The 135,795-nt window shown below is 49.2% G+C and overlaps 11 protein-coding genes and 3 non-coding genes across 31 annotated transcripts in view; 9 read left to right on the top strand and 5 right to left on the bottom strand.

Moving 5' to 3' along the window:
* Positions 1–703, top strand: part of MRPS17 (mitochondrial ribosomal protein S17) — a 1,698-nt gene extending 995 nt beyond the window's left edge. Inside the window, exon 2 of the mRNA XM_053274783.1 lies at positions 301–703. Coding sequence (XP_053130758.1) covers positions 301–591 — 291 coding nt within the window. The 3' untranslated portion in view covers positions 592–703. The remainder of the gene's footprint in view (positions 1–300) is intronic.
* Positions 704–1,684: 981 nt separating this feature from the next.
* On the top strand, positions 1,685–12,494 carry NIPSNAP2 (nipsnap homolog 2). 2 transcript variants are annotated; one of them, XM_053275462.1, is made up of 10 exons: positions 1,685–1,818; positions 4,120–4,259; positions 4,343–4,388; positions 5,473–5,567; positions 6,440–6,510; positions 6,734–6,874; positions 7,697–7,728; positions 9,635–9,729; positions 10,022–10,105; positions 10,688–12,494. In XM_053275462.1, the coding sequence occupies exons 1-10, from the start codon at positions 1,706–1,708 to the stop codon at positions 10,750–10,752; spliced, it is 882 nt and encodes a 293-aa protein (XP_053131437.1). In that variant the 5' UTR covers positions 1,685–1,705; the 3' UTR covers positions 10,753–12,494. The 2 variants fall into 2 exon arrangements, with proteins under 2 accessions (XP_053131437.1, XP_053131436.1); XM_053275461.1 differs by lacking the exon at positions 1,685–1,818 and adding an exon at positions 2,072–2,327.
* Positions 12,495–13,977: 1,483 nt separating this feature from the next.
* On the bottom strand, positions 13,978–23,004 carry PSPH (phosphoserine phosphatase). Of its 2 annotated transcripts, XM_053275466.1 has the most exons (6): positions 22,822–23,004; positions 18,251–18,406; positions 17,234–17,368; positions 16,515–16,660; positions 15,406–15,554; positions 13,978–14,174 (listed from the first exon to the last, which is right to left on the bottom strand). In XM_053275466.1, exons 2-6 carry the CDS (start codon positions 18,388–18,390, stop codon positions 14,064–14,066), a joined length of 681 nt encoding a protein of 226 aa, XP_053131441.1. In that variant the 5' UTR covers positions 18,391–18,406; positions 22,822–23,004; the 3' UTR covers positions 13,978–14,063. The 2 variants fall into 2 exon arrangements, with proteins under 2 accessions (XP_053131441.1, XP_053131440.1); XM_053275465.1 differs by lacking the exon at positions 22,822–23,004 and having other exon boundaries at positions 18,251–18,498.
* A 9,895-nt stretch (positions 23,005–32,899) lies between these two features.
* On the top strand, positions 32,900–41,426 carry LOC128336233 (T-complex protein 1 subunit zeta). The gene is made up of 14 exons (XM_053275578.1): positions 32,900–33,085; positions 34,132–34,195; positions 34,749–34,883; positions 35,709–35,882; positions 36,596–36,699; positions 37,840–37,950; positions 38,161–38,320; positions 38,493–38,575; positions 38,731–38,827; positions 38,990–39,137; positions 40,040–40,173; positions 40,306–40,408; positions 40,658–40,727; positions 41,108–41,426. The coding sequence occupies exons 1-14, from the start codon at positions 32,949–32,951 to the stop codon at positions 41,178–41,180; spliced, it is 1,593 nt and encodes a 530-aa protein (XP_053131553.1). The 5' UTR covers positions 32,900–32,948; the 3' UTR covers positions 41,181–41,426.
* On the top strand, positions 35,372–35,503 carry LOC128336272 (small nucleolar RNA SNORA22). The gene has a single exon (XR_008311884.1). It is a non-coding gene; the product is annotated as a small nucleolar RNA SNORA22 (small nucleolar RNA).
* LOC128336271 (small nucleolar RNA SNORA15) lies at positions 37,481–37,618 on the top strand. Its single transcript, XR_008311883.1, has one exon. It is a non-coding gene; the product is annotated as a small nucleolar RNA SNORA15 (small nucleolar RNA).
* Positions 41,427–43,114: 1,688 nt separating the features above from the next.
* SUMF2 (sulfatase modifying factor 2) lies at positions 43,115–48,173 on the top strand. Its single transcript, XM_053275284.1, is given in 8 exon segments — positions 43,115–43,123; positions 43,582–43,728; positions 45,131–45,281; positions 45,804–45,859; positions 46,261–46,345; positions 47,152–47,198; positions 47,201–47,322; positions 47,716–48,173. Coding segments are annotated over 8 exon segments (726 nt in total). The 3' UTR covers positions 47,825–48,173.
* A 159-nt stretch (positions 48,174–48,332) lies between these two features.
* PHKG1 (phosphorylase kinase catalytic subunit gamma 1) lies at positions 48,333–59,229 on the bottom strand. Its single transcript, XM_053275286.1, has 10 exons — positions 59,052–59,229; positions 57,450–57,568; positions 57,006–57,181; positions 54,827–54,881; positions 53,706–53,771; positions 52,654–52,817; positions 51,281–51,371; positions 50,650–50,803; positions 50,047–50,172; positions 48,333–49,778 (listed from the first exon to the last, which is right to left on the bottom strand). The coding sequence occupies exons 2-10, from the start codon at positions 57,530–57,532 to the stop codon at positions 49,527–49,529; spliced, it is 1,167 nt and encodes a 388-aa protein (XP_053131261.1). The 5' UTR covers positions 57,533–57,568; positions 59,052–59,229; the 3' UTR covers positions 48,333–49,526.
* A 1,362-nt stretch (positions 59,230–60,591) lies between these two features.
* CHCHD2 (coiled-coil-helix-coiled-coil-helix domain containing 2) lies at positions 60,592–64,269 on the bottom strand. Its single transcript, XM_053275288.1, has 4 exons — positions 64,095–64,269; positions 62,469–62,712; positions 61,360–61,513; positions 60,592–60,904 (listed from the first exon to the last, which is right to left on the bottom strand). The coding sequence occupies exons 1-4, from the start codon at positions 64,142–64,144 to the stop codon at positions 60,894–60,896; spliced, it is 459 nt and encodes a 152-aa protein (XP_053131263.1). The 5' UTR covers positions 64,145–64,269; the 3' UTR covers positions 60,592–60,893.
* A 3,065-nt stretch (positions 64,270–67,334) lies between these two features.
* Positions 67,335–72,196, top strand: LOC128335876 (schlafen family member 8-like). The gene is given in 6 exon segments (XM_053274668.1): positions 67,335–67,386; positions 69,168–69,294; positions 69,994–70,224; positions 70,227–70,364; positions 70,367–70,682; positions 71,234–72,196. Coding segments are annotated over 5 exon segments (1,719 nt in total). The 5' UTR covers positions 67,335–67,386; the 3' UTR covers positions 72,141–72,196.
* On the bottom strand, positions 71,208–109,401 carry UNC45B (unc-45 myosin chaperone B). 6 transcript variants are annotated; one of them, XM_053274661.1, is made up of 17 exons: positions 109,282–109,401; positions 92,780–92,875; positions 92,082–92,249; positions 91,150–91,318; positions 85,658–85,828; positions 84,262–84,433; positions 82,875–83,175; positions 82,155–82,249; positions 81,059–81,200; positions 79,450–79,590; positions 79,039–79,157; positions 78,391–78,457; positions 78,025–78,138; positions 77,609–77,724; positions 77,362–77,479; positions 76,475–76,630; positions 71,208–75,746 (listed from the first exon to the last, which is right to left on the bottom strand). In XM_053274661.1, the coding sequence occupies exons 1-17, from the start codon at positions 109,369–109,371 to the stop codon at positions 75,480–75,482; spliced, it is 2,502 nt and encodes an 833-aa protein (XP_053130636.1). In that variant the 5' UTR covers positions 109,372–109,401; the 3' UTR covers positions 71,208–75,479. The 6 variants fall into 6 exon arrangements, with proteins under 6 accessions (XP_053130636.1, XP_053130637.1, XP_053130639.1 ...); XM_053274662.1 differs by having other exon boundaries at positions 92,786–92,875; XM_053274664.1 differs by lacking the exon at positions 109,282–109,401 and adding an exon at positions 99,563–99,608 and having other exon boundaries at positions 92,786–92,875.
* Positions 93,222–93,293, bottom strand: TRNAG-UCC (transfer RNA glycine (anticodon UCC)). Its single transcript has one exon. It is a non-coding gene; the product is annotated as a tRNA-Gly (tRNA).
* RAD51D (RAD51 paralog D) lies at positions 95,963–109,125 on the top strand. 6 transcript variants are annotated; one of them, XM_053274679.1, is made up of 12 exons: positions 95,965–96,199; positions 99,598–99,738; positions 100,041–100,712; positions 101,618–101,679; positions 102,239–102,357; positions 102,808–102,889; positions 103,311–103,445; positions 104,616–104,711; positions 105,698–105,788; positions 106,692–106,762; positions 107,055–107,334; positions 107,968–109,125. In XM_053274679.1, the coding sequence occupies exons 3-11, from the start codon at positions 100,634–100,636 to the stop codon at positions 107,295–107,297; spliced, it is 978 nt and encodes a 325-aa protein (XP_053130654.1). In that variant the 5' UTR covers positions 95,965–96,199; positions 99,598–99,738; positions 100,041–100,633; the 3' UTR covers positions 107,298–107,334; positions 107,968–109,125. The 6 variants fall into 6 exon arrangements, 5 of the variants coding, with proteins under 5 accessions (XP_053130654.1, XP_053130655.1, XP_053130656.1 ...); XM_053274677.1 differs by having other exon boundaries at positions 95,969–96,199; positions 107,055–107,225; XR_008311757.1 differs by lacking the exon at positions 106,692–106,762 and having other exon boundaries at positions 95,963–96,199.
* Positions 108,110–134,175, top strand: RFFL (ring finger and FYVE like domain containing E3 ubiquitin protein ligase). Of its 6 annotated transcripts, none has more exons than XM_053274671.1 (7): positions 108,110–108,248; positions 118,377–118,567; positions 124,094–124,474; positions 127,169–127,252; positions 128,253–128,460; positions 129,594–129,617; positions 130,511–134,175. In XM_053274671.1, coding segments are annotated over exons 1-7 (1,080 nt in total). In that variant the 5' UTR covers positions 108,110–108,247; the 3' UTR covers positions 130,702–134,175. The 6 variants fall into 6 exon arrangements, with proteins under 6 accessions (XP_053130646.1, XP_053130649.1, XP_053130651.1 ...); XM_053274674.1 differs by lacking the exon at positions 108,110–108,248 and adding an exon at positions 109,659–109,685; XM_053274676.1 differs by lacking the exon at positions 108,110–108,248 and adding an exon at positions 109,815–109,850.
* Positions 134,176–135,795: the final 1,620 nt, after the last annotated feature.

Genomic DNA, 135,795 nt, shown 5'->3' with positions numbered 1-135,795 from the left:
AATGGCTACCCTGTCCCCAAAGGGCTCACAATCTAAAAAGAAACACAAAATAGACACCAGCAACAGCCACTGGAGGGATGCTGTGTTGGGGACGGATAAGGCCAGTTGCTCTCCCCTTGCTCATTAAAGAGAATCACCACTTTATTAATGTGCCTCTTTGCTCAGTTAGCAGGGGAAGTTTAGGTCTTAACTGTTGTTGGGTTTCAATTGTAAACTGTGCCCAGAGATTTTATATGGGGCGGTATAGAAATAAAATGCTCACACTTGGCTTTCTTTCTTCCCCTCTACTCTTTTCTGCAGTTCTATAACAAACGGAAGACGTACTTTGCTCACGATGCACAGCAGCAGTGCATCGAGGGCGACATAGTTCTTCTGAAAGCGTTGCCCGAGCGGAGAAGCAAGCACGTGAAACATGAACTGGCTGAGATAGTCTACAAGGTTGGGCGAATCATCGATCCGGTGACAGGGAAACCCTGCGTGGGGCAGAAGCTCTTAGACAGCGTCACAGACTCGGACAACCTCACCGACAGAGATACCAGCTATCTCAGTGAAAAACTCCAAGAACTCACCGTTTCCTCTCCAGACAAATGAAGGGTGGGATTGGCTAGTACCTGGGACTTTTCCACGTGTCTCGATGTGTGACACAATGTTTGTGTGCTTTCCAAAGTGGTCACAATTAATAATAAACTGGAATTGAGTTGTATGCACGGTGAGATCTGTCGGTTTGTTTTTCAAATGTGTATACCGCCCCAAACTTCCGTCTCTGGCCTGTTGACAACAACATAAAACAGATTAAAAATAAAAATCTTAAAAAAATTTAAAACCACAGTCTGGTTAAGAAGCTTGGGTGGAAAAATAAGTCATTAGAGACTTTTAAAAAAAGTTTTCAGAGATGGGGAAGCTCTTATTTAATCAGAGAGTGCATGCCAGAACTACTGTGATAGTCTATCAGATAGGAATAGAAGCATTCAATTTCTTCTGATATTAATTAAGATATTAATTTCTTAATATCTTTATATAGACTTCAGATATATTCATATGTCCGTGTGTGTTTATATTTCCAGTCATACCTAGGCATGAAAATGGCATACCTGCCAATTTCCTGAATGGGAAAATAGGGACAGGTCAGAAGAAAAAAGTGTTTTCTCCACATGACATTGACCAGAGTTGCCTGGGCCCATGAATATGAATAAATAAATAAATATACTTCCACATTTATATTACACATGCGCACATACACACTTTCTCATTATATATAGATATATTTATATCGGGTTTATGTTTAGACCAGGCTTATATTATACTGGGTTTATATTTATAAATATATATTTATATTTAAACTGGCTAGAAGAAAAAGTGTTTTCTCCACAAGAAGTTGACCAGAGTTGCCTTTGCCCTTGTATATATAAAAATATACACACACGCACACATATATATTACACACACGCACACACTTTCTCACTATATATTGATAGATATATTAAATGTAATAAATAAATGAAATATTTATTACATTTTATATATTTATATTTATTTATACATAGATAGATGAAAGTGTGTGTGTGGAGAGGGGGGCACTGGGCGGGAGTGATTCCCTCCACACAGACACGCGGGTGCCCCTAGTGGCCGGCCAGGCGCACTGCGCCTTTGATTCCCTCCCTCCCTCTGCCCCCCCGCCCCGCCCCCGGCGCTGGAGGTGGTCAAGATGGCGGCCGGGGCGCTGCTGACGGAGAGCAGCAGCCGCGGCGGGGCCCGCCTCGGCCCCTGGTGGGCGATGCAACAGCACGCGGGCCCTTCTTCCCGCCTTTTTTGCCTCAGGTGAGTGGGATCTCGGCGGGGGGAGGGACGCGCTCCCTTCTCCTCCTCCCTCGCGCGCGCTCTCCGCCCCTCCCCCTCCCAAGGTTACACGCGCGCGCGGCGGGCTGCTGCTCCTCTTGCCTGGCCCCGCCCCCTTCCCAGGGCCTGCTGCATCTATGCGGGGGGGAGGGGGTGAATGCGGAGAGCGCCTCTCCTGCCCCCGCCCATTCCCTATCATTAAACAAGCACTTTCTCCCTCCGCCCGCTCCAGGTTGCTCCACTAAGGGGGGCGCGCGCATGCGCACTGGCTCTCAAGCGTGCATCACCTTTGCAGCCAGGTCATTAAAGGGAGAGGAAGCTCTTTCAGGAAGATGTGAATGGGCAGCAAGACGATCTACAGAAAGCGATACACTTAAAACAGCAAACTTTTTTTTGTTTCTGTTTGCCGACTTGGACGAAGTGAAATTGACCAGACTTCCTGCAGGCATTTTGCAGACAGGCGGGAACTGGCCAGCAGAGACTGTTCTAGGGTCAGGGGCCTAGCTATAATTGAACGAAAGGGTTCAAAGAACACGGGCCCTCAGCTCCTGAGGGCCCTCCAGCTCCATCCCTCCCTATTTTCTTCATTGTCTCCCTCACTCTGGGGGGCCACCCGAGAGAGGGATGAACACGGCCCCCTCTTACCTAGCTATGCCCCTGTCTAGGGTTATACCGCTCTATGCCACCAACACAATTTTTCTGGGGTCTGCAGGCTTCCCAGAAAACCCGACACCGAGATAGGGCTGAGAGAGATTCCTGCCTGCAACCTTGGAGAAGCCGCTGCCAGTCAGTGAAGACAATACTGAGCGAGATGGACCAAGGCTCTGACTCAGGATATGGCAGCTTCCTAGGTTCCTGTAGAGAGGAGAGCTGGTCTGGTGGCAGCAAGCATGAATTGTCCCCTTAGCTAAGTAGGGTCCACCCTGGTTGCATATGAAAGGGAGACTAGAAGTGTGAGCACGGGAAGAGATTCCCCTCAGGGGATAATGGGGCCGTTCTGGGAAGAGCATCTAGGTTCCTGCTTTCCCTCCCTGGCAGCATCTCCAACGAGATAGGGCTGAGAGAGACTCCTGCCTGCAACCTCGGAGAAGCCTCTGCTGCCAGTCTGGGTAGACAGTCTTGAGCTAGATGGACCAAGGGTCAGACTCAGTATATGGCAGCTTCCTCTGTTCCTATCAGGAGAGCTGGTCTTGTGGTAGCAAGGATGACTGGTCCTCTTTGCTAAGCAGGGTCTGCCCTGGTATGTATTTGAATGGGAGATTACCTGAGTGAGCACGGGAAGAGATTCCCCATAGGGGATGGAGCCCCTCTGGTAAGAGCATCTAGGTTCCTTCTTTCCCTCCCTGGCAGCATCTCCAATGAGATAGGGCTGAGAGAGACTCCTGCCTGCAACCTCGGAGAAGCCTCTGCTGCCAGTCTGGTTAGACAGCCCTGAGCTGGATGGACCCAGGGTGTGACTCAGTATATGGCAGCTTCCTATATTCCTATCTGGAGAGCTGGTCTTGTGGTAGCAAGCATGACTTGTCCTCTTTGCTAAGCAGGGTCTGCCCTGGTATGTATTTGAATGGGAGACCACCTGTGTGAGTACGGGAAGAGATTCCCCTTAGGGGATGGAGCCCCTCTGGAAAGAGCATCTAGGTTCCTGCTTTCCCTCCCTGGCAGCATCTCCAACGAGATAGGGCTGAGAGAGACTCCTGCCTGCAACCTTGGAGAAGCCTCTGCCAATCTGGGTAGACAGCCCTGAGCTGGATGGACCCAGGGTCTGACTCAGTATATGGCAGCTTCCTATATTCCTATCTGGAGAGCTGGTCTTGTGGTAGCAAGCATGACTTGTCCTCTTTGCTAAGCAGGGTCTGCCCTGGTATGTATTTGAATGGGAGACTACCTGTGTGAGCACGGGAAGAGATTCCCCTTAGGGGATGGAGCCCCTCTGGAAAGAGCATCTAGGTTCCTGCTTTCCCTCCCTGGCAGCATCTCCAACGAGATAGGGCTGAGAGAGACTCCTGCCTGCAACCTTGGAGAAGCCGCTGCCAGTCTGGGTAGACAATACTGAGCTAGATGGACCAAGGGTCTGACACAGTATATGGCAGCTTCCTATGTTCCTGTGATCCTCTCTTCCCCCTCTAGATCCTTCCTCCTATGCAAATATATGCTGATTTAATGGGTCAGCGGAAACTCATACAGTTAATCAGCAGAAATTTCTTTTCAGCTGAGCAATAGCTAAACATAGTAACTGGAAGGTGACCTCTGAACGCAACGTGGCCCATTTCTCTTTGCTCTCAGGGGTCTTGTGTCTTCGAGTAGCCGATCGGGAGAGGACAGCTGGTTAAAGTCCCTCTTTGTCCGCAAAGTGGATCCCCGGAAGGATGCTCACTCCAACCTCTTAGCCAAAAGAGAGACCAGCAGTCTCTATAAACTGCAGTGTGAGTTCAGATTTCTCTTGGGGTTTTTTCCCCCTTTTCTCCTTTGGCCCTTTATGTTCAATGATCAACTTTTGCCGTTTTAGTTCACAACGTCAAGCCAGAATGCCTAGAATCTTACAACAAGATCTGGTAAGTTTGTTTTTGTTTTTGTTTGTTTATATTTCTGTCCTACTCTTCCTCCAAGGAGCATGTACAGCCACGTCCATGGTTATGTTTACCCTCACAACAACCCTGCGAGGTAGGTTAGGCTGAGAGTTGTGTGACTGGCTGAGAGTCACCCAGTGAGTTTCTTGGCTGCACGGGGATTTGAACTCAGGTCTCTCTGGTCCTAGTCCAACACTCTAACCATACAAAGCTCTGTCTGAGTGCCATGCTGAGATATTGGGGTTTTTTTATACCAGGCACCTGGTTAGTGAGGCTGATTTCCTCCTGCCAGTTTTCCTAACAGTTTTTCCTGTTCGTTTTATATCCTTGTAAGTTCATTTTTCTTGTCAGTGTGCACCGAAAAAGAAGCGGGAACGAGGTGTTAGAATTATGAGGGGGGCTGTTCCACTCCATGCTGGACTGTTCCAGTTTGATGTCAGGAACCTTGATATTTCTTTTTTCTTTTTGGCCCATGAGCACAGGCAAGAAAAAGAAGTGGGAGCGAGGAGTTAGAATTACGTTAGGGACTGTACCATTACAGTTGGCCCCCGTTGGCAAAGAGGCACCTTTTCACATGGTGATTCTCTTTATTTAGCGGTGGGGGGGAGTAACTGGCCTCATACCCCCCCCAGCACAGGTCCTCCAGTGACTGTTGCTGGGGTCTATCTTTCATTCATTCATTCATTCTTGTGTTTCTTTTTGGATTGTGAGCCCTTTGGGGACAGGGAGCCCTCTTATTTATTTATTATTTCTCCTGTGTAAACCGCCCTCCTGAGCCATTTTTGGAAGGGCGGCCTAGAAATTGAATAAATAAATAATAAAATAAATTACATGCCGGACTGTCGTGCTCCACGCTGCAGGCAGTTCGTTGCCTTTCTGAATACTTCTCTGCATGAAGAACTTTTATTGTTCCGTTGTCCCCGTGGGTTGTGGGTCTTGGTGTTTAGGAAGGTTCCTCGACAGAGGGCAAGGATGCAATTCTGTCTCATGTGAGATGGGCTGGGGTTTTTGCCCTACGGTTCAGCCACGGCCAAGTGAGAGTAACAGGGGTGTGTGTTGTCTTTTAAAGTCAGGAAGTGCTGCCAAAGATCCACAAAGGGAAGGAGTATCCCTGTACGCTGGTGGGGACCTGGAACACGTGGTATGGAGAACAAGATCAAGCTGGTAGGAGATCGACGGATGGCAGAGTGTGTGGTTGTGCCCCTGTGGGGTCTGTGTGTGCGTGTGTGTGTGCAGAACCTGAGGGGTGCTGGGAAATCCTGGGAAGCAGATAGCAGAGATCCCTTGTCATGGGCAGCAGTTCGGATTCAGCAACAGCAAGAGCTGAGCCCACGAATTCCAGAGCTCAGTGGAGTCTGTGAGCACGCCCTACATAGCCCGTGAGCCAGGCCCTCTGATTTCAGCCATCGCTGTCTCTGGCTTGGGATCTGCTGTCAGTTGCTGGTTAGACAGGCACGGAAAAGAGATGGCGGTGGTGGCGCCCACCAGGAGTAGAAGGAAGCCGGGGGGATTGGGGCCGTAACTCAGTGGTAGAGCTTTTGCTCGGCAATGCAGAAGGTCCCAGGCTCAATCCCTGGTAGGGCTAAGAGAGACTCCTGCCCGAAACTGAAACTGCTGCTGCCAGTCAGTGTTGACGACACTGAGCTAGATGGACCAAGGGTCTGACTCAGTAGAGGCAGCTTCCTGTGTGTGTGTATATTACAGGCAGAAATTTCCAAGGGATGGGTCTTAGCTCCCTGATAGAGCATCTGCTTTGCGAGCAGAAGGCCCCAGGTTCAATCCCTGGCAGCGTCTCCAGAGAGACCCCCTGCCTGAAACGCCAGAGTGCTGCTGCCAGTCCGTGTTGGCAGTCCTGAACTAGAGGGACCAATAGTCGGATTCAGTGGGAGGCAGCTCCTCGGGTCCCTATATGGAGGAAGTGACGGAGCGGGAGAGGATTCGGTGAGCGGGGCTGAGGCCCAAGAAGCCAGATGAAGACCCACGGTGTCTCTCTCAAAGGAGAGGAGAACTCTAAGACCTCTCCCGTTCCATTCCAGTCCATCTTTGGCGGTATGAAGGAGGCTACCCGGCCCTGACGGAGGTCATGAGTAAGCTACGGTATGACAAGGTAAGCCCAAGCACACAAGTTGGCTTGATCAGATCGTGCAGTTGCTTTGTGGGGAGGTCTCTTGAGCACACCGCCCCCGGATCCCTTCAGTTACCCCAAGGGTGCTCGTACCCGCCGCCGGGAACCCCGGTTAGGGCATAGAGCGGGCCGCCTTTTCTGTTAAGGAAGTGGGGCATCCTACCGGCACCATGTTAAGGAGCATCCTTGGATTCGTTTTATTTAGGGCTTCATGGAATTCCGCAAAGCCAGAGGAAACATGCTTCTCTCCCGTAAGAATCAGCTGCTCTTGGAGTTCAGCTTCTGGAACGAGCCTGTCCCCAGGACGGGGCCGAACATCTACGAGCTGAGGTCTTACCAGCTTCGCGTGAGTGCTTATTGACGTCGATAGCCTGTGCTTCCTTTTAAAAAGAGATGAAAAACACAAAGAAGACTGGTGCCTAACCTATGATGTCATAGGAACAGAGGAAGCTGCCTTCTACTGAGTCAGACCCTTGGTCTATCTAGCTTAGTATTGTCTTCACAGACAGGCAGCGGCTTCTCCAAGGTTGCAGACAGGAGTCTCTCTCAGCCCTCTCTTGGGGATGCTGCCAGGGAGGGAACTTGGGACCTAGATGCACTTCCCAGAGCGGCTCCATTCTCTAATAAGGGGAATATCTGACAGGGCTCACACTTCTAGTCTCCCATTCATATGCAACCAGGGCAGACCCTGCTTAGCTATGGGGGCAATTCATGCTTGCTACCAGCAGGGAAATTGACTTGATCATCAAGCCAGAGGTTGCCGGTTTGAATCCCCACCGGTATGTTCCTATGGGAAACACCTATATTGGGCAGCGGCGATACAGGAAGGTGCTGAAAAGCATCATCTCATACTGCGTGGGAGGAGGCAATGGGCAACCCCTCCTGTATTCTACCAAAGACAACCACAGGGCTCTGTGGGCGCCAGGAGTCGACACCAACTCGAGGGCACACTTTACCTTACCACAAGACCCACCCTTCGGTCTTGGATCTTCTCCAGTCCACTTTTTGCTCATGACAACTGGCTACGTAAATACATCTCGGAAGAATCTCCGTTGCGGATTTGCTTCGTGCTGTGTGTGTGTGTGTGTGTGTGTGTGTGTGTGTGTGTGTGTGTGTGAAGAACTGTGATCTTAGGGTCCCGCGTGAACTCTTTTCTCTTTTCTTTCAGCCTGGAACAATGATCGAATGGGGTAACTACTGGTAAGCATCCTTTTCGTTATGCTGCGAATGCTTTTCCCAACTTCCCCGGTAAGCAGGCATCTCTGCTGGGTTCCAGCAACTGCGAAGATGCTAGAAAGATGTTAGCGAAAATAAACACAGCCTTGTCGGATATGACCGAGGCTCATCTCTTTCTCCACGACCTGGCCGTGGAGACTGCCGTTCCACAAGACATAGCATTAACCTAAGAACAGCCCTGCTCGATCAGGCCCCAAGGAGGCCCATCTAGTCCAGCATCCTGTTTCCCACAGTGGCCCACCAGATGCCTCTGGGGAGCCCACAGGAAAGAGGGGAGGGCAGACCCTCTCTCCTGCTGCTGCCCTTACAGCGTTTTGTGCGTCATCATCCCTTCGTAGGGGTAAAATAAGGGTCAAATTGCAGTCATCTTCGCATAGAGGAAGGGTGACAATGGAGAAATGGTTGTACTCTGCCCAGGGAGACATCTTGGGGGGACATTCCTGCCAATCTTCATTTCTATTACTCCAACCTGGATCATTTATAGTCGTTTTTGTGTTTTTGACACTTTCCAAAGCTTCTGAAACACCGTTGCAAATTTGGCTGCTGCAAGCTCAGTACAAGAAAAGCCTGAGGGCACCCTGCAAGCGGAGGGTCTTGCAATACGCGAGCCACTTTCCCATCCCGAGGGGTGCAGAGACCTGGTCAGAATGCCATGCCTGTTCTTTTAATGTCAGTAGTCTTCAGATACATAACTGCTTGCCAAACAGACAGGCAAAGTGAGGACCTGAAACCCCAGCTCAGGTCAGTGGCCTCCAGGACGGCAATCTCACTCACCCCTGGTGGGATCGGCTGATTTTGTCAACACGCCGGAGGGGTGGACGTCCCGGAGGCAGAGGACCTCACATGGGAAAAATACCGTTCTGGAGTTGCCCTCTTAAAAAACAAAACAAAAAAAACACCAGGAAGATTTTTTCCAGCACTGTGAGGAATAATTGAGAGAGTGGGATGAGCCTCCAGATATCCCACAATGCATTGCACGGCGTGCACGAGGCATTGGGGGATTCCTCCAGGAGACGGCCACTCTAGGCACCCATCTCTGTGTGCGGCCAGGCCAGAGGCAGCTTGAGCTCACACATGAACAGGAAGCCCAAGATAAAGGAGTGTTTGCTCCTTTAACCTTGGCTAGTAGCCGGTCTCAAGTCCACACGTTATATATTTTTAATCTATTTAAAATAGCTCTATACTGCCCGAAACTTGCGTCTCTGGTTAAAATAGTTGAAAACATCAGATCATTTTACAGCAATTAAAATCACTGAAAACATTGAAAACCCAATATTAAAAGTATTAAAACTATGAATCGAATTGAAAACTATAACATCTATATTAAAACTAGAAATTGATTTGACATTCGGCATTATGACTGTTGAACATACTGTGGCTATATATTATGTTAAAAAAATTAAAAAATTAAAAATGGCTTCCTGGTACCAATAGTCACATTTTGTGGGCCTCAAATGTGCCTCATGGACTCTGGGATAGTGGTGAGGATAAATGTATTTATTTATCTGTCTATCTATTTATTTATTTATTGTTATTTGATTTGATTTGATTTCTATACCACCCTTCCAAAAATGGCTCAGGGCAGTTTACACAGAGAAATAATAAATAAATAAGATGGCTCCTTGTCCCCAAAGGGCTCACAATCTTTAAAAAAAGCACAAGATAGACCCCAGCAACAGTCACTGGAGGGGTACTGTGCTGGGAGTGGAGAGGGCCAATTACTCTCCTGCTCAATAAAAGAGAATCACCACGTTAAAAAGTGCCTCTTTGCCAAGTTAGCAGGGTGTGTGTAAATGTTCCAACGTTGCTGCACAATTGGCCACACACCTTGGCTACCCCGGAGTGTCAAGACCTGCTTTCTGTCTTTCAGGGCCCGTGCCATCGGTTTCCGGCAGGACGACAAAGAAGCCGTCGGCGGCTTTTTCTCGCAGATCGGGCAGCTGTACATGGTCCATCACCTCTGGGGTACGGCCGGACTCCAGTGTTTTTTATGGGCTAGAAATTCAGCATGCCTGGCGTCTGCCTTGCCTACGGTAGTGGTGGACAAGCAGACAGAGAGGGGGGCTGGTCTGGTGGCACCCAGCATGAATGGTCCCCTTTGCTAAGCAGGGCCCATCCTGGTTTGCATTTGAATGGGAGGCTACATGTGAGCACTGTAAGATCTTCCCCTTAGGGGATGGGGCCGCTCTGCGAAGAGCATCAGAAGGTTTCCAGTTCCCTCGTTCCAAATCATTTCTTTTCCCCGCAACTCTTCCAGCCTACAAAGATCTCCAGACAAGAGAAGACATAAGGAACGCGGCGTGGCATAAACCGGGCTGGGACGAGCTGGTGTATTACACAGGTAAGAATTTAATTCTGGCGTAGCAGGTCTGGAAAGTGGGCGGAGGATTCCCCCCCACCACCACCACCGGTAGGGCTGGTCTCTGTCTGTGTCCAACTGGGAAGACTGGTCTTGCGGTTATGAATTGTCCCCTTTGCTAAGCCAGGTCTGCCCTGGTTTGTATTTGGATGGGAGACTACATGTGAGCAGTGTAAGATATCCCCTTTCCACTTGCATGCAGAAGGTTCCAAGTTCCCTCCCTGTATCTACAGATAGGGCTGAGGGAGACTCCTGTTTGTAACCTTGGAGAAGCCGCTGCCAGTCTGGGTAGATAATACTGAGCTTAGATAAACCAATGGTCTGATTCGGTAGAAAGCAGCTTCCTATGTTCCATATATATATATATATATATATATATATATATATATATATATATATATACACACACACACACACACACACACACACACATATATATACATACACATATACATACATATATATATATATACACACACACACACACACACACACACACATACGGTCTTGCAGGAATCTTTTTAAACAACCAAATCTAGTGGCTTTTTTTCTCTTTTCTTCCAGTTCCCCTCATCCAGGAAATGGAGTCCCGAATCATGATACCCCTGCAGATCTCTCCGCTTCAGTAACGACATGGCAGATCGGCCGATGCCTATGTGTCGATTTCCGTTGTTTGTCTTTTTTTTTTTAGTTAAGTTGACCGTATGCGTGTGGCCATTGAAACCTTCACTTCTGAAAGTACTGTACGTTGGGGCTGGTGGGTGAGACCTGCAAGAGCACTTAGGGGGATTAATAGGGTCGTTTTATTATGTCTTAGTGTTTGACCGTACAACCGGGTCCTCTCTGAAACAGCCTCTTTTGAGCAGCACCAGGCCTCTGGAGAAACAGCAGGCACTGATGGAAAAACACACTAGCTTTGCTAGTGATTGCATGAGCTTTAAACCCTTGAATGAAGCTTTATCTAATCATGGGGAGATTCATTGTGGACACACTCCTGGGTATTGTGCTTTTCCTTTCCAGGCATGGTTAAAAATCCTCTGCCTGGAATTTAAAAAAACCCCTCCAGCAAACTGGTGGCTGGTGTGGCCCACTGGTGAAGAAAAATGTGATTTTATTGAATCTATCCAGTTGTATTATACTGGATCCAAAACTCAAAAGAAGTCAGTGAGAGAGCACAATAGTCATAGCAGTAGCCATTGCTAGGGAAAGCAGCCTAGAGTCACAAATAGGGTCCTTGCTGTCCTGGGAAATTCCAAGGGTCATGGAATCAGGCATGTTACCACTTTGTCAACAACTCTAGCCATAAGCAACATTTCCAATTAATGCTATATACACCCACTGGCAAGAGAACATCTCCTACAGTATACAAGACCACTTTTTTTTTCAAACAAAGCCCTTCAATATCATAGACTGTGCCCAAAGTGTGCAAAAGACGTCCATAACGGAATCCGCCTCAAAATGGCCAGACATTCTGATTCCGTTACTGACATGTTTTGCCTGTTTCAGAACACTGCCTAGAATACTGAAGGGGTTTGTAACAACATGGCCTTGTGGTAGATGTCCTCTTGCTAGTGGGGATATATAATATCAACTCAAAACGTTGCTTGTGGCTACAGCCGTAACATGCCTGATTCCGTTACCTGCGAGATTGCCCTCTCTTCGGGGAGCTTTGAAAGCCTCCGATTCTCTTCCGCTGCTCTTCCTAGGAATGGTTGTATCACTCCATATTTTCATAGCCAGTTTTCTCTTCCCCAGACAGCAGAAACAATTGATCAAGTGGGGAGGGGGAAGAAGAGAGGAGATGCCCGCTTGAAACTTCTCTTATTGGTCTATGAGCCAGCTAGGGGGGTTGGTATCAGCTGGAGAGGCCGGCTCACGGATGATGCCATTTTCACTCTCCAATCAGAAGACTCCAGGTTCCTCTCCTTAGGACCGTAGCCTTCTCCCACATCCGAATGTGTCAACGATGTACAATTTTTTATTAACACTCCTAGATTATATCGTGAAGCCAAAGGGGAAGGGAGATGGGGGCTGATTTATTTCATAAGCACTGATCTCCATATTTTGGCCAGTTGTGTGGTTTGACTAAGGCAAATGCAGCTGATTCTGATAGAATGCATCTAGGCGACGTGCGTCAAATCACTTAGGACTGGCACAAATCAGTTGCAGTTTCCTGTTTCTTGATTTTGCTTTAGAATAGAGACTTTAAAAAAAATAAAATTGGTGTCTCATGATGTTGAACCTATGATCCGGTTAGTTGAAATCAGTGCAATACACCTCTGTGTGCCGTTACGTATCCAACATCCACTGTATACGTTTCCGTGAGTTTTCTGCCAGAACATACCAATAAAATCATTTTGATTTTCGCATATCTGTGGCATCCTTTGGATTTCTTTCTGATTTGGGCTGAATGTCGAGTTTAAACCCAGGGAGTCTGCGTGGCCTCATTGACTGGGATTTTCAGGTCCCCACTTTTATTGGGAATCTACCATTATTAAAGATATGTATATATTGCTTTTCAACTCCAGAGTTCTCAGAAGTGCCTTATGTAGAAAAAGGAGCAAGATGGTTTCTAGTCCCAGAAGCGCTCACAATCTAACAAAGATAGCAGTTAATCAACTAGAAGCTTTTCACACAGGGCTTTTGAAGCCCTCTAACTTGCATCTCCTCCAGAATCGAGGGACTGCGTTCACACATCGTCTAGATTTACCCCAAAGTCCCTGCAAGTTATCAGAGAGCAGTTCGCACACAATTCGGGATTTTCATTGTACATTAGAGTGTAAGGTAAAGTGTGCCGTCAAGTCGATTTCGACTCCTGGTGCCCACAGAGCCCTGTGGTTTTCTTTTGGTAGAATACAGGAGGGATTGACCATGGCCTCCTCCCGCGCAGTATGAGATGATGCCTTTCAGCATCTTCTGATATCGCTGCTGCCCAATATAGGTGTTTCCCATAGTCTGGGGAAAAGACCGGCGGGGATTCGAACCGGCAACCTTCTGCTTGTTAGTCAGGCATTTCCCTGCTGCATGACTTAAGGTGGTCTGCAGTAGAGTGTAGTCTGATTTATATCCAGGGTAAAAAAAACACCATCCACAATCTGCATTGGTTTTTTGGGACAACTTTAAGTTCGCAGTAAAGCCTCCCCATAAACTCATGGTAAAGCCTGCTGTGTGTAAAAGTGAGTCCCTGGTGTGGCAAAAGGCTGCCCTCCTGTGGCTACGTTTTGCACTGCAGCCAGCTGAAGATTTGCGGTATGAATGGGAAAAGGAGACACATTTTTTCCCTAATGTGGAAAAAGGCTGCCCTCCTGTGACCACTTTTTGCACTGCAGCCAGCTGAGGCTTTGCACTATGAATGGCAAAAGGCAGGGGTGCACATTCCGAATGCCCTGGTGGGTGGAAACCAACCGTGACTTGGCGAGTGGGCGTCGAGGTCAAATTTTAAACAACCACCAAAGATTAACATCTCATGAATAATCAATCAATATTTAATAGCTCAATATTTTTAAACTAGCTTGACAGGCACAGAGCACCGGTGTACCAGTTGCTCTCCTCGCCCCCATGGGACTTGCCACGTGCAACCTAAGCCTTTTAGAGAGAGAGATCATAACTAATTTTGATTGTATGTATTTTAAATGTTAATTTACTTTTTTTTTTTTTTACGCTGGCGGATGGTGGGGGCTGTGCTCGCCCGCCCGCCCTCCCCAGGAGCCCCCACCTCCTTGCTTCACAGGTTGCAGGGCTGTAAGCCGGCCCTGGCGATCTGGCCGGGTGGGGGGGGGGCCGTGCTCCGAGACCAGGGGGATGGATGCGTCGGCGTCTTCCGAGGACAGCCACACAAGGCCCGCACACGGCCGTTCGCAAATAACAAGACGTTTAATTGCATAGTTATACACCTAGCTAGGACGAGGGTTAATAAAATAAGACTAGTTGGACTCATAATTTATCGCTCCTCCAGTTCTTTCAGCAGCTCATCAAAGTGGGTGATGTACCATTTTGCCTTCTCCTTGACTTGCTTTCGGACTACGTTGCCTCCGAAGCCAATGAAGCAGTCCTGGGGGGGAGAGAGGAAAGGGAGGGCTGGTGACGTCTCCAGCGTGGAAAGGGAAGGTTGCAGAATTCTCAGTCACAGGGCTGTAACGCAGGAGCACAGGAAGCTGCCTTATACTGAGTCAGACCCTTGGTCCATCTATCTCAGGACTGTCTACACTGACTGGCAGTGGCTTCTCCAAGGATTTCTCCAGGATCCTCTCTTAGCCTTATCTGGAAATGTTGTTGGAGATTGAACCTGGGCCCTTCTGCATGCAAAGCAAGCTTTCAATTTTGTGAAACTCAAAGCTGCAGCCAACCGCACATGCGCAAAGCTACAGCATTCAGTTTTGTGAAGCTCAAAGCTTTAGCCAACCACACATGTGCGAAGCTACAGCTTTCAATTTTGTGAAGCTCAAAGCTACAGTCAAACGCACATGCGCACAGGTACAGCTTTCAGTTTTGTGAAACTCAAAGCTGCAGTCAACTACACATGCACGAAGCTATAGCCTTCAATTTTGTGAAACTCAAAGCTACAGCCCACTGCACATGTGCGACTCTACAGCTTTCAATTTTGTGAAATTCAGAGCTACAGTCAAACGCACATGCGCAAAGCTATAGCCTTCAATTTTGTGAAACTCAAAGCTACAGCCAACTGCGCATGTGCGAAGCTACAGCTTTCAATTTTGTGAAACTCAAAGCTGCAGGCAACCGCGCATGCACGAAGCTATAGCCTTCAATTTTGTGAAACTCAAAGCTACAGCCAACTGCACATGTGCGAAGCTACAGTTTCCAATTCCATTGGAAGGTGGGGGCAGAATGGAAAGCTATAGCTGGCTGTGTGTATGCCAGCAGACGTCAGCTCTCAACACTGCTCTCCTCCCTGAGCTATTCATTCGGACTTGGCTCACCTTTCCAGGTAGATATCAAAAGCAATCATTAACAGAGAGCTAGAATAATTAACCAGGAGCAAGCAACCTGACGGCTGATTATGAAATACAGTGCCAGATCTGTCAACACTGGGCTGGTGTTTCTGCCTATCATGGTCACGGGGTTTCCCCCACCTGCTTCTTGGGGACTGGCATACCCAGATACAGGACCAAACCTTCTCTGTGGCCCCATCCCCCTAAGGGGAATATCTGGCGGGGCTCACGTGTGGTCTCCCATCCAAATGCAAACCAAGGCAAACCCTGCTTAGCAAAGGGGACCCTCCGCACTCTCTCTCGCAAGGCCAGCGCTTCCCTTGAGACACTCACTGCGGGCGGGCAGGCTTCCATGTCCGTGGCGCCATCTCCGATCATGACCACCTTCTTAAACTGGAACTGCTCCTTCAGGTAACTGATCACCTGCCCTTTGCCGCCCGACTCGGCCGTCGGCTGCATCTCGTCGAAGCCGGCGTATTCCCCTAGAAGCCCGTCACAGAGAGACCGTCAGGGGCTCCTCCGTGGTGTCTAGCCATCCTGGAGAAGCGCCAGGGTGCAAAATGGGCTCACGGGGAGGCCCAAAGCGCTGCAGCTGTCGCTGGACTACAACTCCCATCGTCCACACACCAAAAAAGAATTTGTTGCAGTGGGAGATGATGGGCATTGTAGTCCAGCAGCAGCTCCACCCCTAGCGCATTCAGCAGTGTCCAGTTCTGTGGGTCCAGTTGGGCGACTTCAGACATCTGGCAACCTGTGACCTGGCTGCAAAACTATCTTCTATATTTTGGAGTGGTGAGTTCAAACTGAACCCCTAGGAAAAAACTTTCCCTTTCGAACCATCGAGGAAACCTGCAGTTTGCGAACCCCCGCCTTAAGGTAAGGCTCCCAACATTGGGACACTCACCCGGGGATGGGTCGGGGTGGACTACAACTCCCATCATCCCCTGACACAGTGGTGATGGGTGTTGTAGCCCAGCCCCCTGTAGGGACCCAAGAGAGTGAGAACTGCCCTAAGGAATAGGAACAGAGGAAGCTGCCTTATACTGAGTCAGACTCTTGGTCCATCTAGCTTAATATTGTCTACCCAGACTGGCAGTAGCTTCTCCAAGGTTACAGGCAGGAATCTCTCTCAGCCTATCTTGGAGATGCTGCCAGGGAAGGAACTTGGAATCTCCTGCCTCCAAGCATGCCTTGGGGATTGTTTTAATGAAAAGTTATATACATTCAACAATAAATGATAAAGAAATGCGGGTGCTCTTCCCAGAGCGGCCCCCTATCTTCCAGCGCTTACATGGAGTGGAGTCTCCCATCCAAATGCAAACCAGGGTGGACCCTGCTTAGCAAAGGGGGCAATCCGTGCTCGCTACTACCAGACCAGCTCGCCTCTCATGAGGAGACACCCTGACTTGCCCTAGCCCCCCACCCCCCTCCGGGAATCTTACCATTAAAGTAGAACTTCAACCTGTTGGCATACACGTTGGCTGTTGGGATGTTCAGCTGGGACGCCACGTGGTCCACGATGCTCTGGAAGCCGCCGGAGATCAAGAAGACCTGGACCCCTCGCTGCTGGAGCCGGCTGACCAATTCCCTTGGGAGGAAAATTGCAGACCGAGGCTTAATGCCAACACCACGGCAAGAGGCAGAACTAACCGCGCTGATACGAACACGAATCGACGAATATTTATAGACCGACGCTTTTCAACCAAAGTTCCCAAAGCGGTTTACATAGCTACAAATAAATAAAAAGATGGCTTCCTGTCCCCAAAAGGTTCACAATCTAAAAAGGAAATGCAAGGAAGAAGCCAGCAACAGCCACGGGAGGGATGCTGTGCTGGGGACAAACAGGGCCAGCTGCTCTCCTCCTGCTAAATATAAGAAAATCCCCACTTTGAAAAGGTGCCTCTTTGCTCAGTGAGCAGGGAATGGATCTCTTTGGTTTTCCGGCTCCAAGCCACTGTCATTATCCCATGTGGCAACGGCCACAGAGAGCGGCTTTCTAAACGGCTTTTAACAAAATGAAAGTGTAACCTGGCACGGCTTCCCCCACAGATCTCCTTCTAGGATCTGAGCCTACTATGTTCCTAACCCTTCACGAATGACAGTTCAGAAAAGCAGGGAGGAAATGCAAAGGTTTCTTGCAAGAAATTAAAATACGCCTTACCTGATTCCCAGCGTTAACTGAGGTGGGTGCTCAGATATTAATTTCTGCACTTGCTCATAGGAAGGGCGGATGAGTCCCAGCCGAGCCGTTAAAGCTGCCTTGAAGGTCACCGTCCCGCCCATCGCTCTGCGAGTCCTGAATCGAGACGCCAAAGAAATACGAATCAGATTTTAAGCGATTCGAGAGCCACCTTTTCCGAACCAGTGATTCGGGGGAACCTGAAATGGCTTCAACGCTATTTACCTGCTCAAGGGAAGAGTGAAAAGTTGATGACACCCAGCTAAGGTGTGGGGATCTGTCTTACTTTATCCCACAGCAGGTCAGGCTGCTGTCTCTGGAGGCAGTTTCAGACTTTTTCTGGAGGGTGGGCCCGTAGCTTTGGGGTGGAGTGTCTGCTTTGCATGCAGAAGGTCCCCAGTTCAATCCCTGGAAGCATCTCCAGGTAGGGCTGGGAAAGACTCCTGTCTGAAACCTTGGAGAGCTGCTGCCAGTCAGTGTAGACAGTCCTGAGCAGGGTGGACCAAGGGTCCGACTTAGTAGGCAGCAGCTTCCTAGGGAATGGGGCCAGAGCTCAGGGGTAGAGCCTCTGCTGTGCATGCAGAAGGTCCCTGGTTCAGTCCCTGGAAAACTCCTGCCCGAAACTGCAGAGAGCCACTGCCAGTCAGTGTCGGCAGTCCTGAGCTGGATGCATCAATGGTCTGACTCAGTACAAGACAGCATCCTATTTTCCATATAAGTCACAACTGGAGGCCGAGCTAGCCCCAAACGCCTTTGCTACTCAGTCACCCTACTTCTAAGGCAGGGGAAGGTCCTGGAATGTGGGTTTCTGGATGTTGTGAGACTACAGCACCAATCACCCCCTGTGCCACTCTGTGGATGATGGGAGTTGTAGTCCGACAACATCTGGGCACCCCGGTCCCGAGGCGAACCCATTGGGAGAATGCCCTACAGGGAACGCTTCTCCCCATCTGCTCTCTCCCCTCCCCGGCCCCCAATCCACAGCGTGGCCTTACGTACATTTCTGCCACGGCGTCCCCCACGCCGCAGAACTTGGCCAGCTCATCGATGCCTTCCTCCCGGATGACGGTGCTGTCCACGTCAAAGCAGACGGCGTCGGCACTGAGGAAGACCTCCTTCATCTCCAGGAGCGAGGTCATCCTTCGGGGGGCCTTCCTGTTGTGCGAGAGGAAGTTCAGCTCGTTCTGCAGGTCGCTGCACGGCACTCGGAGCTGAGCCATCGTGAGACTGCAAGGCGGAGAGAGGGGGCTGCCGGCGGGGACGACTCCTTTTGAGCCCGAGCCGGGGTGGGTGGCCCAGGCTGGCTGCGGCCACTGATTTGCTGCCAGCGGTGGCGGGTGACGGGTCAAGGTCGGCTCCCCGGCTGAGTTAACCCTTCCATGAGCTCAGCTGGCCGCTGACGTAGAGTCAATATCAGATCTGGCACGCGGCGGACCCACTCCAGGACGGTGGCTTGGGACGCAGCCACCAGTTTCAAATCTGGACCCCGGACTACAACTCCCATCACCCTACAACTGCCACAGAACTACAACTACGACTACAACTGCCACACATTGCAGCGGCGGTGATCAGAGTTGCAGTCAACTGCACTGGGGAATCCTTGTTACAGGGAATGCTGGCGGGGAATTCCCTTGTTAACTACAAGTCCCATTGTTCCCAGCTCCAACAGCCCTTGGCTGGGGATGATGGGAGCTGTAGTCAAGAACAGCTGGGAATCCCTGTTACAGGGGACATTTGGCCAAACTGGTGTCCCAGTAATCTGCCACCCGCCGCGTCCGCCTTACCTTGCCTTGTGAAAGGATCGGTTTTGGCTTTATACCCATTTAAACATCATGGCTACCCCCCCAAGAATCCGAGGAAAGGAAGCCCGGGGAGCTGGGGCACTGAAAACTCTCCCTGCCCTCTGGTGCGACAATTCTGCAATGACACAACCACTATTTGGTCCGGTTCGTACAACCGCTAGAATCCGGGTTGAATGTGGGTTACCAGCATGGGTGTGGTTGTGTGAATCCGAGCCAAGCTGGTTTATGGCTGAGACAGAGAGGAGGAGAACTGGTCCTGTGGTAGCAAGCATGCATTGCCCCCTTAGCTAAGCAGGGTCTGCCTTGGTTTGCATTTGAATGGGAGACTACATGTCTGAGCACTGTAAGATATTCCCCTTAGGTGATGGAGCCACTCTGGGAAGAGCATCTAGGTTCCAAGTTCCCTCCTTGGCGGCCTCTCCAAGACAGGGCTGAGAGAGATTCCTCCCTGCAACCTTGGAGAAGCCGCTGCCAGTCTGTGCAGACAATCCTGAGCTAAGTGGACCAACGGTCTGATTCAGTATATGGCAGCTTTCTGTGTTCCTATGAACCTGAGATCTCTGCCTGGGTATGGGTTCACATAATGTTGGCAACCCACATTCAACCTAGATCCGGACAACTGTCTAGACAAGGTTTCTCTTTGCACAGGACTCCGGGTAATCAAACTCTGGCTACTAACGACACCAACTCAACGGCACGCTTTACCTTTACTAAACGAAGGACTCTGGCTACTAAACAGAGCTTGTTTAGGACTCGGAAAAGGCTCTCCATGTCCCTGAAGGGCTGGCTGTAAGAGAGTATTGAGAAAGCAGAGGGATTGTGGCCGGCTTGACTTTTAGCTCCCCGCAGCAACCTTTTGCGAAGTTCCCAGAATGCCTGTTTGTTCTGAATGAAACCAGGAGCGGGCAGCAGGGAAAGTTCAACTCCGGGGCAGGGATGGAACGCCAGGGACCGCCAAAAAGCGTTGTGTAACAGGACGGAAGAGGCCTGCGCTGGCTGCCTGGCTGGTTTCTTCCCATTCCCAGCCTTTAGGGAGAGTGGTCTGGCCTCCGACCAGGATCCGAACCTGGGCCCAGCTGCTGAGTGTGGACGCCCGGAGCCAGGTCGTGTGCGTCACGATGTCCCAGTGTGTGAGGTAATGCCCGCCACCCAAGGTTCAATTGCATCAGAGCCTTCCCGTGATGCAAGGTAGGGTTAGGATTGGCAGAAAAGGTGCTTAGAAATCAATTTTTTTAAAAAAATTATTATTATTATTATTATTATTATTAGACAGAAATCGCTGATTGAGATCAGGCGGGAAGCTCCGTCTGCAGCAGACACCGACTGGTCCGTGGCAACTCAGGGACGCAGGTAACTGCCTTCTACTGAGTCAGGCCCTTGGTCCATTGAGCTCAGCATTGTCTGCACAGGCCGGCAGCATCTCCTCGACAAGGGAGGAGAGCTGGTCTTGCGGGAGCCAGCATGAATTGTCCCGTTGGCTGAGCTGGGTCTGCCCTGGTTTGCGTTTGAAGGGGAGACTACATGATGTGAGCACTGGAAGATATTCCCCTCAGTGGATGGGGCCACTCTAAGAAGAAGACCTCCCTGCTTGCTTGCCTGCCCACCGAGCTCAGTCTTGTCTACCCAGGCTGGCAGCGGCTTCTCCAAGGCTGCAGGCAAGAGTCTCTCCCGGCCCTCTCTTGGAGATGCTGCCAGGGAGGGAGCTTGGAACCGGAGATGCCCTTCCCAAAGCGGCCCCAGATCTGACAGCGCTCACATGTAGTCTCCCCTTCAAATTCAAACCAGGACAGGCCCTGCTTAGCAAAGGGGACAATCCATGCTTGCAAACACCAGACCAGCTCTCCTCTCATCTTCTCTACTCTATGTATGACCACTCGGCTTGGGGTGTGTGTGTCTTATTTTATTTCCCTGTTTTCCTCCTGTGCCCTCGCTGAACCTCCGATCAGCAAAGGCCATCAGCCCGACGGCTTGAAAGGCTGCAGAATGCAGATAAGGCAATGGGAACCCTTTCGGGAAAGCTGCCACAATCGGGCTGAAAGTTACATCATGTTTTTTCCCCGCTGGGACCAGCCGGCCGTATGTATACGTAACTGCAGCCGGAGGACATTACATAATTTGTTCTAGGAACTGCGACTTTTGAAAAAACAGAAAGGAAGATTTCCCCCTGACCCTCTCCAACTAGCACAAAGTTTTGCTTTGCTCTGTCACACCCATGAGTGCAAGCTTCCAGAATCCACACAACTGCTGTTCACGGACAGACAAAAAGCAGTTTCCTTCACATAATGCCTAAGTCTGTGTGTCCCCCAGCTCGCTTTTGGGGATGTAGCTGTGCTCGTTTTTTTCTCAGGATGTTCTGATTGAAATCTGATGACCGTTTTTATCTTGTTAACTGCCCTGGGGTCTTCGGTGAAGGGCGGTATAAAAATATAAATGATAATTTAGCTATGGAACTCATTGCTACAAGAAGCGGCAACATCGGCTAACTTAGATCACTTGAGTGGTGGTGCTGGGGGAATTAGACACAGACCTTTCCCCCGTAATCTAAAAAATTAACCAAAAAAATTAGATTACAGAAATTAATGTAGTTGTGGCGATGGTTCCTGGCCACATGGCTAAACTGAAATCCTTCATGATTTGGTTGTAGGATTCCCAGACGAATCTGGTTGGCAATGTGGGAAAAGAGATGTTGGACAGACCTCCAGCTGCTGTTAGACTACAACTCTCATCATCCCACTAGCCACTGTGGTGGGGGATAATGGGGGTTGTGGTCAAACAACAGCTGGAAGGCCGAAACTGTATAATGCTGGACTAAATGGACCTCTGACGGTCTTATTAGAGGCTTTGACAATTTCTCGGAGGAGGGAAGCTCCATCAGTGGCTATTAGTGATGATAGCTAAATAGATCCTCCCTGTTCACGGGCAGTCTATCTCACAGCGCCAGATGCTGTTGAGAAAAACAACACGGAAATGTCATTGCCTTCACGCCCTGTTTGTGGCTTTCCTGGAACATCCGGTCTCCCAGTGTGGCAAGCAGGAAGCTAACTAGGGTAGCGTCTCCTTCCCTGGAGGTTTTCCAGCAGAGGCTTGGAGGGTTATCTGCCACAGATGCTGTAGCAGTGTCCTGCCCTGAGCAGGGGGTCAGACTAGAAGGCCTCCGAGATCCCTTCTGACTCAACCTAGGATCCTTGTCCTGAGAAAGCGGGTCAGACTAGAAGGCCTCCGAGGTCCCTTCTGACTCTAACAATTTAGGAACCATGCCCTGAGAAGTGGGGTCAGACTAGAAGGCCTCCGAGGTCCCTTCCAGTCCTAACATTCCACAATTGTTTTTGGTGTGATCCAGCAAGGTTCTTTTTATGCTCTCGGCTGCAGGAATCCTCGCAACCCTCAGCAAGATCCTATTCAAACCCCACTAAAAGCACGCATTTCTTGAATATTTATGATGGACTTCCCCATCTCTCTGACCCGTCCTTTCAAAAGCAGGCCAGTGAGGCGCAGGGAAACCGATGAAGCCTGGAAATCTTCAATTCCCGGCTAAGATGCTGGGGCTCAGATTGCATCATCCGTCCATCCTTGAGTTACAAAACAGGCCTAGCGCCTCCCCCCACCACCCCATGGGAGCTGCGGAAACACAAACAGCCGGCAGGGGAGCCTGGAAGAAACTCCTCTTTCTGTCCGAAGTGGGGGCACTAAAGTCGGAAAAGAGAGACAGGGCAGAGAGAGACCAGTCTGCAGGGCGAAGCCCTGGGATCCGGACTCCCAGCAACTTACAGCCTCGTTGTCAGAAGTGGGGGCCTCCTGGGTGTGCGGGTGAGGGACGTCTCAGCCGGTCACATCGAAGCGAAACGGCCCAGTGACCTGGACGCCAGCCACATCTTTGGCACCGCTCTCTGGATTTCGCTGAGCCAGCTCGGACGATGCTCCTGGCTTGGCTTGGCTTCGCTCCCCCCCCCCCCCCGAAACCGCTGCACACATGAAAGCCAGGCTGTTGACAGTGCGGCTTCGGAAAGAGAGGTGTCTTTGGAGGGGAGGAGCCCCTCCGGGCCGGGCCGGCGCCCTCCCGGATTGGTTCTGGAGCAGCCGGCAGAGAAAGGGCTGGAGGTGGAGGCTGGGTTACCGCTTGGCAGAAGGCACCTTGAGGAACTTGCCAAAGCTTCCCGAGTTTGGATGAAGGCCTTGCCGCCAGGAAGGGTAGTGACGTGGGGTCTCGGAGAGGTGAGCCAGCGAGAGGTCAAAGGTGACCGTGTTGCCAGAGACGGGGAAGGCGCTGCCGAAGGCAGAGAAGAGCAGAAGTCTGCAGGCTGTGTTACTTAGCGAGCTAGTAGCAGCCAGAGATTTGGCGCTTTACAGACCTGCCGTTTAGGATCCGCTTCGGATCATCAGTATTCTTCTTTTTAAAAACCCTCTTAGTCCATGAGGAAGGCCCACGAATTTTGGCTGACATTTCCATCACAGCGGACATAAGAAGCTGCCATATACCAAGTCAGACCACCGGTCCACCTAGCTCAAGATTGTCTACCCAGACTGGTAGCAGCTTCTCCAAGGTGGCAGGCAGGAGTCTCTCTCTCAGCCCTCTCTTGGAGATGCTGCCAGGGAGGGAACTGGGAACCTTCTGCATGCAAGAAGGCAGGTGCTCTTCCCAGAATGGCCCCATCCCCTAAGGGGAATATCTTCCAGTGCTCACACACGGCATCTCCCATTCAAATGCAATCCAGGGTGGACCCTGCTTAACAAAGGGGACAATTCATGCTAGTGACCACCAGACCAGCTCTCCTCCCATAGACCAGACAGAGATAGAATCACACAACAGATTAAATCATAACAGACCCCCCACAAAGGGGGGAAATACAAAATACAATATTAAACCATTTAAAAGGATTTTTAAAAAAACACCAGTTAAAATCAGATCAAAATTTAAAAGGCCCGAGTGGACAAAAAGGTCTTCGCCTGGCGTCTAAAAGAACAAAGTGATGAAGCCAGGTGAACCTCACTTCCATCCCTCTGACAATGGTGATCAAACTGTTTGGGCCCAATTATGATCAAACCTGGGATCTCCTGCATGCAAAATGGGTGCTCTGTCACTGAGCTACACTCTAAGAGCGACTGGCCAGGCATCTTGGAAGCCAACAAAGACGGCATTAAGGCCAGGCTCACTGTCACCGAAATTGGCCCCACCATTGGGTACTTTAAAGGTAGACTGCGTCTGAACATGGAGGTTCCGTTTAGCAACCACAGCTAATAAATAACGCTTGCTAAGGCAAACTTCCAGGACCAGCATATCTAGTCCTTATAAAAAGCCATCTGAGCATTTTCCCTCTGTGGGTCAAAGTTCTCACAAAGTAGGTACTTCTCAGTGAAGTCATGCAAGCCAGCAAAATTGTCTTCTCTGTGGAGTGTGGGTGTGTGGGTGTAAAGAAAAAAAGACCCAGGTTTCATGGTCAATGCGAGATGAAATCTCTTCTTGGTCCCAAATGCAGGCAGCACCAAAGCTCAACTCACCCATCCTTCAAGTCTTCCCAAGAGTAGTTTTCTCAGAGCAAAGCTCTGCATCCACTAGGCGACCGCTGTCCCTATCCTAGGCTGCAATCCAGTAACTCAATCAATCAGTTTAGTCATGGCCGTCGCAAAGATATTTGACTAAAAATTAGATAGTTAAAACAATGAACCCCTGAAAAAATTGTGCGATATTTGAGAACAGAAACATGGAAATCTCAGGATAATTCAGAGCAATTTCACAGATTTAGATTGCCACATATTTTGAGGGCAGAAGCCAAAAAGCTGGCTACTTTTTTTGTAAAACAAGGCCAGGTGTCAGCTAATAAAAATTAGGCAGAAAACCGCAAAGACCCTCCCAAGATAAAGCATAAGCAATGGCCAAATAAATATGTCATGTAAACTGCTGTAGAAATTACCAAAAAAAAAAAGTAAAAAGTAAATCAAAGCAATCTTCCACTTCCCCAGACCCACAGAGGGACCCAAACATTCCAAACATTCCAAAGAGGAATTCCAACCGCGTAGCCCTTCAGCCCAGCGGATGGCGAAACGTGAAATCTAGCAAGCAAAAAGGCATTCCTAAGTCTGGTCTCTCAGCCGAGTCTAGTAAGTGAGGTGCTGGAAATGAGGCCACGCTCTGGTGAAAATGGAGCATGTCTCGCTGAAATCGTCAGGACTCAGAAGTGGAGAGGCCTGGCCGGATCGTGGCCTTGGTTCTGCTGTAACTGCGGACATCTCATGATCAGTGTCCCTCTTAAAAGAGCTATCCTCCCTAGAATCCTAGAATATTAGAGCTGGGAGGGTCAGGGAACTGCTACCCCATCCCCGATAGATGCCCATTTCACCTCTGCGCTCCAGCAGAGAGCCGAACCGTTGCGTGATGCAGACTGTTTTGTTTGCTTTATTTATCCATCCGCTTTATTTTTTATTTTACGTTTCTATCCCACTCTTCCTGCAAGGAACCCAGAGAGGTGAACATGGTTATGTTTATCCTCACAACAAGCCTGTGAGGTAGGGCGGGCTGAGAGAGACGTGACTGGCCCAGAGTCACCCAGTGAGTTTCATGGCTGAAAGAGGATTTGAACTCGGGTCTCCCCAGTTCCAGCACTCTAACTACTACACCACACTGACATTTTAAACAGCCAGAACAATGTGTTACGGGGTAGCTAGCAAATAATCAATTAATTATTATTAAATGTACAAATACAAATGAAAGCCCCATATTTCCTTTCTTCTATTTAAACTTCTTATTCAAAGCATAAAAGAAACAATTCATTGGTATAAGTATCCATGGATAAGGTTTTTTCTTCTTTTTTTATAAGATTCAGGGGAACCTTCAGCACCCAGAGAAGGACTCACTTGATTTCTAGTCTGGCAGTACTCCAATATCACATTCGAAAATATGCTTAGCAAGAAATTATCTTGCACAGCCTGGTGCTTGTTCAACAAAGATAAGATAAATCTCTCACTTCGGAAGTTCAGGGTCAAGATATAAGTCATAGTTTAAAAGGGGCGAAGGTGGATTAAGGTGCCTGCTGTGCCCTCGAAACACTTGCACATTTTTCTGCCCTTGGTTGGGCTTTCACAAACCCCATTTGGCAAGCTTTGCTAAAATCAGAAGCAGGGAAAATTAGCTGTGTGGGATAAGAACATAAGAACAGCCCTGCTGGATCAGGCCCAAGGAGGCCCATCTAGTCCAGCATCCTGCTTCACACAGTGGCCCACCAGATGCCGCTGGAAGCCACAGACAGGAGTTGAGGGCGTGCCCTCTCTCCTGCCATTACTCCCCTGCAACTGGTGCCAACTGGATGGCTATTGGTCAGTGTCCATGCCATCACAAACCCGTCACATTCCCCAGCAATCTATGTATATACATTTAAACATGTTCTTCATAATATTTAAAAAATATTAAATCCACCTGAAAGAGAGGGAAAGGGTAAGCCCAAGGCGAGATCCATCATTCAGCTTACAATACAGGACCAGAGTATTTCAGGGGCCATGTGGTTCTGTAGGAATCTACCCACTCTTTGAGAGAAGGCCCTTTGGACACCCTTTCTACTGAACTTAGGTAGGTGTTGTTGACCAAGGCAGGGTATTACTCTATTAAATAAACAAAAACAATATTAAATAAAACTTGCATAATACAAGTAACAAAACCAGATTCACACCACATGTGGAAAAAAACCAGGGTGGCTGCTGTTAAGAAGCCTACCTGTCCTCATCTTTAATCAAAAGACATTTTGCAAGAGAACTAGATAATCTGCCTGCAATTCAGATGGGCATAATGGCATGTAATGACAATAATTAGTATTTATGGAACACTTTTAAGATTAACTAGTGCATCTATATAATGACGTCCGCTGTGTGCCAAGTTAAAAAACAAGGGTGTGTCTTGATGGCCACTCCCTCGATCAGGAATGCGCTTTCTTCTCAAGCTCCATCAACACTTAATCTGAGCAAAAGTTGCCAGCTGACCAGAAAAAGCCATTCCGGCCTGCACTTCTGCTTTTTAGAGGCAGTTTCACATCTAGAAACCAGCACTGCAGAAAAGTGTGCTAAAGTGAGCCAGCGTGGTGTAGTGGTTTGAGTGCTGGACTAGGACTGGGGAGACCCGAGTTCAAATCCCCATTCAGCCATGAGACTTGCTGGGTGACTCTGGGCCAGTCACTTCTCTCTCTCAGCCTAACCTACTTCACAGGGTTATTGTGAGGAGAAACTTAAGTATGTAGTACACCGCTCAGGTGTAGGTGTCTTCCTTGGAGGAAGAGCGCGATATAAAATGTAAATAAATAAAATAAAATTGTTGATTTCAACTGCCCAGGGCATACAGAGAAAACGATTGCTACGACTATTTATATTATTTATATATTATTAGTATATACTACATATATACCACTTTCCAACAGACGTTCTCAACGCAGTCTCCGTACAAAACGGAAACAAGACGGTCAAGCCCGCCTATGCAGCTTGGAAACGCACAGCTGCAGCAGCCAGTTGGAAAGTTGGCAACCGTGACCTAAGCACCACCCAGAGTGCGGCATACGGCATAGCGCTTTTACTAGAGGAGAAATTAGTGCTGTTTAGTGTTTCAGCCCACAAAAGCACAATAGGATTTTGAGTGTTTTAGAGCCAGACTCACAAATGTAAGCCACCGGGTACCATTTCAGGGGACGAATGCTCCTAGTGATTTGGGGCAACACCTTCCCCGCTAGAGATGAAAAAAGAGGTGTTTCTGGTGTGATCACCCCTCCTTTCTCCCTATCCCCACACAATTTGGGTCAAATTGCTGTCATTTATGCACGGATGAAAGGCTCAGGGTAACAAAGACCAAATGGTTGTCCGATTTCCATGGGGTCATCTTTGGATGGCACCGTTCCTGACCATTTTTCACTTCCATTCCTCTTAGAAGACAGATAAAATTTTATAGTAGTTTTGTTGTTTTAACCCCCACCCCCACAAAGCTTTTAAAACACCATTGCACATTTAACCATTTGGGCTAGCAAGCATGAATTGTCCCCTTTGCTAAGCAGGGTCTGCCCTGGTTTGCATTTGAATGGGAGGCTACATGTAGGAACACTGTAAGATATTCTCCTTAGGGGATGGAGCCGCTCTGGGAAGAGTACCTGCAGGCTTGCATGCAGAAGGTTCCAAGTTCCCTCCCTGGCAGCATCTCCAAGATAGGGCTGAAAGGGACTCCTGCCCACAACCTTGGAGAAGCTGCTGCCAGTCTGTGTAGACAACCCTGAGCTAGATGGAGAAAGGGTCTGACACAGCACAAGGCAGTTTCCTATGTTCCTTTGGCTGCACTGCCCCCTGGTGGCTTGCATAATCCAACAGGACTTACTCCCAGGAAAGGCTGCATAAGATTGTAAGGTAAAAGGTAAAATGTGCCGTCAAGAATTGGCGTCAACAGAGCCCTGTGGCTGTTTTTGGTAGAATACAGGAGGGGTTGACCATTGCCTCCTCCCGCATAGTCTGAGATAATGCCTTTCCGCACCTTCCTATATCGCTGCTGCCTGACAGAGGTGTTTCCCATAGCCTGGGAAACCTACCAGTGGGGATTCGAACCTGCAACCTCTGACTTGCTAATCAAGTCATTTCCCTAGCCTGCCCTAAAGGGCAAAGTCCCTTGAGAAGAAGCAATTTCAGGAAGTAATTAATTAGGAAGCAACAACATCCAGAGAAAGCGAGACCTTTCAAACTGGCTGGCTTGGGGGACTTGTCCCCGGAGTGAAATTGACCAGCTCACTTTCGGTTTTGATTTGGGGATTTTGCAGCCAAGGTGAAATTGACCAGATTCCCCCCCAATTCAATGCCCGTGTTCTAGCATTATTTTGCTCTCTAAGGCAACACCAGCCTGATTCAGAACAGCGGGGGCTGGTGACTGGGTGGGCGACAAGCTGGGCAGGTGATGGGCGGAGGCAAAGTGGGCAGTGCCAATGACGGTGGGTCGAGCTGCAAGTGGGGCAATGCTAAAAAAGAAAAGCAATATAAGCCCTGCAGAGAAAGCTGTGGCTGGTGCCTGGTAGGATTCCCCCTGCTCCCCCCACCCGGCTTTTTACTCACCCCCTATATTCCTCCCCTCTCCACCCTATGTACTAGGAACATGGGAAGCTGCCATATACAGAGTCAGACCCTTGGTCCATCTAGCTCAGGATTGTCTACCTAGACTGGCAGTGGCTTCTCCAAGGTGGCAGGCAGGAGTCTCTCTCTCAGCCCTATCTTGGAGATGCTGCCAGGGAGGGAACTGGGAGCCTCAGATGCTCTTCCCAGAGCAGCTCCATCCCCCGAGGGGAATTTCTTCCAGTGCTCACACTTCTAGTCTCCCCTTCATATGCAACCAGGGCAGACCCTGCTTAGCAAAGGGGACAAGTCATGCTTGTGACCACCAGACCAGCTCTCCTGCTGGGTGAACATTTATTATTCATATAAATAATAAACGCATGCATGATGCATGTATAATTGAGCAAATCTTCATTCTTTTGCCGCTAAGGCGAGCAGCGCTGCAGCAGGCCTTTTGATCTCACTAACAATTCAACCAACCAACCCTAAACATCTCCCCCACAACAAAGAATCTCCCCAAAAATTGTTACAGTCTTGGGCCCAATACTTGCCTCAGAACTAGCAGTCAAAACCACCACCCTGATGTTACACAAACATTGACTACACAACTTTTCAAACCAACTTGATTTCTTTAATATGGTTGCCCACCGCAACCAGCCCCAAAACAACACTTTTTATTGGGCAAAAATCTCTCAACTCACATAAACGACTTGTGATTAAAGGTCCTGGTGGGCTTTCCTTTCCTCTGACCATATTGCCAAATGAAGCCCGATTATAGTGACTACTATGCACGCAAAAAGCAATCCAGTAAAACGAAAATCAAGTGGATGCAAGCTGTTGGAGCAACCGAGCTTGAATATCAAAACAAGACTAGTGAGAGTGGAGGCCTTACATCCTTACACAGGAAGCTGTTTTCTACTGAGTCAGACCTTGGTCCATCTAGCTCAGTATTGTCTACACTGACTGGCAGCGGCTCTTCAGAGATTTCTCAGGTTTACAAGGAAGGGGGAGAGAAACTAATAAAATTGCAGGATGTGCAAGAAGCAGGCCAGTTGTGGGGTGCGGGGGAAACAACTGAGGTGTGTGCAACATGCATGCTCCTGCCGTCTTACCAGGCCACGGGGAATGGCTTTGAGGTATGGCTCACCAACACCAAGAGGGCCACCGCTACACAAAGAGCTTCAAGGCTGACCCAAAAGGAGCCCTCTCCTGGTGCAATGCACGATCATCAGCCAGTGGAACTCATCGCCACAAGGTGCAGTGGGTTCACCTAGCAGAGAGTAGGAGAAAAATTTGGCTCCTAGTGGTTTCAGACATGATGCTGTACGAGTGTACAGATGTCCGTACACTCATACGTGAGTTTGTGTGAATGGCTGTACTTGGATTCATGTCAGTAATTATTTTATTTAAATTGTTTAATTTATTTTAATTGAGCCTCTTTAGGAAGGGCGGCATGCAAATAAAAAAAATACATAACCATTAGACATTAAGGGCCTATCTTTAGAACAGGGCTGCTCAACTTTGGCCCTCCTGCTGCAGAGGTTGGCCTACAACTCCCATAACCCCTGGCTCTTGGCCACTGGGGAGTCTGGCTGGGGATTCTGGGAGCTGTAATCTAAAATGAATCTACATGAAATCTACATGAAACCGCTGGGAGAAACCATCAGGGGATTTGGAGCTGGGTGTTAACAGTACACTGATGAACACCCAGATCTACTTCTCCATGTCAACTTCTTCAGGAGTTGGCATATCCTCCCTAAATGCCTGCCTGGAAGCAGTAATGGGCTGGATGAGGGAGAATAAACTGAAGCTGAATCCAGATAAGACGGAGGTACTTATTGTGCGGGGTCAGAACTCCAGAGACGATTTTGACCTACCTGTTCTAGATGGAGTCACACTTCCCCAGAAGAAACAGGTCCGCAGTCTGGGAGTACTTCTGGATCCACACCTCTCCTTGGTTTCTCAGGTTGAGGCAGTGGCCAGGGGAGCTTTCTATCAGCTCCAGCTGGTACGCCAGCTGTGTCCGTTTCTCGAGATCAACTACCTCAAAACAGTGGTACATCTGTTAATCACCTCCAGACTTGACTTCTGTAATGCACTCTACCTGGGGCTGCACTTGTACGTAGTCCGGAAACTCCAGTTGGTCCAGAATGCGGCAGCAAGGCTGGTGTCTGGGTCATCTCGGAGAGACCACATTACTCCCTTGTTGATGCAGCTTCACTGGCTGCCAATAGGTTTCCGGGCAAAATACGAAGTGCTAGTTACAATACTAATATAATACAAAGTTATAATACTAATATAAGGGAGCCAGCGTGATGTAGTGGTTAGAGTGCTGGACTGGTGATGTGAATACCCGGCTCGACTTGGGTCCGCATTTAGCCAATCAAACAGACTCAAGGGAATCAATCAGAGGCTTTAATTGCTTCGCGATAGCAAGGTATCCAATGCAGCTCATGCTTCATTTGAATACAATGAGTTACAGCTAGAGATGTTCTTTTATACAAACAACAACATGAATGCAAAAAGGTTCTTGACCCTAATGCACATAGCAACTGTGACCTAACCCCTTTTCAAGTACGCATGCGTGATTTGACTATCGTCCATCAGGTGATTTCCCTAATATGGTTAGATCCGCTCTTCCTTCAGCGTTAGCATTTCAAGCGTTTCTCATGGGAACCTGGCTTGGTTAGCATTACAATTGCTACTATGCGAGCTAGAGAGATAAGAGTAGTGGCAGCTATTGTTAAAGCAATGTTGCAGAGTTTGTGTCCTTGGGCTTTGCTGAGGTTTCTCTAAGTTAGAGCTTTTAGTTTCCTAAACAAAAAGGAATTTCTTTGGTTCACTAAGCAATGGAGTAGCTTTGGTTTACTAAAACACATCACTGGGACCAGGGAGACCTGAGTTCAAATCCCCATTCAGCCATGAGACTAGCTGGGTTACTCTGGGCCAGTCACTTCTCTCTCAGCCTAACCTGCGGAGAAACTCAAGTATGTAGTACACTGCTCTGGGCTCCTTGGAGGAAGAGCAGAATATAAATGTAAAAATTAATAATAATAATAATAATAATAGTTAAAACTTATAAAGCCCTAAATGGCTTAGGCCCTGGGTCTTCTTCAGTACAAACCCCGCCGCCCATTAAGGTCATCTGAGGAGGTCGTCTCGAGTTACCACCAGCTTGTCTGGTGTTGACAGAGATGCTGGGATACGAGCCTCCCCATCTCTGGCAATTTACAAAACAAAACACCTGAAAACCCGTCTTTCCACCCAAACTTCCTCAGCTTTTTAAAATTGTCCGTTTTTTAATTTTATGGCTGTTTTTAAATTGTTGCGTGGTTTTAACTTTTATATGTGTTTTAATTGTTTTTATGTTAACTGCCCAGAGATGAAAGTTTGGGCAGTAGAGAAGTTTAATAAATAAAATAAAATAGAATAAAATAAAATAAAAGAAGGCGGGGAGGCCCTAAGTTGAGCACAGGCCTGCTTTAGAACCATTGCTACACGCGCCCGTTGACCGTTCCTTCCTGACCCTTCATGACGCAGTTCCGCCGACCTTCCACGCCCCCTCCCCCACCTCCTTGCCTAGCAACGCCTTCCAACGTCCGCGGGCGGCTGTCCCCAAAGCCAGGCCGCGCTTCCGGCCGACGGGCCAACGAGAGCGCGGGGCGGGCTCAGGTGGAGCCAATCAGAGGCCCCGCGGCGGCAGAGCGTTCCAGAAAGGGCGCGGCCCTGACGTCACCTCTCGCCAGCACTCTGGGCTCGAGAGGGACGGCTGGTTCGCTCGCGCATGCGCATTGGCTGTCTCTGTGTCTCTCTCGCTCGCTCGCTCCCCCTTGCTTTCCGAGATGGCGGCGGTGAAGGCGCTGAACCCCAAGGCGGAGGTGGCGCGGGCCCAAGCGGCGCTGGCCGTCAACATCAGCGCGGCGCGGGGGCTGCAGGACGTGCTCAGGACTAACCTCGGCCCCAAAGGCACCATGAAGATGTGAGTGGGGGCGGGGGGCGACGCCTTTGGAGCCGCCGGGGCGCATGTGCAGCACGCAGGACGCAGCACGCGGTGCCTCCCTTGGGCTTAGATGGCTGCAGAGCTGGATGGGAGTGGCGGGCTTCTTCCAGGTGCCACAAGGCTCTTCGTCCCTGCCTTGCTCTCCTTCTCTTGGCATGCTTGGGGCGCCGGGGTGGGACCCAGGAGGCCACGGTTCGAGATCCGTTGCATTGCAGGAGTTGGGAGAAGGTGTCCCTAGAGGTCCTCTAGTCCAGCCCCCTGGTCAGCCCAGGGTTCTCCTACAAGGGCCCGGGCAGATGGCCGCCCAGCTTGAGTGGCGTTCACGGTGTGGGGCTGTGCTCTTGATCAGCGCGGAGAGAGCTGGGTGGTCCCCCGGGAGCTAAGCTTGGTCTGCCCTGGAACACAGGCAGCTGCCATATACAGAGTCAGACCCTTGGTCCATCTAGCTCAGTCTTGTCTTCACAGACTGGCAGCAGCGGCTTCTCCAAGGTTGCAGGCAGGAATCTCTCAGCCCTATCTTGGAGATGCTGCCAGGGAGGGTTTGCATTTGATTTTCATTTGGATGAGAGACTACCTGTGTGAGCTCAAGAAGAGATTCCCCTTCAGGGCCGGTCTGGGAAGAGCACCTTCACGTTTGCATGCAGAAGGCTCCAAATTCCCTCCCTGAAATCTCCAGATGGGGTTGGGAGAGACTCCTGCCTGCAACCACGGAGAAGCCGCTGCCAGTCTGGGTGGACCAGGGCTGCTCAACTTCTGCCCTCCTGCAGAGGGGCAGCCCTGGTGTAGACAATGCTGAGCTAGATCAGGCCTGCTCTATTTAGCCCCCCCCATCTGTTTTTGGACCACAACTCCCATAATCTCCAGCCACAGTGGCCAGTACCTAGGGATTATGGGAGTGGTAGGCCAAAATCTGCAGGAGGGCTGAAGTTGAGCAGCCCTGAGCTGGATGGTCCAGTGGTGGCAGTTTCTTGGTGCTAGTCTGGTGGGACTGGTGGTTGATTGTTATGCTTTTTTTACTCCCGCAGGCTTGTGTCTGGGGCTGGAGATATCAAGCTTACCAAGGACGGGAATGTCCTGCTGCATGAGATGGTGAGACCTCCCTGGAGCCATGCAGAATTAAGACTAGTATAACCTGGGAGTTTGTTATGATGACCGGAAGCAGGTGAAATTGAGCGTATCTGAGATTTGCAGCTTGCAAGCTACAGATTGGTCTTGATTCGTCTTTAAACTATTAACATGTCTCATTGGAAGATTTTTGTTAGGAAACATACCTGCCCTGATTCATTGACCGCTGGATTAAATATTCCTGAGTAGTGCTATTGAAATGTGGTAGCCTTTTAGATTAACTCCTGAGTTGTACCAGTGGGCAGTGCTCCCTCTAACAGGGATTCTCAGATGTTGTTGACTACAACTCCCACAATCCCCAGCTGCAGTAGGCTTTGCTTGGGGATAATGGGAGTTGTAGTCATCAACATCTGGGAATCCCTGTTAGAGGGAACACAGCCGGTGAGTAACTTGATCTGGGTGTCAGCCACTGTCTCTAGAAGCTCTAGCCTGATCATGAAATGTAGCCATCGTGCATCCCTGCAGTAAGGAGAAATAACTTGGGGCTCTTCTTCTTCTTCTTCCTTACATTAACCAGCAAATCCAGCACCCAACAGCCTCCCTGATTGCCAAAGTGGCAACGGCGCAGGATGATATCACAGGTGACGGGACCACTTCCAACGTCCTCATAATTGGGGAGCTGCTAAAGCAGGCAGATCTATACATTTCGGAGGTGGGTACCCATGTGTTCTGTACATCTGTGGCAAAAAACCGAAAGTTTTCCTTGATGATCCTAGCCACCCTCTGATTATTTTATGATCATGTGACTTTTAAAGCTGAGTGTAAGCTTCTAGTCCTCATTGCCCAAAAGACCCTTAGCCCAAATGAAGCTCCTGATTTGGATGACTAATTTGCTTATTTGTTTACTATGTCATTTTTGGAAGCTGAATATACAATTCTAGTACTCATTGCTCAAAACAAAACTCCTGAAGGTGGATGAATCCGATTCTGAATCTTGATTTCAGCTAAAAGTGAACTTGGGTGTATTATGAATGGAATTGTCGCTACTGCAGTCTCTGAAATGCTGTTGATCCTTCCAGTCAGGACTGATTCTCTCTTTCTGGCATCTTTATTGCCGAGTTGGGCTTGGGTTTCTTTCTGAAATAACTATCCCCAGGGCAGTAGCACTCCATGAAAGATTGTCAGCCTTTGAAAATGGCACTGCACAGCGAACACCCAAGCGAGCTTTGTAGCTCCCTTGGCACAAGAATGTGCTAAAATAATCTGTTCTTTACCCTCTGCATTGGAAGGAACGCCTTTCCTTTTCTATGTATTCAAAAGGACAGTACAATGGGTCCTCGTGTTTACAGACTCAAACCAATTTCCTCTTGATGGCAGCAAACGAATAGATCTACACAACTTTGGCCTTCTGGCTAGTTTTTGGACGAAAACTCCCACCGCCCCCAGCTGCAGTGGTCAGACGTCGGGGGTGATGGGTGTTGTAGTTCCTTGCTAAAAAAAATGGGAGGAGAGTCTGAGATTGTGTGCTCATTTCTAGGGCTTGCATCCACGACTTATTACAGAAGGGTTTGAAGCTGCGAAGGAGCAGGCGCTTCAGGTGCTGGATCAAGTCAAAGTGACGAAGGAGATGGACAGGGAGACTCTCCTGGACGTCGCCAGAACCTCCCTTCGTACAAAGGTGCACGCCGAACTCGCAGATATCTTGACAGAGGTAAGCATTCCTGTAGCATCTCCCGCTACCCCCCCCCCCCCGAAAAAAAGACCATCCTTGCTGGATCAGGCTCTAGGCCTATCTAACCCAGCATCCTGCTTACCATGTGGCCCACCAGATGCTCCTAGGAAACCCCCAAGCAGATGAAGGCATGCCCTCTCTCCTGCTGTTGCTCCCCTGCAACTGGGATTCGGTGGCATCCCGCCTCTACACCTGGAGGTGGCCTCTAGTCACAAGAGAGGAGAGCTGGTCGTGTGGTCGCCAGCATGGCTTGTCCGCTTAGCTAAGCAGGGTCCACCCTGGTTGCATATGAATGGGAGACATGTGTGAGCACTGGAAGAGATTCCCCTTGGGATGGAGTCGCTCTGGGAAGAGCATCTAGGTTGCAAGTTCCCTCCATGGCAGCATCTCCAAGATAGGATTGAGAGAGACTCCTGCCTGCAACCTGGGAGAAGCTGCTGCCAGTCTGGGTAGACAATACTGAGCGAGATGGACTGGTGGTCTGATTCCGTATATGGCAGTTTCCTAGGTTCAAATGTAGAGTTGCGTTTTTATTTTCAGCCCCCTTCCTAATGATCCCTAGCACGGGATTTGCCTTTTTCACAGTGGCTACAACATAATGACAGGGAGCTTTCCAGTTTAAATGGGGAAAGCGTTGTTGGGGCCCCTGGGAGATGCCGTCTGTTCACTGGGCCCTTCCGTTCTCTTTCCAGGCTGTCGTGGACGCCATTCTGGCCATCCGCAAACCGAGCGAGCCCATCGATCTGTACATGGTGGAGATTATGGAGATGAAGCACAAATCGGAGACAGGCACGACGTAGGTGGAGCGCGTGATGGCGCATTTCCTGTTCTAAAGCCTAGGGGCCACCTTTTTGCCTCTGCCCCCTTCCTGCTCTCCCCAGCTGGCAGGGACACGCCTTGATGGCTGTTTCTGCTCTTTCTCTCTGAGATGGAAGCAGTACCTAGCAACGTCATGCCTGCCCAACCAAGACTGCATTTTCTGCTTTTATATGTTAGGGATTCTAAACTAGGGGTCCCAAATGTGGCTGGACTACAACTCCCATCACCCCCTGCCGAAGGCCATTGTGGCAACTGATTATGGAAGTCATAGTCCGCCATCATCTGAAGATTCCAAGTTGGGGTTCTAAACCGCCATGGCAAAGGCCCTCTGCTCGTCATCTCAGGTCCTGCTCATGGTCCCACCACTGACAGAGATCCGGTTGGCGGGTACTAGAGACAGGGCCTTTTTGGTTGTGGCCCCTCGGCTCTGGAACTTCACCATGCTCCCTCCCTCCGTGTTTTTAAAAACACATCTTTTTAAAGAGGCGTTTTAATGTTTCAACTGTTGCTTATATCTGGTAGGTTCTTTTATTTGCGATTTTAAAATCTGTAATTCTGATCGTGGTTTTAGCTTGGCTTTTTAACTGCTTTAGCTTAATTTGGTTGATTTTATTAGTCTGCTTTTGCACGGTAATTATTTTATCAATGTTGTGAGCTGCCCCGAGCAGTAATTTACTGGAAGGGCAGGGTATAAATATTTTAAATAAAGGAGGATGCGATTGAAAGTGCAATAAGCTGCAATGATTTGTAACTCGAGGGCATGGCCGAATTCTGCATTGCCTTTGACCGTGGCTAATGGAGTCAGACACCATGCGAAAGTAAAGCTTCCGTCTTTGGCGTCCCTAATGGCATGCTGCGTGTAAGGCAGTGAGCCTGTGTCGGAGATGGATACACAACTAAATCGTGTCTTGTGGAATGGTAGGAGATGTCGGTGCATACAAAGAAAATCTTTTTGAGATTGTGAGCCCTTTCAGGACAGGGAGTCATTTTTATTTATTTATTTATACCTGCGTGAATTGCTTGGGGAACTTTTGTTGAAAAGTGGTGTGTAAATATTTGTCCTATTCGTATTTTTCGCAAGAGCGTGAAGGAAATGTCTCAATTTGCGTCTCGGCAGGCTGATCAGAGGCCTCGTCTTGGATCACGGTGCCCGCCATCCTGACATGAAGAAGAGGATCGAAGATGCTTACATCCTGACGTGCAACGTCTCTCTAGAATATGAAAAAACGTACGTATCGGGGGGGGCGTGTGTCCTTGAGGGGGCGGGACTAAAGAGGCCGTGATTCGTGGAATCTGCTGTCAGGATGACTTTGGCTGTATCCAAATGCTCGTCTAAGCCTCCATGGCCATGATCCGTCCTGCTTCTGTCTGCTGCCTCCACGTTAACGTTTTTCTAGCCCCCCCCCCCCCGAGTGATGCAATAGCTTCCTGCCTCCAGGGAGGTGAATTCTGGGTTCTTCTACAAGAGCGCCGAAGAGCGGGAGAAGCTGGTCAAAGCCGAGAGGAAGTTCATTGAAGAAAGGGTGAACAAAATTATTGAGCTGAAGAACAAGCTTGTGAAGGACACCAATAAAGGGTTCATCGTGATCAACCAGAAGGTAAGTCTCTGCGTCCGGGCAGGGACACGACGACGACAGTTTCCAAAGGGTCTCCGCCCTTGGTTTTATAGGCTGCCATTCAGACCCTTTGACTCCAAACTCCGATTTGAAGTTGACCAACCTTAATTCCAAGGGATCAGCTCAGCTTGGACTGGTTTTGTTTTGTTTTTAGGGGATCGACCCTTTTTCCCTGGACGCCCTTGCCAAAGAAGGGATTGTCGCTTTACGCAGAGCAAAGCGGAGGAATATGGAGAGGTACATTGCTGGGGGGGAGAGGCGACGGGTCTCTTGTGCAGTGATCCGAACCGTTGGTTCGATCAATGGCTCGCTGACAGGGATCCGTCGGTCACTCGGCAGTTGGCTTTAGCAGCGCCATGAACCTAACCGCGGGTCATCTTTTTCTCCCCTAGGCTGACCCTAGCTTGCGGCGGGGTTGCGATGAACTCCGTGGAGGACCTCTCCGTGGACTGCCTGGGCCATGCCGGCCTTGTCTATGAGTACACGCTGGTAAGATGGATCTAGGATCAACAGATAGACGTTACCCCATTTTCTTCGTTCAAAACTGACTGCTGTTTTACCCCAACTGTTGGAGGGTGGGGATGGAGGAGGGTTGATTCGGTGTATTGTAGCTTCCTATGTGACTGACAGTTCTCCCTCCATCGTGCCCAGGGCGAAGAGAAATTAACCTTCATCGAAAAGTGTGACAATCCTCGCTCCATGACTCTGCTGATCAAAGGGCCCAACAAGCATACCCTGACCCAGATCAAGGATGCCGTCCGGGATGGGCTGCGTGCCGTCAAAAATGCCATCGAGGACGGTGAGTCTGGGTTCGGAGCCCCACGTGAGAAAATACACAGTCCCAGTACATCGGCGGTTTGACTCTTCTCTTCGCTCTCTATCCACGTGCCTGATTCCCTCTCCGGCTGCCTTGATTGCGCGGTGCCGAAACGGCTTCCGAAATGGCACAGTGGCCAAGCTCGTTCTTGAATTGTCCCCTTTGCTCACCAGGGTTTGGCTTGGATTGCATTTGGACGAGAGACTACAGCCAAATCAGACTCCTGGCTAACTGAGCAGAGAGGCACCTTTCTCTTGACTGAGCAGCGGGGAGAGCAACTGGCCCTCTCCACCCCCAGCACAGCATCCCTCCAGTGGCTGTTGCTGGTGTCTCTCTTATGTTTCTGTTTTAGATGGGGAGCCCTTAGGGGACAGGGGCCCCTCTTATTTATGTATTATTCATATGTACGTCAAGCACTTTGGGAACTTTTGTTGCAAAGCGGTATCTAAATATCTGCCGTACCTGTGAGTGCTGTAAAATAGAGTGGAAGAGCACCCACACACTTGCGTGAAAGTCCCAGGGCTGGCAGAGGCTCCTGCCGTGAAACCTTGGAGAGCTGCTGCCAGTCAGTGCAGGCGATCCGGCGCTTGATGGCCCAGTAGTCTGACTCGGTTAGGCAGCTTCCTGTGTTCCTAACTGCTGGCTTGGGCAGATGGGCAAAAACAGTCCATGAATCTCTCCTGACAAATGTGTTGTTAGTGTATTAGGTGATGCTCCCCCCCCATGAGTGTGCATCCATCAATTTTCCCCGCTTTAAATGGTAAATTTAAATGGTACGCCCTGTGGCTGCCAGCCAGGTGACCTTTTGTCTTGAGTTCAGCCCCGCACCTCCGGATCTTGTTGGCAGTTTGCCGTTCATGGTGCCCGACGATGTGTCTTGACAGGCTGCGTTGTTCCTGGGGCCGGAGCCCTGGAGGTGGCCATCGCCGACGCCCTCATGAAACACAAGCCGACCGTGAAAGGGAGAGCCCAGCTGGGGGTCCAGGCTTTTGCTGACGCCCTGCTCATCATTCCTAAGGTATGGACCTGGGGTAAGGAGGGACTGTTGGGCTTGGGGTGGGTATGGGACATAGTCATTGACTGGTTGGGTTTATCCAGACATTGAGTCCTTCCCATTATTATTTTTATTTTATTTCCCCCTGATTTTTAGGTCCTTGCGCAGAACTCTGGCTACGATTCTCAAGAAACTCTTGTGAAAGTCCAGGCTGAATATGCCGAGTCTGGGCAGTTGGTGGGGGTTGACCTTAACTCTGGTAAGAGGATGACGTAAAAGGGGTGGGGTGGCTAGAAAAAGGGCTCACACCACGGGAACATCGGGAGCTGGCATCCACTGAGCAGCCTGCCCCATGCAGTAGCGAGCCCAAGATGTCCAAGCAGAAGCCAGGCGGTCATCTGTCAGGGATCTGGGATCAGATTCCTGCGACCCAAGTCACCCTGTATTGTTTAATTGCGCGCACCATTCTGCTTCCCTTTTTAAGAGGCCCTGCCACTTGTTTTTCCAGGTGAGCCAATGATGGCGGGAGCCGGCATTTGGGATAATTACTGTGTGAAGAGACAGCTGCTTCATTCCTGGTGATTTCTCTCTCTCGCTCTCCCCACTGAGTAGCATTAACAAAAATAAACTTTTGACCATTGGGTCTTTCTGACCACAATGTCCGATCGCCCTTTTCTCTGAAATGGTGGCATGGTTCTCCATGTTTCAAATCCACTAGGAGATGGAGAGGGTAAGAAGCAGGAGGAGCCGAGAAATCCCGGCTGTTTCTTTCCTGCTCAGAAATGGCAGCAGAAAGTGGGGCTCTGGGGAGGAGATTTGGGTGGTGCTGGGTGTCTGCTCACCCGCAGGCTGGGGCTACTCGCCACTGATGAGCCGGCAACTGGATTGGTAGAGCCCTATTCCTACAGCTGCTCAAACTGCCGTCAACCAACATGTTTCCCCTCTTATTTTCTCTTAGCACCGTAATAGCGAGCAACATCCTCCTGGTGGATGAGATCATGAGGGCTGGAATGTCCTCTCTCAAAGGCTGAGCTAGAAGCCATCCGAGTGGGAAGTGCCTGGACCCTGTTCCCTTCTGAATCCACTTCGTGGGATTCGTCCTGCCGGGATCTAGGTGGATTTTTCAGGACAGGAGAAATTGTCTCTCAGTAGGAACTTGGCCACTCACAACCAGAATCCCTTCGCTTCTGTGGAATCAGTTATTTATTTTTTATGTGCACTGAACAAATGCATTGAAAGTTACTGTCTTTCTACTCCAATAAATATTTCCGCCAGTCTCTGCATTGTTGATCTTTAAATTGTAAATATCTGGGCTTGTTTTTAATCGCTGCGTCTCAGCTTTCTCTCTGCTGGAGCCGATCTCTGTGGCTGCTTAGGCTAACACCGGGGTTCTCAAATGAGGGTCCTAAGATGGTGATGATGAACTACAATGCCCTTCATTTGCTGTTGCCATTGTGGCAGTGGGTGATGGGAGATGTAGTCCAGCAACAGCAGGGGCTGACGGGGTTTGTAGTCCCAACAACAGCTATAGTTATAATAATTTTAATTGTAAACCGCCCTGAGCCATTTTGGAAGGGCGGTATATAAATAAAATAAATAATCACACCTGCTCGACAGCTGTGATTTCAACATCCAATTTTTCACATATATCTTGATAGTTTGTATGGCATCCGGGATTGCTGTGAGGATAAAGGGAGGTCATCTTTGGGATGAAGGTTTTGTGTGATGGAACAGAACATTTTATTCCTGTTCTCTAAACTGCACATAAAGCAGATACATTGTTTTGCCATGTTGTTATCCCTGTCATCTTTTCTCAGGAATAGTGGATGCGTTTCTTGCCCAAAAGGCACACCTGCTTTATCACAACCACCCTGTGAAGTAGGCTAGGCAGAAAGAGAGCAGCTGGCTCAAGGGGACACTGAAATTTTGCACACGTGCACATCTTCTCGGTCCTAATTCGACGTTCTGAGTAGATAGGTTACAGACACTAGAACTGGCCCTGATTTTTTAAAATATTCTTTTTGGCCTTATTTAGAAATCAGGCAGGATGCAATTGGCTCACTTCTTACTCCAAAACCCCACCAACTCCCACCCACTTTTAAGAAACTTGAGCTAGGAGAATCTTGCAAACTTATTAAATGTGTCTCAATTATTTGATGAGCTTTTAAATGCCTCTTTCCTACTTTGCAAAGAGAGACCCAGGCCGTGAACAGTTGGTCTTGTGGTAGCAGGCATGAATCTTCTTGCTCAGTGGAGAAGCGCTTTGCTAAGCAGGGTCCACCTTGGTTTGCTTTTGGGTGGGTGAAAGTCCCCAGCTGTAACCCCAGCAAGTCACTGCCAGTCAGTGTTGAGCTAGGTAGAACAAGGGCCTGACTCGGTATAAGGAAGCTTCCTATGTTCCTGAGGTCTCGGGTCATTCCCAGGCCAGCAGCTGGGACCCTGTAACTGGAGACGTTGGGATCTGCTAGAGGATCTTTGGGTGGCCTGCAGGTGATCTCCAAGGGGTTCGGATTCCAGTTGTTGAGCAGCAGTAAAAAAAGCACTTTGTGGGATGGGTGGGTGAGTCTTAAAGGGAGGAAACTTCAGATCTGTTCAAAGGAAGGAAGCTTAGGAATGAAACTGTTACCTGAGGGGCAACAAATTCCTCAGAACCATAAACCAGATGGCAGAGATGGTTGAAAGAAGCAAAATCTTTCAAAAAGAAGCCAGGGAGGGAACTTGGAACCTAGATGCTCTTCCCAGAGTGGCCCCATCCCCTAAGGGGAATATCTGACAGTGCTCACATATGTAGTCTCCCATCCAAATACAAACCAGGGTGGACCCTGCTTAGCAAAACTCATGCTTGCGACCACAAGACCAGTTCTCTGTTGCTCCTAAAGTGTAGGATTAGAGCCAAGGGGCTGGAATCAGAAGGGAGCATATTTAGGCTAGACATTAGAAAGGACTGCTTAGCTATAAGAGGGCTATGCCGAAGGTAACGGAATCTGGGTAACGGAATCCTTCACATTAGCACTTTTTCCAGCTGATCCATCCAGCCTAGCTTTGATATAGTGGTGGCAAGATTTGAACTGGGGGCTTCCTTGACCACAGCAACGATCCTTTGGTTTATCGGCTCTCATGCAATTTAGGGCAAGAAATGCAAGCAGGGAAGGAATGGTTAGCCCTGGAGAAGTCTGAATGTAAGTTCAGGGAGTTTTTCTGGGTGAGGGAGGGGCTAGAAAGGCAGTGTCGTAGTGGTTAGAGTGCCGGACTAGGCCCAGACCTGAACTCAGACACCTGCTCCGCCATAAAGTGGGGTGATTCTGGGCCAGGCGCTTCTCTCTTGGCCTAACCTACCTTGCAGGGTTGTTGTGAGGAGAAACACAACCCAGCCCGCTGGTCTCCGGGCTCCTTGGAGGATCAGCAGGATATCAAGGTGGAAATAAATAACAGCTGCTCCCATCTCTACCTCTCATTTGCAACAGGGAGTTTGTGAAGGAGCGGAAGTACACAACCGAAGCGGAGGGATTTGGCTGGAGCTTCGTCTTTGAGGATTTTGTGCCCGAAGCGCTGAAGAGGAAAGTGACGCAGAAGCTGGAGGTGAAGGAGAGAATCCCCAGGAGGAGTGGTGGTCTACAGAATGTCCAGTGGACAGTTGGGTTAAATAAATAAAATTTCCCCAAAGCCCCTCTGTTGCTGTGAATGATGCATCTGTTTATTAGATTTTTATCCTGTCTTCCAAGAAACTCGAGATGGCCTGGGAATAACACCTGTCGGACAGCTAGAGTCCTGCTGCCAGCCCGGGAAGATGCTACAGAATGAGACGGGCCAGTGGTCTGACTCTGTAGAAAGCAATTTCCTGGGTGTTAAGGGCATACGGTTAAGCGTCTTTGGATGCAGAATGTCCTGGGTTCGATCCCTGGCAGCATCCCCCGGTCAGGCTGGGAAAGACACCTGCCTAAAATCTTGGAGGGCTGCTGCCAGTCAGAGCAGGCAAGCTTGAGCTAGATGGGCAAAGGGTCTCGATGTGGTATGATGCTTCCCATGTGGCGTCTACGTGGTTTCTGTGTGCCGTGTTGTTGAATGCACATAGCAGGCTCTGGGGGATTTTTTGGTGACCCGCCCTGCCCTCCCGCCATTTGCAGAGCTGCTGTAACATCACAGAATGTTCATCCGTGGAAAGCTGAATCCTGCTGTCGCAGATTCTGACTGTGGGATCGATGGAAAACGGGGACCCAATCTTGTTACTTTTGGGGGCAGGGGGCTTTGCTAGCCTTGAACCTGTGTCTGCTCCTTTTCAGTCTGCCCCATGGTGGCTTCCTATCGAGAAGGCGTTTTTGAGACAAGTAAGACCTTCCTAAAAACGTCTCATCTTCCCCGAAATTTCTTGTTCTGGTTTTTATTCCATCCAGACCTCGTGGCTATTGGATCCTGGCATTGATTTGTCTTAGTATTACGCTTTTATTGTGTTCTTTTGTCAGCTGCACCAAGCACAAGCAGGCTGGAGGGGTGAGAGAGAAATCTTTTCAATAAATTAAACATAAATAAAACAATGGCTAGCCCTCCCCGTTCAGTGGGGCTGGAGCAGATCACCTTCCCACTGAATTGCATCCCATATTAATTAGGGGGAACTTTTTGCAGGGGCGGGGGATGTGATCTGGAGGTCTTGACTTAGGCCTGGGGTTCTCACACCTGCCCCTCCCTAGTGGCAGACTACAACTCCCATCACCCCTCTGCTGCCACAGCAGGGTTTGTTTGGGAGTTGTAGTCCGATAACAGCTGAAGACTCCAAAATTGAGATTTCCGCAGTTGCCAACTCTGTGCTTTGGTCAGTGTTGGGGAGGGGAAGGAAAATGAAAGACGGGGGCAGTAGCTGGATCTGTCCCCTGGGCCGAGCCCCACACAAAGCTGGGGTGCAAAGTATTTTTGCGTTGGATCGGTTCTGCGCTGTTCTCTACTGAGTATCGGTGCAAGATCTGCTCAGAGACAAAATTCCCCTCAGCCTTCAGGTCCCGGGTCCAGCATCAAGGAGAAGCTGGAGTATCCGGTGCTGCACGTGAGTTGGAACGACGCCCTGGCCTACTGTGCGTGGAAAGGGAAGAGGCTGCTGACGGAAGAAGAGTGGGAATTTGCGGCCCGGCGAGGCCTGGAGAGTAAGTGAGTGAGGGGCTAGGGATGTGCAAACCGGTTCAAATTCGAACCAGTTTGGTTCGATGGTTCGAATTCGAACTGAACCAGGCATTGTTTAGGCAGCCTTCCACCCACCTGGGTTCTCCAACTGGGGACCCCAGATGCTGGACTACAACTCCCATTGTCCACCAACACGCCGCAGCTGTGGATGATGGGAGTTGTAGTCTGACGGCATCTGGGGGCCCCGGTTTGAGCACCCTTGCTTCGACGACTCAGACAAAACATTGTAGGCATGTCAGTCCCACGAAGCGGATGACCAGAGTGAGTAACGTGATGGCGGAAGGATCGTTGTTCCAAGTAAACTGCTCTCTGAGTACAAGGTTGGCTTGAGGTTCCGGCTCTTGTGACGGTGGTGATGGGAGTTGTAGTCCAACCGTGTCTGGCGACCCCAGTTGGAGAAGCCCCTGCTTGAAGGCAGGTTACAGGTAGAAAGGATGGAATCCTGGGGAAATAATTTCTTGCTTTTTTGTCCTGCTTGTGGATAGACCGGTTGTATCCTTGGGGGAACAAATTCCTGGCCAACCGCACCAACCTCTGGCAGGTAGGTGAGCAAAACCAAACTTGGGGATGGGGCCATCGTTTAACGGGGAGCAGCTTCTGTGCATGCAGAAAGTCCCTGATTCACTTAGGGCTGGGAAAGACTCCTGCCTGCAACTTCAGAGAAGTTGCTGCCAGTCAGTGCAGACAATACTGAGGCAGGCGGCCCGGGGCTCTGACTCAGTTTATGGCTGCATCCTCTTTGGGGGACGGGCCGTAATTCAGGGACAGGGCACCTGCTTTGCCCGCAGATGGTCCCAGTTCAGTTCAGCCTCTGGTGGCATCTCCAGGTAGGGCTGGGAGAGGCCTGCAATTCCGGAGAGCCGCTGCCAGTCAGAGTAGACAATACTCGGCTAGTTGGACCGTTCGCCTGACTCAGCATTACGCCTTCCTGTTTGGCTACAGGGCAGATTTCCGGATGCCGACGTGGCCGAGGACGGCTACCATTGTGTCTCTCCAGTGGCCGTATTTCCTCCTCAAAACAACTACGGTATACAAGCAAAGTTTGATGGTTACACACAGGTTACACACACCAGGGAACTAAGCAGGGTTTGTGGGAATGATGCATTTCAATCAGATCCAGTTTCTGAGTCAAGCGGCAGTTGAACAGGACGCAAGTCTTTTTATTATTCCTCACCTATCAAGGGGGAAGGGATAGCGGTCCTGCTCTTTAACTCCCCAAACGCATAATCCAAGCTTCTCCCAACATGCTCCGCTTGCTTTTCGGTGTCAGAGCAACTGCGGGGCCTGCGGATGGGGCCCAGGATTCAAATCCCGGCCTCTCCCATGAAGGCGGCATTTTGGGGAGCAGGGGGGCAAAACGCCCCAGGAAAGCTGCTGCCAGTCAGAACTTGCAGGGTTGGCTCTGGGGCACAGCTGCTGGTCAGAGCCAGCTCAAGGGACCAACGTTTTAGACTGTGCCAGGAAGCTTGCTTTATTTAGGGGTCAGGCATTGCTTGCACCTACTTTGAGTGCAGGAAGGGCCCAGATCCAATCCTTGACAGCGTTTCCGAGGAAGGCTGGGAAAAACTCCTGCCTGAACCCATGGAGAGCTGCTGCCGGCCTGTGTAGACAATCCTTGGACAAGGGTCTGACTCAGAAGGCAGCGTCCAATGGCAAAGCATTGGCTTTGCGGGCAGAAAATCCCAGCTTTTGGTCCATATTCATCCATCCCACTCGGTCATCATCAGACCCCGACATATTTGGGATTGGGAGGTCTAGATGTCCACCGGGCGAATGCAGATCTCCAGGGGAGGGTTCCCCCGATTCAGCCACTGACTGTTTTCTCGGTGCCAGGGTTGTATAACCTGATGGGGAATACCTGGGAATGGACGGCTTCCAAGTACAGTACCAGCCTTGCGGGTCTGTGTCCCACCAGCCCGCTCCTGAGATGCGGGTCTTGCGTGGTGCGTCTTGGATTGACACCGTGGATGACTCAGCCAATCACAAGGCCCGGGTGACTACAAGGTAACTTCGGGCAGCCAATTGGTGCTAGTCTTCCACCCCATGTAATATTTAAGTCAGACCTTCAAGGGTCAGAGCCAGCATGGTTCCCAAACCTCAATCTCGTAGATTCTGAAATTCCAAATCTCTTCCAAGATGCCATTCATGAGTGTATTCAAGTCTGTGCACGTACAAGGTTTGTTTAAAAATAAATGCTGCCCAATTTATTGGGGACACCGTTTTAATCAATCAAAAGCAGTTAGATCAATTAATCGGACCCATTCATTAGTTGAAGCAATTAATCAAACTGATCAATTGGTTGACCAAACCAGTTAATGAACTGCTGCAATCCCAGCTCTGAAGGGCAGAGTCAAAATTTCTTTTTGTTTAGGAAACTTTTTTTAAAAAATGTTTCAGGATGGGGAATACTCCAGGTTCTGCCTCGGACAACCTAAGTTTCCATTGTGCTAGCAACCTGGCCGGTCAGCCAAGCCCCAAAAATGTGAAGGAGAGGACAGAGCTCTGAAGATGTTGAGTTTAAAAGGACACAGATCATTTTCTCCTGGGGAGACTGTTGCTGGCATGCTGCGGTGAGAGGGGATATTGTTTGTTATCTGAGCAAGAATTTGCAGGGTGGTGTTGAGGCAGCTAAAGCGGGCCAAACAATATGACGGAATAAATGCAAAGAGGCTACACTGGACAGAACTCGAACGCACAAACGATGCATTATATGCAGATGAGCTATAGTGTCCCAAAAAAGGAGAAAAAGTCAATTTACAGGATGTACATTCGGCCGAATCCTGAACCTCTCAGAGAGCAGATGCAAGTGAAAGGTCCCTGGTTCCACCCTGCGCCCCTTTGGTTAAAGGAATTCAGCTAGCTGGAGAACCTGCATTACACCCTAAAGAGATGCTGCCAGTCAGAGTAGACGGTCCTTGACTGGATTGGCCCATGGTCTGACTCATTTAGGGAGCGTTGCATCCTGGATTCCAAGCTAAGCCCGAAAAGGGATGGTTCTTTCGGAAGCCAATGAGTCCAATAAATAAAGGAAGTTTATTGATATGTAAAATGATATTTTAGAAAATGAATACCTTCAAGTGTGCAGCGAAAAATAAATAGTAATAAATATCCTAAGCCCTTTGGGCAAATGCTAGCCATGTTTCTTAATGCTAACCATGTTTCTGGGCATTAAAGTTGTATCTATCTAGCTCAGTATTGTCTTCACAGACTGGCAGCAGCTTCTCCAAGGTTGCAGGCAGGAATCCGTCGCAGCCCTGCCTCGGAGATGCTGCCAGGGAGGGAACTTGGAACCTTCTGCTCTTCCCAGAGTGGCTCCGTCTCCTGAAGGGAAGATCTTCCAGTGCTCACACTTCTAGTCTCCCTTTCATATCCAACCAGGGCAGACCCTGCTTAGCTAAGGGGACAAGTCATGCTGGCTCCCACAAGACCAGCTCTCCTCAGACAAAGGTGAGTCTAATTCAGCATCCCATTACTAACTCTAGGCTGTGTTTTCCCTCTGCAATAGGCATTCTGTGGTATACTACTCCTAACCATGGAAGCCCTACATAGCCATCAGGACTGTTAAACCAGGGAGACCTTTCCTGCTGACTCTCTTAATCTGTCCAAAAGCCTTTTAAAGCCATCTAAGCTAGGGGCTTAAGATCTTGTGGTGGTGGGTTCCACAAGATAATTGTAAAACATTTGAAGGAAACTTAATCCTTCCTGAGAGAGAGGTTTCAGGGCTTTTGAGCAACCACATGCGAGGTTGGGGTTCAGTGGGTGCTTCACCAGTTGAAGGTCTCCATGCTACAGGACAGGGATTGGGCAAAGCATAATTTTTGGCAAAACCTATACATGAAGCATATGATTTTCCATCCTGAAACGTCATCATTGCCCATCAAAGAGTTAAGAGCTCTTTGGGGTAGGTTTTAATGGCCAAGGTTTACCAATTGTGGAGTAATTGCAGATATTATTTGGGTTTGGTTTGGGAGGGGAACAGTGGGTTGCCTTTTTAAAAGGATGGGCAAAGCTTGAAATTGGAAATTAAATAAATGATATTTTAAACAGTGCAGAAAAGGAGCTTCCAAAGAGATCTACTCTGGTGATCTGAGTCCAGTGCTGGTGTGGAATTAAGGATGTGCAAAGTGCGTTTTGCCTTTTAATGATCAATACCTTCCCACCCCGTACGTGCTGAACTCAATCGGTATGAGAATCGGTACGTGCTGAACTCAAAAAAGCTCTTCCTCAGCCGCCAAACTGAGCAAAATCGCTTTGGGCGTATTCTCGAATAAAGCCGCCCGGTTCTGGGCCTCTCCCTTCTTCACCCAGTGGCCATAGATCCGGAAGGCGCAGACGTCGATCAGCTTCCGGATCGGCTTCAGGCCATAGGGGTCATGCTGCATCACGTCCCGGGTGATCGGCTTGACGTTGCGGTAGTTGAGGTAGATGCGGACGGACGCCAGGACAGTCAGGCAGATGACCTGGGAGGAAAAACCAAGCCCCTTGTCTCACCATCGGCGGCGGCTTGGGCAACGCTGTTGGACTACAGATCCCATCACCCCCTGCCGTGCCGTGGCAGGGGGTGATGGGAGTTGTCGTCCAACAGGAGCGGGGCTCAAGCTGGGGAACCCTTTGCATTAAAGGCAGGGGTTGCCAACCTGGGTTCTCCAGCTGTTCGTTAACAATGCCCTAGGAGAACTCATATGGTGGAGAAAGGGGTATATATATATGTATTGATAATAATAATACCCGGAATTTCCGGAAGGGGCTAAAGTGGCGGACTTCCTCCACTACATATTGCTGGAAAAAGGGGTGAGCCAGTGCGTCCTCCACGGTGTACCGATTCTTCGGCTTCACCACCAAGAAGTGGGTGATCTGTGGACAAAAACACTGTTGCAGGAGACAGTCTCGAGGGAGATAGAAGGTGGTTTCCTATGTTCTTATCAAGGATGGGGCCACCGCTCAGTGGAAAAGCATCTGCTTTGCATGTAGAAGGTCCCTCATTCAATCCCTGGCAGCATCTCCAGGTAGGGCTGGGAGAGACTCCTGCCTAGAATCTTGAGAGAGATGCTGCCAGTCAGGGCTGTCAACCCTGAACCTGATGGGCCAAGGGTCTGACTCAGTATGAGGCAGTTGGCTATTAAGGGATGGGGGGGGCATAGCTCTGTGGCAGAACATCTGCTTTGCATGCAGAGGGTCCCACGTGCAGTTTCTCCAGATACAGCTGGGAAAGACTCCTTCCTGGGGGAGATGCTGCCAGTCAGAGCAGGCCTTGCTGAGCCAGAGGGACCCGATGCTCTGACTCTACAAGGAGGCTTCCTTTGTTTCTCTCCCGGCTTAAGTGCCACCCACCAGGTCTTTGACTGTGTCCGACTGATCGTCCCATTCTGGGGACCCAAATTTGTAATCCCCGTTCATAATCATCCGTAGCATCAGCATCTGCTTCCGGTGCCAGAAGGGAGGGGATCCGGCCAGCAAGGTGTACATGATCACGCCGGTGCTCCAGCTGAAAATGTGCAAATCATTTAATTGTTACTGTGGTCCAAAAACATTTTATATTGGCTCATTAATGCAGAAATTAACATTTCACTCTTTCAATTAAGGTTGCCTAGAACTAGATATGTATCTTGTTAGTAGTACCACTCATGTAGCTAGGAGTTCCACAGGTCTCCCCCAGAAAACCAAGAGAGAATTGTGCTTTACAAAGAATGCAAACATAGATCCCTGCCCTGAGGAACTTGCAGTCTAGAGAATATACACAAGACAGACAGAGGAAGGGAGATATTTGAGGGAACAGGAGATCTATGGGGCTCTGGGCGAGAGTTCCAGGGATAAGGAATAGCAAGGGAGAGAGACCAGAGATGTTTCAGGGAGCAGGAGAGCTTGGGATGGTGTATGTATATGTGTATTGTACAGCTGGATGAACAATACTCTCTATTATTTGTACAATAAAAGAAATGAATTGCTCCATGGTTCTGCTCACATGTCAATTTCCTTCCCATAGCCTGGATGGTCTGGGTCCATGGAACATTCTAGAATTTCAGGTGCCAAGTAGCCAGGAGTTCCACAGATCTCTGCAAGAAAAACCAATAGAGACTTGTGGTTAATCTCTACATGCATTTATAGCTTTGTGATGGATCTAGCCCACGCAGTTCATTGACCTCAGAGTCATTGACCTCAATGTTCATTGACCTCGATGAATGAATGAATGAAGTTACCGCCGCTTTTCTAACCATGCACTTTTCTTTCCACAAGGGCCTTGCAATCCAGGTCATGTAGGTACCAAAAGGGTTTATGGAATCACACTCAGTGGCATTAGCCGCTGTGGGAACTAGATGGAGCCTCCATGTCCCAAAGCAGTATATCTTGGAGTGCCATATGCGAGAGTCAAACTGTATGTGGGGGTATTGCTTCCGGGCCTGGGCCAATGGGCTTCCTGCAGGCAGGTATCTGGCCACTGTTAGAGATCGTGCCCAACCAGGGGGAAACTTGGTTGGTCCCAGCAAGGCAAGTATCACTTCCCTGTTCCCATAACTAGCCAAACCAAACCAGCACAAATCATGGATAAGACATTATTATTATTATTATTTTATTTGAATAAATAAATAAGATAATAATAATAAGAAATAGCAGGTCACAGAATACAAGATCTTTCACTCTTTATATCTTAATGTGGTATGACCGCTATCTGGTTTTTTTTCTGGTTTAAATCTATGTTTCCATATACTTTTTACGTCTGTATTTTATACTTCTATGACAATCCTTTTTTGTAACTTTCCTTTTATACTTATGCCTTTTACGAGGTGTTAGGAATCGCAACTGCCATTTCGGTTTGAGACATCGCATCATCCTGGATGCTTTTCGCTACTTTTTCTTTTATGATCTCTTAGGAAATTTCCAAATACATTCTGTTACTATAGTAATCGTCGTATATCCTGGCTCTTAAAATGTAACAGCCAGGTTTTAATAGCAACTGCCTTTTTGGTTTTAGATATTGTATCATCCTGGATGCTTTTAGTAACTCTCTCTTTTTAACATGTAATCAACCTAAATTTTATGCTGGTCCATGACCGTAATAAAGATTGATGATGATGATGAATACAAAATCAAGCAAGTGGGCTCAGTTTGCATAATTTCTGCAGGTTGCAGAACCCGGCTCAGAATTTTCACTGCCTGGTTGTGGAATTTTGATTCTACTGACTGTAGAATATATACATAGCCTGATGTTTCCTGTTCAATACAGGTAGAGAACCAGGAATAAGAATTTAGTCCTGGAAAACTGCACTGGTACCCGAATAAATGTGGGGGCACACCACCCCTCCGCTCCCCATTTCTGCAATCAGTGGGTCACGCCACCTTTCAGTTTCTCATCTCCTTGCAGCTGGCAGGAGAAGCCAAAATCTGTCAGCTTGATGTTCATGTCGTCATCCAGCAGAATATTCTCCGGCTTGAGATCTCGGTGGACGATGTTCATGGAATGGAGATACTGGATGACTTCCAGAAGAGCCCTCATGATCTTCCTGCAGGGAAGGAACCCGCCGTTCAGTTCAGCTTTCTCCAAATTTGCTCCCCAGATGCGGTTGGACAACTCCCATCCCATCACCCCCCCAGACACAATGGATGATGGGAATTGTAGTCCCATGGCATCTGTGGGAACCCGGGTTTGAGCACCCCCATCATGGGGTAGGGCTATGCAGATGAAGGGGAGGACCTATATTAAAAGCCTCTGGCTTTATTTTACATTACTGTTATGGCTAGTTTTTATTTATAAAATTGCAGCATTTTATTTATAAAATTGCAGCATTTTATTTATAAATCTATTATAAGCATATTTTATATGCTTTTCAATATTGTGGTCTAATAGTCCTGATTGCCAGGAAATTTAGGATCTGCAAAACGAAGCACGTCTTTATTTATTTATCTATCAGATTTTGACACTGCCCCAAACTTTCGTCTCTGGGCATTTAACAATAACATAAAAATAAATCAAAGATAGACACAAACACTGAAAATAATTTAGATCATGTAAAATCAAACACAAATTAAAACCAAAACAATTTTAAAAGTGGGAAAAGCCTGGGTGAAGAGGTGGGTTTTCAAATGCTTTTTAAAAATTGTCAGAGGTGGGGAGAATTCGTTAGTTTTTAACTAATGAATCTATGGAACTCAGGGCCACAAGAAGGGTCACTGCGTGAAACGGGAAGCTAGACTAGACAGGCCTTGGGCCTGATTCAGTAGAGCTGTTCTTATGTTCTTAATTTTTTTTTTAAGTTCTCAAAACAGTTTAGTTAGAAAAGAGGAAGGAGAAACTGTTTCGGCATTCTTCACAACAACCCTGCACAGTAGGCCAGTTGGTTCCCATTTTGCACCTATGTGCCTTGGGACGGAGAGCTCTAGAAACTCCTTACCTGGTTTCCTTCTCACTCAAGGTCACTTTCTCGGTGAGGTAGTCAAAAAGCTCGCCTCTCTTCATCCTATATTCAAGCAGCAAAAAAAGTGAATTTTAAAAAAAGGTGAGTTAGGGCAAAATGAAAAAGTGCAGCATGGTTATTGGAAGGCTCGCTGGCTCTCAGCCCTCTGTGACATCACAGCACTGGTCGAATCCTGCCAGTTTCACGGCTATCCACTCCCCGCAACCAAATTCACATCAAGAGTGGGGGGTCTTGGGACACCTGTCCCTCGTCCCTGCCTCAGTTTTGTGGGGCGTGCTCAGGTTTCCTCGTAACCTTTGCTAAGGGCTCTGCTGTCCTGAGACGGCTATTTTTAGGCGTCTTGGACTTATGCAATCGTTTGGGTCTGGTCTGCTTTAAACAGCCCTTTAGTGCAGAACTAAAAAGCTGATTAAATGCTGATTTGGAGAAAGAAAAACTGTTGGGTTTGGAATTAGGAATCTCACCGACCTGAAAGAAGCAGGCAGGATTAAGAAGGCTGTTGTACATGATGGAGAAGCAACCAAACAACTCTATCAGTGATGAACCAACCAACCCATTAAAGGCTGATCAAAAATTGAGCTTTGGGCTCATCCAGGATAGTCCTCCTTGCAGGGAGGGGGTGTAGAACACCTGCTTTGGAGACAGAAGGTCTCAGGTTCAATCCCTGGCTGTGTCTCCAGGGAGGGCTAGGGAAACCCCGGAGTCTGAAACCCTGGAAAGCTGCTGCCGGCCAGGGTAGACAGTCCTAAGCCAGATGGACAAGCACCAGACACAGAAAGCGGCAGCTTCACATGGTCATCCGGATCATCCTTAGCAGGCCGAGGACCTGTTCTGCATAGGAAGGTGGTTACAGGTTCAAGCCTTTGGCAGCATCTCCAGGTAGGGCTGGGAAAGACCCCTCTAAAAGCTGGGAGAGTTGCTGCTGGTCAGTGTCAAGTCAGTACTGGGCGGGATCGACCAAGGATTTTGCAGTCGCTAGAATATCCTTTCATAGATATGCCAGCACAGTCAATCCATCCTGGAAGTTTCCATCACACAAGTGGCCGCTGCCTCTGCTCTTCCAGCAGGGCACGTGAGTGGGAAAGATTGATACTTACAGGTCAAACACCAAGAAGAAGAAAGTGTGAGACTCGTAACTGTCCTTCAGCTGGACTGGAAAGAAAACACGATATCTTAAGAACATGAGATCATCACGTCACCAGTCTCAGCCCCTCTGCAAGCATGGCGTATGTACACTGTGCATGAAAGCTGAAATGTGAGAGGACGTCATAGCTAAGGGGTAGAGAGCATCTGTTTTGCACGCAAAAGGTCACCGGTTCAGACCCTGGTAGGTCTGGGGAAAACTCCTGCCTGAAGGAGCCGCTGCCAGTCCGAGTAGACAACGCTGAGACAGATGGACAGATGGCCTGACTCAGTAGACAGCAGCTTCCTATGCCTATTGCATTAACTCTGCTCTTGAAAAACCAGAATGTTCAACATCCTCAGATCGACCACCAGGGAAAACCTAAAATATCCTCTCTCCAGACAGGAGAGTGGTCTTGTGGTAGCAAGCACAACTTGTCCCCTTAGCTAAGCAGGGTCTGCCCTGGTTGCATGTGAATGGGAGACTTGATGTGTGAGTGCTGTAAGATATTCCCCTTGGGGGATGGGGCCACTCTGGGAAGAGCAGAAGGTTCCAAGTTCCCTCCCTGGCACCATGTCCAAGATAGGGAGACTCCTGCCTGCAACCTGGGGGAAGAAGCCGCTGCCAGTCTGTGAAGACAATACTGAGCGTGATAGACCAATGGTCTCACTCAGTATATGGCAGCTTCCTACGTTCCTAACCATTCTAACCATGTAGGTTTCAGCCTACCACGGAGCAGCTGACCGAAGCCCTTTGAAGCGCCGCAGCAGAAAATCTAACATTCTCTGTCCTCTGCAGAAGTTCAAAACGGAGTAAAATTAGTTTGATCCTGGAATTCTGCTCCCAAAGCAACTGCTCAGTGATTTGGACAGGCCTGGCACAGATGGATAACTTGGCTAATTGACTCTGCATTGTAGGGAAATGTTTTGGAAGCATCCCGGGCCAGAATCCGCCAAGCTCTCGTTGCAAAAGACCGCTAGGAAATCACCACAATGAGAAACAGGTCCCAGATTTTTGTTGTCCACCTTTCTCTGTCCCGGGACGCACACACACACCAGTCAGGGAGAATTGGAAAGCTTTCTCCAGGAGCATATACACTCACACCTGCATGAACAGACAGCTTCGCCAGCATTGGACAGTAACGCTGATTCATCAGCAAGTCCAAAACATGATCCCCCAGGATGGGGAGGGAGGCACAAGCAGCTGAATTTAGATCGGTAGCCTAGACGTCAAATCTGGTAGGTTAGAAAGCAGAGAAGAGTCCACCGTGAACAACAGAGAGGAAAAGTGGTGATTTTGTGGCTAGAATTTTTTGTGGCAGGAATGGAATCCAACACTAAAGGCTCCCAGACTGGGATAAACCTCTCCAGAGTTTCAGGCAGGAGTCCTCCTCAGCTCTCCATGGAGATGCCAGGGAGGAAACCCAGTACCTTTTGCATGCAAGCAGATACTCTTCCATGGAGCGATGGCCCCATCCCTAAGGGGAATCTCTTACAGTGCTTTTAGTCTCCCATCCAAATGCAAACCAAGGTGGGTCCTGCTTAGCAAAGGGGGCTATTCATGCTCACTACCCAAGACCAGCTTCAGACAGAGCTTCTTAATAGTCCTGCTCAGGAGTTCAACTAAATGAGAACTTAATTTGAACAGGATTTCTGTCAGCAATACTATCAGTTGCCATGCCTGTGACCCAGTTGGCTTCTAAAATGAACACATGCACAGTGATTCCCACAGACACATGCGCAGGTATGCAGGTGTCTGTATGTATGGACAATGCACTGCCTGAGTTGTGCTAAAGGAACCCTACGGACTGGATAGTTATATCAAGAATCTCAGTTACTCTCTTTTAGGGATGTGCATGAATCGATTCGAGTTAGAAACCATTGAATAGAGTGGAGATTTGCTCGAATCGAATTTGATTCGACTTTGACCGAATTTGAATCGATTTGAGTGAATTTCCACTATTAAAATGGTTTTTCAAACTGGAATAAAATGGAATTTGATTTAAATTTGAATCGATTCGGGCTAATTTCGTGCACATCCCTTCTCTCTCTCATATAAATTTATCCATCACATAAATACCAATATGTCACTTTGCCCCCATAAACACATCCTTGTTGCTCATCCAGAATTTCAGAAGAGTCAGTCTGACTTACTGACGTTTGGATGTCCAGACACCTTCCGGAGAATGTCTATTTCCTTCTGGGTGGCTTCCCTCAGTTCCTGGACTTCTTGGGGTGACAGATTCCCAGCTGTGATATCAATAATCTTCACGGCGTATTCCTCCCTGGTGACTTTATGAATGCATCGGCGGACCACGCTGCTCACACCTCTGGAAAGGTGGACCACAGGAGGACGGTGGGGTGGGAAGAGAGAAGAATGTGTCTATTTCAGAAATCGTGTGATAATTCCATCTCGTGGTTACTCACATTCAAGGGGGACGACTGAGAATGGCCCGACACGAATGGTTTTTTGGAGCACTTTGGGAGAGTGACAGAGGAAGGCCCAGGGGAAATTCAACTTAGGGCCCCATGTGTGTGCAAATCGCAGATAGCTGGGGTGAGGTGGAGACAGACTATATTTTTGTTTGGTTTTGTTACCTTCCCAGGATCTCTTTTGGCTCATATTTCTCATAAAATTCTCCAGACGAATGGCTCTCTGCCACCTCCTCTGTTTTGGTCATCTTGGTTGGCTTAGGAAGAAAGTGTCTAGGCGTTTACTCCAAGATGAGAAGTGGGGAAACAAGAAATAAATGAACTGACCTTCAATATATTATGAAGAGAAAGAAAGAAAGAAAGAAAGAAAGAAAGAAAGAAAGAAAGAAAGAAAGAAAGAAAGAAAGAAAGAAAGGAAGGAAGGAAGGAAGGAAGGAAGGGGAGTGAGGAGGGTGAGAGGCAGGAAGGAAGAATGGAAGAAAACGTATTTCAAGAACTACCTTCATGCCCAATATTGTTATGTGTAATCCTACATTTGTGTACAAAGGCAAGGGCATTTCTTGGACCCGAAACACACCTGGAATCCTTGAAATGGGTTGATCCAATGAGTTTATGGAGAACAGGACCACAAAGGACAAAATCAAGGACTTTGGAACTCACAAGATCCGGCGATGGCCACCGGCTGGCTTCGGAAACAGAGTTAATTCAGGGAAATGCTGCAAAACCATCATCTTTCAAAGATGGAAGATGCTACCACTGATTACCGCTAGTATTTCCTATAGGTAATCAGAACATGCTTTGGCAAACAACTCCCTCCATTCATGGTTATGGAGTACTTAACAAAATAATAATCAAAGGCTAACAGAAAAGGGGTGTCTGACTAAAAGTGGACTTGTGGGTTTCATTAAGGTCCCTCCTTCTCTCAAGGTCTGAAGATGTAAGCTTTTGGCCAGTGCTTGAATTATGGGGAGAAAGAAGGGGACCTTAATGAAACCCACAAGTCCACTTTTAGTCAGTCAAAAAGCTTACATCTTCAGACCTCGCAACTCTGATAAAGAATAATAAAATCAAAAGGAACCAAGAGGTCATCTCATCCAGCCCCCTACTCAGTGCAGGAACCCTGATAGATGGATATCCAGCCTCTGTTTGCAAATCTCCAGCAAAGGAGAGCCCGCTGCTGCATGTGGCAGACAGTTCCACTGTCTTTCCAAACCCTTTCTTGTTTGTAAACTGCTCCTAATGTCTAGACTAAATCCAACATTCCTTATAGCATGAGTTCCAGCTGCCTGGGAGGGGGCAGTTTAAGGCTGCATTTCTCCTTTTAAGGAAAAATGCACTCTGGACATGCTACGAAGCACATGTTTACATCTTTTCCTCTCGTTTGCTTTTTGGACTATGTTGAATTTGCTGTTTTGATCTTGTGGTGGTAAACTGCTTGGGAGTGGGCGGCGGGGACACAGTATTCATATATATATGGATGAGTTATATATTCATACATCACTTTAAATTCTCTACACTGCCTAGAGATGTACCTATCAGGCAGTATAAAAATATGATAAATAACATGAAATATCCTGGACTCGAACCCAAGCCTTCATTCAAATTAAGACCCATTTCCAGAGACTCCCCAGACCCTTTTGAGTTACACATTAAGAATTAGATTTCCAGAGCTCATCTTGCCAAGTTCTCCTCCTGTCCCCAGGACCCCTCCAGAGTTTTTCCGTGTCCCTGAAGATCAATTTTTCAAGCAAGGAAGCGGCTACTCACCATAACCTTCCCCGTTCCGGATCTTTGCCTCCTTGCCGAGAGCCCAGCCAATAATCCCAAAGCAAAGACCGAGGCCAAAGCCGACCCTGACTTCTATTCCATTTAAGCCTCTCAATCGGACAACCAACAACCTGCTTTCCCTCTCACTTTGCTGCGAGTCGGTTCCCCTGCATGCTCTGAGATGCCAAAAATAAATGGCAATGAAACCGAGGCGCCGTGCCAAGGCCTCCGATTCGTGCACTTCGCTGGGGCATGTTTATTTTGGAGTGACCCTGCCTTGAGGTGAGCTGAAGGAACCGGCCGGCTGCTACACATCCATGAATCAGCTGCATGCCTCTGAGCAGGGATCACCAACACCCGCAAAGTGTCATGCAAGAGAAGAAACACATGCACACTCCGAAGCGGAGATGGGGAGCGGCTGCGACCCTGCAGAAAAGGTACTGAAGAGATGTGCCGCCACATTCTGCTCTGTTTTAAAGATCTCAAGTTTCTAGCCCTCATTGCTGGGAAGACGCACTTGAACTTCAAGTTTCTGGTCCTCAAGATCTACTGAAGAAGATTGGGAACCCTTTTTGCTTTATTTAAAGAATTATTTTCCTAATATGGACTTTTCAGCAGGGTTTGAAATATAGGAATAGCAGCAGGTTGGGCTGGGTAAAATCGAGCCGTATCGAATGCAGTTTGTATATTTTGAACTATTATGGCAATGGCTTATATATATAGTTATTGTGAACAGTGCAGATAGGCGAGCTGGAAGTCAATATTTATTTATGTGTAGAGTTAAGAAATGAATGTAAAAATTACTGTAAAATCTAATAAAAATTTAAGAAGCATAAAGAAGATATACTGAAATCTCATGGTTCCAGCCCCCACTGTTAAAGATGTTTGGGGGAATCTAAGAAGTCTTAGCTCTGGGGATGATGGGACTGGGGCGAGTGATGCTGTTTGCTGGAGGGCTTCTGCACAATCCATCTGTTTTGACCATGTGCCATTTTAGAATTACATCCCACAAAACCCATATTTTATTTCCAAGCAATAGTTAAGGTGGGCTTTGCTGCTGTTTACTTCACACCTAGGCCTGGCCTAGCTGGTGTTCACAGGAACAAAGCAAAGCTTAACTTGTACAGGGAAAGTGGCCATTGATCACGCAGGGAAGATCATAGAATACTAGAGTCAGAAGGTACCCCGGAGATCTTCTAGAGTCCAACCCACTCAGGGCAGGAATCTGCTACAGCTTTGCTGACAGATGGCCATCCAGCCTGCTTGAAAATCTCTAGATGAGAGCCTACCATCTCATGTGGCAGACTGTTCCACAGTCCAACAGCTGTTACAGTTAGGAAATTCTTCCTAGTGTCTAGCTTCCTTGCAAGGCCAATAGAAGGAACGTCCTCATCTTTATGCATTTATATTTTTATTGGTTTTCTTGTGCCGTTTCCCCAGCATCCCATCTTGATATTTCTCCCTAGAAATGGGAGGACTCAATCTCCATTGCCAACTACCCATCAGGAACACACACACACACACACACACACACACACACTTTCAAGAGAGCACTCAACTTTTATTTCAAGATCACATCAGCACATGGCCAACAGGCATAAAAGCAGGGATGGACAGCACAGGGGGTATGATCCACAAGCCCCATGCCCACCCCACACCCATAAATAGATGCCCATTTATGCCGCTACAATCCTGTTGGTGGTAGCCAAGTCTCCGTGCTTTCTCGTGGGATGGTCAAGTGGCCATAAATGAACAGAGAGATACTATTTAGACTGTTAAGATAACCTTTACTAGTGAATCCTCTCTCAGCCACGGGGAGGAGATTCATCCTGTGGAGCAGAGTTAAGCTAAACCTGAAATATGAGAAGACAAGAGACAGATCAGCATCAGAAAGGCGAATTGCAAAAAACCTCAAACCAGAAGCCGTGCAGCACCCAGCAGCTAAATGTTACGTTCCTGGCTACATAACCCATGAGTCAGGAAGGGTAATTGGTACCCTCTGGGGGTACAAACGCTCATGCTGATTTCTGATAAGGTCTGCACCCCTAGAGATGGCAAAGAGAGGGCAGCATTCCAAGACAATCAGCTTCCAGTGTGTTCTCATGCTTTTCTTGTCTCACATTGCAAGCTGCCTTCTACCTGCCTGCAACCTTGGAGAAGCCGCTGCCAGTCTGGGTAGTCAGTACTGAGCCAAATGGACCAAGGATCTGACTCAGAAGGCAGCTTCCTCTCCCTACCATACCGGTTTGGAAACCTCCAAAGCGGGGTTATGTTCTCGCGTCGCAGAGGAAACCGAAGGAGCCCTCACCGTTTGCAAACCGGCACTGCTTCAGGACCTCGCTGAAGCCTTCGCACAGTTTCAAGTCGGCCTGGTTCTGGGCGCACTCCAAGAATTGCTTCATCTCGTACTGGCAAGGGGTGTACTGAGACTGCTGCATCGCAGGCTGGGCTGTCTGAGGCTCCTGGGAAGGAAGCACACCACCACCCGAGTCAGATCTCGGCTTGACTCGTCTCACCCCAACTGGCTAGCATTTAGTAGCCCAACTAACAAACTTGAATAAAGGAGAAAAAGCGGAGGAGAAAAAGCGAAAGTGAAAGTCACACAGCTGGTCAATTTCTGTCCATTTCAGACCAATGTCCAGGCTTGGAGCTGAAACTGACCAGAAATGTTCCAATATAACTTTGCAACTTGTTCTCTTTCAAATCAAAAGCTACACTCCTTAGATCTATCACATGTGTATACTGCCTGATATGTACATCTCTAGATGAGTACAGAATTAAGAACACAATATAGAACAGTTAAAATGTCACACAATACAACAAACTATATGGTTTAGAATCAATTTCAGTTTTAAAAAGCCTGAGAACACAGGTGCAGCGAGTGTCCTTTACATCCCAGCTTATCCTTTCTTTTGGCCTCCAGAATTTGAGACCTCCCTGTAAACAGATGCGCCTTACGCCAAGCTCTTGGTCATCCCCAGAAGTACGCACATTTCACATTTACTTCTTGGTCTCTTAAGAAGCTTTCATGAGCCCTACAGCAAGGCTCACACATAATCAAAGTCAGACACACTGGATTAGCAGCCTGCTTCTTTGACCTGAGGGGAGCAGACACGGCAACACAGACTAGCATTGACTGTAAGCCAGAAGAGCTCTGCATGACCCCAAACCTTGCCTACTTGAAGTAGGTAAGCTTAGAGAAGCTCATCTCATTTGCCCAGTAAGTGATGTTGGGCTTTGCTGCTTGAGCTCCTCACAAATCCTCCCACCAGAAAGAGATCTGTGCAACTCAAAGCCCTGCTTACTTGAAATATTCCCCGCTCACAAACCCTCCTACCAGAAGAAGAGATCTGTGTGACTCTAAACCTTGCCTACTTGAAGTGTACAAAGCTCAGAGAAAAGTGCGGCCTCACTCACCTGATAAGTGACATCGGGCCTTGCCGCTTCAGAGCCCCCGCCTCCAAATCCTCCAGTCATGGCGTGCCCGAGTGTATGGCCCACAGCCGAGCCCACAGCCACACCAGCAGCCGTGGTGGCCATCTGGGCCATCAGACCAGGCTGCCTGGGGGCAGGTGAAGCTACTGCAGAGGCCGGGGCGGGCGCTGGGACGGGGGCACGGGCAGCTGCGGGCGGGGGCGCAGACCGCATCGAAGGCACCCGGCTGCAGAGGCAAGACAAAAAGAGCAAAGGTTAAAAGCTTTTCAAGTCCCCAATTTCAAGATGTAACCAGACCTGCCTATTAAACACACACACACACACACACACAAGATTCTCATGAACAGCTACCCAACACACTTTCCAATCGCAACCAAGTCCTCTGTAAACAGTGAGCAACGCTCATTGGTGTTTGTGTAAATCAGGGCTTTTGCCCTCCAGCTTTTGACTACAGCGCCAACCATCCCCAGTCACAGTGGGCCAATACTTGGGGATTATAGAAGTAGTAGTCCACCATCTGCAGCAGGGAAACAGGCGAACTCTGTAAGCAGGTTATCGATTCACAGAGAAGGCCGCAGCCTGTTATCTAACCTGTCTTGCTATCCGAAAAGACACAGTTAAATGTGCAGTGTCCTCACAGCTGGACTTTAGCCAGTCAGGTTAAGGGGCCCTCTTCACCAGCGTACATAGGAAGTTGCCTTTTACAGAGTCAGACCCTTGGTCCATCTAGCTCAGGACTGCCTACACAGGCTGGCAGCAGCAGCTCCAAGATTATGCATTATGGGGGTTGTAGTCAACAACACCTGGGAATCCCTCTTACAGGGAACACTGATTAAAACTCTTCCTTTGCTTTTAAGGGACCTGGAGCAAAATCCATTCCCTGACCCCCATATGTGGGGTGCATGTGAGTAGATTCTTAGGGGGATCCCATGTGGCTCCCTTCTGCTCCTAGGGTTGGGTGTCACACAGCCTCTCCCACCCCTGCTCACTCCATCAGCTCACGCGAAGAGCCCTGCTGGATCCGGCCCAAGGAGGCCCATCCAGGCCGGCATCCCACTAGATGCCTCTGGGAAGCCCACAGGCAAGAGTCGAGATAATGTCCTCTCTCTTACTGATGCTGCTCTCCTGCAACTGGTATTGAGGCTGGAGGTGGCCGACAGCCACCAGACTAGCAGCCACCAATTGGCCTTGTCCTCCTTCGATTTATCCAAACCCCTCTTAAAGTCATCCAAGCTGGTGGTGGCCATCCTCACATCCAGTGGCAGAGGGTTCCACACGTTAACATCACGGCAGTACGCAGAAGGGCACGCAGCACTCAGAATATGGCCACACCGTCGATTATGAAGAATAAAATACAGTTATCTCACTTACTTTTTTAAAAGTTACATTAAAAAAACACATTTATTTTATTTATTTAATGAATAATTTAAGAAATTGTAATTGTAAAAGAAATAAAGGATGAGATTATCGCAGTTTTATTTCCCAACCCCCTCCCAGGTCATCCCTAGCAGGCTCTAGAGCAGCCCCCCCTTCTCAAATGCCACCCCACCGGAAATTCCCCCCACTCCTTCCGGTCCCCCAATGTCCTCCTACAACCCCCCCATTTACCTGGCGGGCGGCGACATCCGGGACGTTCGGCTGCGGCTCCCTCTCGGCATGGCGACGGCAAGAACAGCGACCACTTCTTCACCTACGTCTTCGCTATCAAGCCTTCGCCCTCTTCTGCTTCCGGCTGACTGCAGCTTCCGCTTCCGGTTCCCGCCTCCCCGCTTCCAAGGTCACCGCTGCAAGCGGCTTTGGCTCCGTCCAACTGCACGCCAGCCTCGCAGCTGTTGTCTTCTGGAAATGACTCAGCAGACGCAGAGGCGTCGCCTGGAGACGGCAGGGGCGGGGCTGCGCGCGGGAGGCGGAGAGGCGAAGTTCAGAACGAGGCTGGCTCCGCCCCTCAATTAAGCGGGGAGGCTGAGCGGGGGGAAGAGCTGACCAATCGTGGAAGCCGGATGGGCAAGTAAAAAAAAAAGGGCGGCAAAAGCCACACAGTTTCAACGGCTGGTTAAAAAAAGCTGCAAATTGCCATTGATTCGGAAATGGCCTTAAGTAACAGAGACTCATAACAGACTTAAAAAAAAATATCTCTGAGTTCATTTCAGCTTGAGGTGCCGCTATCCCTTCACATCCCTATGGTGGGCATAAATCCAAATCGGACATAGAGGGCAAAAGTGATTCATCGGACGCAGCCTTAACTTCCGGTTCAACATTAAACGCCTCCATATGCGGGCCAAGAGTGTCATCAAATTAAAACCCCCCCACTAAAAATGAAAACAATTTTTTTAAAAAACACGAATAGTGAATTAAAATAAGCGATGGAGAAACTCGGAGCAACGCTCTGCTTTCACCACCATAAATATGCTGCCCCGAGCCGAACGACCGCTCGTTTCCATAGGTTGCCCCTCATTGTGGGCACTCTTGATTCGCAACCCGAAGTGTGGTTGCACCAGTCTGAGTCCGTAGCCCCTTGGATTCAGTCGGGCGAAATCGCCGCAGCCAATGAGCTTTCGCCTTTTCGGAGTGGGCGTGGCATTCTTTTGGCTCGACATTTGAAACATGGGAAACGGAACTGAAACCCATCTGATATTGTGTGCAAGAGGAAAGCTCCGATAGTCTGATTTTCATTGCAAAATAGCCAAGAAAGAGAAATAAGGTGAGCTACAAAAACTAGATCATTTTAATGGCCTCATCATTAATGGCACCCCAACCATCCCTGGGGAACGGGGTGGAAGAATATCTCAAGAATCCATTGTCCTTCCTTACAGCATAAAGTTACAGGAAAAGAGACAAAATTGTTGTATACCGCCCAGAGAACTTGCGTTTTGGGCGGTATAAAAATGTCTTAAATAAATAAATAAAAATTGTTGCCATTCCCAGCAAGGAACAACTGTCGATTTTGCATGGTTTCTTTCCAGGGTGGGTAAATTTTTGTTTCAAGAGCCTAGCAAGCCTCCAACCCGTCCCTTTGCACAACCAAGAGCTCACAAATCTTGGATTTTTAACACAGGGACATAGGAAGCTGCTGTCTACTGAGTCAGATCACTGGCCCATCTAGCTTAGGATTGTCTACCCAGACTGGCAACGGCTTCTCCGAGGTTGCAGGCAGGAGTATTTCTCAGCCCTCTCTTGGAGATGCTGCCAGGAAGGGAGCTTGGAACCTTCTTTATGCAAGCAGGCAGGTGCTCTTGCCAGAGCGGCCCCATCCCCTAAAGGGAAGATCTGACAGTGCTCACACATGTCATCTCCCATTCAAAAGCAAACCAGGGCAGACCCTGCTTAGCAGAGGGAACAATTCATGCTCACTACAAACCACCTAATTTACCACTTGATTAGCAAGCCAGAGGTTGCTGGTTCGAATCCCCAAACACCTCTATCGGGCAGCAGCGATATCGGAAGATGCTGAAAGGCATCATCTCACACTGCGCAGGAGGAGGTCATGGTCAACTCCTCCTGTAGTCTACCAAAGACAACCACATAGCTCTGTAGCTAGTGATAGAGTATCTGCTTTGCATGTAGAAGGTCTCAGGTCCAGTCCCTGCTGGTATCTCCAGGTAAGGCTGGGAAAGAAATCTTCCAAAAAACCAGTAGGGCTGCTGCCAGTAGCAGAAGAAGAAGCAGCTTCCAATGTTCCTTTTTGTGCAACGTTGTCTTTTAAATCAGTTCCTCATTTCTGCCCAGCTCAGGTGGAATATGTCTGCTTCTGAAGATCAGCTGCACCTTGACTTAGAAAATGACTACTCTGAGGCAGTCATAACAGTTGGGGAAGTCACGTTTGGGCTTACAAGAAGGAAAAAGAAATCTCCTGGAGTAATGCCAAGGAAGGTTCTGGGGGAAACTGGAAATACGGTGCCCCAGAAAACCAAGCAGGGTGCTGCAGAAGTGAGAAAGACCACAGGCAATCTGATGGGGTCGAAGGACCAGATCAAGAGAAAACTTAAACTCACATGAGCAGCCTGTGCCCTTCTCAACTCTGGAGGCGGCGTGATCCAGGCAACCGTGGCAAATGAAGGCTACTTCTGCTTACAGGATGGGATCAGTCAAGACATAGAAAAGAGTTTCCAAAAGTGTATTCTTTTTGGGCGTCTATCTGAATGTTTTGACTTTGTCCAGGAAGGCGGTGATGTGCTGATTTGGGTGAAATCGTGGAGCAGTGAAAACTCCTCAAAGCTACGTCTGTGTAGCGTGGAGACAGGGTTGTACCAGCGCTCTGGAGAATCCGCTATGATATTGAACGATTCGAGTTTTATCAGGAGAAAGCTGAGCAATTCTGGAGAGGAGGGAATGGTGTCTCCTATGAAGAGGGCCCGGCATTCAAGTGGCGTAGAGATGGCAGATGATATCCGGAGGGCAGTTTTTCAGTTTCTTGAACGAGATCGACTGGAATTGGGAAAGACCTTGGGTTTTGCCGAGTTCACGGTTGTTGACTTTAAAGACTTCCCAAGGGGTTGCACGGCCTTTGAATTTCTTAGAGACACACTCCCACACTATGCCTCTGCTTTTGGGAACACAGAAGGGGGCACCTTAATTTTGGGGGTGGATGATAATCGCCATGTTGTGGGCTGTAAAAAGAGTATCGATCCGATCCGGTTCGAGGCAGCTGTTTGTGAAATCATCGACCGTTTGCCCCAGTTCCATTCTTGTGCCTCTAAGCCAAAAGTCAACTACAGATTTAAAGCCCAAATGGTTTATGATGAAGATGGCATGCAACACGGCTACGTCTTTGCAGTGAGGATCGAGCCGTTCTGTTGCCTTCTCTTTTCGGATCATCCGGACTCATGGGTTGTGGACAATGGTTGCGTGAAGAGATTGACGGCTGCTGAATGGATTCCACAGATCGTGGTGGAAGACCCAGGTCCTCTTGGTTGTTTACGCATTTGCAAATGTCTGCAGTCGGGAGATGTGTCCTTTCAGAATGAATTTTGCCACTTGCATGGTTTCTTAGTGATGGAACATGGGAAGATGCCTTATACTGAGTCATCGAGCAGGCAGGAGCCTCTCTTAGCCTCTCTTGGAGATACCAGGGAGGGAACTTGGAAGCTTCTGCGTGCAAGCCTGCAGATGCTCTTCCCAGAGCGGCCCCATCCCCTAAGGGGATGCTCACACATGTAGTCTCCCATCCAAAGATAAACCTGGGCTGACCCTACTTAGCAAAGGGGACAATTCATGCTTGCTACCACAAGGCCAGCTCTCCCCAGTCCTTCTGGCCAGGAGGGAGAGACTTCACCCCTGCTAAACAAATAGAGGTGCACCTTTTCACCTTTTTTGCATATTTAACAGGAGAGCAGCTGGCCCAATCTGACCCAGCACAGAGTCTCTCCCACTAGCTGTGGTGGTTGCTGGCTCCTCCCTTGTGTTTCTTTTCAGATTGTGAGCTCCTTGTGGACAGAGAACTATCAAGAGAAGAGTTGGTCTTGTGGTAGCAAGCATGGATTGTCCCCTTTGCTAAGCAAGGTCCACCTTGGTTTGCATTTGAATGGGAGACTACATGTGAGCACTGTAAGTTCTTCCCCTCCGGGGATGGGGCTGCTCTGGGAAGAGCATCTAGATTCCTGGTTTCCCTCCCTGGCAGCATCTCCAAGATAGGGCTGAGAGAGACTCCTGCCTGCAACCTTGGAGTAGCCCCTGCCAGTCTGGGTCGACAATCCTGAGCGAGATGGACCAATGGTCCAAATCAGTATATGGCAGCTTCCTATGTCTTGTTCTTCGTTTTATGTAAACCTTTTAAAATAATTTTAAAATAATTAAAATTATTTTAACTGTTCCACTCTGTGAATTATTTTTAATTGTTTTTAATTTGTGAAAGTGTTTTAATAGTTTGTTTTTATTTATATATTGTAATTTGGGTTGTGTACCCTGCATAGAGATGTATAAATCAGGCAGTACAGGCAAACCTCGTTATAGGCTCAACCTCTCTTCACTGTTTTGCGTATCTGTGGGTGTCAGAGACCCGTCCTCCTTATCCACAGATACGAAAGGGTTAAAACCCACATATCCACGGTTTCTAGAAGGCTGGAAATGTCAACGGAAATAATTTCCGGCCTCCATTTTGTTTGTGGGACCCATTTTATGGCTCCTTTCAAGAAGAAGAAAAGAAAGGGGAAAATTTTCGATTTTGGGGTACCATTTGGGACATTGCTGGACACCCATGGAGCATGGGGGAGGGTACTTTATTGCCCTGTTTTTGTGTTTTTGGGGTGTGTGTGTTTGAGCCTGGGAACAAAACCCCCGCAGAGAATGAAGTTCACCTTTCTTTATATTTATATAAATATTATTATTATTATTATTTATTCGATTTCTATACCGCCCTTCCAAAAACGGTGCAGGGCAGTTTACACAGAGAAATAATAAATAACTAAGATCGATCCCTGTCCTCAAAAGTGCTCATAATCTAAAATGAAACCTAAGACAGACACCAGCAACAGCCACTGGAGGGATGCTGTGTTGGAGATCGAGAGGGCCAGTTACTCTCCGCCTGCTAAATAAAGAGAATCACCATGTTAAAAGGTGCCTCTTTGCCCAGTTAGCAGATAAACAACATGTTTGAAAAGTGGAAGAACAAAGTAGAACAAAAATATCTTCATTGTCTTTTCTTTCTCTCTTTTTTAATGAGAAATCTACAACTTCTTTTCCTAGATGTTTCAAAGCTGGCCAAACTTCACAAAGGAGCTGAGTCTATTGGACGGGACTCCGATTATCAAGCCGGTCTACTCAAACCGAGACCTCAACAGCTTGGATGAACTGCAGCAACACCTCTTTCCGGGTATGTCGTATTTATTTTAAATATTGATATCCCACTCCTCCAATGCAATAGTACTCGGGCGTCTTCAAAATCGCAAAAAACCAGAAAAAACCCACCAACAGCATGAAGTTAACAAGAATAAAAAAGATCAAACACTAATCAGTATAAAATGAAGAACAGATTGACTAAAACAGACCCAATTAAAACTTAATTTAAAAAAATTCGGAAGTCTTCTAATACAACCTCTTCGTATCAGATACGAGTTCATCGATAAAGGGGCTTAAAAAGCCTCTCTGAATTTTAAGATCTTTTTGAAAAATCTTGAAGCTGTTCTCATGCACAGTTTCTTCACACTGGAAAGCCCAGTCTGGGTTAGGGCTGCAGGATCGGGTTCGATCCTGTGGGTGTAGCACTGCCACCTAGCCCGGCTTTTAGCCTGGGTTAACGGTGCCAGCATGCTGTTAACCCAGGCTCCGGGATTACGTGTCTCCCGGAAATACGGTATTACAACTCCTATAATCCCCAGCCAAAGGCCATTATAATTGGGGATTATGGGAGTTGTAGTCAACAGCACCTGGGAATCCCTGTTATAGGGAGCACTATTAGGGTCCCTGCTGGTCTGCTCAGGACTGGAGGATTTGGTGGAGAAGCAAAGGCATTTGACATCTTGAATCTGTCCTTAACCATTGCCTTCTGCTTTCCCTTCACTCTTTTTCTTAGTGAGCTCAGACAGGGTAATGTTCATCCCTCAATCTCTTTGCAACGAGTTATTCTCTGAAAACCCCAAACTGAAAGACTTGATAAAAAGCAAAATCCCCTCATCAGCTCAGGGGACGCTGATGTTTTCCAGAAGCTGGACTGTGGACGTTGGCTTGCCCAAGAACCCGGCGATTATATGTGACACCCTCCTGATCACTGCAGGAAGCCACCCCTATCTTTTCACTGTACTTGAGTCTCCTCCTCGGAAGCATACGGACATGTAAGACACACAGCCCGGCTGTTGAAGCACAAGCTGGTCAACGTTGGGGGATACTCTGAGAAGATCTGTGTGATCCCATGGATCCTGTGTCTGTCTGATGATGCCGGCTCAGAGAATACCCCCAAACCTACAAGTTAAAGCAAGAGCACCTCCCCAGTTTGCGGAAGTCACTTATCGTTTTGCTCAGTTTCACCTCTTTCTTAAGCGACCAGGTTGGGGTTGCGTTTCTGAACCTCTTGACCCTTGAGCAGTACGAAAAGCTTTCTGAGAACCTGAAGAAGACCCTGCACCAGTTCATCTATGGCCTGCCCGGGAGTGGGAAGACCATTGTGACCTTGAAGATCATGGAGAAAATCAAGAACGTTTTCAACTGCCAGCCCCACGAGATCCTCTACATTTGCGAAAATGCGCCACTACGGGACTTCGTGGGGTGAGTGTGGTGGACGTTTTGCTTTGGCTCTGTGTTTGAAATTGCTGTATTGCGATAACAGTAGGCATAACCAAAACAGGGCTTATCATTTCCGAGGGTGGTGTGTTGGCTTGGCAAAACCGTATTTTCCTGTTAAAAAACCAACCAAACAGCTTAAGCCTGATTATCCTGGGACACGTCCATTCCTGAGATCTGGTGGCTGCTTGCTTTCAAAGGACAAAAAGAAGAGCGAAGCAAGCCTAAGAGATGCCTTCTGGTGTTGCACCTGATCAGGAGGAGAGCTAGTCTTGTGGTAGCAAGCATGAATTTCCCCCTTTGCTAAGCAGGGTCCACCCTGGTTTGCATTTGAATGGGAGATTACACCTCTTGATTCGAGCAAATCTCTATTCAATGGTTCCAAATTCAAATCGATACAAATTTGAATTGATTCGAGTGAATTTCATGCACATCCCTACACCTGAACTTGGGTAGGACACGTCTTCGACCCCTTTATTGGTTGTGGAAACCAGACAATTAACTAACCAATTAATGAATTCACTTATTTATTTTAGGAAGAAAATGTCCAGAGCTGTGACCAGATCTGTTTTCATGACGGAAGAATTCCCAGACATCAGGCACATAGTTGTGGATGAAGCTCAGAATTTCTGTGTAGAAGACGGCGGGTGGTACGAGAAAGCTAGCCAGATGTTCAGCCTCGATGGTACTTCTCCTAGGATCTTCTGGATTTTTATGGACTATTGGCAACTGAGCCACCGTTATGTGACTGGTCTCCCACCTCTCCATGCCCAGTATCCTCAGGACCACCTCACCACTGGAGTCCGGAACGCTGCTGAGATCTATAAAATCACGGATGGAGAGAGGAAAAGGATTGTAGAAAATACCAAACTGCAAATTCCTCACCAGAAATTCAGAAGGCTGCTAAGCGAAGCCAGCTGTGGCCACCCCATGGCAGGTTTCTGTGAGACAAAGCAAGGTCTGAGGAGAGGAGAAATGGCAAATTATGTGGCTGAGCAATGTTGGAAATATCTGAGAAGGGGCTACTCCAAGAAAGATATTTCCATTCTCTGCAGCACAAAAGAAACCACGGCAGCCTTTCGAAGCGTCTTAGTCCAGGAGATGAGAAAGTTCCGTCTGGATCCCTGGTTTGTGAAAGCCAATGAGATCCTCCTGGATGAGATTGTCCTCGACAGCATTCGCCGTTTTTCCGGCCTGGAGCGGCCCATCGTCTTTGGGATTAATCCAGTCCCTGCCCACGAGGAAGTTTCACACAATCTCCTGCTCTGCGTGGCCTCGAGAGCGAATCAGCGTCTTCATTTACTGTATCAGGGGTTCCCAAGAGGGGTATTTGAAGGGCTTCCAGGGGCTGCATTATTTGTTCCCTCTCTGAGGATCACCAGCTGGAAGCCGATGTGTCCACTGCAGAAGGGGAGGGAGAAGACCCTCCTTCTCTGCTCCTGATTGGCTGCCTACATGCTGAAGCTCAGTGGTCGGGATGTGCCCGAATCATTTCTGGCAGCTGCAGAGAGGTGGAGAGCAATAGCTTTAAGAATGAGGTAAGCTGGTCTTACCTCTTCTCCCCCACCGAAATGCTTTGGCTGTGGTTGCCTGAATCATTTCAAGGCCTCTCTGATGAGGCGCCGAAACGGTTCGGGCACATCTCTCCTCAGTGGATCCTCTCCTCAGCCTGACTGTAAAGACTTGGCTTTTTACCCAGGCTTTTACATAATCGTTTTTACTGCTGCTTCTGGGTGTTTTTATTTCTTGTATTGTTTTATGCCTGTTTTTATATGTTTTTATACTCTTAGCATGTTGTTTTTATTGTATGTTTTTAACTTTTGTAAACCGCCTTGGGGCTATATTTTAACGAAAGGCGGTATAAAAATGCAAAAATAAATAAAAAATAAATAAATAAAAACTACTACAACTATTTATATACTGCTCTTCAACCAAAGTTCTCAAAGCGGTTTACATAAAAAATAAAGAAATACATAAATAAGATGGTCTCTTGTCCCCAAAGGGCTCACACTAAAAGAAACATAAGGCAGGCACCAGCAACAGCCACTGGAGGGGTGCTGTGCTAGGGCTGGATAGGGCCAGTTGCTCTCCCCCTGCTAAATATAAGAGAATCACTTTAAAAAGGTGTCTCTTTGCTCTCTTCACAGGGGCTATAATACACCTATATTTACTTGAAAGGGAAAAGGCTCTGAATTTAAAACAACCTCCTGATTTCTAACATCCAATAACCTGGAAGAAAACCTAGTCTTTGATTAAGAAAATTCAATTTGGAAAATACGGCATATATGTATACATATGCACGCACACACATTTAAACGTTAGCAGTTGCTCAAGATTTAATGAGTGAATATGTCTAAGCCTTCCTTGAAGCCATCCAAGCCAGTGATCATCACCTCATCCTGTGGCAGGGAGTTCCACAGATCAATTCTGTGCTGTGTGAAAAGGTCCTTCCTCTTGCTGGTCCTACATTTCCTGTAAATGTAGTTACCCAGTTTGAAGTGTCACGGCTTCTCCTGTCACTGGCTGGCTTACATCCGAGTCAAGTTCCTCGGAAGCACTCTTATTGTTTGTCCTACAAACGTTATATCATTTGTCCTCTCAATTAATAGGACAAACCGCCATTATAAGAAACATAGAAGTCTCTTGCAGTATCTGGTTAATATTACCAGAGGAGAGCTGGCCTTGTGGCAGCAAGCATGATGTGTCCCCTTAGCTAAGCAGGGTCCACCCTGGTTGTATTTGAATGGGAGAGTTGATGTGTGAGCACTGGAAGATTATATTCCCCTCAGGGGATGATGGGGCCACTCTGAGAAGAGCATCTAGGTTCGCAGTTCCCTCCCTGGCAGCATCTCCAAGATCAGGCTGAGAGAGATTCCTGCCTGCAGCCTGGGAGAAGCCGCTGCCAGTCAGGGTAGACAATACTGAGCTAGATGGACCGAGGGTCTGACTCAGTATATGGCAGCTTCCTATGTACCAGCAGTGCTCCACTGAGAAAGGCTTTTGCAACTTTCCATTTCCAGATTATGCCCTCAGCATATCTCGAAGGGAGATCTTGCAAACTCCCAGTGGAACGGCACTTTTGTCTTTGTGGTGCTGGTCATTTGGAAGACATCATCCACTACATTTTCTGTTGCCCTATTTTCGAGGGGATCAGGGGACCACCACTGTTGATAGATGAACCTAAGGGGTCAGATGTAGAAGTTTATCTTTTTGCAGACGCAGTTCCTAATGTTAGCCATGCTTTCTTTTAAACTCAGAAAGAAATGTATATGTAGCATAGGTTTTAGTTCAAGCTAACTGATGTGACTTTCCAGTATGTTGCATTTTTTTCTTCTGTTATGCTATGTTATAACCTGTGGTCACACCAGTAAACTTAGTGCTTAGTTAAATGGGACAAGTAAACCGTTAATTTCAATGGGGAAACTCACGAGTACATAAGAAGAGCCCTGCTGGATCAGGCCCAAGAAGCTCCATCTAGTCCAGCATCCTGTTCCACATTGTGGCCCACCTGATGCCTTCAAGAAGCCCACAGGCAAGAGGTAGGTGCATGCCCTGCTGTTGCTCCCCTGCAACTGGTATTGAGATACATCTTGCTTCTGAGGCTGGAGGTGGCCTAAAGCTACCAGACTAGTAGCCACTGATAGACTTGTCCTCCATGAATTAGTCTAAGCCCCTTTTAAAGCCATCCAAGCTGGTGGCCATCACCACATCCTGTGGCAGAGAGTTCCACAGATTAATTCTGCGCTGTGTAAAAAAGGAGTTCCTTTTGTCAGTCCTAAATGTCCCATCCTTCAGTTTCATGGGGTGACCCCTGGTCCTAGTGTTGTGAGAAAGGGGGAGAAAGTTCACTCCCTCTTCTCCATGCATGACTTTTATACACCTCTATCATGTCTCTTCCCCCATAATTGCTTCTTTTCCAAACTAAATAGCCCCAAGGAGCCGTGCTCTTGGGATCCACCTAAGTCGGGACGGATCTTTGCTAATCAGTATATGCTTTATTTCTCATCCTGTTTTATCATTCTGTAGTCTATGGCATGTATTTAGTAATTTAATAAACCTCTTCTAATTCAACTCTCCTTGAGTCTGAGTGTTCTTTTCTGGTTATACACTTAGCCCACTGGAATAATCAAGGGAACTCATTTTCACTCATGAATCTGTGCAAAAAGGTCTATTGAGTTTTCAACCAGCTGCAGACTTAAGAGAGTGTGGAAAGCTTCTTTATAAGACCAATGAGAATTTCTCATAAGACACTATATATGTGTGTGTGTGTGTATATATATATTTGATTACTTTGAATATTTGATGTTTCCTGAAGCCACAGAGCTCTTAACGGTTGGTTACTTCACAAAGGAAGGTCACTAGCAGGTAGGGATGTTCACGAATTTTGCATGAATGGATTCAAATTGAATTTCAGCCAATTTGAATTTGAAACCATTGACTAGCATGGAGATTCAGTCGAATTGACTCGAATTCTACTTTGGGCAAATTTGAATCGATTCGAACAAACCGCCACTCTATTCGATGGTTTTGAACTCGATTTGAATTTGAATTGATTCAAATGAAATTTGTGCACATCCCTACTAGCAGGGGCCTAATTCTGGTATCTACTGAACAAACTGCTTAGGAATTATGCAGATTGTCTGTTTCCTTGGGCAAAGAACATCCACTGTGCTACGGTCACCCAAACTTTGGAAATATACTTCACTTTCCTCATCTAAGTGCCAAACAAAACCAACCCCAATCCCCTAGTCCTCATTGTTCTGGGTTTCTTCTATTATTTCTTTAACGTTGAGACAAAGGCTTGATGAACCCGTAGTCCATGCACTTCACGAGGCATTCGCGCGCCACGTTGAGGACATGCTGCTTCTTGGGGTCATCGGCCTGTTTGCCGACGATCGTCAGGATTTCCAGCATTTCGCTCTCCACCAATTTCTTGGCCAGCTCCTGGTCGGCGTGGATGAGGTTGTAAACGACCACGAGCCCGCGGTGTTGCACGTCCAGCTTGTCGTGAATGCACAGCCGCTGCAGAATCTCCAGCCACTGTGTGGTCTGCAGAAAGAGAGAGACACAGATCTGAAAAGTGTGTGTGTGTGTCATTCACAGCAAAAAGTTGTATTAAATTTGGGTCCCATTCTGGTTCAGCTTCACCAGGAATTCTCACTCTCCTGATAGAGATGGGGGTTTCTCAAATTCAGATCCCCATTTGTTGGACTCCAACTCCCATCATCTCCAGCCACAATAGATGATGGGAGTTATAGTCCAACATCTGGGGACTCAAAATTCAGACTTGGGCCAGCGTGGCGGGGGATGATGGGAATTGGAGTCCAACAATAGTTGGAGACCCAAGTGTGGAATCTCCTCCTACAGGCTGCTGAAGAGGAGGCCAAATGTGGCAGCAGATAGGGCTGGGAAAGGCCCTGCCTGAAACCCTGGAGAGTGGCTGCCAGTCAGAGCAGACCACACTGAGCTAGACAGAGCAATGGTCTGACTCGGTAGGCAGCAGCTTCCAATGGTCTGACTCGGTAGGCCATGGCTCAGTCAGTGGTGGAACATCAGCTTTGCCTGCAGAAGGTCCCAAGTCCACACTGGCAGGCCTGGGAAATCTTCATCTGAAACCTTGGAGAGCTGCTACCAGTCAGTGCTGACAATACTGAGCCAGATGGTGTGATGGTCTGACTCAGTATATGGCAGCTTCCTCTGTGTCCGGGTAGCTTGGGAGTGACTCTACACATTGGCTCGTGGTGATGCGCCTTTAAAAACACGCCATGAGATCTTACCACTTGGGTGACTTTGTGGCACAGCTTCTTGTGGGCAGCCGTCAGCATGGCCAGGGCTCCTGCAGCCGCGTTCTGGACTTTCTTGTCATCCTCCCCGCAGAGCAACACCACCAGCTTCAGCCAGTCGTTTCCGTCCGCTAGGAACCGCTCTTGAACCTGGTGGGTGAAAAATTGAATCCGGTGCAAAACCAAGGAAAGAGCTGGAAGGGAAGCGATCCAAAGGGCCAGGGGGGTTCCACGGTGTATCACGTCTGCTTTGCATGCAGGCGGCCCTGGATTCGAGTCCCGGTGGGACCAGCAAATCTTTAGGGGATGGGGCTGTCACTCAGCGGTTTGCATGCAGAAACTCCCAGGTTTATTTCCTGACAGTGTCTCCAGGTAGGGCTGGGAGAAACTCCTGCCTCAAACCGCAGAGAGCCACTGCCAGTCAGAGTAGACACTCCCGAGCCAGATGGGCCAAAGGTCTGACTCAGTAGGCAGCAACATCCTCTGTTAAATTTGGAAATGAGGGCGATGCTCGCAGTGGTTGAGCATCTGCTTTGCATGCAGAAGGTCCCAGGTTCACCTCCTGGCAGGTAGGGCTGGGAAAGATCCCTGAGCCTGGGCCATTTAGTCTGAGCTAAATATCAGACTCAGTCAGCAGCAGCTTCCTCAGTGATGGGACTGTAGCTCAGTGGTAGAGCTTTGCATGCTCCCCAGCTTCAATCCCTAGCAGCGTCTCCAGGTAGGGCTCAGAAAGACGCCTGCCTGAAACCTGGAAGAGACGCTGCCAGTCAGTGTAGACAATACTGAGCTAGACGGACCAAAGGTCTGACTCAGCAGGAGGCAGCTTCCTGTGTTCTTAAGGGGATCCTTTGGCAACAGGATGCAGAGACGGGTTATTTTACCTCTTTGTTGACCACGAGATTGCACATGCACTCCGTAGCTGCCTGGCGGAGCTGATCGTGGTTTTCAAACATGTAGTTCTCGATGTCTGGCATGGCTTTCTCTTTGATGATCTTTTGCCTGAAAGCAGCGAGGAGAACCAAAGGTTATAGCACATGTAGCAATGTGCGAAGCATGAGCCTGGGCAGAACATCCCACCTCGCAGGGATGTTGTGCTAGCAGCGGACAAGCCCAGCCGGCAGCACTCGCCTGAGTTTGTCACTTCTGCCGGAAAAGTTCGTGAGCCCCAGAAGAGCCTCATAGTTCTGGAGCCCGTCTCTGTCGGTGTTCAGCAAGCTGACCAGCGGCCGCACGACCTCGTAAACCTGCAAGAGAGGCAGATGTCTTAGGAAAGGTCTGGAACTCCGTGGAAGAGCATCGGCTTTGTATGCAGACGGTCCCCGGTTCAGTCCCTGAAGGCATCTTCAGGTAGGGCTGGGAAAGACTCCTGCTTTAACCTAGAAGCTGCTGCCAGTCAGTGCAGAAAATACTGCACTAGGTGGACCAAGGGTCGGACTCAGTAGAAGGCAGCTTCCCTTGTTCCATATCATGGTCCAGGTACTGGATCCCAGCCTGTTCCCGGTGTTGCTAAGAGCAAAGATGCTCCAAAGGGTTACAATACTCACCCTCTCCCCAGGGAATGCGATGTCCGGATTGGAGACGGCTGCGATTTTAGCCAGAGCATGGGATGCTTTGATCTTCCCAACGTCCGTGCCTTCCAGGGCCAAAGGGATGAGGGCCTAAACATGAAACCCGAAAGACAGAAACGTACCAGAAGATGAAACAGGATCTTCATGTCGGCATCTTAATAAGTCTGGTGCAGTGGTTAGAGTGTTGGACTAGGCCCAGAGAGACCCCAGTTCAAATCCTCATTCAGCCCTGAAACTCACTGGGTGACTCTGGGCCCGTCACATATCTCTCAGCCTAACCTACCTCACAGGGTTGTTGTGAGGACAAACAATCATGGGCTCCGACCCTGGATATTACATTACCTTTCCGCCCCCTTGAGCAACGATGGTGCCACGATCCCGGGAGTTGTCACACAGAGCAAGGAAAACTCTGCCGAGAAGAAATTCAGAGATAGGATCAACTGCAGAGGACTAGTATCTTCCTCATTGCTCAGAGTAGACAGTACTGGACTAGATGGACCAAAGGGTCTGACTCGGTACCATACTCAGTACTCGAATCGATTCGAGTTCAAAAACCACTTAATAGAGTGGAGATTGACTCGAATCTGCCCAAAGCTACATCGAATTTGGATCGAATTTGATTCAACTTTGGGCAGATTCGAATTGATTCAAATGAATCTCCACTCTATTCAGTGGCTTTGAACTCAAATCGATTCGAGAGAATTTCATGCACATCCCTAGTCCCAGGTTTGATCCTGTTTGATCCATGCCTGTTCAGGGGGCGTCTGTCTCCACCTTAAAATGCCAATTCAGTCTGTGCTCTGGGATAGAAATGTGCAGGAACCTGAGTGGAGGGTTGTAGGGTCCCGGGCTATGTAGCTCGAACCGGAAGCCGCCTGAAGGACACTGGGCTGGCTGCGCTGACACCCCACAAGGTTGTTTTGGTCCTTCCTAAAAATGCAGCCTCCATCATACGCCATCTAAAAAGCTTCTGAATTGGAGGCTGCTTACCTGGCTAAGAGTTCCTTTGTCTGGTCGGTCAAGATGGTGCTGTCGGCCTTCACCATGCAGACCAGGGCAGAGGTAACGCTGGCTGCGATCAGACGCTTGGTGACGAAATCCTTCTTGTCCTGGGGGGGTGGGAAAGGAAAAAATGGTGACACCTCATGTCCATCTCCGAGTTTTGAGTCACCTATGGCCTACTTGGGAGGAGGGGGAGGCCAGCTCAGCACCTCTTTGGATCAGGGCTCGCCTGAGCTGCAGGAAGGGGTGGGCTTCTCTCTCACCCCTCCCGGCTCCTCTCTCACCCCTCCACTTGCAGTCAGCTTTTGCTGGTTCCACTGTCATTTTGCTCAGAATTCTTGCCTTGCTGCTGCCTTGCTGGACCCGAGTACAGAGAAACATGATGGCGATCCAGCATACCTTGGGTTGCTCCTCCGGCACATGCTGCTTGGAAAACTTGGCTAGCTGGACCAGCTCCGGGACGAGTTCCTTGACATCGTAGCTGTTAGTGCAATTCACCAAGATGGAGGCCACCGAGTACAAGATGGTCTTGTCGCTGGTCTAATGGGCCAGAAAAACCAGAGCTTTCAGAACGGTGCTGTATATTTATTTCCTGGATCTGCAAGCATGCAAACCCCACCTTGCCTTGCCTTTCCACTTAGAGTTGCCATGCCCCCTGAAATTCCGGGTTCCACCTGGATTGTAAGCATCTCACCCAGATTGCTTAGCTCACCCAGATTCACCTGGATTTCAGCTTTTTAAAAAACAAAAAAAAAAAAACAAAAAACAAAAAACAAAACAAAAAAAACAAGCTAAGCTCCTGCCCATGTAGAAGAGGAGTTACAGAGCAAAACATGCAGTCACTATTCTGCTCAGAAATGATTTTCCAGCCAATTGACATAATATAGAAATTAGGCACCCAGATTTGGAGAGCCAGAATATGGCAACCTTATTTCCATTCAAATGTCTGAGGCTGTTTCCAAAGCACAATCTTCAAGCTGCCATTTTAAAACAGTTTAGAAATAGCTCAAATCCACGGATAACTTTTTTTTTTAAAGGAGGGAGTTGTAGCAGAAAAAATCTAGATAGTTTGATAGATTGGCAGACAGACTGGATAGAGAAAATGCAAGGAAGGAAGGAGATTCAGAGAAGATAGATTGATAGACTAAAGATAAATATGCAAAGAAGGGAAATGCAGAGTAGATAGATAGATAGATTAGAAGTGTGAGCACTGTAAGATATTCCCTTGAGGGGATGGAGCCACTCTGGGAAGAGCATCTAGGTTCCAAGTTCCCTCACTGGCAGCAGCTCCAAGATCCGGGCTGAGAGAGATTTGTTAGAGGTTGTTGATTTTTACCCACAATAGATAAAACAGCAGAGCACTAAGGAATGAGCACACACTCCAGTTACAGAGTAGGTAGCAGAGGATGGTTCGGATATTGCAGCTATTTAGAGAAAACACACGGAGATCCTTGTATGACTAAACACTAAATATTTATTGGTTAAATACACTTAGATAGGAAAGCCCTATCTCTAATCTAAAGGACTACATAATGGATAGGTAAGGAGAGAGAGAGAGAGGTTTCCATGATCTGCTCTTTAGGAGGAAAGGAAGGATTGTGACTCAGCACAGGAAGTGCTGCAGAGTCAGTTCAGGGGTCATAGAGCAGGGACAGATAGGGAGACCCTGACTCACTGTCTCTACTCCCAATGCCCCGAGTGGTCATTAGGACAGTTGGTGCAAAAGGTCGATACACTCGAAGTTCATCTCCAACAAGATTCCTTCCTGCAACCTTGGAGAAGCTGCTGCCAGTCTGTGCAGACAATACTGAGCTCGATAGACCCAGGGTCTGACTCAGTATATGGCAGCTTCCTATGTTCCGATAGATAGATAGATAGATAGATAGATAGATAGATAGATAGATAGATAGATAGAAAAAGAAAAAGGATGCAGACAGACAGTCAGAGACAGACTAGGCAGGCAGCCTGAACAAGCGGACAGGGTGAGCGTCAGCATTGCTGGGCTTACCTTGGCTAATTCAAACATGGCTTGCAGGGCCGGCTCATCCTCCACAAAGTCGTCCTTCACGTCCGCATCCAGGGTCAGGTAAGCCAGCCCTTCGATGGCCCACTTCCTCGTGCAGGGGTCGATGGCCGGGTTGCACAGCCACCTGGGGGCAGGAGATGGCGGGCTGAGTGCCTGTCGATCAGGTGCTTCTTGGGGGGTGGAGGGCAAACGGCTTGGTCCAAGAATGGGGCCTTTGCACACCCGCCCTTTGGGGTCTTCGGGGCCCTCCCTCAATCTTCTCACCCCTCGACTCCCTAGCTGTGGGCCTGCAATATTTCCTGGTGGGGGGGAGTCAGCCCTGTTACACACACACACACACACACACACACACACACACACACACACACACACACCTACCTTTGATGGCCCCAACCCCTATTTTTCGGGCAGATCAGATACAATTCTCCCCAGCCCTGCTGGCTCTTCCCTATGAGGACCTTAAAAACCAACAGCTGTGGAAGAGACACAGTTGGAAGAAGATCTTGAAATATTGGTCAGAAACGTCAATTGCAATGATCAGAAACCTGCATTTAAGTAAGGGGTTGGGGAGAACCCTGGAAGACCTCCAAGATCCCTTCCAGCTCTGACACTCTATGATCCTACGTCACCATAGAATGCTTCAGCTGGAAGGGATCTTGGAGGTCTTCCAGGGTCCCCCTCCCCTTACTGATCAATATTTCTAAAGAAGAGAGAGAGGGGAGAAAGAGGGAGAGGAACTGGTGAAGGTACATCCACCTCCCCCAGAAAGCGGGGCTGGTCTTGTGGCCGAGTGCACGAACCCTTTGCTAAGCAGTCTTTGCCTTGGTTTGGATAGAGACCCCATGGGTGCACTGTAAAATATTCCCCTTAGGGGATGGAATTGCTTTGCATGCAGAAGGTCCCTGGTTCACTCCCTGGCAGCATCTCCAGGTAGGCCTGAGAGAGACCCTTGCCTGAATCCTTGGAGAGCTGCTGCCAGTCAGTGTGAGCAACGCTGAGCGGGACAGACCAAGGGCCTGACTCAGTAGGCAGCCGCTCCCTATGTTCCAGGGTGGACCCTTCCAAACCGGTCACTCACTTCCGGCACTGCCTTGCCAGTTTTTCAGTTGATCCTTCCGCAAATTGCCGCAGCCCGTAATCGGTCCCACCAGCCAAGCCCAGTTTGCAAAGACCCTGGAAAGAAAATCAAAGGTTTCTTCTTAGCTCCGAATGGCAGAGATGTCGCAAAGAAATGCAAACGTAATGCGAGTCTCCCCGTGAAGCCATTTTTGGAGGATGGACGTTCCTGCCGGTTTCCATCCCTCTCCCTCTGACGACAACAATCATATTTTCTAATAGTTTTTGTGTTTCTCAAAGCTTTGAAAACCCCACTACCACTTGCATGCAGAGTATCCCTGGTTCACTCCCTGGCAGCATCTCTGAGCCTGAAACCTGGAAGAAGCTGCTGCCGGTCTGGGTAAACAATCCTGAGCTAGATGGACCAAAGGTTTGACTCTGCAGGAGGCAGCTCCCTCTATTTCTATATTCCGTCCTCTCAAATGTCAGGACTTTCCACACAAGGAGGCAAAGGGAACATAGGAACAGAGGAAACTGCCATATACTGAGTCAGACCCTTGGTCCATCTAGCTCAGTATTGTCTTCACAGACTGGCAGCGGCTTCTCCAAGGCTGCAGGCAGGAGTCTCTCTCAGCCATATCGTGGAGATGCTGCCAGGGAGGGAAAGCAGGAACCTAGATGCTCTTCCCAGAGCGATCCCATTATCTCCTAAGGGGAAATCGCACAGATCTCCGGGACTCACCACCAATGCCCTGATCTTGATCTTCTCATTCTTGGTCTTCTTATAGATTTCCTTCAGCAAAGTGATCCCGTTGGTGATGATAAAGGTGGCCCAGCTCAGCTTGGTAGAGGCGTGGATCAGGGCCTCCACAGCCACCAGCTGGTCGATTTCTCTCTCGGAGCCACACAAGGCCACCATCATCTCCATCACGCCCTTCATGCCCAGGAGTTGGTTCCCCAGGTCAAAAGGGCCTTGCAGGACTCCGGAGACCACCTGGATGGCGTGCAGCGTCTTGTCCATGTCTTGGGGGTCAATCTTGCTCCTAGGGGCAGCAGGGGAAAACAGAGTGGGGAACACAGAGTTCTTTGGGTGAAGATGGACATCACGTTTTGAAAAGAGCTGGTCTGGTGGGAGCAAGCGTGAGTGACTTGTCCCCTTAGCTAAGCAGGGTCCTCCCTGGTTGCATAAGAAAGGGAGACTAGAAGTGTGAGTGCTGTAAGATATTCTTCTTAGGGGATGGTGCCGCTCTGGGAAGGTCCCAAGTTCCCTGCCTGGCAGCATCTCTAAGATAGGGCTGAGAGAGATTCCTGCCTGCAACCTTGGAGAAGCCGCTGCCAGTCTGGGTAGACAACACTGTGCTAGATAGACCAGGGCAGACCCTGCTTAGCTAAGGGGACAATCATCCTTGCTACCACCAGTGACCAGCTCTCCTCTCTAAGACTTCAGCCTTTGCTGTCATGGGAAATCACTAAAAAAAATTATAACAACTGGGCATATTTTAAAATTCTTTTTAAAAAGTGCAGGTGCCTGTCAGAAAAGTGAATTACTGTGTGGGCTGAGAACAGGAAAATAAATTATCCAGGAGCATAGGTGTACTCCGGTGTGGAAGTTTGTGTGGAAGAACAGAAGTGCTAGTCAAAATGATTGATTTCCCACAAATCGGAAGGCCGATCACAGTAGAAAAAGCCATCGGGGTTGTAACATCATTTGGACATCGAGCAACATTGCCCATAGGAAGCAGCAAAGATGGAATATATCACCATCTGGAGGTAACCAACTCCAGAATTCCTGATTCAAGACCTAGAGTGCCAGATATAATGTCACATACTTTGGTCCTGAGCTGTGCTTCCTGTAAGGGGTGCGCACATGTGCACGCACACAAATGTTTGGATGTCTGTTCAGTTAATTTTAGATCCAGCTCAGATTGAATCAGGAAGGTCCCCCTCTGATTGCATGTGTGTACACACTGCCTTGATGCTGCCACCCAGAACAAAACTCATTCTGCACACAGCTGAAAAAGAATTAAGAGGGGACACTGAGCTGATTGTCTTTATGAGAATCACCAGAATGGTTTCATTTCCCCAGCTTTAGATAATCTGCCCCAGACCCCTCTCTAAGCTGGACTCACTGGATGTAGTCTTCGCAGATCAGCCTGAAATTCTCTCTTTCGGGATCGCATCGCAGGTCGTCGTAGAGTTTGTTCAGGAGGACTGAAGTCGTCAGCTGGGTGTTCTCCGTCAGGGGCAGGCAGTTGGGCAGGTCGGGGATCTGGCCATCCACCTTCAGGATCTTTTTTAGACCTGGGATTGGGAGTCACCGACAGAGGATCAGCTCTAACTAGAATGCTAAGATGGACGGTCTGCCTGGAGGCATAACCAGGGCAGGTGGAAAACTGGACTCGGGGGCCCGTTAGTGAAATGGACAGGGGCTGACGAGGAAATGTTAGTGAAGAGTCCCAGTGCTAACACTGTGTGAGAGAGGTTGACAGATCAGATCAGATCAGAATTTTTTAAATTTTTTTTTACAGTCATTGACTGGAAAAGACTGCAGTTAAATCTATAGTTAGATTGTGAGCCCTTTTGGGGACAGGAAACTGTCTCGAGTTATTTTTCTATGTCAACAGGTTTTGGAACTTTTGTTGAAAAGCAGTGTATCTGTGTGTATGTATATATGTGTGTGTGTGTGTATGTGTATACACACACATATTCGCAGTAGTTATCGTTAGACCAATAACAACCCAATCATCCGTACCATTCTAAAACAATTCCAATTGAATATATCAGTCTCAAACAAAACTAAGTAGCATAAACAACTTAAGAACAGCCCTGATGGATCAGGCCCATCTAGTCCAGCATCCTGCTTCACACAGTGGCCCACCAGACGCCACTGGAAGCCACAGGCAGGAGTTGAGGCCATGCCCTCTCTCCTGCCATTACTCCCCTGCAACTGGTACTCAGAGCCACCCTGCTGGAGGTGGCCTATAGCCCTCCAACTATTAGCCCTTGATAGACCCCTCCTCCATGAAGTTATCCAAACCCCTCTTAAAGCCATCCAAGCTAGTGGCCTTCCCCACAACCTGTGGCAGGGAATCCCATAGATTAATTATTCACGGTGTGAAAAAGGACTTCCTTTTGTGGGTCCTAAAATTCCCAGCCTTCAGTGTACCTACTTAAACCAGTAAGTAAACTTAATTTACTTGCTTACCTATTTCCATCTACTAGAAGGAGGGAAGCTGTTACAGTTCCTTGAGGCATGTGTTTTCTGCTGCTCTACAGCGCCGCCACGCCCACAGATGGGCAGAGCGGGTATTGCAGCGCCTGACACGGCAGGGATCAGATGTCACAGGGGGGCCAATCGGGTCTCCCCTGTGCCTATAAAACTGTGGATGGAGCCTGACTGCCTCACAGCGTTGGCATCTCCTTGTGGTGAAGAGTGTGGGCGCTGCTGAGCTGCCCATCTGTGAATGGCTATAACATCTCGACTCGGAGAGAGTGAGATGGAGAGGGAATCGAGGCTGTGCTTACCATTATCAATGACAAACAGGCTCCGGCTGTTGTTGTGGTTTCTCAGGTCCTTCCTGGGCACGTTCTTGTTGAGCAAATTGAGAGCCCGGTCCCGGCCTTGCCCAGACACCTTTTTGCTGGGCAGCATGTCCAGGAGATAGACGGTGATCTTCTTCAAATCCTTCTTGGTGTCTGCAGAAAAGACAGCAAAGCAGAAGGCCAGATGCCTCCCTTCAGTGAGATGACCGTAGTAATAAACAGAACCCCTGCAATTTGGGCCAAGAGGCGTCCTTTGACAGTGGAGATTCTCTGATATTTAGCAGGGGGAGAGCAACTGGTCCCATCCACCCCCATCGCAGCATCACTTCAGTGGCTGTTGCTGGTGTCTCCCCTGGGTTTCCTTTTAGATTATAGGAACATAGAAAGTTGCCTTCTACTGAGTCAGACCCTTGGTCTATCTAGCTCAGTATTGTCTTCACAGACAGGCAGCGGCAGGAGTCTCTCTCAGCCCTGTCTTGCAGATGCTGCCATGGAGGGGACTTGGAACCCTCTGCATGCAAGGAGGGAGGTGTTCTTATTAGAGTGTCCGAATCCCCTAAGAGGAATAGCTTATAGCGCTCACATGTGTAGTCTCCCATTCAAATGCAAACCAGGGAAGACCCTGCTTAGCAAAGAGGACAATTCATGAGTGTTTCTTGGCCCTATCTGGAGATGCCAGGGAGGGAAGCTTCTGTATGCAAGAATGCAGATGCTTTCGGACTGAGCGATGTCCCCGTCCCCTAAGGGGAATATTGTATAGTGCTCTCACATGTTGTTTCCCATCCAAATGCAAACCAGGGCATACTCTACTTAGCAAAGGGGACAATTCATGCCTCCTACCACAAGACCAGCTCTCCTCCTCATGAGCCCTCTGGGGACAGGGAACCTTCTCAGCCCTCTTGGGATGCACAGTTTGGGAATCACCCCTGTTAACTGAGCTAAGAAGCAACTTTTAAAATGGCAATGCTCTTATATTTAGCAGGGGGAGAGCAACTGGCCCCCTTCAGCCCACCACAACACCCCTCCAGTGGCTGTTGCTGGGGTCTCACCTGTATGGAGAGCTGGACTTGTGGTCGCAAGCATGCATTGTCCCCTTTGCTAGGCAGGCTCCACCCTAGTTTCCCCTCAAGGGATGGGGCCGCTCTGGGAAGAGCATCTAGGTTCCTACTTTCCCTCTCTGTCAGCAGCTCCAAGACTGGGCTGAGAGAGATTCCTGCCTGCAACCTTAGAGCAGCTGCTGCCAGTCTGGGTAGACAATATTGAGCTAAGTGGACCAACGGTCTGACTCTGTATAGCTTCCTATGTTCCTATTTTGTTTTAGACTGTGAGCTCTTTGGGGATAGGGATCCATCTTATGTATGTGTTATTTCTCTGTGTAAACTGCCCTGAGCCATTTTTGGAAGGGCGGTATAGAAATCGAAATAATAATAATAATAATAATAATAATAATAATAATAATAATAATAATAGGGGGATAATATTAATACCACTTTAGGGATTAGGGATATTAGGGATAATATTAGGGATATTAGGGATAATAATAATATCACTGGGGGTAGTGCCCCCTGTGAGGCACTACCTTGGTGTGGTTGTGGGGCTTGTGTGCTCTGAGGAAGGTGAGAGCTATGCCAGAGGTCCAACCATACCGGACAGGTCTCACCAGAGGAGCCAGACAAAGAGTGCCTCTCCCATCAACAATATGGTGAGACGTAACTTTAATAAATCTATACCGGATCGGTCGTCGCCCGGGTCAACAAGGACCGCGCCAGGTGCTGGAGTCCCTGGACCTCTGGTGGCAAGTGGGCAATAGGACTCAGGATCTTCAGTTGAGCAACCAGGGCTGGAGACAGCAAAGCTACTGGAAGAAACGTCGCTTAACCGAAAAAAAATATACGAAAAATGCCAACAAGGAAATAATGATCTGCTATTACAAGTCTAGTCCAACTAGAAGAGGTTATTTAAAAAGAATGTACCAAATTTGGAAAGAGAAGCATCCAGATACAGAAATAACAGAACAAAGGCTAGCAGACCAGAGAAGATTCATAATAAGAAATAAAGTATTCATAGGAGTTGAGCTGGAAGAACTGCAGAGAGCAACACAGGCTCAAGATATGGAAGAAGAATTACCACCAACTGAAGCAGTTGCTCAGGCGCAGGTGGAGGAGGTGTTGGAAATCGAGGATGCCACTGTTACTGAACTGTTTCAAAATCAAAACCAGGCAACCTCCCCTTTGCCTTCACCTCAAAAACCCAAATGCCGTTTAACAGAAAAGCAACAAGAACTAAAGCAAAAAATAACTGAGCACATGAACCAAACAACCACCAGGGTTCGACTTCCAGCTCTAAAAACAGTTGCCAAAAAACAACTTGCTCAGGCATTAAAAGATGTCAATGCTGCACTTGCAGAGATAACAACCAAGAATTTGCAAGAAACAAACCAACTAATGTACAGTGCAGCAACAATAACAACACAAGAGCTCGAATATAAGATCAGTGGACCTGTAAAAAAAGAAAGTAGTGCATCACCTAAATGGAAGATTAGATTAGAAAATAAAATCTCCAGGCTTAGATCAGATGCTAGTAAATGGAAAGATATGAAAGACAAGAAGCTGAAGAATGAAAACACCAACCAGTATCTGATCCAAAAATACCACCTAGATTCAAGGAAAATTAGAGAAGTCCTGGAAATAATAAAGCAGCAAATAACAGCAGTGTCAAAGAAGATTAGCAGGTATGAAGCCAGAATTACACAACATAGGCAGAATCTCCAATTCCAGTCGAATCAGAGGTGTTTCTACCAAAGCATAGAAGGAGAAACAGGCAAGAAACCTAGAAACACCAAATAAAGAAGAAACAGTGCAATTCTGGGGGAAATTATGGGACAATCCAATAGATTATAATAAAAAAGCAGGCTGGATGAAAGAGGTCAAAAAATGTAACCAACAAATGCAAGATCTAATAATAACACCAGAATTAATAAGTGAAAGAGCAAAGAAAATTAAAAATTGGACTGCGCCAGGCGACGATGAACTGCATGGCTTTTGGCTTAAACACCTAACAAGCCTTCATAAACAACTATCAAAACAGTTCAATCACATTTTGCAAGGTGGTGATATTGAACAATGGCTAACAACTGGGAAAACTCATCTCATCATGAAAGACCCAGCAAAAGGTGCAGTTCCAAGTAATTATAGACCGATAACTGTCTGCCAACCATGTTCAAATTATTAACTGGAATAATAGCAGATGAAGTCATGCAACACTTATTAATTAACAAACAGCTTCCAGTTGAACAGAAAGGAAATTGCCCGAACACCAGAGGCACAAAAGACCAGCTGCTGATTGACAAAATGATTTTAGAAATCTGCAAGAGAAGAAAAACCAATCTAAGTGTTGCATGGATTGACTACAACAAAGCCTTCGATTCATTGCCTAACACATGGATACTAAAATGTTTAGAAACAACTGGTGTCAGCAAAAACATTCACATATTTATAAAAAAAGCAATGAGCATGTGGAGTACACAGTTAACAATCAATGGCGAGACACTTGGACAGGTTAGCATTAGAAGAGGCATTTTCCAAGGGGACTCACTATCCCCTCTATTGTTTGTAATCGCCATGACCCCACTTTCACAAATACTAAACAAAACAGGCCTCGGATACCAAACATCTAAAACATCAAGTCAAATCAACCATCTGCTGTACATGGACGATCTGAAGTTGTATGGAAAGTCCCAGTCAGAAATTGAATCACTGCTAAGCACTGTCCGTATATTCAGTAGCGATATAGCAATGGAGTTTGGACTAGACAAGTGTGCTGCATTAATAATGAACAGAGGGAAAATAAGAAAAACAGAAGGAATAGAACTGCCCAATGGAAGCAAGATCAAGAACCTGGAAGAGAAAGAACATTACAAATAGTTGCGCATTCTCCAGGCTGATAACATCGCACACACTGAAGTGAAAAGAAAAATTGGAAGTGAATACATCAGGAGAGTTCGAAAAATCCTCAAGTCCAAACTCAATGGTGGGAACACCATAAAAGCCATAAACACCTGGGCTATACCTGTTATCAGATACACTGCAGGAATAATAGACTGGACCCAGGCAGAGCTAGAGACGCTGGATCGTAAGACCAGGAAAATCATGACCATCAATCATGCTCTGCACCCCTGTAGTGATGTCGATAGGCTATACCTCCCTCGTAGCTCAGGTGGAAGAGGAATGCTGCAAGTCCATCAAACAGTAGAGGAGTAGAAAAGAGGCCTTGAAGAATATATCAAGGACAGTGAAGAAGATGCACTTCAAATGGTCAAGAACGCGAAACTATTCAACACCAATGAAAGAAAGCAGGCCTACAAGAAAGAACAAGTCAAGAACCGAGCAGAAAAATGGAAAATTAAGCCCCTGCATGGTCAATATTTGCACAATATAAGTGGAAAATCAGACATCACCAAGACTTGGCAATGGCTTAAGAATGGTTGCTTGAAGAAAGAAACAGAGGATTTAATACTGGCTGCACAAGAACAGGCACTAAGAACAAATGCAATAAGAGCAAAAGTCGAAAAATCCACAACAAACAGCAAGTGCCGCCTTTGTAAAGAAGCAGATGAAACAGTGGACCACTTAATCAGCTGTTGTAAAAAGATTGCACAGACTGACTACAAACAAAGGCATGGCAATGTAGCAAGGATGATGCACTGGAACATCTGCAAAAAATACAAGCTACCTGTAGCCAAGAATTGGTGGGACCATCAAATTGAAAAAGTGGTAGAAAATGAAGATGTAAAAATATTATGGGACTTCCGACTACAAACAGACAAACATCTGCCACACAATACACCAGATATAACTGTAGTCGAGAAGAAAGAAAAACAAGTCAAAATAATCGACATAGCAATACCAGGGGATAGCAGAATAGAAGAAAAAGAAATAGAAAAAATCACCAAATACAAAGATCTACAAATTGAAATTGAAAGGCTGTGGCAGAAAAAGACCCAAATAACCCCAGTGGTAATTGGCGCCCTGGGTACAGTTCCAAAAGACCTTGAAAAGCACCTCAACACCATCGGGGCCACAGAAATCACCATCAGCCAATTACAAAAAGCAGCTTTACTGGGAACAGCCTATATTCTGCGACGATATCTATAACAATTGACAATAAAATTCTGGCATTCCAGGTCCTTGGGAAGGACTCGATGTCTGGATAAAACAAACCAGTCAATAACACCTGTCTGACTGTGCAAAGAAGCCATAATAATAAATATAATTTCTTTCTTTTTTCTAAGTAAACCACTTGGGAAACGTTGCTGACAAATGGCATATAAATATTAGGAGGAACAGTAAGGTGAAGCAGCCAGAGCTTTCATGTTCAAGCACAGTCTTTCTGGAAACACGCTTTATGCTCTTAGGGCCGGGTGTGAATTATGCGCCTTCGTTGCAAAGACGCCAGCTGTTTGCAGTGCTGATTACCCAGCACCACTGCATCCTCTTTTCCCAATTCTTCCTTCTTGCTCTCCCCAGACAAGGAGTCTGTGATGGCTTGCAGGAGATTGCAGACTACCAGGGAGATTTCTTTGTGGTCGATGGACATCCACAGGCAAATGTTGTCAATTCCCAGCACATGAAGGACTGCAGTGGCCTGTGCAGAGAAAAGATGGAACACGGTGTCCAAATCTTAGAATCCGAAGAGTTGGAAGGGGTCTAGATCATCTAGTCCAACCTGCTTCTCAGGGCAGGAAACTTCTACAACCTCCCTGGACAGCATCCCGTCCAGCCTCTGTTAGAAATCTTCCAGCAAAGGAGAGTCCACCCCTTCATGAGGCCCCTGCTAACTAGGCAAAGAGGCATCTTTTAACGTGGTGATTCTCTATTGAGCAGGAGGAAAGTAACTGGCCCTCTCCGTCCCCAAGCACAGCACCCCTCCAGTGACCGTTGCTGGTGTCTGTCTTAGGTTTCTTTTTAGATTGTGAGCCCTTTGGGAACAGGGAGCCATCTTATTTATTTGTTATTTCTCTGTATAAACCACCCTGAGCCATTTTTGGAAGGGTGGTCTAGAAATTGAACCAATGAAATAAATAATAAATAAATGAGGCAGACTGTTCCGCTGGCTAACAACTTTTACATTCAGGACATACTTCCTCCCTTCCATGACCTGTGCAGGTGATTCCTTTCTGGGAAGGGTCATGGAAGAAGGAGATGTCTGTGCCCCATGGGCCCACCTCCTTGCTTGGTTGGTGAAAGCACCCAGCAACTTTCTCTTTTTGAGTGCCAAGGAGCCAAATTTCCGTGGCCAGATCGATACACCAAACCTTTTTCTGATTTCTGTCGCTTCTGTGCAGCCTGGAGGCCACCGACACCACCCACAAAACACCACCCAAAATGTAAAAGCCACATGCCCTTACCCGGGCCTGGTGACCCGTACACATCGCGGAAAGGGTCCTTACAGCCGCGAGGATCAGTTCTGGGTTTTTGGTCTCTATCAGCCTCATAAGCAAGTTCAGGCCATTGTTCTGGAAGATTCTCTCCGCTCCGGCTTCCTCTCGGCCGAGAACGATGAGGTTGTTGGCTGCCTGGTTGCAAAGAGCCGGCAAAAGAAATGGAGGAACGGGTGATAGCTGAGGACCGACAGCAATTTTGTTCATGACGTTTAAATATTTTGCAGTACAGTTTGGGAAAGAGGTGACTACAGGCAGACATGACAGAGGTGTATAAAATCATGCATGGAGTAGAGAGAGTGGATAGAAAGAAAATTTCCTATCTAAGATGCTGGACTAGATGGGCCCCTTGGGCCTGATCCAGCAGGGCTGTTCTTATGCTCTTATGCCTTTCTCACCACTTAACCATCTCTGACCATTTTTAAAAAGTATTGATTGAAAGACACATCGGTTCACCAAGGCTTTTAACTGAGATTGTTTTAATGTTGTTTTTAAAATACTGTTTTAAATTTTTTTAAATTGTTGTGTTTTAAATTTCTTGTTTTCGTTTTTAACTAATGTTTTACCTTTGTTTTTAGCTTGTTGTAAACCGCCCAGAGATGTAAGTTTTGAGCGATATATAAAAATAGGTTAAATAAATAAATAAATAACCATTCTGTCCTCACCCTCACCTTCTCTTGCTTCTCTTTTTCGCTCTTCTCATCCAACAGGATTTCGAACATCTGCTGCACCCGGGCGTCTGTGGAAAACTGGACATGGAGCTACGCCGGGGTTGAAAGAGAACGTGCCCAAGGGTTACACCAGAGGATAGAAAATGAGAGAAAAATGGTTTATCCAAGTGTGGGATTTAAGTGGTCTAACATGATAATTCACCGATGAAATCTGCTCACACCAGAATCAGCCTTACATCAGTGAGTCAAACCCTTGGCCCATCTAACCTAGTATTGTCTCCAACCCTGACTGGCAGCACCTCTCCAAGGTTTCCGGCAGGAGTCTCTCCCAGCCCTCCCTGGAGATGCTGCCAGGAGCTGAAAGTGGGGACCTTCTGCGTGCAAAGTGGACGCTCTTCCACTGAGATATGGCTCCATCCCCCCAAAATAATAGGACTGCGCTGGCCAGGAATCGAACCCGGGTCAACTGCTTGGAAGGCAGCTATGCTCACCACTATACCACCAACGCGGCTTGCCAAGAAGAGTGGCAGGGAGCCAGAAATGTGGGATGCGCACGGGCTTTGCTTGGAGGAATGGAATGAGTCACAGCAGCAGGGAAAGGAACCTTCCCGCCCATGTGAGAAGCACCAGCAGAATCCTGAAACCGCAGGAGGGAAGCCACTGCCAGGGTCAGATCAGAACCCATGCCTCCCACAAGGATGTGGAGCCTAAATCCAGTGCCTTAGACCACTCAGCAGCACTCCCTTTAAGGTGGGATGGGGCTGCAGTTCACTGGTAGAGCATCTGCTTTGCACGCATAAGATTTCCGGTTCTGGACAACATGATTCAAAAGTTTGGAAAGGAATATTTGTTTAAAGATGAGCCAGAATGACGTTGTAGAGCATTATATGTTTAATGTTTTGTAGTTGTAGGTTTCTTCTTTTTGTTTTTAATGATGGTATTTATAAATGCATTGTAATGGTATCTGGTGATTTTAAATAAAAATGAAACGAAACGAAAACAAAACAAAACAAAAGAACAATAATGAAAGAAGGATTCAGGTTCAATCCCTAGCAGCATCTCCTGGTAGGGCTGGGAAAGACTCCTGCCTGAAACTTTGGAGAGCTGCTGCCAGCCTGTGTAGGCAATGCTGAGCTAGATGGACCAAGGGCCTGACTCAGTATATGGCAGCTACCTATGTAAAGCAGACCACCATTCTGAGGACTGGCTGTGCTACCTTTAATAGATACCATAGCCTCAAGCATGATAAATGGATCCTTTTTGTAATTAATCAACACATGCAACGGCCTGATCCTGAGTCAGACCCTTGGTTCCTCGAGTATCGTGTATTGTTTACACTGACTGGCAGCAGCTCAGTCTTGCCTGCACTGACTGGCAGCAGTTCTCCAAGGCTTTGTTGTGGGTAAGCCGAGGGGCTTACCTCCCCACCCTGGTTCAGGTCTCTTGGTTAGGTAATTTGCCAGACACCAGTATCAGAGTTTCAAATTAAACTTTATTGCAATGACACAGAGCTCTCAAGAAAGGCGGCCGCCCCGAACCTTAGGGCCACATCCTATATATATAGCATATCGTTTATAATTTATTCTTGCATCTGCGCAGTTTAGCTCAACTGGTTCCTACAGGCCTTGATTTGCTGAGACAGTTTCTCATGTTTCCCCCTTCTCCCCCCTGCCTCCCTCGAGGAAGAGCAGGCCTGTTTAAGTTTCACTTTTGCCTGGCGAGTTGGCCTTGAGCTTCGTCTCAGCCCCAGCAAATTGGTCAGGTGCTGTTGATGTGTTTGAGTAAACCAAAGTAACTCCATTTTACATAGAATACCAAAGCATCTCCAAGTTTGCTTAGAAAACCTAATTCTAACTTAAAGCAACCCCAGCCCAGCTCAGGCCAGCTCAAGGACACGGCCTCACATGATTATCTCTCTCCACTAAATTGTATCTAAAGAAACTTGGTTCTCACCGTTCTTTGCTGACAAGTTAATAAAACAGGATGTAACCAAATAAGGAGTGATCACCAGATGAACAATGAATCATTCGCATGCGTACTAGATACTTAGTCCACCATTTTACTGGCACGTATACTATGTCAGCATCATTCAGATTGTCTGTATAAATGTAAGATGCACCTATAACCAATTTGTATTCAATGTGGAGCGTGAGCCCCATTGTCTACCTGCTTCTGCAGAGCATTAAACCAAGCCTCTAATTGATTCCCACTGTGTCTGTTTGATTGGCTTAAGGCGGTCCCAGGGACGAACTGAATTCACATCAATTTGGTGCCGTGACACTCGGATGTGACTCTGGGTGGACAGTCTGACCCATCACGGGACAGTGAGATCCAGCGCACCCCACAGCTTTTGTCTGTGGAGGATTCTCATGGGCCCGGGATGCGCCAGTCGTCACAACGCGCCACATCTGGGAATCGAGGCAAGAGTGAATGAAAGTGTGAACAGAGAGAGTGAGTGAGTGAGAGAGTGAAATCCAAAGACGTCTTTTGGTTCTCCTCAGCCCAAGAGGGGCAAAGGGTGGGGGGAAGCCCAGGGAGGGGCAATCTTTCATCCCGAGAAGAGGGGAGAAAGCCAAAATCCCGAGAAGAGGGGAGAAAGCCAAAAAGCCCAAGCAGGGGCGGTTTAATCTTTCAGCTCGAGAAGGGGGAAAGAGAGAGAGACAAAACAAAAACAAAAAAAACACCCCACAGCCGAAGTAGGGCTGCCTGGGAAGGAGTGACTTAAGCCAAGAGCCCAAGGAGGGGCGGCTTTGAGTCAGAAATAAACAGCCTAAGCCCGAGCAACTCAAAGGGGGGGCTATGGGTAGCAGAAATAGCAAGTGCACAAAATCTGAACGGATTTCATGTACACCTTTGGAGTGTGTGTTGAAAAATTGGGTGATTATCATGGGAGCAAAGAGTGCTCTTAGAAAACACGTTTTGAAATGCCTTTGTATGAAAGTTTGGCCACTATGAACTCGAGTCAGAGGCCTCCTGACTCCGAAAATAACATCCTTTTGCACTTGCCTCTGTTTTATAAGTGTTAAGGAAGGAAGAATTATTGTCTTTTGCAAAAATCATTTCTCTCTCTGTGTTCTGTTTCCAAGTTGCTTCCAGGCTTTGCCCTTGTGTTGCAAAAAAAAAAAAATAAAAATAAAAAAATCTTGCTGCTACTGTCCTGTTGTCACGAAGCCAAAAGATAACACTGTTCTAGCTGCAAAAGTTCTCTGAACAAAAGGCTGCTTTTGTTCTCTTTTTCTTTTTTCTCTCTCTCTTCAACTACTTGAGTTGGAAAAGAGGAAAGAAAATGGAGTTTTGAAGGAATGCATATGGGAATTGCAGACAAAAGAAAAAAAAAACTAGAAGGAAACACGTAAAAGGATTTGGTTGGAGGTTGTTAACAACAACAAAAAGAAAAATGCTTGAAAAGCACCAGTAAGTTATAAGATTGTGATGTGGAAAGGTAATATAGAATTACAGGTTGTTTTCATGGATAACTGTGATAAGGTTGTTCTGTTTAAACTACTTTCTTAACTGAGTTTATGGCTGACATATTTAAAATGCTATAAAATTCCTTGTGACTCATATGGAGTTTTCTTTGTTTAGTCCTTTGTTCTGTGGAATACACAAGACAAGCCTCTGTGTGTGTGCGTGTGTGTGCATGTTTCTGAGAGGGAGCCCAAAGCTCTGGTTCTGTATAGGAATTCAACCCACATCAATTTTATAGCTCATCCCTGTGAAGATGAGGTTTCTGTTGTATTTATTCTGTTTATTCTGTCGTATTTGTGAATGTATTTATACTAGTGACATGTTTTGTTTTGTTTTTCCTTTCTGTGAACTGTTCCAGACCAAACTTGCTCTGACATTGAATTCCAACATTCACAATTATTATATTAATTGAACATAAAATTGGTCATGGCCTGAGCAACACAGGGAACTTTCAGCGGTCGGCTGGCCAACTGAGGGCTGAATCTTCCCACCTCTGCAAAAGTGCTGCTTATGGCTAGCTAAATGCATTAGGCATGAGAGCAAGCTCTAATTCATTCATTCTTATATCAAGTTAATTGTGATATTTCTGCCACTACTGAGTATCATAAGCCTTTATATGTTATGTTTACTGAATTCCTTGACAATGATCTATCTTATCTTACCTATTTCTGTGAACTCAAGAGGTTCTCTGAAAAGCAGTTTGTGTTCCAGCCAGATTAATTGTGGGTGAGAAGGAAAAATGGATTTTAAGATAAATGAGTCTAATTGTATTACTGTCATGATTTGCAAAATCTATGCAATATTTCTGCTAGTTGAATTTGATGTAAACTGAAAGCTACTAATCAAATGGTCTAAGGTTCAAAATTTTTTTTTTAATTTGACTCATCCACCAGCCCTGCTTTGCCTTCACAGCAGCTGAATCTTAAAATCCCAGACATGAGATTTAATGAAAGGAATTTTGTTTTGCCAATCCTGCAAGTGGCAAGGAGTTCCAAAGCACCGGTTTGCAATTCACCTTGGAAATTTCCCAGCTAAAAGGGATTAGTCTGGGGCAGTAGATGGCTGACTCCCTCACACATGACCGAAGATCATGTGACTTTGGTGGGGATCCTGGGGTTTCCATGGCTACTACTTTGTTCTTAATCCAGCTAACTTACTTCCTTTTGAGTCTACAGAAGACCAAGAGCATGATTGCTTGCAAGCTGTGAACTGCATCTATGCCAAGCCATCCTGATCTTAAAGATGAACTGTACACAGAAGGAGGCAGCTTCATGTAAGATGGACAAGCTGGCTATGGAGAAGTGACTGACCATGCTCTTTCTCCAGCACAGCTTGCAGAGCTCATCACCTTCAAGGTAATTTTTACACAACTCATGGGGCCACTTGGAAAGAAAGAAGATTTTTAACAGTGGGAAACAAGGAAGTAAAACATGGGACACAGATATCAGAACTCTAGACTGCTGTTACACTACTAGAAGAGGTTGCAGTCATCCATAGCAGAGGTCACCAGAGGAAAATGACCCAGTGACAAAGGGTAATTGGATGGCAGATGCTGCAGTTAAAACCGCTGCTCCTTCCATTCCTGTTTCCAAGCATCTTTGATTCCTGTGCTAACTATCTTGGCACAACCCCCACATATCCAGAAAAAAAGGACATCAACTTTGCACCACAGCAGGGGGGCGCATTTAGAAGAGGATGGCTGGTAAAGAACAGCAGATGGATGTGGAATTCTTGCAGAACCAATCCTTTGGTTTTTCCTAGTCAATACAAAGACACTTTTGTGCCTCTTGGATGTACCCTTTTGCAGAACATGTGGCAACAGCCTGTGTAATTTGTGTAGTAAACAATCCTACTTTACCAAGGTATAGTATCTCACTGGACATACTGTGTGGGCTATCTTTTTCCTTGTCTCGAGAGGTTGTTTTCACCTTACAGAAATGTCAAACCCAAACTTGAATCCATCAGTGACTGGTTAATTATGAGGCTAAAGATGGAGAACTGGGACACCACAACTATCTACACGTTACTGACGATGAAGTCAGTTATACTGGATGGAGATTGATTGCCCTGACAAAGGACTGTAAGTATGATTGTCAGCCAACGTAGTGCAGTGGTTAGAGTGCTGGATTAAGACCGGGAAAACCCGAGTCCAAATCCTCATTCAGCCAAGACACTTGCTGGGCGACACAGAGCCTACAACTCAAAAGATTTGGCCTGCCTCACAGGGTTGTTGTAAGGAGAAAGAACAGGATACAGAAGAGAATGTGAGATGCCACATGGAAACTGGACTTTGTTAGCAGTGACTGTGATTGACCTGAAAGGCTTTAATGCCTCCTCAAAACCGATTGTTAACTTAATCTCACACCAACTTGAGCACGAGAACTAAAGCAGGGCGAATATTTTTGTTAAAGCATGTTTTACAGAGCAATCACAAATCCCATCAGTGCAAGCAACCATCACGTATTTCATCTTTTCTCTAACAGCTTCATACTGAGAAAGCTCCGTCTCAGCAACTCCTTTTAAACAGCGATGCCAGGAAGCAAACTTGGGATGCTTCGGAAAGTGTTCTGTCCGAGAGGAAGCAGCCATCAATCGAGTGGCCCCACTTGCTGAGAGTTGCCAGCACTGACTGGCAGCAGCTCTCCAGAGTTTCAAACAGGGATCTTCCCGTGCTCTGTCTGGAGATGTTGCCTGCAGCCCCAGAGAAGTAGCCGCTGCCAGTCTGGGTAGACAACACTGAGCTAGATGGACCAAGGGTGTGACTCAGTATATGGCAGCTTCCTCTGTTCCTATCAGGAGAGCTGGTCTCGTGGTAGCAAGCATGACTTGTCCTCTTTGCTAAGCAGGGTCTGCCCTGGTATGTATTTGAATGGGAGACTACCTGTGTGAGCACGGGAAGAGATACCCCTTAGGGGATGGAGCCCCTCTGGAAAGAGCACCTAGGTTCCTTCTTTCCCTGCCTGGCAGCATCTCCAACGAGATAGGGCTGAGAGAGACTCCTGCCTGCAACTTCGGAGAAGCCTCTGCTGCCAGTCTGGGTAGACAACACTGAGCTAGATGGACCAAGGGTGTGACTCAGTAAACGGCGGCTTCCTATGTAAGGTCTGCTGCGATCTGTCCCCAAAGGATGTGGATTCTGCTTGGTTCAGGCATCTATTAAGCATGGTCAGCCGCTGCCAGTCTTTGCAGACAGTACTGAGCGAGATGGACCAAGGGCCTGACTCGGTAGAAGGCAGCTTCCCATGTTCCTAAGATGTATTGCTTAAATCTGGGTTACTTACAGGAGTGTTTCGGAAATGTTAAAAATACCTGACAAACCAACGTGCTGTCATGTTCTCACCCAGCCAGCAGGTGGAGGTTCGGCACGGGAAGAGCGAGGCTTGCCCCTCTAGGAACCAAGCAGGAAATAGAGAGCTGCTGGGGACAGACGCACACGCAGAAGTTTTGCATGCATGGGAAAAATCAGGCGTGGGTCTGCAAAGAGGGTGAGGATTTCTGCCTCTGCGTTTGTTGGCAGGCAGGCCCCTGATTTCTGTGTCTGGGTTTGGAAAGGAATCTGAAGTCCATTTCTGGGGTTGTGTGTTTGCAGCTTTGCAGATTCTCTGGATGCTTAATGAATCCTTCTCGCATCCTTTCATCCTCCCGTTGGTGCAAAAGCAACGCTGGCAGCAAACAGAGTTAATGACCACGAGATAGATATAAAAGGTGGTATATAAATCTAGCTGTTCAGCACCCTGTTTGGGACTGAAATGATTTCCACTCTCTTTTTTCCATTTCTGCCTTGCAGATTCGCTCTGGAGTCAGTCTGGCTTCTGTGTTGTCCGGATGTTACCTGGGAGGCCCAGTTACCACAAACCAAAACAAACAAGGATGATTGAAGGAAGCAATAATCATCATTTATTGAAAAACCAGCGCTGGTGGCCCCTCCCTGAGCTTAACAGCTAGTCAGAGAGTCGCGTGCAGCTGCCTGGGTCACAAGTTTTTATAATTTGGCATTACTACACAATTAGGCGTCAACGTTCAGCCCCAAAGAACCAATCAGTTCATTACATTCGTACATATGCTTGCATAGAGGCTGGACTTTGCGCTCTAAGTTTCTAAGTTTCTATTTCACAGCAGAGAGATAATTAATTAATAGGAGAAGCCTTCACATTCCTAGAACAATGCAGTTACTATTCAGGGGAGCCTATCTCTCCCCGCTGCTGCAAACCCCCACTTGTTCTGCTCTGGGCAGATAGCTGACCCAACACTTTCGTTTGGTCTGTACTTTTCCATCCCACAGAGGCACTGATTTGCAAACACACTTTCTACAAAGCAATTACAAAGCAGCTTTCTGAAAAGGCATTTTCCATTCCACACGGACCTAGCTCAGACGTCGCCATGATTCTCCACGCCGGGCTGTGCCCAGGCCTCACGGCTGAGATGGCCCGGCTTCTGAAGGCCAACGGCATCAGAACAGGTAGAGGGCCCGATCTTCTTGAACTGGTTTAGGGAGGGGGGGATGAGGAGACGGAGACCTTGGCCAGGTCTTGGGGTGAGAGGTAGGATTGGCTCCTCAGGTTCTGCCTGACCAGACCCACAAATATTTCACAAACCTCTTTTTTAAAAAACGTGCAGCAGGGCTTGAGAAATCCCAGGTGCCCGGGAACGATGGCAACTAGGAATTTAACCGTGGTGCCTAGACTAGGAGAGGAGAGCTGGTCTTGTGGTAGGAAGCATGACTTGTCCCCATAGCTAAGCAGGGTCCACCCTGGTTTGCATTTGAATGGGAGACTAGAAGTGTGAGCACTGTCAGATATTCCCCTCAGGGGATGGAGCCGCTCTGGGAAGAGCAGAAGGTTCCAAGTCCCCTCCCTGGCAGCATCTCCAAGATAGCAGGGCTGAGAGAGACTCCTGCCTGCAATCTTGGAGAAGCCGCTGCCAGTCTGGGTAGGCAGTAGTGAGCTGGATGGACCAGGAGTCTGACTCAGTATGTGGCAGCTTCTTATGTTCCTATGTATTCAGAGGTTGGGCTATTGAATAAAATCTTCACTTATCCTAAACTTGAGTATTGGGTCAAAGATCCATGTAATCTAGTGTCCCGTATCCTCTGGCGGTTAACCAGATTATTTGGAGAAGCCCCAAAGCTGGGTTTGTAGAGGGGTGGAGTCAGGATTAGGTCAGGGGCAGGGCCTAATGGGCCAGCAGCTGGTGGGTGGAGCCTGATGGGCCACAGCAGGTCAGTGGGTGGAGTCGAATGCATTGGCACATCAGGTTCATATTAAATAGTGATTTGTGGCATAGCTGGGGAGAGAGCTGGGATTTGGAATATTACTCCCTTGTTTCCAGCTCATCCTTCCTTCCCCACAAATATTGTTTTGATAGTGGTGGATCTCGTCTCGTCAGATCTGGAGGAAACTGCCCAGAAATGTTCCTTGTCTTATAAGGTGAGCCGTGGGCCCTAGAGATAAAAATCACTGTTTTTCAACCATGCCAAAATACTGTCCATTTCTGTTTGGTGTTTTTGTTTTTAACGAATGGAAGCTGCTCAAGAGAACCTCCACGGAAAGCACCAATCAGCCGTAAAAAGGGCCACTTGGCTAGCGCCTGTGATGTTGCCAACTACTACCCTGCAGTTCTTGTGCCGTTTTGGTGAAGCTTGTGCAGAAGAACCTCTGCCAGGTTGTGGCCCGCCTTGCTTCATCTGACTTCCTCGGTGGCCCCTAAGGATGGTCCCAAATCAGTGGGCCTAATAGTATTTCTGGGATGGACCCAGATATTTTTCTGCTTCTGGGGTGTGTGTGTGTATTTTGCACAGGTTAGTTTGTGAGTTGCTAGTTGATGGTTAGGATTGTCTATTAGGCAAGGTGTCCACCTGAAAAATGTCCTGGTCCTCAGGTTCCCCCTGGTTTCCCACTCTTGTCATGTGTAGGGGGCTGTGCTTGGGTGAAGGACCATCACGCAACTACTGCAGGATTCCCGTTGATGCACCATCTTTCCTTGCAGGCCTTGGTTGCGATCCGGCGGGTGTTGCTGGCGCAGTTTTCCGCCTTCCCGGTCAACGGGGCAGAACTCTACGAAGAGCTGAAGAGCGCAACGGCTATCTTGTCTACTGGGAGCAAAAGGCAAGTGGGGTACATGCCCGACACTTAGGAACAGCCAGTCTAAAATTGGTCTCCGGGGTTTCACTGGAGCAGGGGAGAGAGAAGGCGTGGCAGGAAGGAAAAGTCAAAATACTGAGTGCCTTCTAAAATGTGCCTTCTACAAGTTCTCGTGGACCTGGAATGCGAGCCAGGGTTGTGATAGAGCAACTAAAAAGGCAAATGCAATCCCTTGGCTGAATTGACAGAAGAATAGTATCCAGATCACAGGAAGTGATCGTTCTGCTCTCTTCTGAGCTGGTCAGACCTCACGTGCAATATCACGTCCAGCTTTGGGTCACTGAGGAACTGTAACGAGTTCAGAGGAGGTCAGAATAAGAGATTTTGAAGGGTCTGGGAGGTTGGACTAGAAGACCCTTCCATCTCTGACATTCTGCAATTCTCTGTGTGTGTGTTTCCCTGTTGCTATCTTAGTGTGGACAAGCTTCTGGACTCCGGTTTATACACGGGGGAAATGACAGAGTTCGTGGGAGCGTCCGGCAGTGGCAAAACCCAGGTAGGTCCTTTTCGAAGCCCTGGAGGCCAAAGGCACCTTGAGGACTATTGCCTTGAGAGTCGGTCTGGTGGCCACCGGCATGGGTTGTCCCCTTTGCTAAGCGAGGTCTGCCCTTGTTTGCTTTTGAATGGGAGATGTGTAAGCGCTGGAGGAGATTCCCTTTAGGGAAGAGCCCCTGCCTGCTGGCATGCAGAAGGTCCCAAGTTCCCTCCCTGGCAGCATCTCCAAGATAGGGCTGAGAGAGATTCCTGCCTGCAGCCTTGGAGAAGCCGCTGCCAGTCTGTGTAGACAGTACTGAGCTAGATGGACCAAGGATCTGACTCAGTAGAAGGCAGCTACCTATGAAGTTCCTTTAATGCTAGCAAAATGCCAGTTGTCGTGATGGGTGTTGGTGTGTCTCCATTTCTCTCTCTCTTTCTAGGTGTGCCTCAAAATTGCAGCAACGGTGTCTCAAAGTCTGAGGCAGGGTGTCCTCTATCTCGATTCCATGGGAGGGTTCACGGCTTCCCGCTTACTCCAGATGCTGCAGGGCGGGACGGAGAAGGAAGAGGAGCAGGTGAGGATGGGTTTCGGAGATGAAATGGCCCTCCGGGCCCAGAAGGGTGAAAATCGGGGGCTTCACAACCTTTTATTTATTTTATTTTAATTTTATTTAATCCATTTGTATACAGCCCCAAACGCAAATCTCTGGCGGTTTACAATGAAACGATAAGAACAACAAATAAAAAGGGTGAAACGTTACAACAATTTAAAATTTAAAATGTTAAAACCATTAAAAACTCAATTAAAACAAGATCTAATTAAAAGCCTGGGTGAACAAATGCGTCTCGAGTACTTTTTTAAAAGAGACGGGGAGGCTCTTATTTCAGCAGGAAGTGTGTTCCAAAGCCTTGGTGCTCCAGATGTTGGACTACAACTCCCATCTTTCCTGCCACCACCACCAAAGGCTGGGGATGATGGGATCTGTAATCCAACAGTATCTTGGGGCCCAAGGTTGGGAACCCCCAGGAACTGATCTTTGTGGTAAGGCAAGTGTTCCCAACCGGGGTGTGTGTGTACTGCAGATGTTCTATATTGGCTCTGTATTCTGTCTGGCTCTGCATTCCGAGTTTCCTGCGTTTCAAGGCGCTCCTCAGTGAGGACTAGGAACATGCACGGCTCTTTAAACCAAAACTTGTCAGAATGTCGGATTTCACATGGAGCAGCAGAGGCGGAAATGCTAAGAGAACAAGCTTTTCCCTCTGTGTTTTATATTTTCCGTTCTATATGGTCATTTGTTTGTTCTGTGTTTTAATTGGAGGTGTTGATTGTGTTGTGAGCCGGCTAACAACATTTATTATGGTTGTTGCTGTTGTGGGCGAACAACATTTATTATTATTATTGTTGCTGTTGGCTAACAACGTTTGTTATTATTAGAACAAGCTCTCTTTTCGTTTGTGAGTGGGGACAGGGAACCATTTTCATATCACTTCCCTGTAAATATTCTTGATGAATATTGGAAAAGCCCCAGCTTTAAATCACACTTTTGTGGCCGTAGACCAGGCTGTTCCTTTTGATTGATGCTCAGCTTCTCCCACCAAACCACCAGGCCTACCTTGCAGGGTTTTTTTAGAAACGTCACTGAAAACTACGTTTGCAAAGCCAGTTTAGGCGCCAGCGTTAAGTGTCGATTAGTACTGCGAGATCGAGGGTGCTGGTCTGACGGGTTTTGCTCTCTTCGCTCCAGGCGGCGGCGCTTCAGAGGATACAAGTCGTCTGTGCATTTGATGCCTATACAATGTTGGATGCCTTGCAGGACGTCAGGAGCAGCATGGCCCAGCAGGTGAGAGGCACAGACCCTCTCTGGAACATGGGAAGCCACCGTTTACTGAGTCAGACCCTTGGTCTATCCAGCTCAGGATTGTCTGCCCGACTGGCAGCGGCTTCTCCGAGGCTGCAGGCGGGAGTCTCTCTCAACTCTTATCTTGGAGATGCTGCCAGGGAGGGAACTTGGGACCTTCTGCATGCAACCAGTGCTCACACGTGTGGTTTCCCATTCAAATGCAAACCAGGGTGGACCCTGCTTAGCAAAGGGGGATCACCTTCCCTACGCTTGCTACCACAAGACCAGCTCTCTTCCTGACATTGGAAGTTTATTTAGAAAGAAGATGGGAGAGAATGTTAGAGTTGGGTGGGACCTCGGTAGCCATCTATCCCCTTCTCTGTACAGGAAATTGTCACAACATCCCTGACGGGTGGCCTCAAACTGCCAGCAAAGAAGAGCCCACCACTGCATGAAGCAGAGAGTTCCACTGTCTAACACTTGTTAGGAAATGCTTCCTGACATCTCGCCTAAAACTGCCTCCCTGTAATTTCAAGACTTGGAAGACAGCGTGTAGTGGTTAGAGTGCTGGACTAGGACCGGGGAGACCCGAGTTCAAATCCCCATTCAGCCATGATACTAGCTGGGTGACTCTGGGCCAGTCACTTCTCTCTCAGCCTAACTTACTTCACAGGGTTGTTGTGAGGAGAAACTTAAGTATGTAGTACACCGCTCTGGGCTCCTTGGAGGAAGAGCGGGATATAAATGTAGTAGTAGTAGTAGTAGTAGTAATAATAATAATAAAAAATAATTAATTAAATTTTAGTCTAAAGGAATAGTCTAGAGTTCTTTTGGAGGGGTTGCTGTTCCTGATATATTAGCGTCTTAAACTCCGAGTCAAGATGCCCAGTAGCCAAAATGGCTTTCTAGTTGCCCGTGCTTGGCTACGGTTGTTGTCTACATTATTTTTCTCGTTTCTGTGTTTGTTTCATTTGTCTTTTCCTCAGGTCATAAGTGCATCTGGGCCAGTGAGGGTCGTGGTGGTCGATTCGATCTCGGCAGTCATTTCTCCTCTCCTGGGGAGCCGTCATCCAGATGGTGAATGATTGCCCAAGAGCAAAGACTCTCTCTCCTATGGAGGAGAGCTGGTCTGGTGGTAGCCAGCACTAATTGCCCCCTTAGCTAAGCAGGGCCCACCCTGGTTTGAATTTGAATGGGAGAATTTACATATGAGCACTGGAAGAGCTTCCCCTCAGGAGATGCCGCTCTGGGAAGAGCATCTCAGGTTCCTGCTTTCCCTCCCTGGCAGCATCTCAAGATAGGGCTGAGAGACATTCCTGCCTGCAACCTTGGAGAAGCCGCTGCCCATCTGTGAAGACAATACTGAGCTAGATGGCCCAAGGGTCTGACTCAGTATATGGCAGCTTCCTATATATCTATGTCACTTAGCAATGCCAGCGTGTGTGGTCCAGTTCAGACCTGGAGCATCTCCAACGAGATAGGGCTGAGAGAGATTGCTGCCTGCAACCTCGGAGAAGCCGCTGCTGCCAGTCTGGGTAGACAGCCCTGAGCTGGATGGACCAAGGGTGTGACTCAGTATATAGCAGCTTCCTCTGTTCCTATCAGGAGAGCTGGTCTTGTGGTAGCAAGCATGACTTGTCCTCTTTGCTAAGCAGGGTCTTCCCTGGGATGTATTTGAATGGGAGACTACCTGTGTGAGCACGGGAAGAGATTCCCCATAGGGGATGGAGCCCCTCTGGAAAGAGCATCTAGGTTCCTGCTTTCCCTCCCTGGCAGCATCTCCAACGAGATAGGGCTGAGAGAGACTCCTGCCTGCAACCTTGGAGAAGCCGCTGCCAGTCTGGGTAGACAGCCCTGAGCTGGATGGACCCAGGGTCTGACTCAGTATATGGCAGCTTCCTGTGTTCCTATGCTGCAATCTCCCAACAGGCACTTGTTGATTTAGCACCATTAACGTGACACCTCTCTGACTTTGTGTAGGCATGGCGCTCATTATGCACCTGGCCCGGGAGCTGAATATGCTAGCCAAGGAGTTTGGAATGGCTGTCGTGGTGTGTGTCCTTTCAGCTTGTTTCGGCTGGGGTGGAGTGTGGCAGGAAGGGGGTGTGTTTGATGGCTGCCTGAGAAACCAAGCAAGCCGGGTGTGTTCTGATTCGAGGGAATGCCACTTATGAGATCGGACTGGTGGAACATCCCATCTAGTCCTCTCCTGTCTCCGACAGTGGTCAGCCACATGTCCCATGGGAATGGGACCATGGGAGCTATGGGAACAGGAACCATAGGAGTGGGAGCCATGGGAGTCGTGGGAACGGCAGCGGATGAAACCGGCCGCTCTTCTTCCAGGTGACCAACCATGTAACCAGAGATGCCAGCAATGGTCTCTTCAAGCCAGCGCTGGGACGCTCCTGGAGTTTTGTGCCCAGCACCCGGGTGCTGTTAGAGCGCCGCGAGGAGCTGCACCCAGGAAAAGCCAGTGCCTGTCGGATGGCGTCCTTGCTAAAATCCCCCCGGCTGGTGAGAACGCCTGACGATTGTCCCCTGGGTCCCCAGAGGCAGGCTGAGCAGAGAGGCCGCGTGACAGAGTAGCCAGTTCAGCCTGGAGAGGAGGCGGTTCAGGCGAGAGGTGAGGGCTGAAGTGCTGTCACAGAGAAGCAGCAGCAGGCCTGTTCTCCGTTACTCAGGGCAGAACCAGCGGGTTGAAATGACAAGGAAGCAGATTTAGGTTAGACATTAGAAACAACTTCTTATCTATAAGAGCTGTTGAGACAGCAGAACAGCCTGCCTCATGAAATGTTGGTCTTCCCAACAGAGGCTGGCCGGCCATCTGTCAGGGATGCTATAGCAGATTCCTGTGCTGAGCAGCGGGATTGAGCTAGATGACCTATAAGGACCCTCCCAACTCTCAAATTCTGTCCCTTAAAAACAAAACAAACTACTGGAAACTTGTTATCGTTCACTAGAACCCTTTTTATTCTTTACTTTTTAATGTTTATCCCCTGTTCTTCCCCTGAGGAGCCCTGAGTGGTGTCCAGGGTTATGTTTCTCCTCACAACAACCCTGTGAGGTAGGTGAGGCTTGGAGAGTGATGGGTCCACTCCAGAGTCCCCCAGTGAGTTTCATGGCTGTATGGGGATTTGAACTCGGGTCTCCATGGTTGGGTGTGTGTGTGTCCAGCGCTCTAACCACTATGCCGCACTGCCCCTCTGCAGGAAAGGATGGCTTCCTGATGATGTTTCTTCTCTGCTTGGCCTTGCAGCCCGTTGGGATCCAGGTGGATCTGGACCTGGGGAATTGGGAGCCTGAGGAAGACGCTCAGAGGGCATCTGGAGAGGGGCCGTGACGGAAGATGCTCGCAGGCCTAGAGGTTCCCTGCCCACCGGCTGGCTCTCCTGCAAAGTGCGGGCCCCAAAGCCGAGAGGAGAGACCGTCTTTCAGAAGAGGAGCCTAGGGGAGATTCCCACTTGCTTTCGTGGCTCACTGGCGGCGCCCCGATGGACAGCAATCTGGCACACTGGTAGACTGCAACTGGCCGCCAAAGTGAGGTTTTCTTTTAAGTTGCCTCCATTTAGACACAGCTTTGGGAAGTCTCTCTTCACAACACCACCAACAAAACACCTAAGTCTAATGGGGGCAATTCTCAGGGGTAATTCTCTTGAACTCCTTGCCCAAACTGGTCTGAACGGAAACCATTTTCCCAGAGCTGTCTTAGGCCTGGTTAGGACAAGCAGCAGATGAGATGGTAGATCTGTCTGGACTGTACCATTTCAGACTATAGGAAATCTCTGGACTGTACCATTTCAGACTACAGGTATATCTGTCTGGACTGTACCATTTCAGACTGCCACTAGATCTATCTAGACTGTACCATTTCAGACTGCCGCTAGATCTGTCTGGACTGTACCATTTCAGACTATAGGCAGGAGGATAGCATAAATATTCCTCTGTAACAAAAAAAGAGGGTGGGGGAACCACCTGCAAACAACAAGCTAAGCAAACTAATCCAGCTAGAATCTTTGTTCCTGGCATGCTAGTTTTCTGGTTGTGGGGATTTTAATTCTTCAGAGGGGAAGCATTCAGTCCTGTGAGTATTCCACCTGCTGCAATCTAAAACAGTGTGGTTCAGACACAGGTTAGCAGCTGCTGAGGGGGGTGAATGGGACCCACCGTGCAAGGGACAGATTAGGTTTCGGGCTCCTCTGTTGCAGCTTAGGCAGCTTGAATGGAAGAAAGCCCTTTCTCTCTTTCTCAGGGATATCAGTTCACCTACTGGGCAGCCGGAACCTCCTTGCGGAGAGATGGAGTTACTGGAGTGGTTTGCAGTCCCATGCGAAGATGGGGTCGGCTCTGTTATTGGAGCGTGCAAAGCCGTCTCAGCTGTATAGAGACTTATTCAATAAATGGATTCCCCCCCCCCCGTGCAAATGGTCACGTGTGTGGCAAACCTTCTCTATTCTCTGTAAAGATAGGAAGCTGCCTTCTCCCGAGTCAGATCGCTGGTCCATCTAACTCGCCTACCCTGACTGGCAGCAGCTTCTCCAAGCTTTCAGGCAAGCGTCTCTCCCAGCCCTACCTGGAGATGCTGCCAGGGACTGAACCGGGGACCTTCTGCCTGCAAAGCAGACGCTCTCCCACTGAGCTTCAATCCTTCCTTCGGTTTCATATAGGAAGCTGCCTTCTACTGATCTCCCCAGATGGGCCAGTTCCCGTCCCCAAGCCGCTAGGGGGCGAGAGAGAGGGAGAGCGGCACGCTCTACCACCTGCGCTCTCTATGGCTTGAGCGCCGCTGTGGCGCGCAGCCGACCTGTCTCCGCCTTTGCCTGGCCCCGCCTCCCTCCGTTGCCATAGCAGCCGTGGCGCCACGCAGGAGGAGCCCGCGGGGAAGGGGCGGAGCCTGATCGAGGCCCCGCCCTCGCTCGGCTCGCTTGCTCAGTCGGAGCGTGCCCTGCGTCGGAGGAGAAAGTGCGGCGGAGTCCCGTAAGCAGAGGAAAGGGCAGGGGGCGTGGCGTCAGGGGGCGGGGCAAAGCAAAGGGGAGGGGCTGGTGCTTTATGAGAGGGGCAGTTGGGGGGTGCAACGAAGAGGGGTGTGCGGGGCATCTGTTGGGCTGGAGTGTGTGTGTGTGGTGCCCAGCTGTTGACTGGGTAGGGTTTATGTTTAGTGGGAGGGATGTAATTTAGGGGGGTTAGGGGGAGGGTCTTAGGTTAGGGGGCTTGTGGGGGAGGGATAGTGGGAGGGGCTTGATTTGGGGGTGATTGGGAGAAAGTGGGAGGGGCTTAAATTGGGGGGTGATAGGGAAGGGATAGAGGGAGGGGCTTAGTTTGGGGGTTAGTAGGTGGGACAGTTTGGGGGTTATGGGGAGAATCAGTGGCTTAGATTAGGGGGAGAGAGGGAGGGAACATTGTGCTGGGGAAGGGGTGGGAACTCGGGGGCTGTGGAGAGATTGGGGGCTGCCTCGTTGCTCTTTGGAGAGGGAGGCTGGGAGAGGGGTGTAGTTGTGGGGCCGGGTGTGTGCGTGGAGGTCATTGGGAGAGGTAGGGTGGAATCCATGGGATTGAGGTTGGGGAGTGGTTGCAAGAGGACTAAGTGCAAAATGGTGGGTCCGTTGCTTTGAGCAGGATCCTGGGGGGTGAGGTGGGGTGGGGTGCAGCAGAGTGCATGGGGTGAAGGGTGCTTGTAGGGAAACGCCGGTTCCGTGTGGGGCAGAGAGAAGTCTGGGGGGAACAGACGGTGCAGGGGGGCGGGATGGCTGCCTTGTGAGAGGGGCGGTGCAGAATCTGTGGGGCAGAAGCAGAGTGTGGCACATGGGGGCTTTTTCGGGGGGAGAACGGCTGTGGAGTTTATGGGGGGTAGCTTGATGTGGGGTGTGTGTGTGGAGGGGGGGAGTGGATTGTAGCTGTGGTAGACGGAAGTCTGTGGGGCAGAGCTGGGCAGGAAGGAGGACAATGTGAAGTCAGACCCGGAAGCTTTGCCTGGAGTTTTATTCCAGAAGCAAAAGCCTCCTTTTTCCTGTCCATGCTGCCAATCCGGTTCAAGACAAGGAGTCCCTTCTGGGAGCCGAGGTGCGAAGGTGGCTCTGGTGCTGGCTTTGCCGTGACTTGTGCTCTGAAATGCCCACAGCGATTGCCTTGCAGAGGAGTGTTGGGCTGGGAAGGGACCCCGGAAGGTCCTCTAGACCAGCCCGCGTCCGGAACCGGCAACAGCGTCCCGTCTGCCATCGGGAAGTGTAGATGTTTTTGTAGGACCGCCTGGAATGCCGGCGAGTTGTGAATGAGCTTGGAAGCTGAATCTGGCCACGGCGAGGAACTTCTCGGAAGTTTTGAGCGTTGGGTGTGAGTTTCTGCTTGATTTCTGAGCAGTCCCGGGTGGGGAATCCCCATCTCCTTCTCCTCCTCCCCAGTTTGGGTTCAGGAGCTGCGAGAGGAAGAGACGTTTGCTGCTGAGAAGTGAAAGTAGCTCCCTACGCACTGGGGAAAGGGGAGGCCAGCCCGAGGTGTGAGCCACGGTGAGTCAGCTCCCGGAGGTGGTTAGTCAGCTCAGAGTAAGACAGGAGTATTCCACTGTGGGTGCTCAGTGCCTGGCACATGTTTACATAAAAAGCTTGCACATTGGGCTTAATATATTTGCCTTACGAATCCTGCCTTAATGCTGTTTTAAAAAAGCAAATATTGGCTTCGTGGTGTGATCGGGGATGTACGTGGAACATTTTCCGCATGATGATTTCCTAGACTTCTGTTTTTCCAGTGGGAATTTTTCCCTTTCTAAAAACCTCATTATACACGTACGGCAGTCTGAGTTCCAAGCTGCAGGGGATGGGGGGCTTTTAGTGGGGACGATGGGAGCAGGGGATTATGGAAGTTGTAGTTCAGGGACAGCAGAAAGGCCTCGAGCAGGGGGTGATGGGAGCATCACGAGCAGGGGGTGTTGGGAGTTGTAGTTCAGGGACAGCGGAAGGGCCTTGCTTGACCACGGGAGACAGCCACCTTGCTGAAGGGAAGCAGGGCTTGGTGTGGTCAGTGCCTGGATGGGAGACCCATATGTGACCTATGTATTGGGCATGGGCCTGTAGTTCAGTGGTAGAGCACCTGCTTTGCCTGCAGAAGGTCCCGGGTTCAACTCCTGGCAGCATCTCCAGGTAGGGCTGGGAAAGGCTTCTGCCTGAAATCTTGGAGAGCTGCTGCCAGTCAGTGTGGACATTCCTGAGTTACACGGACCAAGGGTCTGACTCAGTAAAAGGCAGCTTCCCAGATCCTTGCTTGTGAAATAGGCCTTTGCGGGTGCTGGGGAGTTGTGGCACCTAGAAATTTAATGGTGGTGCCTGGACTAGGATATTCAGAGGCAGAGCTGTGGAACAGAATCTGTAATGGTCAGCTTTCTGTTCCCAGTATGTTACAGGTAAAGGGGAGAAAGAGAAGCCAGTTTCCCCTTGCCTTCCACAGTGTCCGTCTCAAAGTCTGGTACTTTTCTCAAGGGTTCTTGGTCTGGCTGCTAGACCCCAAGAAAGTTTGCCCAGGCCTGTGGTATCAACTTGTCCTGCAGATAGCGGACGCTTCCTGTTTTTAAGAAGCAATTGACCAGGGTGCGACCCACGTGGACTGCTGGGCTATTTCTTTTGTCCCAGACAGTGCGACGCGACTTTGTCCTGAGACGCGGGACGTGCCTGTAACCCACCCCCCCCCCTTCATTTTGCACCGCGGCTTGAGAACCTGAGGGGAGCTGCTGTTTACTGAGTCAGACCCTTGGCCCTGCGAGCTCAGGATTGTCTGCACTGACCAGCAGCAGCTCTCCACGGTTGCGAGCAGGGATCTTCCCCAGCCCTAACTGGAGAATTGCTGCCGGGAATTGGACCTGCGTGCTCTGCCTGGGGCTACGGCTCCAAAAGGGCCCTTTGCTCCGTGCTGGAAGTGCTTTCACACTGATGGCCCCGTATCGATGGCCCCGTGAGCAGCCTGCATCGCAGCTCCTGAGAAGCACAGCGTCGGTGGGAGCTGGGCGGCTAGGTAGGGTGTGTCCTTTCCTGCCCTGTCGATAAACGGCCCGGGCACGTGGGGCCCATCCTGACATGGGCTTTGCCCTCGGAGCCGCTGGGCTTGCACAGTCACTGCCTCGCCTCTCCCCGGAACGTAAATAAGGAAGGGGAGGAAACGGCTCTAAGGTTTCAGCGGCCACCGTGGCTGGAAACAACGGTGTTTGTTTCCTTATCAGTGAGGGCCTAGAAGATGGAGGGGCGTCTCTGGGCCCCAGTGAAGGTCATCCTTTTCTCCTTGAGATCATCTAGTCTGGCTGATTTGGGGGGCGTGGGGGGCAGCGTCCCTTGCGGGAGGAGATGCAGAAGTGCTGTTGATCGGAGTGCCGTGTGTGGCTTCGGCCCTCCGGCTGGACTCTAGGACTACAACTCCCATCATCCCTGACTGCTGGCCGTTGTGGATGGGAGTGATGGGAGTTGTAGTCCAACGGAGGAAGGGAGGCTGTGCCTAGAACGGAGGCTGGGCGGCATCCGTGCTTGGAGAGCCACTGCCAGTCCGTGCAGGCGATATTGAGCTAGATGGATCAAGGACCAGACTCAGCTAGCCCAGTATGCTCTGCTGGGACTGGCAGGAGCTTTCCATGGGCGTACACAGTCCCCGCTGCCTCAAGAGGATATCATAGAGAGAAAGAGAGAGTGTCATGGAAGAGAAGAGTTCTGTCTGTGGCTGTTTCTCGTGATGGCTCCGTGGAGCCTCCAGCTTCAGAGGCAGTCTACCCCTGAACGCCAGCGGCTGGGGAGGCTCTCCTGCCTGGGACTCGTAAGCATCCCACCTTCTGAGCTTGGAGGGGGGCTGTAGCCACCCAGCCATCAATAGCTCTGCCCTCCATGAGCTTGTCTAAGCCCCACCCGCCACATCCTGTGGTGGGGAGTTCCGCAGATCAAGTCTGCGCCGCCGTGTGAGGGGAAAAAAATACAACTATTCCTCCGTGCTTTTGAACGTCCCAAGTCTTGCCAAGTTTCTCGTTGCTTGGGGTTGTGTGGCTCCTGTTCCCGGGATTTCCCCCTCTCTCTGCTGATGACATGCCTTGCCATCTTGCATCATATTGCTCCCCGTATTCCCCGGGGCCCTTTTGCTCTCCAAATAGCTGCAGCTTTGGCAACGTGCGGCATGCCCGGATTCCTGAGGTGGGAGGCTTCGCTGGCCAGTAGCGCTACCGAGGGGTTGACTTGCCAGCTGGCGATTCTCCTGGGCGGCTACCTGCCTGCCCAGGTAGAACGTCTGTAACTTCTCTCTCCTATAACTGTAGAGAAATCTGTTGAAACCGGGGATGGTTCCATACTCAGTGGGAGAGCCTCGGCTTGGCATGTAGAAGGTCTCTGCTTCAGTCCCTGGTAGCATCTCCAGGTAGGCCTGGGAAAATGCCTCCTGAAACCCTGGAGTGCTGCTGCCAGTCAGTGCAGGCAGTCCTGCACTGGAGGGATCAAGGGTCTGACTCGGTAGAAGGCAGCGTTGGTAGGAAGGGCTGCAGCCCAGCGGAAGAGCATCCTGTTGGCATGCAGAAGGCAGTGTCCCAGATGTTGTTGACTACAACTCCCAGAATCCCCAGCTGCAGTAGCTTTTGCCTGGTGATTATGGGAGTTGTAGTCAACACATCTGCAGAAGGTCCTGGGCTCAATCCCTGCTGGCATCTCCAGGCGAGGCGGGGAGAGACTCCTGCTTGAAATCTTGGGGAGCTGCTGCCAGTCCGTGTAGCAGATCCTGAGCTCGCTGGACCAAGGGTCTGACTCCGTAGACAGCCGCTTCCTAAAGGATGGGGCCATAGGGCAGAGTGCTTGCTTTGCGTGCAGAAGGACTCCGGTTCAGTCCCTGGCAGCATCTCCAGGTGGGGCAGGCTGCCTGAAACCTCGGAGGAGCTGCTGCCAGTCAGTGTCGGCCGTCCTGAGCTCAGTGGAGCAAGGGTCTGACTCAGTATCCAGCCGCTTCCTAGGCTCCACCGATGACGACGTGTGGGCAATGCTTCTCAAAAGGGTTTCTGACAAAGGAGACGGCCCATGTGTTTTGGAGGCGAGCTTGTTTTGGTGTCTTCATGATCACACAGCAGATGGGTGGCAGCTTGGCAGAGGTCGGCCTGCGTGTGGAAGAATGTCCCCATTGTCTGCCAGCGGGGCCCGTCCTGAAAGGCTGCTTCTGTGATCCCTCATGCCCCGGCCCGGAGGCCTGCTTGTTCCTTCAAGCGCGTGGCACAAACTGTTTCTTCTGGACGTCCAGCTTTGCCCGCCCAGGCCAGTCTTCCTTAGGTCCCTAAATGGAGCTGCTTGTGAATGGTCTCCTTTGATAAGCAGGGTGGGCCTTGCTCTGCATTTGGATGGGCGACTGCATGTGAGCGCTGCCTGCCGTGAGGTGTTTCTCTGAGGAGATTTGCATGCAGAAGGTCCCCGCTTCAGTCTCCAGGCAGGGCTTGGAAACCTAGGAACATAGGCAGCTGCCATATACTGAGTCAGACCCTTGGTCCATCTAGCTTGGTATTGTCTACCCAGATGGGCAGCGGCTTCTCCAAGGCTGCAGGCAGGAACCTCTCTCAACCCTATCTTGGAGATGCTGCCAGGGAGGGAACTTGGGACCTAGATGCACTTCCCAGAGCAGCTCCATCCCCTGAGGGGGAATCTCTTCCAGTGCTCACACTTCTAGTCTTCCATTCATATGCAACCAGGGCAGACCCTGCTTAGCTTAGCTAAGGGGACAAGTCACGCTTGCTGCCACCAGACCAGCTCTCCTCTCCTGCCTGAAACCTTGGATTGCTGCTGCTGCTGGTCAGTGTGGACAACACTGAACCCGATAGACCAAGAGTCTGACTCAGTATATGGCAGCTTCCTGTGTTTCCTGGAACCGCTTTGATTAGCTCCATGTAAGAAAATGAGCTTTGCATAAACTTCCCAAGAGGGAGAGACTTTGCCCTTGTGACGGGGGCCGTATCCATATCTCATGTACTTCTTATATCATGGCTTATGTGCCAACTCCCCCCACCCCCGCCGCCCCATTGTAGGCAGCCAACTCTGGCCCATTTTCCTGGCAGATCTGAGAAGAGTTTTAGATCACTTAAAATAAATAAATCGGCACACATTGGTTAATAGCATTAAGAGCAGCAAAACCTGTTTCTGTTGTTTTTATTCATTGACAGACACCTGAATTGTGTTTATCCTGAGCTTATAGTTTGGGGTTTTGTTGTTGCTTATTTATGTTTCTTATGGATGTTTGGAGGATTTCGTGGTGAGTTGTGTCTTACGTTAAGCCATTTCCTGCTCCTTTCTGTTTCTTGCAAGTTTGTTTTTAAAACATTTTTGCGAGGTATATATTCTGTTGGTTTATTGGCCTCGGGTTGAAGGCATCCTTCTATTTTGCTGGTCAAAGAGACCGTAATAAAAATCCAGCTCTATTCTGCTTGGCATGCAGAAGGTCCCAGGTTCAATCCCTGGCAGCATCTCCAGGTTGGACTCAGAAAGACCCCTGTCTGAAACCTGGGAGTGCCGCTGCCAATCGAGCTCGACAGTCTTAAGCCAGACGGAGCAATAGCCTGACCCGTTCGGCAGCGTGTATTAAGGGTGGACGTTTCCCAGAGGGGGCCGTAGCTCAGTCATAAAGCCCCTGCACTGTGTGCAGAACGTTCCAGGTTCAATCCCTGGCAATTTCCAGTCCTGATGCTCTGGAGATATACTGCTGGCCAGTGCAGACAATTTTCCAGAGTTGGGAGGCCCAGCAATCCAGGGGAGTTGGAGAGCTGCCGTTTATATAAAGACACTGGAGGAGCGAGTTCCTTTATGCCAGCCGTCCTGGCCTCCTCTCCGGTTGGGGCTGTTTCGCGACTCCCTGTTTGCGTAAATTGGCCTTTTATTAGCACAAGCCATTCTGGTTGGTCAAAGAATCTGTACCAAGTGCTTGCTTCTGAAAACAGCAACCTCTGAGGAGCAGATGCTGGCCCGTACACAGACAGCCGTGCCTCTGTTTATGGAAACAAGCTAGGCGTGTGTGGCGGGATTATGTGGAATCAGAAAAAATAGTCCATCTAGCTCAGCATTGCCTGCTCTGACTGGTAGCAGCTCAGCATTCCCTGCTCTGACTGGCAGCCGCTCTCCAGGGCCTTTCCCCAGCTTCGTCTTTCGGACGGAGCTGCCGGGGGTTTGAACTTGCAGCCTCTTGAGTGGAACACAGGCGCTTTCTGTTTGGAAACTGATATGGTGAAGGGTGTTTGGAGTATTGTGTGTGGGGAGAACAGGAATTTGGAGAGCAAGCTTTCTGCAGTCTGCCACAGCAGAGCAGGGCCCCCCAGACGTGGTCGGACTACAACACCCATGATTCCCAGCCGCAGCAGGAGCATAGGGAGCTGCCTCCTACTGAGTCAGACCCTTGATCCCTCTACCTCAGGGTTGCCAACACAAATAATGTTGAGCTAGATGCTCACATGTTGTCTCCCATTCAAATGCAACCAGGGTGGACCCCGCTTAGCTAGGGGGACAAGTCATGCTGGCTGCCACCAGTGCCCAGCTCTCCGCAAAAGTCTGACCACGCCTGTGTATCTCCTTGTTCCTATTCTGAAACCCCCTGCAATAGGAGAATGCAGCTTCGGAGAGGAAGCTAGACCCACGTGGTACACATGTTCGTCCCGTGGAGCTGGTGGGGCGGGGCAGGAAGGTTGGAAGGCAGAAGCCATTTAGGAAGGGCTGTCTGCGTCTCTACCCACAAACTGAGGCTCCGCTTACTAGCCGGCTGTTTCTTGTGGCTGCCACCAATTCCTTCTCTTGCCTCGGAGCCTCTTCTGGCATACGGGCTTTGGGCTTTGGAGAGAAGCGTGTCTTATTTGCCCTGGGGAATGGAGAGGGTAAGAAACGGGGGTGCATAAGAAGCTGCTTCCTACTGAGTCTGACCCTTGGTCCATCTCACTCAGCATTGTCTGGGCTGACTGGCAGCAGCTCTCCAAGGTTCTGGGCAGGAGTCTTTCTCGGGGAGATGCTGCCAGGGACTGAACCTGGGACCTTCAGCGTGAAAAGCAGCTGCTCTTCCACAAAGCGAAGGCCCCATCCCAGTTCTCTAGGTCTGGAATTTAGGTTCTCAACTTGGCTCTTGCAAGCAAATCCAGCACTTGAGCCAGCAATGGGCACGCCGTCACCAGCTCCTTCCATGTATTTTAAAAGAGTCCATCGCTCTAAATATAGCATGCTAACAGAGTCCCAGGAATTCAACAGGTGCTGCTGAGGCCAGCCTCTCTCTCACCGAAGGCGCTCATTGTAAAGGGAGGGTGTCTCTTTCTCGGTGGCAGAGCATTAGCTTTGCATGCAGGAGGTCCCCGATTCAACCCCTGGCACCATCTCCGAGGTATTGACCACCCCAGCTGTCTCATGGACTAGTGCTGAGTAGGGATGTGCACGGCCTCCGCTCGAATCCAATTTGAATCGAATCGGATCCGAAACCCCTGAAAAGAGTGGCAATTCACTCGAATGGATTCTAATTAGCCCAGCGTCGAATCGGATCTGGCGGAATTCAGCCTTGATTTGGATTCGGAACGATTCAAGCAGATTCCATGCACATCCCAAGAGCTGAGTGCTCTGTTTCCTCCTCCGGCCTGCAACTTTCTCTCCCATCCCGGGAAGCCGGATTCCACAGCCCGCGCAGTGACTGATCTCGCTCTGTCTTTTTCTGCCTTGCCAGTGATCATGTGGGCAGCCTGTTGTAACTGGTTTTGCCTGAATGGACAACCCGAGGACATGCCGCATCGCCCGCAGCAGGGGACCCGTACCCAGGCCTACGCCAATGCCGGCTACAGCTCCTTCCCCTCTCCCATGGCTTCTGAGCAGGGCTGCAAGGCCTGTGGGGTACAATTCAACAGCTCCTTGCTTAAGGTGAGTGGCCAGGTGCCCTGGTTCTAGTGTGGAGCTTCCTTGCTAGCGTTTAGGAAGCTGCTGAGTCTGACCCTTGGTCCATCGAGTTCAGGATTGACAGCACTGGCTGGCAGCAGCCCTCCAAGGTTGCAGGCAGGAGTCTCTCCCAGCTCTGTCTTGGAGATGCCGCCAGGGAGGGGACTCAGAACCTTCTGTGTGCAAGCAGGCAGGTGCTCTTCCCGGAACACCCCCATTATCCCCTAAAGGGAATCCTTTAGGGGATAGCTTCCAGTGCTCACATGTGCCGTCTCCCATCCAAATGCAAACCAGAGCAAACTCTGCTTAGCAAAGGGGGCGATCCATGCTTGGGGCCACAAGGCCGGCTCTCCTCCTCACAGTGCCATGGCGGTTTGTGTGCCGCAGCTGCCAGCTGAAATGCAAACAGTTATCATGCCGCCCTGCCAAACTCCCCCTGCGAGCCGTTTCCTCTTCCTCTCTGCCACCCCTCTTCTGCGGTTCCCAGAAGCCAAGAAGCTTCTGCTCCCCTGCAGTCCAGTTTTCCCCGTTCTCCTCCTCTTGTGCTTTTTCTCCTTGAGAGAGCCCAGGACCATCCGTGTCTCGGGGAGCGAGATAAACTGGCACCTTTCCCCTGAGGAAGTCAGTTGATCTGTGGTGGGGTTTCCTCATCCGTGTTTTTCTGGGAAGCCTTTCCTGAGATGTGGCATGCGGCCAAACGCTTTCACTCTTCGGCAAGCATCTGATCCCCGGGCGCGTTCCCAGGGAAAAGACGGCGAGCCGTTTGAGAGGCAGACTTGTGACCTCTGTGTGGAGCGGAGACGGGGTACCCATCCGTCTCCGTCTCCGCTGCCCTGTCAGAAGGTCCCAAAATAGCTTTAAAATATATAGCCAACTCCGGTAGGGCTGGGAGACGATTTCTCAGGGCCTCTTCAGACTGGAGAGCCCTTTTGCAGGTTAGGAACAGAGGATGCTGCTGTCTGCTGAGTCAGACCCTTGGTGCATCTAGCTCAGCGCTGTCGACACTGATCGGTAGCGGCTTCTCCGGGGTTTCAGCCGGGAGTCTCTCCCAGGCCTACCTGGAGATGCTGCCAGGGAGGGAACCGAGGACCTTCTGCACACCAAACTGATGCTCCGCCACTGAGATGTGGCCTCATCCCTGAACGTTTCTAGGACAAAAGGGATTCCGGGTACCTGATTTGCAGAAGACCCTGTGATCTTGGGAGCCAAAATGCTGCCCGATATAGGAGTTTCCCATAGTCTGTGAAACTACCCATAGTGTCCGATACACACAAATCCCATAGTCTGGGAAACGTTACCAGCGGGGATTCGAACCGGCAACCTCTGGTTTGCTAGGCAAGTCATTTCCCCACTGTGCCATTAGGTGTCTCCAAAGTGGCGTACAGAGATATAAATAAATAAAGATGCCCCCCGCCCGCTATCCCCAAAGGGCTCATAATCTAAAAAAGAAACATAAAGTAGACACCAGCTGCTGCCACTGGAGGGGTGTTGTGTTGGGGATGGAGAGGGCTGGTTGCTCTCCCCCTGCTTAATATAAGAGACCCACCACATAATATAATATTAATATAATATGTATATTATATTATACTAGTGGTTTTGTAGCCCATTGGATAACAGGCACTAGGGGAGCTCTGCGCTCCAGACCACCGCCGCCATTACCCCTCCCGCCCGCGGCTCTGGCCGGGCCCGCCACTCACCGCCGCCCGCGGCTCCGGCCTGGTCCACCGCTGCCCGGGCCCACCGCCGCATTCTTCTCCGCCGCCTCGTCCGGCGGCCATCCTGGGCGGCCAGAAGCGGCCGCCCCGAAGAAGCCAGGTAAGCGGCAGCACGGCCAGGCCTCGGCCATGGCTCTGCCGCCTCCTTGGCTGCGCCGTCTCCTCTGGCCGAGGCGGCGGCTTTGCCGCCGCCTCGGCCAGTGTCCCCCGCCGCTGCTTACCCGGCTTATTCGGGGCGGCCGCTTCTGGCCGCCCAAGATGGCCGCCGGGTGCTGGCGGTCCTGGCTCCCTGGCTCTGTTCTGGCCATGCGCTTCGCGCATGCCCAGAAGAGGCCAGGGAGGCACGGACACATGCTTGGTGTCCGTCCACGGACGGACACCAAGCGTTTTATAGATAAGGATAATATTAATATAATCCTATATAATAAAAGGCTAAAGCGTGATCCCGTGCGCCCGTGTCTTTTTGGGCCGTTCTGAGCATGCGCGGAGCGCATGCTCAGATCGGCCCAAAAAGACACGGCCGCCCAGACACCGACGGCCATCTTCTTTTGAATATTGTGAAGAACGTCTAAGGGCTAAAATGCCCCATTAAATTGCCCCCGCGGCTCCCGCCGCCAACCGTCCGCCCCCCCTACAAGCTTTAAACCCCCACCCCCACATTTAAGGGCCAAAACGGACCTTGAAAATGCCCCCGTGTTTTCTCCAAAACGGCCCCTAAAAATGGCCACACGGCTATCGCCGCCAACCGCCCGCCCAGCTGCCGAAACCTGCTTACCCCACACACAACTCTCATTCCCGGGAAAACGTCCTTAAATCGTTAGCCTAGCCAACGTAGCGAAGGAGAGAGGAGCTCGCATGCAGACCTCCTCACTCCTGAAAGCCTCTTCCTGTACTGGCGCTTTGGATAAAAAGGACGCAAGAGGTGTCCTTTTCGGTCAAAGCGGCAGTACGGGATGAGGCTTTAAGGAGTGGGGAGCTCGGCATGTGAGTTCCTCTCTCCTTCTCTACTAACTATGCCAGGACGTGGACCCGGGGAGAAGAGGTCTCGGCAGCTGGGAGGGTGGGCGGTGGCATTTTGAAGGGCCGTTTAAGCCCCTAAACGTAAGAGGGTGGTGGAAGGGAGGACTCAACCAGCTGGGAGGGCGAGCGGGCGGCGGAGGGAGGGACGTGACGCAGGGCAGAAGAGGTCTCGGCAGCTGGGAGGGCAGAAGCTGGGTTGCTGCCAACAGCCCCAGGGACATGTTCAAGGGCCGTTTTTGCCCTTACACGCGGGGCTTGGAGCTTAATGTGCACAAGACAGCTTGGTCAGCGGCAACAGCAGGAGGTGTATTTCAATTCGCCCTTTCAGCCCTTACACGTGGCGGGGGGGGGGGGAGGAGGACTCAGCCAGCTGTGAGGACCGACTGCCAGAACACACAGTTTCACAAGCACTGCAGCTTCCATTTCCTCACCCTTTCCCTGGCCAGCCAATCACATTCAGAGAAATCCCCCCCCCTTCCAAGTACGGGCGGGAAAACAGCCTGGATAAATAGCAACTGCGCGCAGCAGCCCAGTTGACTAACGGTCTCCACTTTGTCACCGTTAGAGCAGCTTATTTCGAGAGCGAAACACAACACTTACTACAGGCACTTCATTGCCAAAATTTACTCAAAACATCCAGGAGCGGCTTTCTATTACTGAATTTCAACCAGATACTGCCAGGAGCCAAAACTCCCTGAAGGGAGTCAGCACACCGACCGGGAGGGAAGCCCTCAGAACCAGAAAAAAAAGCCCTCACAACCAGAGACAATTCCTTTCCACTCACAGAGAACTAACCTGCAATATTATTCTTAAAAAGCTGTGAAGTGAAAATTGATGACTGCACATTTAGTAGTTTAACACACACACCCCCCATAAAAAAGGGTGAAGGAAAAATAGGAGAAAGAGACAGATAGAGAAGGAGGACAGGAAACAGACTGCTTGAAAAATACAAAAAGAAAAGAAAAACCACGCTGCTTTAAATTTAGACCAGCAGCTGCAGCAAGATAAATTGACAGACTAACACTGTGAGTCTCCTGCCATTACTCTTTAATGCAACAGGAACAGTGAGTATCTGTCACCATCCATCAAAAAAAGGAAAAATAAAAAAACAAATATATATATGCTGGGGTGCAGAAAAGATAAAGGATAAATTTTAAAAACAAAGATTTAGAAACCACTTCTCACTGCTGCTCTAGGGAGTAGATTCAAAACTCAGTACAAAGTGAACTCACTGCACAACATATTTTAATAGAAAATACTTCTCAACACTGCTTTTGGGATTATACCCACGATAGATAAGACAGTGAGAAAATTGCCTAAATTGAGGAGGAAAGCAGAAGGGGCACAACACTCCAACATTTCAGCAGCTGCAAACAGAGGGGGGGGGGGAAGGAATAAGAAAGACATACACAAAAGTTAGCCCTGAGAACTACCCAAAGAGTGGGAAAATTATAATTACACCAGAACCACTGACTTCGCCATACAGGCCATACTATAACGCAGCAGAGCGCAGATTACAAATTACTCCACCCTAAACCACTTTGGCATAAATCCTCATCCCACTGCTCAGGGAAAAAAGGGGTAGCCAGAGCCTGCTTCAGCAAGCAAGAGACATAGAAAACCAATATTATTCCTGATACCAGCAACCTGAAAAGAAGCACATACCTTAAACCAGAGTTAGAAGTTTTAAAGACATCGTGATCAGGGTATTAGAAGGCCCAGAACAAGGAAGACTAATAGCAGGCTCAGAAAAAATATTCACCAAAAATGTGGTGTATAAAGAAATACTATAAGGGGAAGGGGGGGGGGGGAAACCAAGAAAACAAAAAATAAAACATAAAATTTAAACAAAAATTAGCCTCAGAATTGTAAAAGAACAAAAAAAGGGACAATGAAGAACAACAACACCAACAAACACAACAACAAAAAGGGAGATAAAGGATAGACACAAGAACAAGGGAGAGGGGAATAAAAAAGGAAAGAAAAAATAACAACAAAGAAAGAGAAATCGACAGAGAGAGAGTGAAACAGACAGGGGGAGAAAAAACACAAACACAAAAAAAAAGAGAGAAGAGATGAAGAAATACTATGAGAGTTGAGAGGGGGGGAAATTAGTTAAAAAAACAAAACAAATAAAGATTATTATTTAAACATAAAATAACCTTATAAGTATGGAAAAACTACATAAAGAAGATGGAAGAACAAAAGAAAGTGAGACAACAAGAAAAGGGAAAAAGGAGCTACAAGAAAAAGGGAGAGCGGAAAGGAAATAAAAGAGTGCAGAAAAGGTTTTCTCTTTTTATCCCCTTTTTGTTTTTAGTAAGCCTTACTAAGTTTTTATTTAAAAATTCTGCTTATTTCCCCAATAAGTAAATTACATACATATCGGGAAAATAAACAAAACTTGAAAATGAACACTTAAAAAGACTTACTGAAAACAAAAAGGGGAAATAAAACAAAAAACACAACCCTTGCTGTAGAGGAGATACAGATCAAACAAACATAACTACACAACCCTACTAGCGCCCGTTATTTTAACGGGCTTAAAAATACTAGTATTAATATAATATTAATATAATATCTTAATATAAGAGACTCACCTTTTAAAGACAACTTTAAAAAGTGTCTCTTTGCTTGTTTAGCAGGGGGAGAGCAACTGGCCCTATCCATCCCCCACACAGCAGCCCTTCTCGGACATGGGGGAGGCGGGTTTCTGCCCCCAAGATCTCTCCCCCTCCACTCTTACCTCGCTGACACTCCCCTCCGTCTCCCGCAGCACATCTGCCTGGACTGCAAGAAGAGCTTCTGCCCGGCCTGTGCCCATCCGCCGGCCGGCAGCAGCCCCTGCCTCTGCCAGCTGTGTGAGCGCTTCCGGGCCACAGCCTTCCAGTGGGAGGAGCTGATCAAGATGAAGGTGAAGGACCTGCGGGACTACCTGGAGCTGCGGGAGATCTCCACCGAGACGTGCCGGGAGAAGGACGAGCTGGTCTTCCTCATCATCGGCCAGCAGCCCCGCTCCCCCCGCAGGGACAGTCGGACGCCCCGGGGGCCCCCGCTGGCGGAAGAGCCCTCTGCCCAGGAGGAGGACTTGGTGGCCTTGCCCCAGACCAGCGTGCCCGGGCCAGACCCAGACTTGCCGATGGAGGAGCAGCCACAGGTACTCCCCTCCACCCCATGACTGTCCACCTAAGCACCCGGCCTCTGGCTACTGGTGTGCTTTGCGGGCTCCCCAGAGGCACTTGATGGGCCTCCCTGAGCCTGATTCAGCGAGGGCTGCTCTTATGCTTGGATGAGGTTTCACATCACCATCTGGGATGCAGATCGGTCTAGTAACAAATTGCCCCAGGATAGGACCGTTGGAAGCTGTTTCCTACTGAGTCAGGCCCCTGGTCCATCTTGCTCAGTGTTGTCCACTCTGGCAGCGGCTCTCGAGGCTTTCAGGCAGGGGCCTTGATGCTGCCCAGGATTGAACCGGTGGCCCAGCAGACGCCCTGCCATCGGCCCAGTGTGTAACTTGGCGGCTTCTGCCAAATTGGTTATGAATATTTCTATACCGCTCTCCACAAATGTAGAGAAAGAAACAATGAGATGGCCTCCTGTCCTAAAAGGGCTTGTAATTGAAAAAGAAACGTAAGAAAGAGACCAGCAACGGCTACTGGAGGGGTGTTGTGCTGGGGACGGAGAGGGCCAGTTGCTCCCCCTCTGCTAAATACAAGAGAGCTCCCACTTTAAAAAGGTCGTCTTTTCCCACCTAACCGGGGATTTGATCCGCAGCCAAAGTGCAACCTGAGTTGCCCTGTCCAGACCCTGACCTGAAGGCGTTCTCAAACTTGGGTCCCCATTAATGTTCCCTGGAGCAGGTGGGGTTGACTCCAACTCCCAGCATGCCCAGCTGCAGTGGCCTTTGGCGGAGGATGCTGGGAGTAGTAGTCGGCAACCTCTGGGAAATCCCGTGACAGGGAACACTGGCTCCCCAGGCGTGGGGAGGGCGAGGATTGGTTCCTCTAAAAAGCAGATCCTCACCGGCTTCTCCTCACCACACAAAGGCTGCTGGGAGCAGGGCTGCAGCTGTGTGCGGCCTCTTGGGAAGCGGGCGCCAAGCCGTGGCAGAGCAGGCAAGGACCTGCTTTTAAGAGGAACCGATCCCCACCCTGCCGAACTGGTTTGAATGCGGGTGCCCGAGCTGGTTCGGCACTTCCTTAAGGAGGCACTGGACCGATTCGGGCACATCCCTGCCTCCGACGCTCACCTTCTGCAGCCTTACTCCATGGTGTGCCGATGCGGTTTCCCAGCACCGGGAACCCCGTCAGGCCCTCCGATGGGCGTGGCCGCCCTCCAGATCACGCCGGGGGGGCTCTGGGGGGCCTGCTGGGGGCTGTGCCACCCGGCCTGCATTCTCCGTGATGTCGCCCCGTGTCACAATGGCCAGAGCCGAGGAGCCAGGCCTTCCTCGCCACCGGCCTCCCAGGCTTCTCTGTGCAGCTCGATTGTGTCTGGCCCCGGGGCTGCTTCCATAGAGAGACCACCAGGGGACCTTCCGGTGCGAGCCTCAGTAGCCCGTTGGTAGCTGTTCTGCCCAGGGCTCCTTCGACAATCAGGTGAGTGGGGTCTGCTGGGTATCGCCCCTGCTGGATCCGGCCCAAGGCCCATCCAGTCCGGCCTCCCGTGTCCTACAGGGAAGCCCGCATTCGGGAGGTGAAGGCGTTGCTCCCCTGCAACTGGGATTCGGGGGCACCCTGCCTGATCCGGGAGGTGGCCCATAGCCATGGAGACTAGTAGCCCTGGATCGATTTGTCCGGTCATTGATCGATTGAGTCATCTCCCGAAATGGGAAATGGAGGACGTACCTTATCACACTGTGCAGAATTGATCCATGGAACTCTCTGCCTTGAGATGTGGTGAAGGGGCTTGGACAGTTTTGTGTCGGGCTGGTCTCTAGGTTATAAGCTGCCAGACTCAAAGTTAGGAGTGCTCCAAATACCAGTTGCCGGGGAGCAATGGCAGGAGAGAGGATATGCCTTCCTCTGCTGCTGGGGGGCTTCTGATGAGCCACTGTGGGAAACAGGCTGCTAGACCAGAGAGGCCTTGGGCCTGATCCAGCAAGGCTGTTCTTACATTCTTATAGTCCTGTGCGCCATGAATTTGTCCAAGCCCTGCTTCAGCCATCAAAGCTGGTGGCCATCCCCACGTCCTGTGGCAGAGAGTTCCACAGATTCCTTCTGTGCTAAGTGAGAAAGGGCTTCCTTTTGTCCGTCCTAAAATTACTAACCACCAGTTTCATGGGATGACCTCCGGCTCTAGTGGTGAGAGAGAGAGAGAGAGAAAGATTTCTCTCTCTCCGCTCTGTCCATACCATGCATAATTCTACAGACCTCTATCCTGTCTCCCCTTGGTCACCTTTTTTGAAACTCAACCAGTAGAGCATGAGGACCTGAAGGATCCCCACTGATTCCTTGACCTCCTGCCCTCTAGGATTATTATGCCTGTCTGACTCCTGGTTCTAGAGGGAGAAAATTTATTATTATTATTATTGATTTTATATCTATACTGCCCTTCCAAAAATGGCTCAGGGCAGTTTACACAGAGAAATAATAAATAAATAAGATGGATCCCTGTCCCCAAAGGGCTCACAATCCCCCTCCATCCGCTCTCTGCACCTGCATAATTTTACAGCCCTCAAGAGTTTGCTGCACTACAACTCCCATGGTCCCCTGCCACCATAAATTGCAATGATGGGAGCTGTTGTTCGGCAACATCTGCAGGACCACAGGTTGGGAGCCTTCAGTCCAGGGGGTTCCTCTCCCTTCTGGATTATAGGGCCTTTCGCCAACATACGGATTTCCCATTCCAGGCAAATGGGCATGTGCCACTGAACCATGATGAAATGGCGGACATCGAGATTGCAGCAGAAGCGCTGACTGAGGAGGAGACGCAGGTAAGGGAAGCCCCTGGGATGCTGAGTTTTACGGAGAGGCCGGAGCCAAGAAATAGTTCGAGCCAGGCCCACACATTTTGTCTATTGGAGCCACCCAGTGGAGCAGCGGGGAAATGACTTGCCTAGCAAGCCAGAGGTTGCTGGTTCGAATCCCTGCTGGTTTGTTTCCCAGACTATGGGAAGCACCTCTATCGGGCAGCAGCAATATATGAAGATGCTGAAAGGCACCATCATCTCATACTGCGTGGGGAGGAGGCTATGCTCAACCCCCCCTGTATTCCACCAAAGACAACCACAGGGCTCTGTGGGCGCTACAAGTTGACACCGACTCGACGGCACAACTTTACCGTCTCGGGAGATGAATGCTCCTAGTGATTTTTGGCAATGTTTACCCTGGAAAGAGGGATAGCATCATTGCACTGACAGCTTTCTCTGTGTTATCACCCCTTCTTTATTGCTGCCCCCAAACCTAGGGTTGAATTGCAGTCATTTTTGCAGGGAGAAAAGGGTTTAGTGTCAGGGTTAGCGTAACAATGAACAAAATTTTGGTACTCTCTCCACGAAGTAATCTTTTGGGAGGCCGTTTTTCATCCCTCAGATGACATGGATATAATTGTACTGTAGTTTCTGTGGGTTTAAAAATTCTGAACACACTGTCAGGCCCGGCGGTAGGGGCAATCTACTTTCAGGGTGTTCTCACGCTTTGAAAGTCTATAGCCGTTCAACAGGTCTAGCTTTCCCCATTACTGTATCTTGAGCTGCGACTGCTCGGACCTTGTTGAGGAATGGGCGCTGGGGTTTGAAAAGCCACCGATGACCTCTTGCCATGATACCCACAAAAGTCTGGGGTACCACCTCATCAAAACCCACCATGAGCGTTCATCCCCACAGATGGTACCGATCACCCCATTCCTCAATTGAGAGCGCTTTCCCATTGATTACGGTGAGCCGGGTTCCGCCCGGCGTCCTCCCATCCCCAATGCCGTCCCTTCTGTTTCAGTCCACCGACTCGGAGGATAACCTAGTCCCAGGTCGGAGGGCCTCCCTCTCCGACCTGACGAGTGTGCAGGACATCGACGCCCTCTCGGTGCGGCAGCTGAAGGAGATCCTGGCGCGCAACTTTGTCAACTACAAAGGCTGCTGTGAGAAGTGGGAGCTGATGGACAGGGTCACCCGTCTTTATAAAGAGAAGGACCTTCAACAGCTGGGTGAGATTTACCGTGTGTGTGTGTGTGTGCTTGCATACCCATCCGCCCCCGTTCTGAACACTTCCAGGTAATCTTGGCCATGGAATATAGAGGTTCTCTTTTGTCCAGCACCGCCCAACTTCGGCCCTCAATGTTGGACTACAGTTCCCATCATCGCTGACTGTGGGTCACTCTGTCTGGGATTCATGGGAGTTGTAGTCCAGTCGCTGGAGGGCCAGAGTGGCTCTGGCCGCCCGGCTCCAGTGCTTAGCAGTGGCTTCCCAGATGCTGTTGACTACAACTCCCCTCACCTGCTGCTACAGCGGCTTTTGGCTGGGGATGATGGGAGTTGTAGTCTACCCCTGGGGAGTCCTGTGATGGGAAACGTTGTTCCTTCCCCATTGATGGACCTCTCCTCCTCTGTGAATTGGCCCAATCCTTTTTTTAAAGTTGCCGCTGCTATGTCTTTTGGTGACGGAGTAATTAAATTTAACATGGGGTTGTGTTAGGAAAGCCCTTTCGGTTCTCTGTCCTGAATCTCGTGCCCAACAACTTCCCTGGATAAATAATAAATAAATAATAATTCAATTTCTATACTGCCCTTCCAAAAATGGCTCAGGGCGGTTTACATAGAGAAATAACAAACAAATAAGATGGAACCTTGTCCCCAAAGGGCTCACATTCTAAAAACATAAGACACACACCAGCAACAATCCCTGGAAGTACTGTGCTGGGGGTGAATAGGGCCAGTTACTCTCCCACTGCTAAATAAAGAAAATCACCATGGTAAAAGGTGCCTCTTTGCCCAGTTAGCAGGACTCTAGCGTCTAGTATTAGGAGAGAGGAGAGAAATCTTTTCCTGATCTCTGCCTCGGGGGTAATTTTATAAACATCTAATTTCCCCGTCCCTTAAATAGTCTGTGTCTCTCTCTTTTTTTTAAAAGCAACTGCTTTATTTATTATTTAATTTATTTAACATATTTATATGTTAAATAACCACCCTGAGGCATTTTGGAAGGGCAGTATATCAATCGAATGAATGAATGAATGAATAAATAAATAAATAAATGTTAATATAAAGCTCTCTCTCGCTCTCCTCATAGGAGAATTGCTCCATCTCCTCAGTTAATTTTTAATTTTCTTCTCTCTTTCAGTTTCCGACACAGATGATCAGACTGGTAAGTTCTTTTCCTGTTCTTTCTCTCTCTCTCTTAGAATGACCAATTGATGAGGGGACTAGAGTTATTTTGTTGGCGACAGCTTTTCTGTGCCTTGGTCTCTGCAAAACAAAACTGCTCTAAATCTCCACAACGTGGCGGTATTAAAATCTGGTAGTATTTCTTTCATTGGTTGATACCCCTAAATTTCAATGAAGCCTCCGTCATTGTGCCTCATTATTGTTCAACCTGTTTTTAAAATGTGGTAGTATTTATCTACTTAATTGGACTGAGTTCCAAACGTCCAGTGTAGCCTTATTATTATTAGTATTATTTCTCGGGAACCCTTGGTCCACCTAGCTCATATCATCTGCCCTGACTGGCAGCGGCTTCTCTGAGGTTTCTGGCAGGAGTCCCTCCCAGCCCTATTTGGAGATGCTGCCAGGGAGGGAACCTGGATTCTTCTGTGTACTGAGCAGTTGTTTTCCCACTGAGCTATGGCCCAATCTCCAAATGTGGTGTGCATAGGCCTCCCCTCACAGACCACCCCAAGACCTGCTTAGCTTCAGCAAGGTGGCTGTCTCAGGTTTGCGGTTGGATGGGTGACTATGTCTGAGCACTGCTAGATCTTCCCTTTAGGGGATGCTTTAGGAAGAGCATCTGCCTGCTTGTTGCATGCTGAAGGTTCCCAGTTCCCTCCCTGGCAGCATCTCCAACGAGATAGGGCTGAGAGAGAGACTCCTGCCTGCTACCTTGGAGAAGCTGCTGCCAGTCTGGGTAGACAGCCCTGAGCGAGATGGACCAAGGGTCTGACTCAGTATACGGCAGCTTCCTGTGTTCCTGGCTCGTGTGGACGTGTGAGATTGTCTGGGGCCGGGTTCTCTTCTGCTCAGGTTCTCCTCTTGCCCCGCCAGCTCCATCTGGGAACGGCCCACTCCCCGGCGCGGAAGAGAACCTCTGCAAGATCTGCATGGACTCGGCCATCAACTGCGTCCTCCTGGAGTGCGGCCACATGGTCACCTGCACCAAGTGCGGCAAGCGTATGAACGAGTGCCCCATCTGCCGGCAGTACGTGATCCGCGCCGTCCACGTCTTCAGGTCATGAGGGCACCTCGACCGGGACCGGCACTCTTGGAGAAGACTTGCCCGCTGTGTCGGGTGGAGTGGCTCTTCCAGCTCTCCAGCCTGCCGTCCCCCTCCCACTCCCCAAATCTCCTCGGTGACAGGTGCGACGAAGGATGGAAGCTGCCGACTATGGCTGACCATGCGTCCCCCCCGTACCGCCATAGTGTGCATTACACCACAGTGCCTGGAGATCTGGAAACCCTCCGCAGATCGAGAACCCGACACCCTCCTGCCTTACGAATGTTGGCCTGCGGTGGGGGAAATGATGCCCCACGCTTGACTTTCCTCCCAGAGGTGTCTGTCCGTTGGCAGTGAATAAAACCGGGTGGTGTATAGGATTTAGCCCATGACCAGAAAAGAGATTTGCTACCATCAATGCTCCTCTTTCCTCTTTTTCTTTACAATATCCAGGCATGTAAAAGGGATGTTTAGTTTCTGGGATGTTGCCTCCTCTTTTTTTTTGTTAACCCCCCCTGTCCCTCCCATCTTCTGCCTTCACATTTTAAAATTTTTTTGATTCACGGGCCTCGCTGTTCCAGCTGCTGTTGACCGTTTTCTGTTGCCTGCGACTTCAGCACGGAGTGAATTTAATTGGAGGCTCACGGTGGCCGTGAAGGAAGGAACCTCCACGGTGACGCCCGCTGTGGACCTCGTGGTGAGGGGCGTGGAGCTGTAACGGAAGGGAGAACTATTGTGTTCTGTGATTTCCCCCCGTTTTTAAACACATGGGCATCTCAGGGGTTGGATTGTGACTGTTCTGCGGGCCAGCCCGTTCGCTTGGGGGAGTGGCAAGGGAGGTCAGAATGGATTTGGACTCCTAGGCGTCCTGTAGAAGGGGATAGCGCTCCTCCGGCCTGCTGGAGGAACCTGCACTGGTGGGGCTTTGAGACTCCCCAAGCCACTGTCTGGTTGTGAAGTCAGACTGGCAATCTAGGAGGGCCACATTAACGTTGTTTGGTCTTGGATGGTTTTCGGCACTCTGCTTTCTCATCTGGGGAGGCCTTCATTTCCAGGCAGTCCCCTTCTGGAAGCTAAAGACAGGCGAGCCGGCGAGCTGGTTGACCCCCGTGCCCCATATATATTGCCTTAAAATGCCATGTTTTTCACTTTGAGGTGGCCCCTGTCCAGAAGGGAAGCTTGTGGGCCATTTGCCAAAGGACGGGGGTCCAAAGCGCAAAGTGCCGGGACTCTCGACTGGGATCTTTGCTTGCCCTATTAGCTCGTTTTATGCACCTTAAGCCATTGCTGGATCCCCCCCCTGCCCCAGAGTTGATAAATCCCTGCGAAGCTTGGGCCAGAGCCTGCTTTTCTTTTCCCGAGTTCCTGCCTGGAGAGCACAAAAGGATCCCCATTTCTTGCCCTGGAAGCAAGAGCTCTGGATCATGGCGGAGTCACCGATCAGGAATCCTCCAAGATTATTTGGAAATACTCTAGAGCGCCACGTTGCTGTTTACATCCCACATTCCCCTGGGATTTCCCCCCGAAAGTCAGTTTTCCTGCTCTACTGGGTAGTTAAGAAGCCTTAAGCAGCTGTGGCTTTCTCCACAGTTGTGTCTTAAATCTCGACGCCGGCCTTCCGGCCTGAACTCCGGGCATATCTGTTGGCTTTGTTTCCCCGCCTTTGCACAGACTGAGGATGCCTTAATTTGCCTTATACTCCTGGACTGTGTGTAAATGTGTTTTTAGCGAGAAATGCTCTGGCTGTGGGAAGCCGCAGAGGTGGAGATTTGTGTCGATCAGGGACATCATCAGCGTCTATCAGTTGTGTTGCTGCCTGTGGGTAGATGTGTTCAATGTGAAAAGTTGAGCTGTGTGTTCTGGATTTGCTAGCTTCTCTCCCTCAACCTCTTCTCTCTCCCCCCCCCCCCATCATTGGTACCCACAGGAACATGGATCCCCGCGGCACCCAAAGGGACGTCCAGAAATGTAGGTTTACACAGTATGCAAAACCACAGTCAGCTGGGAGGTTTTTTGTTTTAATTAACCTGCACTGGCACCTCTAGGCAGGAAGCGTTTGTATTGGGCTCAGCTGTGGACTTGAAACAAAATGGCAGACATGGTTTAAAACAATCAAGCGCGCATGCACATTAACACACACACAAACTTCCATGCATCTAACATGCTGCTCGAGATTCCTCTCCATGAGCTGGTTCGGATGACACTTTGCCAGCCCACGAAACCAAAACGGAGAGCGTGCCCTCACTGATGGCTGTTGCAGACATCCTGGTGTATTCCTTTATCACTTGAGCAGACGCCCTATCCTAGGCCTACTCCACTTCGCCCCCTCCCAGCTGTTTGTGGACTACAACTCCCATAATCCACAGCCACAGCAGCCAATACCCAAGGCTTATGGGAATTGTAGGCCAACATCCACAGGAGGGCCGAAGTGGAGCAGCTTTGCCGAATGGCTGCATGATAGGTAACCCAAATCCGAAACGAGCATTCGGGTCATTGAGCATTCATGTCAGGCGACACACAAGTGCACTACTAGGTGAATGGGGAAACCTTGCGTTCTGCAAGGAACTCTAGGGAACGGGCCCTTGATGGGGGAGGGCGGAAGAGGGGAGAATTCGCCCTCCACAGGTTGCAGTTGAGCGACTCTGTGCATCACCCCGTCACCGGATGCAATGGAAGTCTTGCGGTGGTCCAATGGACTGCACCATTCCGGACCGTGTGTGTGGGGGGTCCACATCTCTAAATCCGCCAAACACCCTGCAGCTGGGCTAGCACCGTTCTCCTTGAAGACTTCAGCGTTTTGTTCTGTTTCACTGGCTGGAAGCTGGGAACGAGCTCCCTGACCCCTGCCGTCCGGGGGGTGGGGTATAAATATTTCCAACAAGCACTGTCCGTTTTACTACCTCCTCCTGCTGATGTATACTGCCTTAAGATGTTGACTCCAAATTTGGTTTTCTCCTCGCTGTAGAACTGGGCCTCCTGCTATGACAGGGTAGGCAACCTTAGCTTTCCCTCCATTTCTGAACTACAACTTGCATCATTCCCCTGCCACAATGTATCGTCCCCAATGCAACTGCGAGCCTCTGATATGGCCAGGGATGGCCAAATCGCCAGCTGCTGGACTACAACTCCCATCACCCCCCTGGCCCACAAGTTTTTGTTCAGCGACAGCTGGAGAGCCCAGCTTGCCCACCTCTGTGCTCTTACAATGCCCGTTCAGCAGGGGAGGCCCAACTTCTCCAGCGGCAGTTAAACTACAAATCTCATCACCCCCTGCTGCAGTGTCTGGCAGCTGCAGGGTGATGGGGGTTGTAGTCCAGCCAGCCTCCTGAGAGCTTCAGGTTGGTCACTTATCTGGCAAAACGCTGAACTCTGACCTGCATTTCTGAGGCTGGTTTCCTGATGGAGAGAAAATTTTTAGAGGGTCTGGCAGGTTGTGCTTGTTTTGGTATAGAGATTTGCTTTCTAATTTTGTAATAAAATGGAAGTCCAATGCAAAGGCAGCTTGTGTTTCTTTTTTGACGAGGGAGACCGTGCCAACTCTGAGAAACATGCAATGCGCACTTTTGAAGCGGAGTGCCTTCTCGTTGCATGCCTTACGTTTGACTCCCTGGTTTCAAGAACCCCCTTGTGGGGTCCTGCCAACAGAGCCCAGCATCCACACGGGTTCCATCAAGCTCAGGCTTGTCGACACTGACTGGCAGCGGCTCTCTCGGCGTTCCAGGCAGAGATTTTCCCAGCCCTCCTGGTCCAAATTTATATCTGGAACCTTCTGCGTGCAAAGTAGCTGCTTGACCCACGACATTCCACATCCCCCTTTTTATCTTCACAACAAGCCTGCAATGTAGGTTGGGCAACAAGCAGTCAGTGTTACCCAGTAAGTAGCATGGCTGAGCAAGGATTTGAACCCAAGCCTCCCCAGGCCTGGTCCAATAACTCTGCATGCAGAACGCCCCAGCTCGAACCCCCTGGCAGCATCTCCAGGTAGGGCTGAGCCTGGAAACTTGGAGGAGCTGCTGCCAATCAATGCAGAATATTGAGCTAGATTTGAAGTAGAGAGCTTCCTATGTTACTAACAAACCAGGGCAGACCCTGCTTAGCTAGGGGGACAACCCAGCATGCCTCCTCCAGCAGGCTAGCCTAACCCCCTGGGGGACCCCGAAGTACCTAAATTATGCCTCTGGACCATGTTTTCAATATTTGGCATTTATTCGTACACAGCCCCCAAAAGCTACCCTACAACACCACGCTTGGGACACACTAATTTCTTTTCTTTTGAGAAGGGCAAATGCTCAGCTGCCTTTTGAGCCCAAGAGGACCATCGAGCACCATCATTCCAGCCATCCAATCAGAAATAAATTCATTTTTTGCATCGCCCTGAATCTGGGGGGTAATGGGAGTTGTAGTCCACATCCACGATTCCCATCTCACGCTCCCACCCAACCCCACCAAGAGGCTGTCCCTCTCAAATGATAAAAAATATACAACAACATTACAAACGAGGGCCCTGCTTTGCACAACAGTCAGTTTCCCCAAGAGGTATTCAATTTCCTTCCAGAAGATTTTTTTTTTAAAAAAACACACACCAAAAAACCCCCAGCAGTTGAGTCCTAAAAAGCCATTCCAGGCCTCTCCTTGGTCCTCTAGAGCAGGGGAAGGCCAAGGGGGCCCTCCAGCGGTGGAAGGGACTGGCCGACACAGCAGGGGGTGATGGGAGCTGTAGTCCAACCAACGCTGGGCCCGCCCCTGCTCTAGAGGCTGTTCCTGGAAGCAACCGCCTGGTGGGCGGGGGGGGGGGAGAAGGGGTTCAGCAAGGGGCCACCACCCTCCTCTTCCGAATGCACTCCCAGATCCAGGCCGGGGAGACGCGCTGGGCGTCGGGGGTCTCCTTGGTGTCCCCCATCACGTGCGTGGCCGAGGTGGTGTCGAACTCCCGTACCAGGTCCCCGTCGTAGGTGACGAAGTACCGCCGGATTCTGCCGAAGTCCTCGGTGGAAGGGGGCATGTACAGCTTCACCCCGGTGAATATATCCAGCAGCATTGTCTGTGCGGGGGAAGGCAGAAGACACACACACGAGAGGCTGGTGAGCAGGGAGACAATCAGAGACGATTTCTAAAA

This window comes from Hemicordylus capensis, chromosome 12 (genome assembly GCF_027244095.1).
Source record: "Hemicordylus capensis ecotype Gifberg chromosome 12, rHemCap1.1.pri, whole genome shotgun sequence".
NCBI classification, from domain to species: Eukaryota; Metazoa; Chordata; class Lepidosauria; order Squamata; family Cordylidae; genus Hemicordylus; species Hemicordylus capensis.
This window is presented reverse-complemented; position numbering and strand designations above follow the sequence as displayed.

What these genes read in the sequence shown, in the direction of transcription:
- PHKG1 (XM_053275286.1), bottom strand. Translation starts at nt 57,532, where the DNA reads ATGACCAAAACAGAGGAGGTGGCAGAGAGCCATTCGTCTGGAGAATTT. An exon ending in TTCTTCTTGGTGTTTGACCT is followed by an intron (nt 53,772 to 54,826) that starts GTAAGTATCAAT and finishes GCTTGAATATAG; the next exon opens with GATGAAGAGAGGCGAGCTTT. An exon ending in GCCCCTTCCGGAAATTCCGG is followed by an intron (nt 49,779 to 50,046) that starts GTATTATTATTA and finishes TTTTCCTCCCAG; the next exon opens with GTCATCTGCCTGACTGTCCT.
- UNC45B (XM_053274661.1), bottom strand. Translation starts at nt 109,371, where the DNA reads ATGAAACCGAAGGAAGGATTGAAGCTCAGTGGGAGAGCGTCTGCTTTG. An exon ending in ATCTGCGAAGACTACATCCA is followed by an intron (nt 83,176 to 84,261) that starts GTGAGTCCAGCT and finishes TGCTGCCCCTAG; the next exon opens with GAGCAAGATTGACCCCCAAG. An exon ending in TGCCGGAGGAGCAACCCAAG is followed by an intron (nt 79,158 to 79,449) that starts GTATGCTGGATC and finishes CCACCCCCCCAG; the next exon opens with GACAAGAAGGATTTCGTCAC.
- PSPH (XM_053275465.1), bottom strand. Translation starts at nt 18,471, where the DNA reads ATGGCTCAGCTCCGAGTGCCGTGCAGCGACCTGCAGAACGAGCTGAAC. An exon ending in CAGTTAACGCTGGGAATCAG is followed by an intron (nt 16,661 to 17,233) that starts GTAAGGCGTATT and finishes TTTCCTCCCAAG; the next exon opens with GGAATTGGTCAGCCGGCTCC. An exon ending in GTTGAAGTTCTACTTTAATG is followed by an intron (nt 15,555 to 16,514) that starts GTAAGATTCCCG and finishes ACGGGCTTCTAG; the next exon opens with GGGAATACGCCGGCTTCGAC.
- RFFL (XM_053274671.1), top strand. An exon ending in CGATGGAGGAGCAGCCACAG is followed by an intron (nt 124,475 to 127,168) that starts GTACTCCCCTCC and finishes TTCCCATTCCAG; the next exon opens with GCAAATGGGCATGTGCCACT. An exon ending in GAAGGACCTTCAACAGCTGG is followed by an intron (nt 128,461 to 129,593) that starts GTGAGATTTACC and finishes TCTCTCTTTCAG; the next exon opens with TTTCCGACACAGATGATCAG.
- RAD51D (XM_053274678.1), top strand. Translation starts at nt 100,634, where the DNA reads ATGATTCTCCACGCCGGGCTGTGCCCAGGCCTCACGGCTGAGATGGCC. An exon ending in AATGTTCCTTGTCTTATAAG is followed by an intron (nt 101,680 to 102,238) that starts GTGAGCCGTGGG and finishes CTTTCCTTGCAG; the next exon opens with GCCTTGGTTGCGATCCGGCG. An exon ending in CCGGCAGTGGCAAAACCCAG is followed by an intron (nt 102,890 to 103,310) that starts GTAGGTCCTTTT and finishes CTCTCTTTCTAG; the next exon opens with GTGTGCCTCAAAATTGCAGC.
- LOC128336233 (XM_053275578.1), top strand. Translation starts at nt 32,949, where the DNA reads ATGGCGGCGGTGAAGGCGCTGAACCCCAAGGCGGAGGTGGCGCGGGCC. An exon ending in CAAAAATGCCATCGAGGACG is followed by an intron (nt 39,138 to 40,039) that starts GTGAGTCTGGGT and finishes GTGTCTTGACAG; the next exon opens with GCTGCGTTGTTCCTGGGGCC. An exon ending in CCCTGCTCATCATTCCTAAG is followed by an intron (nt 40,174 to 40,305) that starts GTATGGACCTGG and finishes CCTGATTTTTAG; the next exon opens with GTCCTTGCGCAGAACTCTGG.
- NIPSNAP2 (XM_053275461.1), top strand. Translation starts at nt 2,095, where the DNA reads ATGCGCACTGGCTCTCAAGCGTGCATCACCTTTGCAGCCAGGTCATTA. An exon ending in TGGAGAACAAGATCAAGCTG is followed by an intron (nt 5,568 to 6,439) that starts GTAGGAGATCGA and finishes GTTCCATTCCAG; the next exon opens with TCCATCTTTGGCGGTATGAA. An exon ending in CGAGCTGGTGTATTACACAG is followed by an intron (nt 10,106 to 10,687) that starts GTAAGAATTTAA and finishes CTTTTCTTCCAG; the next exon opens with TTCCCCTCATCCAGGAAATG.
- CHCHD2 (XM_053275288.1), bottom strand. Translation starts at nt 64,144, where the DNA reads ATGCCGAGAGGGAGCCGCAGCCGAACGTCCCGGATGTCGCCGCCCGCC. An exon ending in CGGATGTCGCCGCCCGCCAG is followed by an intron (nt 62,713 to 64,094) that starts GTAAATGGGGGG and finishes TTGCCTCTGCAG; the next exon opens with CCGGGTGCCTTCGATGCGGT. An exon ending in GGCCCGATGTCACTTATCAG is followed by an intron (nt 61,514 to 62,468) that starts GTGAGTGAGGCC and finishes CTTCCTTCCCAG; the next exon opens with GAGCCTCAGACAGCCCAGCC.